Source organism: Xenopus laevis, chromosome 4L (assembly GCF_017654675.1).
Source record: "Xenopus laevis strain J_2021 chromosome 4L, Xenopus_laevis_v10.1, whole genome shotgun sequence".
In the NCBI taxonomy this organism is placed as follows: Eukaryota; Metazoa; Chordata; class Amphibia; order Anura; family Pipidae; genus Xenopus; species Xenopus laevis.
In genome coordinates this window covers 54,626,781-54,770,959 of record NC_054377.1, presented here as the reverse complement: position 1 = coordinate 54,770,959, position 144,179 = coordinate 54,626,781, and the positions used below count along the sequence as shown (strand labels likewise).

At 37.4% G+C, this 144,179-nt stretch overlaps 1 long non-coding RNA gene across 2 annotated transcripts; it reads left to right on the top strand.

Moving 5' to 3' along the window:
* The first annotated feature begins 78,021 nt into the window (after positions 1-78,021).
* On the top strand, positions 78,022-139,748 carry LOC121403018. Of its 2 annotated transcripts, XR_005966952.1 has the most exons (5): positions 78,022-78,128; positions 112,393-112,511; positions 134,493-134,619; positions 136,498-136,639; positions 138,568-139,748. It is a non-coding gene; the product is annotated as an uncharacterized LOC121403018 (long non-coding RNA). The 2 variants fall into 2 exon arrangements; XR_005966953.1 differs by lacking the exon at positions 112,393-112,511.
* Positions 139,749-144,179: the final 4,431 nt, after the last annotated feature.

The following is a 144,179-nucleotide window of genomic DNA, read 5'->3' as shown; positions in this document are numbered from 1 at the left end:
TTCCACCGATATGGATTTATGCAGCATATTTACCATTAAGTACACAGTACTCTTTTATTATTGCAGAGAAAAAGGTAAGAATTTTTAATTATTAGAATTGTTTACTTAAAATGGGCTCTAACTGAGATGGCCTTCTCGTAATTTCAGAATTTTCTGTATAATGGTTTTCCGGATAATGGATCCCATACCTGTATAGATAAAAATAAGTATTAAAATTATAACAAAAATATTAACAAACATTTGTGCATAGGCCATGCTGTTATATTATTTGCTGTAAAATAATTATATGATATTATTAACAAAATCAATTTTTTGTTCCACTTGTGTAATCAGAATTATTTATATTCTGGTTATATACACACAATGCACACAATTCCAAAGCACAGCATGAAAAAACTTGAAATTTAGATAATTGGGATTCATGATCAACATTATTACTTCATATAATATGCCAAATTGCATAATTTACATTAGTCTTAGCATGTATTTCCCTGATAATGATAATAACAGCAGCCAGTGGTAATAAAACAATTATACCACAGCCAAATTCAAATCAATTGTCATTATTAGATTTCTACTTACTGTATTATTCAGGAATATCCTACACATTCTACCTTCTTTCAAATGCAGCAATAAGTCAGTAAAGCAGATTTTAATTACACATTTATCTGTTTATATAATTATCTATCTATCTATCTATCTATCTTTCTATCTATCTATCTATCTATCTATCTATCTATCTATCTATCTATCTATCTATCTATCTATCTATCTATCTATCTATCTATCTATCTATCTATCTATCTATCTATTATCTGTCTATTTTCCTCTCTTTAGCTGTTCTTAGTCTGTCCATTTGTCTGCTTGTCTATTTCTGTATATAAAATCTGAAACCTTGCTGATGGCATTGCTTTCTATTTTCTTCTTAGTGTAGCAATTAGTAGTAAATTCCAAACTATAACATATACCCATAATATTCACAATTTTAACTGTTTTAAAGGAGAACAAGAGCTTAACTAAAGAAGTAGGCTGGAAATACTGTACATAATGTTTTGAGATTTTTTACCAGCCCAGGCAACTGCAGCAAGAAGTGAAGATCTCTGCCTCCAAAGATGCCCCTGTAGCACCCCATCTTCTTTTCTGCTGATTCCCTGCACATGCTCTGTGCTTGTGTCAGTTACCTGAGCTTAGGGACTGGAACACAATATACTGTATACATAATTAGAATATAATTGGGGTCAGTTAATAATTCAGATTCTCATTATGGCAGCTCAGTACAATTAACTTCAACCTTTAATAATCAGCCCTGCAGTGTTTACAAACATGACAGGTCAGCCTTACTTGCTGCCTGATAATTTGCAACAATCCAAAGCTCAGCTTCTCAATGGCTGCCCAGACCACACTGAGCATGACACCCCTAACAAACTATAATATGGTGAGTTCCAGTGCAAAACTTTCAATGCTTGGATCGGTTCAGTAAGTAAAATATGACATATCTAGCCATATTCATTTTAGGGTTTAATTTACATTTTAAATTACAATTGGTAATTTTGCGCAATTATTTATATACGTTTTGTCGATGACAATTAATATTTGAAAAATAAAGTTGCCAACCACGCACATGAATAATATGTGTTATTGTTTTTTCTGCAACTAGTTATAATAAAAATAACTATTAATTTCACACTTGGTATTCAGATAAGTTGTCATAATTCTTAAGATCATTATTTATTAACTCTCATAAGAGGTCAATATGCATATGGACGGTATAATCTTAAGATGCCATAGAAACGTCACATTTTCACATTTCAAAACATTTAATTTGCATGATGTGATAAATTTGTTAAATGGATAGAAAATGTTCTGAACATTGTCACTGCAGTAATTACCATAAAAGCTAAACTGTTATTCAAACATATATACTTATACATTATAATATTATATCGATAATTCGCAACATAGCAGTAACTAGAAACCTGCTGCCTTTTGGTTGTGGGAGGTTCAAGGGATGACGGAATGGCAGTTTAATAACAAATGGAGAACCATAGGTTGTCCATGATAAAATACATAACAATGAAATAAAAATGCAAGAGCTGTTTATATGATTATAAACAGTTTTCTGTTTCATTCTATAGTCGTGCGCAGATAGTGAAGTGGATGATAGAGTTACAAAGTTTTAGTTATGGTCAGTGATGGGGAGATGTATCAACAAACTCAGAGTTTGCTCCATATGTAGTAACCCACTGTAAATAATCAGACGTTTGATCTCAAACAGTAAAAATATGCTTCCTGTTGATTAGTTGCTGAAGAACTTTTTATCTTTTACCATACCCCAACGTCTATTTTAACTTTCTAGACTAGAATGGGTTTTTACCAAAATGGTTGTCCATATCTATACTGCAAGCACAGGGAACTGGCAAACTTTTAACCTCAGTAACGATTAACCTCAGTAAATGCAAAGAGTTATAAGTATTCACTTCCAGATATAATCAAGCTGCGAGAATCCTGTAATCAATGGGAGAAAAGGTCTTCTTTGTTATGAAAAAAACCCCCAGTCTAACCTTAGCTGAAAATAAAAATAATATGCATAGACCACCTTTCATAAAATAAGATAAACTATTTAAACAAAGCATAGAAGAAGTGGAATGTCCCCATGGCTATAGTGTTTCTCAGACATTAAATGGGAAGATGTCCCGATGCTCAGACAATGCTCAGAAAGTGTTGACTTTGGATTTTAAATTTCTGTTTTGTGGGAAGTGCAAAGCTGCACAAATCCCAGTGTGTTGCCTATGTAAATGTTGTACCTTTAAACAAAACGGTATGATGAGGCATGTTACTGTAGCACACCCTTGAGTGCACTTTAGCTGTGTGAATTATAGTGTGTGACCAGGACTATTTTTGCGTGTATTCTGCCTCTGACCCACTTGTATCTGAAACAACTCCCGGTACCTTACAGACTCCTCTTTGCATCAAAGGATCCAAATCACAGAGAGGTTTCTTTGCAGCAATAACTGGTTTATTAACAGTAGAACAGTCGAATACATGAAATGAGCAGTCACTCCTTTAAGGCAAATTCAAATACAATAGTGACATATCCCTCCCAGAGGTAAAATAGGTAAAGTAAAAGTTTCCACATTCCTGAGGCAACTCCTCTCTGAGAGTAGAGTACTGTTCTTTGGGATCCTCAGCCTGGGCTCTTGCATCTTGGCACCTACAGTACCTGGTCCTCAACTCACCCACTGAAATTCCTGCACTAGTGGTTCACACACCATGGGATATTAAAGATAACCATCATAACATTATTCTTGAATGCTATTTATAACTGACAGACTGATATGGGACAGTCAGGTTGACAAAACAGTCAAGTAATAATTACTTACAAAAGCAGAACTATCAGAAAAAAACAATCAACGTGACCTATACATAGTATATGCAGATTAATATATTAAAAAGAAAATTTTTAGTGTCAGTATCACTTTAACCTTCTCCTCCTCGTTGGAGCAGTATCTTCCCTGAGCCTTCCTCTTGCTCCTACATCAACTATGACAACACTTCCTATCACTAAATAACCTTTTCTAAACTTTTACCAAACTGTAGCACTGGGCCTTTAACTACCTCCCAGAGAGGTGAGGCCCCAGGAAAGATCACACATGGGGCTATAGCCTTTCATACTTTAAAACGCTGCCATCAAATTACACAGGACCCAGGAAAGGAGACATAGCTGCCTCGGTGACCAAACTGAAATACTGGATGAATGTGCCAGGATGCCGGAAGTTTAAGCTGGAATGCCACGGCATTGATTTGACGAATGATGGGAAAAGGGCCCAAGAACCGTTGACCCAACTTCCTACTGGGACAGGAAAGCTTGAGGTTAACAGTTGACAACCACACCAGGTCACCCACCTTGAATTTTGGATCCCCTCTTCGTCCTCGATCAGCATAAACTTTGAAACCTTGTTGAGCCCGCTTCATGTTCTCTTGAAGTTTCTGAAAATTATTGGATAAGAAAGTTAATCGGTCTTTAACTGCTGGAACCAAAATATCAGAAACAATGGCAGAGGGAAAGGTGACTGGATGAAGACCATAGTTTGCGAAGAAAGGGGATTGTCGGATGGAAGAATGATGAGCATTGTTGTAAGCGAACTCCGCAAGGGGAAGCAAATTAACCCAGTCATCTTGGAGGTACGAGGAATAACATCTTAAATACTGCTCCAGGGTCTGGTTGGTTCGCTCGGTCTGGCCATTGGATTGGGGATGAAAAGCGGAAGACAGGGACACCGAAATCTTGAGTGCGCCACACAAGGATTTCCAAAACTGTGATGTGAACTGTGGACCACGATCGGACACCACCTCATCAGGAAGACCATGGAGCCTTACTACTTCCTTAATAAAGGTGTCAGCAGTCTCAGAGGCAGAAGGAAGTCACATCGAAATTCATGAATTCAGCATGCCCTTTATTTAGCAAAACAAAAAGTGAGATAGTCTCTTGCACCACAGGGCCAGAAGTAATCAGAGAACCATCTGCCACACGAAGAGCTATAGGGTTCTTCTTAGACTGGAGCGGAATCTGGAATTGTAACGCCACTCTATTGTCCAAGAAACAACCGCTTGCCCCAGAATCAAGGATTGCTTGGAGTTCGACCCTCTTGTCTCCCCACTGTAAAGACAAAGAGATAGTCAGGAGAGGCACAGGAACATGACCCCCAGAAAAGTCTTTTTCAAAAATCCTCTTACCCGTTGGACGGGTCGGGCAACCACGAAGCAGATGACCAGCTTGTCCGCAATAGAGGCAGAGGTTAAGTCTGCGACGTCTAATGCGCTCCTCAGGTGTTAATGCAGACCTGATAGCACCAATCTGCATGGGCTCTGGAACCACGTTGAAGGTGGACGAAGAAGGAACTGGAGAATTTATAAAGGGCATTCGGACAGGAGGAGGAGCGGATGGTAACAACCAAGTCTGAGGAAGAAGACCTGCTTTCTCGGCTTTTTCTTCTTCCCGGCGTTCCCTGAGCCTTCGATCTAGTTGTATGGAGGTGAGAATGAGATCTTCCAAGCTATCAGGGATGCCCGTACGAGCTAACTCATTCTTTAGCTCAGAAGAAAGTCCAAAACGGAACTGATTTTTTAGAGCAGCTGGATTCCACTCCGTATCATCTGCCCATTGCCGGAATTCCAGCGTATAATCCTCCGCAGGACGGTCCCCTTGCTTCAGAGCGCGCAGGGCAGCCTCAGCAGTGGTGGCTCTGTGAGGATCGTCGAAGATAACCGCCATTGCATGAAAAAAGGAATCCACCGAGGTTAGAACAGGACTTTGGCGATCCATGAGGCGGAATGCCCAGGTCTGTGGTTCACCCGTGAGGAAAGAAATGATGACCCCAACCCGGACTTGCTCAGTGGGATACGTGTGGGGTTTTAGAGAAAATAATAACTTACAGTTGCTCCTAAAGTTCCGGAACACCTTCCGATCCCCAGCGAACTTTTCCGGAAAGGCAACTTTAGGTTCGGAGATTTCCGAGGTGATCACCTGAACCTCTGTAGGAGCTGGAGGAGGAGCGGCCGTGGAAGGAAGGACAGCTGGTGGATGAGCTCTGATATGCTCCTGCAACTGTGAATAGCCACTTTGCAACTCCCGAACTGCTTGCGTAAGGGAGGACAGCTGCTGGGTCAAAACGGCAAATGGAGATGCTCCCTCAGCTGGATCCATCTTGGCCTGGTTATACTGTCAGGCTTACCAGTATAATCCAGTCGTAGAAGGAGCTCGAGCCGTAGATAGTGAACCCACAAGCGCCTCACACAACCGCTACCCACCTGGAGTGGAACAGGGAGCAGGGTTGTGGAGAGTAGCCAATGAGACGATTAGCAAGGTACAAGAGGATTAGGCAGAGTCGTAGTCAGGAGGTCCGAGGTCAAAGGCAGGCAGCAAGGTTCGTAAACGGAGGGACAGGCCGAAGGGTCGAGACAGGCAGCAGAAATCGTAATCCGGGAACAGGCGAAGGTCAACAACAGGAAATCACAAAAGAAGAGATGCTAGGGTTTCAGTTAGATAACCTAATAACCAGGCAATGCATCTCTATCAGAACCAGGTTTAAATAATGTCCATTTGGCGCCAACTGGCGTCATTCCGCCGGCGTCGCCGTGCTGACGTCGCCGTGCTGACGTCGCCGTGCTGACGTCACGTCCGTCTCAGGCACTCGCGTCCGCGTCTTTGCGTCGGCGACCGTCGCCGGCGCCTCCGCGCCCGCTACCGTCGCCAGCGCCCGGCGTCACGCGCCGACGCGCGCTAACGCGCCCGCGCCTGCGCCAGCAAGAACGCAGACCCGAATCCTCACACATACACACACAAGTGTGCACTTATATATACAACTTTACTTTTCCTTCATTATAGTCTCTTCACAATCACATTTTTTTTTTTTAAATGGGCGTTGGTCTGGGCAGTCTCCCCTTCAAAAGCCGCATATGCAGGTGGCGGGGGAGGATCTAGTCCAGATTGAAACCAAGGTTTTAAATTTTGATCACAGGTAAACAGGTTAGGGACTGCCGTATGGGGTTTACCTTGACGTGGTATGGCGGCTTACCAATTTTATGATCATAACTTTGTAACAAAAAACCCTGTTTTTCTTTTTTTAGACAGGGGATTATTGTATTTAAATATTTTTTATATGGCCTTAGGAGTGCACCCACAACCCCCCTCTTGTATCTCCCAGAAAGGCCTTTCAAAAGTAAAAGTTCTTCAATATGGCTGCAACTGGCTTCTTAAGCGGGGCCGAAACTGCACAGTGAACCAGCAATACTTCCACAGCTTTCACGCATGTCATACATGTTAGGATCCACTTGTTAAGCAAGATCACCAAATGGCCAGATCTTTGCCCAGTTTTGCCCTGCATGTGGATGACCCTGGGGCAAATAGGATCATAATGCCATATAGGTGCTGATACTGTCCTCATCAGATGGGATTTTCTAACCTGCCCCAGATATATCTACCAGCGATATCTACCAGATATTTGCTCAGTTATCTGTCAGCCAGGCAGTCAGTAGATCCCCACACACAGGTCAATATGTTGGCAAATTGGTTTTAAGGGGGTGAATTAGCACCTTATATTGGCCTTTGTATGGCCACTTTCGTAGCACTCATAAAAAAAATGCTTTAACAACTCTTCTTAGTGCTGGAACAAATAATGTCATCATGGAAAACAACTAATACCTGCATCATTGATTTGCGTCAGGGATATCTGATTTCTATGGGTGTTAGTACATAGCCCTACTGCTGAACTGCAGTGAACACTAACACCAGATCAGATTACTTGACAAATTCATCAGTTTTGATAAACGTATCAATCTGTTACCACAGTCCTATCCATTCAAGCACTGCGTGTTTTGACTCTTGAATAATGTAACAGAAGAAATGTCAATTTCCCACAATACCTTGCATGCTTCTTTATAGGTCTGTTATTTAGATTATGTACAGTGAGAAGCAGCAGTGCACCGAATAGAAAGGAAAACACAGTTATTGCTTTAATTTAAAATTACATTTTGAATTACAGTTACAAGCTGCTTCATAAATCAAAAATGTATAATGAATGTGTATTTCAAAGTTGCTTAAAATTATATATTCTTTCATTAGGCATAATTATGTTTTTAGGGTTACAACCTCTTTAGTGGGTAAATGTCCATTATACTTTCTTTTTTGAGGTAATTGGACTGATGTGCACTGTACTACATGATAAAGATAACAAGTTCTTAATAATATAACAGCACGAAGCTTTAAAAAGGTACTTTAAAAAGGTCATTGAATTTAAATGTGGTTATAATATATATATATATATATATATATATATATATATATATATACCGGTATATATATGCACAAGGATTTTGAGGGGGCCTAACCAGGCACAGCATTCAAGCAATAGAAAAAAATATATCAATAGAATAAGCATTTAACTTGATAAGCATCTGTGTTTATTGTCCAGGCCTTCAGGGGGGATAATTCTTAAAAAAATGCATTTTAATTATATAAATACATTTGCTGGAATGAAAAACACGATCTATGCTGGAGAGCAACGGTACAACAGCTGTCGCTCCACTGGAAAATGATACTGTTTAGGGAGGTGTGATAGGAACAGCATTAGTATATTATACAGATAATCACATCATAATAAGCACATGGTGTAAATATTCTGCCTTGAAGTTTTAATTGTTAGGTATTATATGATCTTTCTGCAAACACACTCACGTACAGCTGGAGGTGCACAAAATACCATTAAAACTGTTTTCTAGAATTAATGAAATATTATAGTTTTATGTCTGGCATCTTTTCAACTAATTTCAAGGGCAGCACAATTTGAGGGTTTTCTATACAATACGTCCTTTACCTGAAAAAATAGTATTAATTTATAGTTAAACCAATAATGAGGTATTTTTACTAAATCAACAGAAAATTTTATGCACACTTTTAAAAAGAGTTGATATGGTGTTTAAAGTTTGTACAATAAGCAGGGGCATTTGCAATGCAGCCCCCCTCTCCCTCCAAGCACTTACCTTTCCTTCAGAAATTCAGCTCTTAATAAGCAAAATTATCAACTAGAAATTCAATTGCCAGGAGCAGCTTTTTGGCACCCCTGGAAACTTGCAGGGCGCTGCCCCTTGAGGAAAGGTTCTCTCGTTCATTATGTACATTAACAGCGCTACTTCGCCAGGCGTAGATTCGCCAGGACAACGCTAAAATCTGAAGTTGCGTCCAGGGTGCCGAACGCTGGCCGCATTACTGTGCCAAGCAAAGCAAAGTTGCGCTGGCGTTGGCTAATTTGCATATGGCGGGAAGTTAAAGTTGAATGGACCTACAGTATATGTTGCAGCAAATACATTATACTACACAAACCGGGAAACATTAATAAAATTAAATAAAGTTGTTATATTGCCCTACACATGAGCCCAGTGTATAGTTTATGTGCCATATGTTAGGAAATGTAGGGGGAAAGCCGGTTACCCCCCCAAAAAATGTATGCTCTTTTTCAGCCTATCAACCTGAAAAAGGAAAAGACACTAGCGTTTTTTTGGGACTTAGAAAAATTTTCTACTATTTTTTAAGGAACTATCTACTCTATTGCACCTCGTCTGGTCTGAGGTGGCGAAGGCAAGTCTGGCGCAAGAGGTAACGTTCAGTAAAATCCGCATCTTGCGGTGAATTTGCGTAGTTATGCACATTTACCAGAGCGCAAATTCGTCAGGCGTTAGGGAGCAAAGTACCTTCGCTAGTGAAGTTACGCCAAATTGGTGAAGTACCGAAAAGTACCGAAAGTACCGATAAGACGTCACGCTGGCGAATTTTCGCCCGCTTTAGTCACTTCACCCTTTAGTAAATTTGCCCCTAGTTCTCTTACCCGTGAATAAAAAGTATACATGAAACTGTTATTCTTTGTGAAGGCATAGTTCACTTTATGTGAAGCAGGATGTAGACAGTGGCATAGACCTAAAGTATGCTGATCCAAAATACAGATAAGATCCCTTATTCAGAAACTCCAGGTCCTGAGCATTCTGGATAACAGGTCCCATTAAAATGTCTCACTGTTATTCTGATTTTAAGTTATATATTGTGTAGTACAGGTATGGGATCCATTATACAGAAAACCTGTTATCCAGAAAGATCCAAATGACGGGAAGACTGTCTCCCATTGACTCCATTTTAATTACAGTAAATAATTAAATGAAAATGATTTCTCTGTAGTAATAAAACAGTACCTTGTACTTAATCCAAACTAAAATATAATTAATCCTTGTTGGAGCCAAAACAATACCATTAAAGTGGCTACACTGACACCCTCTAATGTCAATTACAGCATAGGGCTGATGTGGCTGCAGGTAACAATGGGACCGCTTATGCCGTTACTCAAAATAGGTGATTTCACAAACAAAATTGATCATTTGAAAAAGAAGTGTTACAAGAAAAAGTAATGTGAAAACATAATGTAAATTTTATATGTATTAGATGTGTATATAGTCTGGTATGCACTCCTTAATTATATCTAAAAAAAAAACATTACCTGGTTGTTGCAGGGAGTATAATATATAAAGCAAAATTCTACTTTTATAACCTGGACGGGGTGTACTTCAAAGATCTGCATTTAAAACATCCCATACATACATTTAACCCAAACTGGCTGACATTCTAAATGATTGCTCAGATTTATTAAACATCTCTACAAACTGGTCCAGATGTAAAGCCAGTCATTTACAAGAAATTGTCATCAGTTATCTGGATCTTAGCTAGATTTGGCCAATCTGGGATAAACTAATCTTTGTGAAAATGGTTGGATCATATGGTGAGGAATGAACATGGCTGGATTTCAGGAACCGGCGCCCTGAGGCTGCAGGGTCCTAGCTCCAGCGTCTTAGACACGAACCCCCCCCCCCCGAGTGCACTCCCCAAAAAGCGGAGCACCCAGTGCTCCATAGGATGCGCCTGGGCGGCACGCCACCCCTATTTTTTTTCCGCCCTAGGCCAGCGCCTTTGTGGCCTCACCATAAATTCAGGCCTGGGTGTGTAGACCTATTGTATTTCCAACTAGCCCAAAATATTTTTGACCAGATATTGATCAGAGAGAAACCAATTTGAACCTATAAATAGGTCAATGGGTTGCTGATCAAAAGTGGCTGAGGCAGCTAAAATCATGTACATTGTTATCTTAACATTTTTGTCCAATAAATTCTGTCCATTTAAAGGAACAGTAACACCAAAAAATGAAAGTGTTTTAAAGTAATGAGAATATCATGTAATGTTACCCTGCACTGGTAAAACAAATCTGTTTGCTTCAGAAACACTACTATAGTTCATATAAACAAGCTGCTGGGTAGAAATGGCAGAAATTGAAAAAAGCCTATAAGGCACAGGTTAAATAGTGGATAACAGATAACACCATTATGTTCTACAGAGTTTATCTGCTATCTGCTGTGTAACCTGAGCCTTTTCTGATTTGAATGGTTGCCCCCATGGCTACACAGCACTTTATTTATATTAACAATAGTAGTGTTTCTAAAGCAAACACAGCGGTTTTACTAGTGCAGGGCAACACTGAATTATATTTGTATTACTTTAAAACAATTTCATTATTTGATGTTACTGTTGCTATAAGTCAGTGCCCCTAACATAGTGACCCTGCAATCTGGAAGAGAGATTTCTAGCCATACACATTCATATATTATATAGCTGAGATATTTATTATATGGACAGATGGAGAAGAGAGCCTGAAACAGTTTCACAGATCATTTAATCCAGTTTATCTATCAATCAAATTAAAGTTGGAGCACACTGCATATCAGTTTAAAATCTGGACATTAGAGATTCAGTAAAGAATGAAAGCTCTCCATACCAAAGATACTAACAGACAGATGTGCTCTGCAGCTTTTTTTCTCCCTAGACACTAATGAAGCCAGGATAAGTATCTCAGATATTACTGGTTAGGCTCCAGCACTTTAGATGTGATCTTGCAGTGCTATGGTTTTTTCATATAACCCTTGTCATCCATATGTTTGGTTTATCCCTGTTTTCCCATTTCTTTTTTCTCATTTTGTGGCTACATTGTCAGCTTATGTCCACAGCCCAGGGCCGGTTATGTATTCACACTGGAGTTGACGGGTTACCCTTAAATCCTATGATCAATGGTGAGGTGTACTGAATTGTAATGCCCCATTGGGAGGGCCAGTCATGAACAGACTTTGTGTAAGGCTTTTTTTTTTTAACATGTTTACTATGCTATGTCCTAAAATATTTACCCTGTAAACTGATGTAGACATTCTATCATCTTCATTATAACTTCCATCTGGGTGGAGTAGAAACAGCAATCTATTCTGTGGGTGGCATTTACCACTGGCACAGACTCAAGTGCTTGAATTCCCCATAGGATCCATACACAGGGCACTTGCTCCTGTACTGATGGCAAGCTGCACATTGATCACATGCCTTTTGGCTGGTAAAATGTGCAGGACTCCTTTATACCTAACATACCCTGGCCTTGTGGGTCCTCAATAACACAAAAGATATGGGTGTGTCATGGGCCTTGCCTGCATACTGGTTGTCTATCATTCATGTGTAAACAAGAACAACTAATTAGTGCTGTGATAAACTGCTTGGCTAACAGTGACTTAAATGATCCTGCTGTGTTGGTACAGGTGAAGCAGTCAGACAACCACAGGAACGTTTGGTACATTTATTACAACATGGCAGGTAAGACTAGTCGGCTCCATAATTGCTCACAGCTTAGAGGGAAACAGGAATATAAATCATAAGGCAATGGCAAAACAACAGGAATGCCCTTAAGCAAAATGCCCACACAAGCAGCTTACTACAATTGCACCATCTTTTATATGAGTTATAGTAAAATGTTAGTTCTGAATATGCTATAGAAAATATGCTGAATATCTGTATGACTGTAGATTGTAGAAATGCTGATTCTCAGTTGGCTGGGAGCATGCAAAGATATACTGTATTTAAATAGTGATGGGCGAATTTATTCGCCAGGCGCGAATTGCGGCGAATTTGCGCGATTCGCCGCCAGCGAATAAATTCGCCGCCAGCGAATAAATTCGCTAAATGCCCGTGAAAATTCGTCAAAAACGGGCGTCGGAACAACGAGACACCGGCGCCGTTTCACGAATTTTTCGCCGTTTTGCGAAATTCGTGAATTTTTCGGCGAAGCGAAATGGCGCAAATTCGCCCATCACTATATTTAAACTATGGTTCTTTCCTGAGTAACACATCATTGGATAGTTGACAGTAGTGGTTATTGACAAACCTATTCTGGTGCTGTGCAGCAGATAATTCTGTGTAAAATAAAAGCACAAAACTACAATACAATTTATTTATTTTACGGTCATAATATGATTTCCTTTAAAAGGGCCCAAAGAAGTTGAATGGGGGAATAACTGTTAAAAGAAAATTCAACACAAAAGTTAAAAAAACCCTACCCTACATCGAACCCCCCCACTCTCTCCTACCCCCAGCCTAGTGTTACACCGGGCAAATGCCCCTAATGTTTTACTTACCCCTCGGTGCAGATTCAGACATCGGAATTCACGGGGCGCCATCATCTTCTCTTCGGAAATCTTCAGGAATGAGACCAGCGTGGTGGCGCATGCACAGTAGAAGCAATTTTCTGTTTCGCTGCAACTGCGCATGCGTCGAAAAATTTCTGAAGAGTTGGTTTCATTACGAAGATTACCGAAGTGGCTGAAGATGGCGCCCATGAACTCGGATGCCTCAATCTGCACCGAGGGGTAAGTAAAATGTTAAGGGCATTTGCCTGGGGGAGGAGGAAGGGAGGTCTAGGTAGGGTAGAGGTTTTTTAAGTTAGGGTTGAATTCTCCTATAAGGCCATATTTTTATAATATGTAGCCTTGCAGTGAGTTATAAGGTTTTGGCCGAAATGCAAAGAGAAGACTGAAACCAATATGTCTGTAGAAATATGGGTTAAATTTAGATATTTTATGAATGAAAGTAAAATAAGTGGATAATGTCTTATTTCCACATACTCTCTAACTGGTTGAATGCTTACCTTGTGCCCTACTGGCTTAATAATTATGCCTGCTTTTGTGATTGACAGAATTTCTTGAGTAAATCTTGACATCCTGAACACAATGAACGATGCCAATAGTTGCTGTCACCGTAAGTGCAACAATCAAAAAAAAAAAAAGAAAAAAATACAGTCATTACAATTTTATACCTTGGCTGCCATCAATATGATCAACAGAAAAACCTGAAAAATGCTGTCACCCTGGTATGCATTAATTCTGGTGATTGCACACGCATTCCAAAATTTGTGATTGACAGATAGGTATCTCTGTTTCATGATTGCAGTCACCATGTCTATAACACACTGTCAATTCTCCAAAGTGGTAGGCAGGCCCTAGCATGAAAAATATAAAGGGAAATCTAGAATAGCATTATAAATGTAATGTTTTTCTATATGGGATCCTAGTTCAGCGATTGGCAACCAGCGTGTGCAAATGAAATCCCAGTTATGCTAATGAGACTTCTCTCAGCTCAGATCAAATTCAGAAGAAAATTAAGGTGCACCGTCTGTTTTCAAAATATATAAAGCATAGATGTGTTCGAATGAAAATTCCTAATGCACCATCCTATCAGACAAATTATTTTTAGTTAATAACTTAAGTATACTGTTAGTGGAATTACAAGTCGCTTATGACACAATAAATATACAACAAAACTTGCTCCATGAATTATTCAATTCACCGGCTGCATCTAAAGAAAGAAATAGCACTATGAGAAGGTGATTAGCATCTGAAAAGAATCCCATTTCCAAGCTGAAACAATCACTGTCACCTACATCTAAAGCTGCCTAGCAGTGTTTTGTTTAAAGAAAAAAAAAAGTTCCATTATTATAAACATCTGAGGCGTTCGAATATCTGTAAAGCATTAAGTGTTTGATTTACATTAAAGTAATTTTTTTTACCTCCCCCAAGTGAAAATGGTATCTTCTGCAATAAATGCTTACTTAATGTGCATTAAAACAATTTGGGTTTGATATATATATGATGAAGTCAGAATATAATTTTGCAGGCAATCTACAACAATGGCAATCTAAGATGATGTGCACAAACATGGTGTGTATTCCCTCTATCATTATTGTGCGCTGAAGCATATTTTTTGAAAACCTGACCTCGGGCCTTACATTAGTACACAAATATTTATACAGGTATGAGACCTGTATAACATGTTTCTGACCTGGGGCTTTCTGGATAACAAATCTTTCTGTAATTTGGATCTCCATACTTTGTCAACTAAAAAATATTTAAACATTAAATAAACCCAATAGAATTGTTTGCCTCTAATAATGATTAATTATATCTTAGTTATTTGTTATTACAAGGTACTGTTTTATTATAACAGAGAAAAGGGGAATATTTGTTTAGAATGGAGTCTATGGGAGATGGCTACCCATAATTTAGAGCTTTCTGGATAACAGATTAATGAATAATGGATCCCATACCTGTTATAGCTACAGTACATAGGAATACAGGTGGATTATTGAGCAGCAAGCTTGTGACTTTTGTGACTGAGGGTTAGCTTTTTCATAACCTAAATTTCTAGTGTCTTAGGGTAACTTCTTTAACTCTCTTGAAGCTGGCTACCTTAAAGGGGTAGTAAATCCTCTTTTCAATATGGGTTCAATTAATAGGGCTTGTGGCAAAAATACTTTTTGCCTTTTGTTTTAAGCATGAAAAATCTATGGCTTTGTTATTTCTAGAGCTAAACAAGGCTAATACAGAAATTGAAGTTTGGCTGTGTTTTCTTCCTTGTGAAGTAGATTATAAATGCCTATATACCTGTTTTTATTTTTTATATTTTTTAATAAAACTTGGGACAGGCCAATTTTAAGCAAATACCATGGGGGTTATTAATCAAGCTCCGAATTTATCTCAATATCGGCTGCTACAAACTCCGATCTAACCCGCTAGGGTTTTTAACTCTTATTTATTATTACATTTTCCTGAAAATTTGCTTTGTGGGAAAAGCTCAGATTTTCACGATTTTTTTGTGAATTTACACCGAAATCTCCGAATTTTTCGGAGTTTTCACCCAGAAGCTCTGAAAACATCGTGAAATTGCCCGAAACCCCTGACACAACCCGACACACGACTGTTCCCATTGACTTTTATGCAACCTCGACAGGTTTGAGATGCCGTGTTTCTATATTCGGCCTTTTTAGCCCTCTGAGTTTAATAAATTCTTATTAATATTTGTGATTTTTTTAAAAGTCCGGTTTTATAAAAAATTCGGATTTCAGGGAATTTCGGGTATTCGGAGCTTAGTAAATAACCCCCTAAGAAAACTCACTTATTTTATACATTTTGCAACAGAGCAGACATTGTCAATAATTTTGTCATGTCAATTTTGTCTAACCATGTGTAATGTACTGGCACTAAATTTGGCCAGTAGCAGTAACCTATAGCAACCAATAAGATGTTTGCTTTTAAACAGGTAACTCGTACATTCTACCTGCTGATTGGTTGCTTTGGGTTACTGCTTCTGGGCAAAGTTAATGTATTTTATTACCTCCTATGTGTTTTACCCTATCTGTAGGGACCATTTTGATCCAAGCAGCTCTTAAATCTGTGACTCCATAGCTGTATAGGAACAGTAAAAAGAAATAAAAGTGAATTGGTTAGTAGGTTTGGAATTGCACAGTGTTAAAACTTGTTCATTTTACTCTTCTTTATTTATTAAAAGTCTTGAGGGTTAAGTCTATTATGTGTTACTCAGTGGCAGTCAAGAGGTTATAAACCCTCTGTTAGTGGTTTTTACCATCTGCAAAGCAGATGGGAGAACATCTATTCATCTTAGGGCTATAAATCATGTGTAGATCTATGTAAGATTATACTCATCCTCTGCTTTTTGCATTTCCTTAGCCTTTACTGGTCCCCTGCACCACAATCTGTTACAGCTGAACTTGAACTTGATGGCCCACCTGAAGCAGCAACACTTATAGCCACAGATAAAGTGGAATAAAGTTATGGGGACAGAAAATCTAGTATTCCTGCTGATTTATCTTATCAATGCATTTGCTGAAAATAGTTTTTAACGCCACTTCCCATTTACAAGATAATTATTACTATTATTAAGCTTTATTTATATTGTACTGGCATATAATACACAAAAGCCATGAGTATCTTGTAAATGATATCCTTATAAACGGTGAGTTCTGATGTCATCAGTTATAAATATCTGATGTCAAATCGTCACATGACTCACTGAAATTTGTGTATTATAATAAATAAAGTACCCCCCGTTGCAAAATATGAGGATATTAGAAGTTACCTCGGAGTTTCATGACCTGTATAAAAACACTCGGCCTTCGGCCTCGTGTTTTTATATGGTCACAAAACCATATTATACCATATTATACCATCCTTATATTTTACAAGAGGGGGTACTTTATTCACTATATCCTGCAGCCCTTTAGAGAGATTATTCACAGCACACCCTATTATTTAATAAGCTTTTATAATTACATAAACTGTGGGCAGTTTTATCAGGAGCCACTGACCTGCCTGTTTGGGGTGGAAAACAGAATACTAAATTTCAGCTAAATTTCAAACAGTAATTACCAGATTTCTGTTACTGAATACTGTATATGCATTTTTGTTATTGATATATTAGGGGTTATCACAACCCATCTTAGGACAATTCCTATGATACTCTCCCACAGTGGGTTTCATAAGATAAGATTAATGTTTTGAAAGTCTCTATAAGGCCAGTGGTTTACACAGAATTTTCTCCACTTGTGAAGTTACACCAACAATGAAAAAGCCTAATCTAAATCTACACTAAACTATGCATTTTCTGCTGAAATCAACCCAGCAGGCAAGCTAATAAGTCAATGCTGTGCCTGTATGTGCACACAAGACTGGGCCAGGAGCAGATAAGCCAGAGGAGAAAACATGGACAAATTTACCTTACAAAGGTCTGAAGAAGTGTAAAATAATGGCAGTAAATCTGGCATTCGCGTAGCATAAAATAAAACAAACCTTGATAAATAAGTGATTTGTTTTACACAGCTTTTTACAAAGTTTTTCAGCTAATTTTATTTTACACAGCATCATAAATTGACCCTTTAGTATTCCACTGGTCTAAGAGCTATTTAATATACAGCATTTTGAGAACAGCAATTAAAGGAAGCAATCTGTTATGTATGTAAAAAAATTGTGCATTGTGCAAATTGCGCAAATAGTGCTATTTTGACTCCAGCTAGTAGTGGTACCCAAAAAACCCTATTTTCCATACCTCAATTAAAGGAGAAGGAAAGGCATTTTTACCTGGGGATGCTAAAAGTTAGGCACCCCCAAGTGATTGTATCTACTTACCTGATCCCCTGGGCCGTTGCACCTATCAGGAGAAAACTGCACTGGCCTGGGGTTATTCCAGCGAGCACCATGGAGCGATAGTCTTCCTACTTCTTCTTTCTTCAAATTTCCCAGGGGCAGACACATGTGAGGTTGAATGAAATAAGCAATATAATATTTGATTGCATTTCTCTATGTAGGCACAAACTGGAAGAAAGGGACAGAATACGTAGGCATTTTATCATTTTGTCTTGTAGGGTTGGTCATCATTAATCTTGGTATAATCTTAGCTACAAGACTGGTTATTATACAAGTCCCATTATTATGAATCGAACAAATGAAAGCTAAACTAAATTCAGTAAATGGAAAGTTAACAAGCATAACCTTGCACTGAAAAAATTCGAGCTTTGATTCAGAAATATGTATCTGAGTATATTAGAACTTGTGCTTTTTGCTGTGAGCTTAAGTACCTTGGAGAGAAGTGGGGACTCTAATGTGGAAGAACCCATCATATTTTGAAGACATCTACCCTTAATCTTTGTATTAAGTAATAATAAACAAGATCCCCAAACTGGAATATAAATCTACTTACATTTTTAAGTTGTTTTATTGTGTAATCGTATCTTTCTTCTTGTTTAGAACATGTAATTCAAGGTAATGGCCTGAGTATATTATAAAAAAAGATTTTGTTTTCTTTTGAAAACCTTAACAAAATATTTTTTTATGCTATTTGTAATCCAGCTATTTTGCCAAATAGCCAAATGCTATTTTGTCATTTTGAAGGTTTCACTTGCAAAAGGGTAGTGAAAAAAAAAAGTCATTTTGAAAGGTTCTAAAAAAAAGAGAAAATCATACAAATGTTAATAATTAATGTGATTATTAATGTCATTATGTGTTAATGTAAAAACTTTTACTTAAAGTATATATTAGGCTTTTACCAAAAGCTGTAATTTAACTAGAAAAAAACCCAATCAAAACTTATTGAAATTTTAAAAAAAAGAAAATCAACTGTTGAAGCTTTGTATGAAACCGGGCACATTTTGTTGAAATGGACTGCAAGCAATTTGCCCTTCATTTGAAAAGGCTGAATCTTTCTTTTGAAGGAGATGCACTTTTTGGGACAGTTGGTAATGCTACATTTATTCATGCAGTTGAACAAACTGCCTCACTCTCCTATATGGCTTCTTAACAAGAACCATTAAATGTAACCATTCAGTTGTGAAAGTAATATTAAAAACCTTGTAAAAACAGATAAATTCAGTTTCTTACACCCTGGCACTATAATATGCCCCTTCCAGAAAGTTTCATAATAAAATGAATAACAATTCTTATCTTGCTACTTTATGGCAGAATAGGTCACATTAAATGGACTTCCAATAAATTCATTGTCCACAAATATCTCTCCTTGGGATGAATTATGGGATAATTGAATAGGAGATTGAATTTAAAAAGGGGTTTACTGTAATGGTATTTGTAGAAACAATAAAAAAAATTAACTGACGTTGTTACAATCTTCATTCTGTTCTGTTTTGGCCACTGTTTTACAGTATTTCTCCTGCCAAAGTATTAATGTGAAAAAACGCAGTTAGCTAAAAAATTTGATTTATACGTGAAAATGTAGTTTTTTGTTTATTGCATGTTTTCCATAGATAGTCCAGTGTGGTGTAATTCAACAAAAATCTTGCAGGCAAGAAAGTGTTTAGACTAAATTTAATAATAGGAGAAAGATTGCTTCTATAATCTTTGCGTATTTTAATATTATATACAATATACCTATTTATCATTATACATTTGGGGGGCTGTTTTATACATTTTTGGAATCCCGCCACAGTTTTCATTGTGTTTTTTCCCCTTGATTTCTAAAAGCTGCATCTCATCGGGTTTTGGTTGCAAGAATTTTGTTTATAAGACTTTGGTTTGAAAAACCTCAATTTTCCTTGCAATCACATTTTTTTTGTTGATAGAGAAAAAAAATCAGAAGGAAAATATGCTAAAGCAGGTTTTAAAAAATGTAGGGGAAAAAAATCACAGTCAAGAAAAACAATAGACTGCAGGAATTTTGAATCATTGCTCCTCTACCCAAACCCACCTACGAAGAAAAACTATTTTACACTTAAATTCACTGTAATAATATTTGAGGAAAATTATATCTCTCTAATATTTAGTTAAAAACAGAGATAAATTGTGCTCTTCATTCCTATGTGAACAGAATGAGAATAAACATGCAGGTTTTCTACAAACCTTTCATGACTGTGATGAATAGTCACCTAACAGTGTAATACACATCATTTATGAACTGTGTTCTGAATTTAATGTCCATCTTTCTGTTTGATTGATAGACATGTTTTATCTTAATGAATATGGTAACCTTGAAGAAATAAATTAACATGGGGGAAAATAAACATACTGTAGGTCAAATATTATGCTAATTTCCTTTGTTCTGTGCTAGACATTTTATCATAACTTAATGGCAAGCTCTGCAAGGTAACTGACTCATAAAGGGACTTATTACTGTCCTATATAGTTTTTTTTCATTTAACTTCTGTGAATACTGCTTCAGTGCAATCTGTTAGTGTTAATGAATGTATGCAAAACTCATGAATAGCTTGTAAAATATATAATTATGCATAAATGCATAATTCTGTATAGGGAACTTTTTTGTTTTCATTCATAAGAATGGGAGCTGCCAAACTACTGGCTTGCAGGAAAACTAGTAAAAAAAGCCTTTCGTTTTTTAAACTAAAAACATTAGTATCCTTACTTAGCAGTGCAGATAATTGAAGGAAGTGTTTGTGTATATGTGAATATTCCAAAGTTAATAAAACAGCATATACTTTAAATTGTGGTTGTGGATAAAGTTGTTTAGGGATGCATTGAATCCATAAGCCTCAGTCACAACTGTACAGAAAAGCTAAAATGGATGAAAGGGGTTTATTTATTAAAGATGTTCATTCAAGATAAAGATGTCCAAACATGCTCCTTGCACTTCTTCATAGTGTCATTGAGCATCAATATATTTGTCCTACTTCTTTTTCTGAATCATAGAAGAATGCACCCAGGGGCGATTCAGCAATGTGATGCAGCCTGTCCAATACCATCTCTTCTCAACCCCCGTGCTTGACTTTTTAGCATTGGAGTGGGTTGAAGGGGCCACATCACTAGTGCAGAAAGTACAATTATGCTATCTGCACTAGAACTAGAAATTCTGATTTAAAAAAAGAGAATTCCAGCTATAAAAGCTACCAGAAACAGCTTTATGCTGCCCATGGCAACCAGAGTGGTCTGCCTGAGACAAGTTTTTCAATTTGCTTCCTGGCAGAAGCACCCCTGAGTAATTTAAGGGTTCCTAAGGAAGTTTTTGTCAATTGGCACCACAGATTCATGCCCACTGAACTGGGCACCAATGCCATTTTTAATCATGCTGCGAATGATCCAATTGCCAATCTACAAATGTTAGCTGCAAATTGCACATGCAGTAGCATTTGTGTTGCCACATTGTGGAGGACACAGCTTAGTAATTAAACTGGAATCATGGGGAAAAAACATGCATCAAAAAATTGCACACTGCCATGATTTTTTGGCATAGGTGCGTACAGAGAGTTCAGCCAATACCAAACCAGTTGCAAACCCTACTTTGCTTTTCGAAATGAGAGAAATGTAAAAAACACTATTACATCAACTTATTGCATGAAGAGGTCAATTTTGGTAATGCTAAACAGCAAATATTTAGTCAAAACCTGCAAAAAATGTCATCCAAATCTTTCATTATGTACATCCCTAGTGCTAATACCACAAACTTCATATAGTTCAGTAAACTGGTCAGCGCTTCATGACAAAGACCCCCAGAAATGTTATTGGAACTGGTAAATATGCAATACATTGCATAAACTAGTTACATATATAAGTGGTTAGCATTGCGCAGAGTTTACATGATCTCCCTGTGCTTGTGTGGGTTCCTTCCAACATTTAAAACAACTTACAGGCAGGTTTCTTGTCTCTGAATAAAATTGACCATAGTGAGTGTGAATGCGATAGGGACTTTAGCCTGTAAACTACACTGGGACAGGGACTGATGTGATATACAATCACTGTAAAGTGCTGCAGAATATATTTGGGCTATATAAAGAATTATAATACATCATAATACTCTCTCTATATATTAAAATATTACATTATTTACTACGGGATCCGTTATCTGAAAACCTATTATTTAGAAAGCTCAGAATTACAGGGAGGACCATATCCCATAAACTCCATTTTAATCAAATAATTCTATTTTTTTAAATGTTTCTTTTTCCTCTGTAATAATAAAAGAGTACCTTTTACTTTATCCCAACTAAGATAGAATGAATCCTTATTGCTGGCAAAACAATGCTATTGAGTTTAATGTTTAAATATTTTGTAGACTGAGGGGGTTATTTATCAAAGGTCGAATTTCGAATTTATGTGAATTTTTTTTTACTCTAATAAATTTGAATGTACTCAAATGGGAGGTTATTTATGAAAAATCTCAAACGTCTAATATTCAATGGAATAGTCCCGACCTGAAAATTTGAATCAAATTCTAATCTAATTCGAATCGAGTTTTCCTTCCGTCCTTCTAATGTCAGGAAGGCATTAAAAAAAATGTTTCAACGGACCTCTGCCATTGACTTGTAAATGAACTTGGCAGGTGGCGAATATTCGATTTCGAACTGTTGCCATGGTCGAGATGTGATAAATCTCACATTCTAATTTAGTACTTTTAAATTTGAATTTGTGAGTTTTGACACACACAAAAAAATTGAAAATTCGAATTTACCATGCTCCTGAACGTATGGAAATCCAAATTATGGAAGGACCCCTTTTATATTAATATAAATATGTATATGCATGCAATACTTGATACAAAGGTGCTAAAGAAATCGTTTCTGTATATCGGCACAGCAGTCATTTGAGGATATACAGTTTGATCTTGTTTTTCTGTATATATGGCTCAATATGGCTCTAAATCAGTTGTGTCAGAATACTTACTTTGGAAAGAGTTCATATTATAGCCATTGCGTCTTTGGTTTTAGGGGCTGATTTTGTTTTTTAAGACAAACAATTAAAGGTTGAAGCATTTCATCAAGAGCCTCCCCATTACTATGCGCACTGTGTGTACCTCTTCACGTTCTCTTAAAAAGTCAGTTAATTCACAGCACTCCAAAAATCTTTGTCTGCTAAAGTCATTTAAATTTTGTTATTAGTGACTGCTGGAAATCATAATTCAATAAAGGCTTACTCATTTAGAAACGCTTCACACTGTGCATACATTAGGTAACTTAGGAGACGGGAAAAATATAGTAATAGCCAAGTCTGTGCAGGAAATTAAAGTGCCACTGAGCGCTCTAAAGGATGATTTTTTTTTTTTTTTCAATTTGACACTTTTGATGATTGGTATTAATGTGCTGTTTGTGGATTTTATGTTTTTGTGATGAAAGGGACCAAAAAATTCTGACATTTGTTGATTTTCTCCAAAATAATAGTTTATTGACTGATTTCATAAACAAAGTGCAAATACAAATATAGCTCAAATACAAATATATTTTTTTGGTTTGTCAGAACAACTCAAACACACACAAATGAATTTATAGATTCATGCACAATGAGCATTAGCCTTTCCTCTGGTAAAATCTCCTAACAAATACATTGCAGTATCGGCTTTCATCATATACTTATATTATCAACATCGGCTGAAGAGGGGAGCGTGCCAGTTAAAATGGTCATACACAGACTTGGTCATTTTTGAGTAATATGACCAATGGAACATTCTTTTTCTAGAATATGATTTAGTGGTGTATAATAGCAACTGATGAAAATGGATAGCTGATCAATGATCTATGAACCTTGTTAATATCATGCTGTCATTTGAACCGAGGGACATTTATATAAGTGTCCAAGCTGCCAGCAAATTGCATCTATCTTTGATTCCAGACCCCAGGCTTCCAAATTCATATTTATAGCTAAATGAAATTCAAATTTTTAGTTAGCAGATTAAATAAATAAAAACTATGTTTGTAGTGTGGTAGTGTTAGCAAAGTGCTTTAAACAACTAGTAACACCAAAAAATTTAAGCATCTTGTATGCTTTTTAATATAATGTAGTGTTATCCTGCACTAACACAAAGGGGCAGATTTATCAAGGGTTGAATAAAAAAATTTGAATGTTTAAATTCGAATTTTGAGTTTATTTTAGTGTAATTTGACTAGGGAATAGTGCAAATTCAATTAGAATTTTGAAATTTATCATGTACTGTCTCTTTAAGAATTCAAATTTGACTATTCGCCATTCAAAACCTGCCAAGTTGGTGTTTAAGCCTATGGGAGACCTCCTACAACCAAATTTGGAGTCATTTGGTAGACTTTTGAAAATAAAAAAATTTTTTTTGAAAAAACTCGAATTGAATTTAATCGAATTCGATTCGAATTTGCAGGTCGATCCCATTGACCCGAATATAAAAAATTACATTTTTTCAAATACATTTTGATTAGTAATTGTTTTTCGAATTGCGAGTTTAGGGGAGTTGATGGGAGTTTTTAGAAACTCCCATAAACTTAAAATTCGACTTTGAAAAAATATGCCCCCAACTGTGTGCTTCTTTAAACAACTATATGGGCAGCCATTAGAAATTGGGATATAGGGCTCACGGGTTCTTAGCAGATTATTATTATTATTATTATTATTATTATTAATAACTAATAAGCTATATAGAATGCAAATGGTTTAGGGAGATATACTGTGGTCCAGATGTCAATCATGGCTCTCTGGGCCTATTTATACAGATATGGAATCCATTATCTAGAAACCCTTTACCCAGAAACCTCAAAATTATGGAAAGGCTGTCTCCCATAGACTCCATTTTATGAAAATAATCCAATTTTTTTAAAATGATTTCCTTTTTCTCTGTAATAATAAAACAGGACCTTGTACTTGATCCAAACTAATAGATGAATAATCCTTATTGGAAGCAAAACCAGCCTATTTGGTTTATTTAATATAATATCATTTTCTATTAGACTTAAAGGTATGAAGCTCCAAATTATGAAAAGATCCATTATCCGCAAAACCCCAGGCCCGAGCATTCTGGATAACAGGTCCCATGCCTGTATTTATTTATATGTATACAGGTATGAGACCTATTATCTAGAATGCTCGGGACCTGGGGTTTTCCGGATAATGGATCTTTCCGTAATTTGGAGCCTCATACCTTAAGTCTACTAAAAAAACATGAAATAAACCCAATAGGCTGGTTTGCTTCCAATAAGGATTAATTATATCTTAGTTTGGATCAAGTACAAGGTACAGTTAGGTGTCCTTAAATAAAGAAACAAATCAAACTGTATCTAACTGCAGCATTGTCTTGCTTCACTTCTCTTGTACAGAGGAATAAATGAGATTGTATAGTTAAATATCTCTCTAATTTCCCTTACCAATTAGCTGACATTAGCAGCACATCATTCATTTCTGTGGCAAAAGGCTGTGATTTGTGTGCCAGATGCTTCAATTAACTCTGCTTCATCTGTTTAAGAAAAAAAAGAGAGAGAACAGGGCCCAGTACTGAACCCTGTGGTATGTCAGAAGACCAGGCTGAAAATGTTACAGCAATTCAATAAAAGTCATTCATTTAATGCTCAGCAATACTAATTACACAGCATAATAATAATCAATAATAATTACACAGCATGTTACAAAGAGATTATGAGTCCCTACCCAATGGAATTTACAATATGAATTTGGTGCCTGAAGTGCAGATTAAGTTACTTGGCCAATGCCACAAGGAATTGAAACAGAAGTGAACACTGAGGATTATTCTCAGTTCTACACAAAGTCATTTTCTATCTATAGAACTTCTTGCTATCTGGCCTTTAGCCAATTTATTGAATATATCTGGGGAACAGTGTATGAATACCTGTAATAAGTTCTATATTTAGGGGTTTTATGTTTTTATATTGAAAACGTTACAACAGAATATTAACATAAATGTATTAACATAAATTAGATTAAAATGTATTTATTTTTGTGTTTCCGTGCCTTTTTTTTTTTTAGGGGCCCATTTACTAACATTGGAATTGAAATTTTTTTACTAATCAAATTTCTTTCTCTAAAAAGTCAAGTTTTTTTATTTCTCTAAAACTCTAAAAATGCAATATTTATAAAGTGTAAACACCACAGAAAACTCTAATGCAAAACTTCAGCAATAAAAAGCAGTCAAGGTCCTATAGAAGTCAGTGGGAGCTGTCTTATCCTATTGGACATTTTTTTAATCCATTCAGATGTTTAGAGGTTTTGGGCCAAGCAGAGTGGCATATATAGGGGCATAATAAACGTCTCCTTAATTACAGGCACTGTGTATATGCAGACCTATTTATTATTGATGATGGGCAAATCATTTTGGCAGGGGTGAATTCACAGCGAAGTTCTGCGCTTCGCAGCTGGCGAATAAATTTGTGAAACTCCCACAAAAATTTGCTGGCACCAAAAAACTTTGGACGCACGGCGGAAAAGTCGCTTGTGTCAAAACCGTTGCGCGTCAATTCGGACGCCCATTGACTTTAACGGCAGCATCAAAATTGACGTGAAATTTTTCGCCGTTTTGAGGATTTCGCAGGAAATTCTTAAATTTTTCGGCGAAGTGAAACGGAAGAAATTCGCCCGTCTCTATACATATATTATGCTTTGTTGAGCATATGCATTTTGCCTATTAGCAATTTGCCACAAACTAACTAATTTGGTTATTTAATTACAAGTAAAGGGGTGCTATAGAGCTTCAATCATTTGCTAATTGCTGAGGAGTTAATGTAGCTACAAATAAGGAAAACAGATACTACAATATACTTCCTGTAGCTGTTTTCTTTTCTTTTTTTTACTTTGAGAGTGTAAAAAAATGGAAATGAAAATGGAAACCATTGCTGCTCATTATATTTCGCAGTTCAAATACAATTGACTTTGTGTGAAAAATACATATGTACTTACGTTATTATACTTTTATATTTAGGGAGTTGACAAGACTAATATTTCGTATGCTGCCTTTTTTCAGCACACCAATAGCCAAAGACCCATAAGTCATTCTATATCTACAGGTAGCCTACTACATTTGTCATCATTATTCAGAAACATATTTTCTAAATAAAATAACCTTTTTACCTACTTTTTTTTTTATAAATGATTATCTTGTGTCTATTGTATTGCAGAATTTTGACTAGTCTGCCTTTGTTCTCCCCCACCTCCTCTCTCTTGGCATGTATTGTTAGTATTCAGCAATGTGCACATTTTGAAATAGTAAAAGAATGCGATATTGTAGGAGCTTCCTACACTGCTCTCCCAGCAGGTTGCAAAACTTATGCTGTCCCCTGCTGATTTTGTACCATTAAAATAAAACTGGAAATAAAATATGTTTTTTGACACAGTGAAAAAAACAAACAAATGAATTTGTTACCACAGAACTTGGTTGTTACTGTGTTTCTAGCAGCAGAACAACTTGAATAAATCAGTTAAGAGAAGACAGCAAATTGCTGATTTTTCATTTGTCTGTAAACTTTTTTTCAGGGAGAATTATTTATATTGATTTCCTTGGGCAAATTTACTAAAGCGCGAATCGGCTAAAGCTAGCGCAAATTCGCCAGCGTGACGTCATTTCGTTACTTCGACAATTTACTAACGGGCGCTGGCGTAAATTCCCTAGCGAAGTGGACCTACTCTAGCTCTACTTCGCACCCTTACGCCAGTCGAAGTTGCGCTATGGCGAAGGGACGTAACTACGCTAATTCACTAACTTGCGCATTTTACTGAACGTTACCTCTTGTGCCAGACTTTACTTCGCCAGGTCAGACCAGGCGAAGTTCAATACAATAGATAGGAGTTTGCAGGGGCGTAACTATAGAGGAAGCAGACCCTGCGCCTGCAGGGGGGCCCAGGAGGTATAGGAGCCCCATGAGGCCCTAATTCATATACAGTTTCAATAAATATTGGTAAAACAAGTCAACTGCTAAAAATTTTGGGGGCCTGAAAAATAATTTGCTGTGGGGCCCAGTAATAACTAGTTACGCCACTGGGAGTTTGTCCAAAAATAGTTGACATTTTTTCTAAGTCCCAAAAAACACTGGTGTCTTTTACTTTTTTAAGGGTGATAGTATGAAAAATAGAGTCATTTTTATGGGGGTACCCTCCTTCCCCCCTACATTTCCTAACATATGGCAACTCAACGATACAGTGGGCACATGTGCAGGGCAGAAGAACACCTTTATTTTATTTTGTAAAGGTTTTCTGGGCATGTGTAGTGTAATGTAGTTGCTGCAGCATATACGTTCATTATATTTTAACTTTGCATCGTATGCAAATTAGGCATCGCTAGCGTAACTTTGCTTTGCCTGACGAAGTAACAGTAGTGCAACTTCGCTAGCGTTCGCCTACTTGAGTGCAACTGAATTTGCGTAGCGATGGCGAAACTACTCCTGGTGAAGTGCGGCGAAGCTGTCCCTGGCGCAACATTTGCTGCTTCTTCTTTAATGTGTTTCTGGGCTAAAAGTTCTAGCTTTCTACAATATAATATATATATATCTACAAGGTAATTGAAAAGAGAGAAAAAGAAAGCTAACCCTAAAGAGTGCACCTCCCCATCACAGAATCCGATGATTCAAAGAACAAATTAAAACTTAACTTTTACTAATAATTTATATAAAAACTGTAAGTCCAGGAAACCATTAAAATAATTGTTAAGATCAGGGGGATAAACGGACTGCAATTAAGTTATGCGATATATACAGGCCATGAAGCAGAAATTAGACCAATCAATTAGGTCTGTGATGGAGCATTGGGATAACCCTGGGGTAGGAATAGGGGTAATTAACCAGTTACCTAGAAAAGAGTGGGTATCAAGCCCAATCTTCGCTGGTTTACTTCCTCAATTCAACATCCACACCTTCACCCTCAGTTTAACCCTCCCAGTTGAATGGAAAGAGAAACGAGTGAGTAAAGTGCCAATAAACCACGTATTTACACCAATAAGGGTCACAGACCCACACACACAGTCCACCTGCGGCACACTTCCCAACCGCCGGTATTAGTCACCCCTTCACCCTCAAACAAGCCCTCCCAATTCCATAAGGGAGACGACAGAGTTGGGTTGCATCAAAGGTTGACCCACTGTATGTTTAAACAGGACACGTTGTGGTACACGTAAAATGCTCACAAGTTCTACCCCAGAAAGGCTCGTTGATCGCCCTCCCCTTCACCCACAGAGCTTCCCTCCCGGTACCGCTGTAGAGCGGTATGTTTAAACATACAGTGGGTCAACCTTTGATGCCATCCAACTCTGTAAATGGCATCATGTTGATGATTGGAAATGCTTCACACTACTTTGTACAAAGCATGATACACAGGTCCACTTGTGTCTGTAAGCTCCAAGTGTTCTAAATATTTCACGGTTATATTTGTTACACATTGGCAGTTAAAATCAACTTTAGATTGGATCTTTTTATCCAGCAAAAGTTACCATCAGGTTTTCTGTTTTTACCATTTTTGCCCCAATCTGAGTTATACAAATTATGCATCGTGAATAGAGTTTCTCGTGTTCTTTTAATAGCCTGACCTGTGCTGCTATTAAAATGACTCCTTATGGTACATACCACCACCCTGAATCCTGTAGGTGTCTCTGGTGCTTGTTCGGATCACTCTTCTTTCTCATTTGGCTGACGCACAAAACAATATGTGTTATTTATGGTGTCCAATAAATATTCACATAAAAATAGTGTGTCACCAGAACTTGCTGTATGTAACTTAAAGGGACAGACACATCTGTAGAGCTTCAAATAACCAAATGCAAACTGAAAAAAATAAATAAAACAAACCACCAAGAAAGTTTCTAAAAACAACACCATGACTTTAAAAATAGCACTTGTCAAAACCACAAAATTGTTCCCCATAAAGTAATGCAAAAAAGGAAATCCCATCTGACTACAACAAGTGCAAACTGATTTATATGAAATGTAGTTTTCCTGTGGCATGTGCCAGGCAAGAGCACTTATAATAAAAGCATGGCCTGTCACAATGATTATTACTGTCACAACAAAGCTGCAACAGGATATGTTGTCAGGAGATGTAACAGGAACTTACTACAAGTACAGTATGTGATACACACATCTAATACAGAGAGGCTGAAAGAAGAGTGACAGCTGCTATAGCAAAACCATTGACATAACTGTCAGAAACAAGAAAACCTCATAAAAAGCTGACGTAAACTTACACTTGTAATGAGTGGAGAATGTACCCCATTTAAGTAACATCTTAACCTTAAATGGATGGATTACCAAGATCCTCCTAAAAATAATACATGTTCATCCAACAAAAGTAAATAGTAAGTACAAAGACATATCTTGTTGCACCTAAACTGAATCCCATGACTTCATTTAGGCCCACTGAAAAAAAAAGGTTAAAGGGGAAGTATCGTGGAAAATTAAAGCTTCGTGTAAAAAATGAAAAGCTACATGTAAATTCAAACAATTAAAAATTCCATGTTGTTTCTAAAATAATCATGTTACCCTTAATCATCCCATTCTCACAGCAATCTCCCTCTACACGCAGGAGTCATAGGAATTTTTTGATGGACACTTAACTCTAATACATCATTGATGTGTGTTTCCTTTGCCTATATACTGTCTTCCCAACTAGTGAGTTTGACATAAAGCTGCATCTAGAGGGACAGAGCGATGAGAGGGGGATAGTGAAGAGTAATTTCATTATTTCAGGAAATATTTAATGAGTCCAAGAGACATATTATTTTGTTGTGATGACAGTTCCCCTTTAGGAAACACTGCAATAGATGTTACAGTATCTATCTATCTATCTATCCAGGGGCGCGCCGCCAAAGAGGCGAGCTGAGCCGCTCGCCTCAGGCGGCAGCGCCTGAAAGGATTCCTGGGGCGGCAAAAAGACGCTCCTGCACCTTTAAGAGCCGAATTTCCGGTTTTTGAACTGGAAATTCGGCTGTACTATTGCGAGAGAGCGCAATTGCGCTCTCCGCAATAGTGTTTCTGCCTCCCCTCCCGACGCGTAAGTCTCAGGCGGCTCCTTAGTCAGAATCGCCGCTGTATCTATCTATCTATCATCTGTCTGTCTGTCTGTCTGTCTGTCTGTCTGTCTGTCTGTCTGTCTGTCTGTCTGTCTCTCTCTCTCTCTCTATCTATCTATCTATCTATCACATCTATATATCTGTCAATGCTCTATATATCCCCTTTAGGAAACACTGCAATAGATGTTACAGTATCTATCTATCTATCTATCTATCTATCTATCTATCTATCTATCTATCTATCTATAATCTATCTATCTATCTATCTATCTATCTATCTATCTATCTATCTATCTATCTATCATCTATCTATCTATCTATCTATCTATCTATCTATCTATCTATCTATCTATCTATAATCTATCTATCTATTCTTCTATCTATAATTATCTATATCATCTATCTATCTATCTATCTATCTGTCTGTCTGTCTGTCTGTCTGTATATCTATCTATCTTTCGATCTATCTATCTATCACATCTATGTATCTGTCAATGCTCTATCTATCTAAAATGTAAATCCTATTTACTGTCTGATGACAAGCTCAAAGTTTCAGGCCTGTAAAATAAATAAATTAATTTAGCTTTGCCCAGCTTTTTCATTTTTAGTTTTCTCAAAACCTTGTGACCAAGCTGCCTGGGTTGTTAGATCTCACAAAGGAAATCAGCAGACTCCTCTGTTTCCATTTGTATCTTTGTGTGAACAATAATTAAACTGCCTATTATGCATAGCTGCCTTCATTGTGAAGGCAAAGCAACTGTCATATCATTTTAATATGTTAAATTATATGTTGTGGCAACATAATCTTATAAGTGGTTGTAACAGGGCAAGACTGAACAATAGAAGGAACGTGCATTGATTTCACACTTATAGTTAAATAGTACAAGAACAAGTAACCCCACTTATTGTTTGTTATATTACATTATGAAACACCATGCTTATCTATACACAAAACTGCTGACCTCTTTGCTTTATATATGTAAAGGTGCCTAATTTTAAATTAGAATATTATTTTGTTGCCAAATGTTCAGAATGTGTGTCAAGGTTACCTCTTAAAGTTTAACAGATGCCAAATGGCCCTTGTTTATATTAATCCAAGAACTTGTAAACCTTGCCTTATTAGACCACAGGAAAATAATGAGTTAAGACCGGAGTTTATTTGCCTGGTAAAATACTCATTAAAATATATTTGTATTAATTTTCAAGTATTGCAATACCTGATAGCATCTATTATATTGCCAAGTTCACACTAGTGTTGTACATTAGGTATATAAGTAAAAGAAAACATGACAGTGTATTTATTTATACTCAGGCTGGGCCATTGATTGTTCATTTAGTTCAGTAGTCCAACTGTGTCTGACAAGACCATTCACATAAAGTCTTACACAGTGTATAGTGCAAGTGCTTCTGTCTTTCTAATACTGATTGTAATACTTTATTACTAAAACCCTCCTTATTTAACATGAGTTCAATTAATAGGTCTTCTGCTGAACATACTTTCTGCCACTTGTTTTAATGAAAAGCAAACAATAATAATAAATGGGGCAAACACGGACAGTTAAAAAAAAGCACCATGTTCTGACAATGTTCATTACTTCCTGGTTCTTGCAAGCTAATTAATCAGCTGACTAATATTTTTTAGAACATAATAGATAAATCATACTTCCCCTTAACTTTTTCTACTGATTCACCCATCTGTGGAAGAAATTGGCGACTGAGTATTGTACAACCTTCTTAGTACAGGTATGGGATCCCTTATCCGTAAACCCGCTATCCAGAAAGTTCCAAATTACAGAATGAACATCTCCCATAGACTCCATTATAATAAAATAAGCCAAATTTTTAAAAAGGATTCACTTTTTCTCTATAATAATAAAACAGTATCTTGTACGTGATCCAAACTAAGATATAATTAATCCTTATTGGGAGCAGAACCAGCCTATTGTGTTTAGTTAATGTTTAAATGATTTTCTAGTAGACTTAAGGTATGCAGATCTAAATTACGGAAAGATCCGTTATCTGGAACACCCCATGCCCCGAGCATTCTGGATAACCCATACTTGTAACAGAAAAAGAAAAAAATATTTATTTTTCAGTTAATATATGCAAAATGGTGGCATTGCCTGCTAATACAGTTGGTCTGGACTTGATCATGATCTCCCTGATGGCATGGAGCTAGTTGGCATCTCTGTGATGCACTCCTTAGATATTCACTTACAATTTTACAGTCACATGAAAAAGTTTGGGAACCCATCTTAATTCTTTGTAGTTTTGTTTTTTTGTCATTGGCTGAGCTTTCAAAGTAGCAAATTCCTTTTAATATATACCATGCCTTATGGAAACAGTAGTATTTCAGCAGTGACATAAAGTTTATTGGATTAACAGAAAATATGCAATATGCATCATAACAAAATTAGACAGGTGCATAAATGTGGGCACCCAACAGAGATATTACATCAATACTTAGTTGAGCCTCCTTTTGAAAATGTAACAGCCTCTAGACGCCTCCTATAGCCTTTGATGAGTCTGAATTCTGGATGGTGGTATTTTTGACCATTAGTCCATACAAAATCTCTCCAGTTCAGCTAAATTTGATGGCTGCCGAGCATGGACAACCTGCTTCAGATAATCCCATAGATTTTTGATGATATTCTAATTGGGGGACTGTGACGGCCATTCCAAAATATTGTACCTCTCCCTTTGCATAAATGCCAAAGCACTTTGTTCCAAAATGACTGTGGCTTGTCTAAATGAGCTTTTGCATACAACAAGCGACTCTGTGGCGTGAGTGCAGAAAGGGCTTCTTTCTCATCACCCTGCCATACAGATGTTCTTTGTGAATTGTAGACACACCACCTGCAGCAAAATGTTCTTGCAGGTCTTTGGAGGTGATCTTTGGGTTGTCTGTAACCATTCCCACAATCCTCCGCATATGCCATTCCTGTATTTTTCTTGGCCTGCCAGACCTGGGTTTTACAGCAAATGGACCCGTGGCCTTCCATTTCCTGATTACATTCCTTACAGTTGAAACTGACAGTTTAGACCTCTGAGATAGCTTTTTGTAGCCTTCCCCTAAACCATGATACTGAACAATCTTTGCTTTCAGATCTTATGAAAGTTGCTTTGAGGATCCCATGTTGTCACTCTTCAGAGGAGAGTCAAACGGAAGCACAACTTGCAATCGGCCAACTTAAATAACTTTTCTCATGATTGGATACACCTGCCTATGAAGTTCAAGGCTTAATAAGCTATTCCAACCAAAGTTGTGTTGCCAGTAATCAGTATTGAGCAGTTACATGCATTCAAATTAGCTAAATTACAAGGGTAACCAAATCTTTGCACAGCCAGTTTTTCCCATTTGATTTAATTTCATACAACTGAATACTGCTTCATTAAACATCTTTGTTCAGAAAACACCCTAGTACTCAGATGTTCCTGGAAAATGAAAGACATACCACTGTTATCTTTTATGTTTGAAAGTGGAGTAAATTATTATGCAGGCTGAGAGGGGTTCCCAAACGTTTCATATGACTGTCATCTCAGACTGTCCCAGATAGTTACCTCTGCAACCATTTGCTGCTCTGTATTACCAGGTGTGATCTGTATAAGGTAAAGATAAAATGATAAGACATAGTTATAACCAGTGGTGTAACGACCCCTTGTCACAGGGTCTGCTTCCTCTGTAGTTATACCACAGGGTATAACTGTGGCTAGAATTTTTTTGGAGAACAGAAGAATAGGTAATTAAGGTTTTAGATGCACAATGATAATGTTTTTTGCATGGCAACCCCATTTCGGTAACCTTTACCGAAGGTAGTAGTTAAGAAAATCAATGTGGGTTGTATTTCTTAAAGTGGCAGTATATTTCATTGTTCAACATAAGCTAAATGAAACATGTGCCAAACATGTTTACCTATTATTTTAATGAATTCTGGAAAACAGAAACTTAAACTAGTTTTGATTTTCATCTTCCTTGATCATTGATTTTCATCTTCCTTGATCATTAGTGCACTCTATATAATGGATTTTTGTATGCCAAAACAGTCAGAAGACAAAAGTGTGTGAATTAAAGATTTCTTTTTTAAATTAAAATAAAAGGCAGATTACATTTTCAGCACAAGTTGAATGTATTATTCTCATGTAAAATAGAGAAAATAGGAGCATAATGTCTATTTAAATATAAAACAAACTGGGGTTTGGTAGAATTCTTTTTGTCAGCACTTAAATTCAGGTGAATTCTCTGGCAAACCAAACTGAACTAGAATTTAGCCAAATCAGTGGTGGAGGATTTGTTGTTTGATTGAACCCTAAAATTTATAATGACAATAGCCAGAAGGACACGTGTCTATTACAAAGTCATATCATTTTCACAAAATGTTTAGCATAACTAAAAGACTCCATATTCAAGTGCTAGAGCACTAACGGGTACACAATCTCACCTGCTTATTTCTAAACAACGTTAAAGGCACTGTAACACCAAAAAACAAAAGTGTTTTTAAAGTAATTCAAATATAAGGTAGTGTTTCCCTGCACTTGTAAAACTGGTATGTTTGCATTAGAAACACTACTATAGTTATATATTAGTATAAACATAACCTTCTGTGTAGCTATGGGGGCAGCCATTCAAAGGAGAAAAGGCTCAGGTTACATAGAAGATAACAGATAAGCTCTGTAGAATATAATTGTGTTCTGTTTTTTTGTATGGTGCTCTGTAATCTGTTATCCACTATTTAACCCAGTGACCTCCAACCAGTGGCTTGTTAGCAACATTTAGCTGACCAACCCCTTGGGTGTTGTCCTTGGCCTCAAGCAGGTGCTTATTTTTGAATTCCTGGCTTTGGGACAAGTTTTGGTTGAATACAATTCATGTGTACTGCCAAACAGAGTCTCCTGTAGGAGCTACCAATAGCCAATCACAGCCCTTATTTGAGCTCTTTTTTCATACTTGTGTTGATTCCCAACTCTTTTTATTTGAATGTGGCTCACTGGTAAAATCATTTAACCTGTACCCTTTAGCCCTATTTCTACTGCCTCCGTTGCTACACAACAGCTTGTTTATATACACAATAATTATGTCTTTGATGCAAACAGACCACTTTTACCTGTGCAGGGCAATAACAAACCATTATATTTTTATAACTTTTAAACACTTTCTTTTTTGGTGTTACTGTTCCTTTACTTCTACATCCTGTAGCCCTGCACCTGATTAAAATCAGACTAAAAATCTGGCGTAAAGTGCAGAGTACAGCATCAGCAGGCTCAAGGCAGCCTTGTGTTACCACTTGCCATAGGGAAGGAGATAAGTACAGGCTTCCTTGAACCCTGCACCTGCCAGCTCTCCATAGGTTAAGGGAGGGATATGGGGCAGGAGAGGGGATGCCTACATGAATACATGCCCTCCCCAATCTGCCTCTCATAAACACAGTACTGCCAAAGTCAGGCAGAGCTGTATCCATAGGGAAGTATATGTCCCAGAGCTTCATTTTGAAACTCGAGGACCTTCTGGGTTCAAAGTGTAAAGAACACTGTGGCTTGCCCCTGATTTTTGAACACTGTCCTTATTTATTATTTATTGATAACTTATTTTTCTACATCTCCCGTCAATAACAATTGTTGCTAGAATTGGGTAGAAATCATTGTAGGTATTTTCTTTATTAATGTAGTATTAAATCAGAAATAATGATGGTCTGACTATCTATATATCTAGCTATACATCTACTTTTTATAATATATATTTTTCCATTTCAAATAAAATCCCCTCCCACTTTGTCTTTAAAGAATGTGGTCAGTCGATTGACTCCTCCATTCTGTAAAAAGGTTGATGCTTTATATAGAATTCAGAAAATACACATTGGATTTACTTAGACAGGTTACTTCATTTAAAATGCATGGATCCTTTCAGCAAGCTTTTTTTTTTAAACAAAATATGAAATAGAAATGAAATTAGCAGCAAAAGTATTAAAATATTGATAGTAATCCATTACATGCCTGGGATTTACAAATCAATTATTAATTTCAAATTAAAGGTAAGAGTCAAGTTCCATCTTTTAGCATATTGCGCTCCTGACCAGATGTTTAGCAAGTTTTATTTTAGAGAACTGTACATTTATATAACATTGCATTTGTAAGAGGCTAAATGTATTTTCAGCAGCTTGAAGCAAAATAATATGGGCATTTCAAGTCAAATACATAAATTATTGAACATAGTTAATGAAATAATTACTACTTTCTATGGTTTAGCAACTCACATTTATAATACAGCACTGACCTTCAAAAATTAAATATTTCAACCCGTTAACCTGATTTCATTGTCAAATTGAAATTAAGAATTTTTTGAAGGGTATACTTATTTCATTCTTATTCAAATTTTTCGTTCTTATAGGATTTCATGACTACAAAAGTTTCTCATTTTGACAAAAGTGTGTTATTTTAAATTTTTATAACTTTGTCCTCATTCCAGTACAGGTTTGGGACCTATTATGCAGAATGCTCTGGACCTGGGGCTTTCTGCATAATGGGTCTCTCCAAAATTTGGATCTTCAAACTTAAGTCTACTAGAAAACCATGTAAATATTAAAGAAACCCAATAGGCTGGTTTTGCTTAAAATAAGGATGAATTATATCTTAGTATGGATCAAGTACAGGGTACAAAGAGTTTGATGAATGTTGGGGCCCACCTTTAGGACCATTGGCTTGGGCCTACCAATACCTTTACTCTTTAACATGATTTGGTATACACACCTTGTAGTTAAAAGAAATTGAATCAAGTTTAGATTGTACAAATGATATATGAAGTATTTCTGCTCTGCTACTCAAGTCAGGCCTGGATTTGTGGAGAGGCCACCTAGGCCCAGGCCTAGGGCAGCAGGATTTTAGGGGGCGGCATGTTGCCCAACCACACCCACATTGGTTCAGAAACACTGGGGATGCACTGGAGATACAATTGTTCGAATGCCCTTGCGGTGGCTGCCTTATGTCCGCATTGACACACATGCACTTTGCATGCATTTTTTAAGGAAATTGAAATACTGATGAGGGAAGGCCTATCCAATTTGTGAAATTATATGCCCAGTGCAACGTCAAGCCTCAGTGAACACTCCCACCTTCTATTTATATTGACCCTTTCCCTTCTGCAACCCTTTAAAGAAGCAGATTTACTAAAGGGGCGAAGTGGCTGTTGCTGGTGACAATTCACTAGAAATCCAATCCGCAAGGACATCGCCAATTTACTAACAGGCGCAGAGGACAATTCGCTATCAAAAGAGACTGTCACTATCACATGTTTGCACCTTATCACCAGATGACTTTTCGCTTTGGCGGACTGTTGTTACTCCGCAAATTCACTAAAGTGTGAATTTTACAGAATGTTACCTCTTTCACCAGAGTTTCCTCCGCCAGCTTAGACTGGGTGAACTGAGATGAAGCTATAGCCTCATCAATCTTATGTCAGTGACATCATATCCTGTATGCCCCTCCAGACATTTGAGGGGCATGGCACTTTTGTTTTAGGGTGGGCTCATGTCTAGGATATGACATCATATCCTGAATTCAGGAAATTCATAAAAGTTCTAAAAACCACTGGCAGCTTTTACTTTTTTACAGCAAGGTTGCTTTCAAAAGTCGTAGCTATTAAAGATTTTTGTGATAACATTTTTTTTCCAGATATTTGAGGGGCATGCCAAATTTGTTTTAGGGTGGGCTCATGTCTAGGGCATTAGATATGGCTCTTTGCTAGGCAGAAATGAACCCTAGCGAAACTTTGCTATGAAATGCTCGCACTGCGACGCTGCAATGCAACGCATGCAAAAAGTCGCCAGCATTCGGCTGCCGAGGCTCAAGTTTGCATTTTAGTGAATTAGCATAGTGGTAACGAAGTTGCACCTGGCGAACTGGAGCGAAGTGTGGCGAATCATTCCAGACGATAATTCACCCTTTACTTAATTTGCCCCTAAGGCTTTTTGGCTTTGAAAAGGCCAAAGCTTTATTATAAATGAAGTAATATGTTAACACAAAATTAACCATTTGAAAGTGAATATAACTTTAAATTACACATTTTAACATGAATATGTTAGCAGGTACCTTAAAGGGAAACTATCATAAAAACAATCACCCATCTCCCAGGATCCCCCCCCCCTAAAGAGTTCCAACAACACCATCACTACTAGCTTGCAGTCATCTCACCACAGGCTCTGAGCCCAACTTTGCAAGCATTCCTTCCACGAGCTATGCCAATAGGAACTACCAGATGGAACTGGTATGGATAGACAATTGAAAATAGGGGAGGGTGGGTGAGATGCTACTAATCTTGGTGCAGCTAGTAAGAGGGCCCTCCTGGCTGATGTCAGACTTCACTTGTGCTGCTCCTCTCCCTGCCTCTTCTCACATGACCCTGCATGATCCGGCTGCCTGCTTCCTTGCACCTGGCTAGGCTCCTCCCTTAATGCCAGGTACAGACCGTCCTTATTGAAATGTTATCAAACTTAAATGTTTGCTTATTTAAAAAATGTTATTGTTAAAAATTCAGTTGAGTCAAAATGTGAATTTATATTCTACTCTCCATTTGTAAACTCTCCAAAACATTGGAAAAACTTGAAAAAATGGCCAAAACTCCCATTGACTTCTACATGAACTCACGAGTTTTCAGATGGCGAAATCTGATAAACATAAAAATTAGAGACATGCACATCTTCCTACTTAAAACATTTATTTGTGCATTTTATCCACAGCAAAAATTATGTTAATACATTCAAAAACACACCACAGTGCAGTGTCTCCCCCCCCCCCCCCGGTCTGCCTACCTTTTGTCAGCCACTCCCTCCTAACAACACATGATAACTAATTCTATTATTATATTTAAGGAGCCTTACATACATGCCTTGTGGACATAAGGTTCATTTGGTTTTGGAAAAAATAATATACAGCCCACAGTGTGCAGAGAAAAGCCCCCTCTACTGTCTGTAGCCATTGCAGTGGGCTGCTATTGTATAGTTATTTTGTATGAGGGATTCTGTCAGCAGCATGACTACAATGACATCCTTTGAACACATGACCAACCTACTGCTATGACTACAAACAGCAGGGGCAGCTTCTGTCAAGTGCCTTTCTGCTGCCTGCTAGGAATGATTTGGAAAGAAACCTTACAACAAATCTTTAATGGTCATGGGTGAGTGGTTGGCAGAACTGTGAGCATGACCTACACCACCTTCAACATTAGTATGCCCCTTGCTGTCAATCTATTTATATTTATGCCTGCCTGTCCCACTCCCTGTCGATGTCATAGATGGTTGGGTTTGGTGCAATAGTGATGTGTGGTCTGCCTGTAACCCACGAGACCCATGGCTTACTTGTGGGTTAGATGGTTTTGGGTCAGCAATACACATTTTTAGAAATATGGGTGGTGGGCCAAGCTCTAGCCATAGTCCACCCTGTCTGAATGCCTTCCCCAATTTCTTCACTGGCTGTCTGCAGTTATGTCAGTGCGGGTCAGGCACCAGTATACAAATAATCATGGCTCATCAGGGCAGGTCTAGTTTTGGAGAGGGTTAAGGTTGGATATGAGTTGTATTTTGTTGACACACACATCACTAATATGAGATATTTCCTGTTCCAGTCAACAGGAGACAACAGGGGGTGATATTTAGGTGGCCGAAAAATGCAATCAGGCATTCATTTTTTTATTTTAATGTGATCCATAGCAAATTCTTTTTTTTAATAAAACACCCATACCTGTTAAAAGGGAAACATGTTTTCATACTTACCATAATTTTCCTTTACTAAAGGGCGAAGTGACTAACGCTGGCGAAACATTACTGGCGAATGGACGTTACTCTGCAAATTCACTAAGGTGCGGATTTTACTAAACGTTACATCTTTCGCCAGACTTGCCTCAGACCAGGCGAAGTGCATTGCAGTGCATAAATCTTCCTCATTCTGCTGCTTACATCATATTTTTTAGTGGAAAAAATTTCTAGAGTCCAAAAAAACGCTGGCGTCTTTTCCTTTTTTCCAGAATGATAGCCTGCAAAAGTCCTTGAATTTTTTTGGGGTAACAGGTTTCCCCCCTACATTTTCTAACATATGGAACATAAACTATTCAGTGGGCTCATGTGTAGGGCATTATAACAACTCTATTTTCTTTATTAAGGTTCCCTGGACTTGTGTAATGTAATGTATTTGCTGCAACATATACAGCCATTCAACTTTAAATTTCCTGCCGAATGAAAATTAACCTGAGCGAAGACCTCTAATGAAGTTGCACTAGGCAGAATTGAACGCTAGCGCATCTTCGCTTTCATTTGCTTACATTGGCGAAGTAACGCTAGAGAAAATTCACAAGCATTCGGCCCCCTCTACGCAACTTTGAACATTTTAGTAAATTAGCGTTGTCTGAGCGAATTTGCCCCTGGCGAAAGCCGTCGCTGGCGAATTTTCATTGCTTAGTAAATTTACCCCATGGTGTCTGTGTGCAGTTTCTCCACTGTATAAAAGAAAGCTGCCAGTTATCCCATTTCTTAAGCAGAATGGCAGCAGGCTGGTTTTGCTTCCAATAAGGATTAATTATATCTTAGTTTGGATCAAGTACAAGCTACTGTTTTATTATTAGGATCCCTTATCCGGAAACCCGATATCCAGAAAGCTCCGAATTACGGAATGGCTCCCATAGACTCCATTTTATCCAAAATACCTGAATTTTTAAAACTGATTTCCTCTTTCTCTGTAATAATAAAACAGTAGCTTGTACTTGATCCCAACTAAGATATAATTAATCCTTATTGGAAGCAAAACCAGCCTATTGGATTTAAATTAATTTCTAGTAGACTTAAGGCATGAAGACCCAAATTATGGAAAGATCCGTTATCCGGAATACCCCAGGTCCCGAGCATTCTGGATAACAGATCCCATACCTGTACAGAGAAAAAAAACAAATTTGGATTATTTGGATGAAATGGAGTTAATGGGGTATATTTATGAAAGAGTAAAGATAAAGATCGCCACAGTCTGCTATAGTGAAATTCCACCACTCTTCATTCATTTCTATGGGATTTTAAAAGGCATATTTATCAAAGGATGAACTTTCACCCATTGATAAATACTCTTTTAAATATCTCATAGAAATGAATGGAGAGTGGTGGAATTTCACACTAGTAGACTGTGGTGATCTCTAACTTCACTCTTTCATAAATATTCCTCTATGGGAGATGGCATTTCTGTAATTCGGAAATTTTTGGATAAGGGGTTGCAAGATAACTGATCCCATAGCTGTATTGCAAAGTAGCTCTTGGCTAAAAGATTACTAGTGGGCATTTTTTAATGATGCCACTTAAGAATGCAGTTATACATCAACATTAATGACCCTGTTCTTAATGCATTTCTAGATATTCTATTATTACTGTTGTGAGTATTGTGTAAAGTAAATACATATTTAAACTGTGAATAAGAAAGCAGTGAACAAACAAAGTCTTTGGTATCCTGAAACGTTCCCTAAGGACTTATTACATATCTTCTTTAGACAGCAATTATTTGCACAGGATATTATAAGAAAACAGAACACACCTTAACAAATACACAGTTTCCATGGATACAACTAATAGAAGAATAGTGTAAAAATTAGACTCCAGTCGGACCTGTCATTGTTTAAAAAAACCAAAAAAAACCCACAATGACTAACACAAGTTTACTAAAGGCTGCGAAAGGAACCACATACATGCTGTTTGTGGAAAATATATATGGCAGCAATAATAAGTTAGGTGTATCCCTCCATTCTTTCTGATACTTATGTAGACATATAGGGGCAGATTTACTAAATGGAGAATTGTCGCCAGCGACTGCTTCGCACCCATCACACCCATCGCACCACTTTGCCAGGCGCAAATACTCTACGAATACACTAATTCACAAAAATGCGAAGTTGGCGACTTTTCTTCGGCTGTGCGAGCATTTCATAGCGAAGATGCGTTAGCATTCGTTTGTGCCTAGTGAAACTTCGCTAGTGATCTTGTGCTTAGGTCAATTTGCATAGGGCGGGAAATTTAAAGTTGTATGGACGTCTTTATTATAAATGTTGCTGCAAATGGTTTAAGTTACCGGTTTATATTACACATGTCCATTGAACCTTAATAAAGACAAGAGAGTTAATATAATGCCCTACACATGAGCCCAATGTAAAATTAATGTTCCATATGTAATAAAATGTCTGGAGAAAACTGGTTACCCAAAAAAGACTTTTGCAGCCAATCCCGCTTAAAAAAAGGAAAAGTCACCAGCGTGAACTTTAATGCATTTTCAGCACACAGGATATTATGTAAATGACAGAAGATTGGGGAAGATCTAGCTGCTTTATAGCACTTCGCCTGTTCTGAGGTGGCGAAGGTAACTTTGGCGAAAGAGCTAACATTCTGTAAAATATGCATTTTAGTGATATTGCGGAGTAATGTCCATTCGCCAGAGCCAAAAGTCGCCTGGCGTTAGACTGACCATTAGCGGCGGTTCCGTTTGCTATCGAATTATTGTCTGTGCCTGTTAGTTAATTGGCGATGTCCCTGCAGGTGCTCACACTGGCGGATTGTCACTAGCATTAGCTACTTGGCTCTTTAGTAAATCTGTCCCATAGTCTGCAAGAATGCTTTAATTGACTTGGGAATGCCTTTCCCATATCAGATAGAATAACACATGTGTTTATACATGACTGGTATGCATGTTGTGTGTATTGTACCTTTCTGTATCTACATCACTGCCAGCTCAAGCAGTGCCATCCGATATTGCTGTGCTCTGTTGGGAAAGTAGAAATTGCACAAGTGGATTACCAAGGTGTTACAATATTTTCCACTTTAAATTAAACATACATGCAATGGTAGTTTTTCCTTGATGGTGCTGTGGAAAGTATATACCATAAGATGAACCATGCTCTCTTCTCTTGCTTTATGGTTTACAGATCTGGAGGTGTGCAGTGAGTTAATTTCCCCTTAAAGGTGACATGACCAGGAGAATTGTTTGATTTTCATTTAACAAAAGGGGTGTTTTTCACCTCACGTTTTCACAAAAATGTATATGTTATATTTCCATGAATGTAGTCTTTTGTTTTCTCTGATATTTATAGGTACCCAAATAAAGAATAGAAAGCTATTCGTTTGCGAATTACAAGTCTGGCTCTTTGTCTGGGTGTTTTAGTTTTTGCCTTTAGAGGGCAGTATCTTCCCATTAAAGCATCTTTCAACCCAAAACAAAGCAAGTAAAAAAAACCCCATCCCATTTCTAATAATAATTATTAAATAAAGGTGCTGGAAACCTGAACACACCACATCAACCACGAGTGAGAGCAGTGGACGTAAAAAAAAAAAAAAAAAAAGAATTCTGTGCATACTGGGGGTTTTGCTATCCAATCTTTGGAGATTAAAATGAATAAAATAGTAAAAGAGCAGGGATAATAAACAATATAGCATCCAGTGGGAGAAAATGATAATCTTCTGTTGAGATGAAAGCTAATGCACTGCTGCAACTCCAGATAAAAATATTTTGGGAGCAATATAGAAAAAGAAATAAGCTTTATTATATGTATAAGAACAAAGGAAAACGACTAGTTTCAACTGCATTTACATGATGTTGTATGGCATTTTGTTATTTTGTAACTAATCCCAGGAAAATATATTTTCTGCTTAAATCATCTTGTCTTGCTAGCTGTGCTGTATCTAGAAGATGGAGGATACCTTAGCTTTTTATATATTTGTAAAGTACATTCTGGCTTTTCCCTTGCTCTTTGTGTTTTTGTACTCACATGTAAAACTCACAAGACAACAACATAGAGCAGAAACAACATAGATAAGATGACCCAGGGAACATATTGTTTAAATGTATATATTAATATTATTAACAGACTGAACAGGCGCTGAGAAAGGGAAAGGGAAGGTGTTGGTTTGAATGTGCGCCAGCACTTCTACCTGAATAATTCATTTGCAGGCAGTGCAGAGAGGACATGTTTCCAGCTGTCTGTACTTATTAGACCAGAACGCTCCACTATTACATTTATGGGGGAGACCTCAGTGACTGTATCAAGTTGAGGTTCCACCCAAAAAACTACTCTGTGTTCCTGTTCTCAAGACTAATTTATAAAGGGCTGTATGAAACATTTAGATGCCTTATTTGGATTTCAAACATATTTTAATAGAATCACCCATTTACTATAAATCATCACCCACCCTCTGCCAAAACATAAGGCAATCTGGTATTGGAACGTACATGGTTTAAGATACTGAGAACTGCAACTCTTTGAAGTTATAATGTGGCCTATGGAAAACAGCAGCTGTCTAGCTGATAAATGGTGTGCATGCTGTTAGTGTGCATATTAATAAACCTGACCACCATCTACCAGTAAATAATAGAGGGCATAGGCTCTAAAGACAGAAATTATTTGTAGAACAGTTAACAATAACAGTATTTCTGAGAATGCAGAAGCATTCTTGTAGTTGCTATAGTAAAGAATAGGTATGAACAGAATCCTGGATTTGGTTCTAGATTTGGCTAAATCCAAGCTATCTTTATCAACATTCGGCCAAATTTAAGAGCCTGGATGAACTGAATCTGAAGCCTATATAAAAAAAAAAAATCGGCGCTCTTAATGCGGCAACAGCTTTTTCTCCTACATACAGGATTCGGCCAAACCCTAAAAAGCAAGGTTTGGTGCACCCCTAGCAAAACTTGTCTATGTAAATGGTTATCATCTGCATTTAATGAAATAGCAAATTAGCAAGAGGGAAAATGCTTACATTGTAAGAAAAATGAAATCTTTTTAAAGGGAATGCAGAATTAACATAAGGATATATACTTTCCATGTATTTATGCAGCTATTATCGGGTTTATTGCCAGTGTTCTTGTGTTCAGTGTTCTTAGCATTTTGAAATGTAAGGTGTGACAAAATGAGCAGTTTTGGGGTTAATGGATAAGGAAGAGAATAGCAGCCAGAGCCTGCATTGTATGTAGCTCACACCTGCCGCATTCTGCCTGCCATTCTTTGACTTCCATAGAAATTATAGTCAATGCCAAACTAATTTATTTAACCCTATTATACTATTCAAAGTCCAAGCCATTATCATAATTCACTGCTAAGCTGACCAGGTCCATATGAAGTATAGAAATACACTCAGCTAGAAAATGTTTATTTAAATCATTTATGGTAACAAATTTAGGTCATTAAATGGCCCAGCCATAAATCCAAATCAACGCAACATATAGTTCATTAAATAAATGCAAATGCATGGTATGGGATCCGTTATCTGGAAATTACAGGAGGGTCATCTCCATTCTTATCAAATCATTCAAAAATGTAAAACATGTTTCCTTTTTAATTGTAATAATAAAACAGTATTATGTGCTTGATACCAACTAAGATATAATTAATTCTCGTAGGAAGGCAAAGCAATCCTATTGGGTTTATTAAACTTTTAAATGATTTTTAGTAGACTTTAGTTATGAAGATCCAAACTATGGAAAGACTCCTTATCCAGAAAACTCCAGGTCCCAAGTGTAGTGGATAACAGGTCCCATACCTATATTAAGAATATTAATTATGGATGGATTGAAAATAAAACTAGGGGAATGCAAATAAAAAAGAAGGGGAGCTAAATCTATGCAACAATTTTACAAAACTTCAACATTTGCCTACATAAAAATATGATCTTCTACAGGATTGTGGCTGATGGTGAGCCCATATGCAGCTTTATTTCTCAGCTCCATATCAGAATCCTAATTTTTTTTTGCACTGAAATCAATCTTTGACTTTTCTTTTACTTTGCCCTTCCTCTATACATATACTGGGGTTCATTTCAAGTCTTTGTGCCCAATGATACTTAGATTGATAAAGTAAATCCCACTTATGGTCACTCTTCTGCCATTGCTATTTGGGCCTGGACTATAGGCCTGATTAGGGATGTAGCGAACTGTTCTGCTGCGAACTAGTTCGCGCGAACTTCGACCGTTCGCGTCCGCCGAATGTTCGCGAACGTTTGGGAACGTTCGCATTTTGAGTTCGCGTTCGATCGTTCGACCATTCGACCATTCGAATTCCTTCGACCGCTAAAAATCGAACGATTTCCATTCGTTCGAACGATTGTAAGCATTCGATCGAATGAAAAGCATTCGATCGAATGGCTTCGATCGTTCGATTCAAATGAAAATCCTTCGATCGAATGATTAAAATCCTTCGATCGTTTGAATCGAACGATTTTAGCGGGTGTTCGAAGTTCGCGAACTGTCCGCGAACGTTCGCATTTTTTGCCGGTGTTCGCGAACGGCGTTCGCGAACACCAAATCGGCAGTTCGCTACATCCCTGGGCCTGATAGATATGTGGAGATGAAAAAACACTTAATCAGGCAATAGTCCTACAATTCCATGGCTACCCTTCCAATTCCATGGCCACCCTTTAATGTATAGACATGAAACTGGCTAATGACTATTTCATCAGGACAGAGTTTTAAATTGCATCTTGAGCCTGCTCTGACCACCCTCCATGCACTACATTATTCTTTATACAAAACAGTCAGGTCTTATAAATAAGGCACCTTCACCATGAATGGTCCCTAAATAGATTTTTGAAGCCCAGTTGAAGCAATTTGGGTACATGAGATGAGCCTGATAATATACCAATATGGAATTATACATTTCTGCAAGCAGAAAGGTCAGAACGCAGACTGTTGCAGCGTTATCATGTCACAGTTTTGGGTATGATGGAACCCCAGATTTAGTCTTGCAGCATGCCACACAGAAAATAACAATATGGTGCAGGTTTAAAATGTGGGTGCTGGTGTGGGATTGCATCACTTTCACCTTCCCTTGACCTAAAATTATATTGGTTCCAGGTTAATGGGGTGTCTGATTAATAAAGAAGAGAAAGTTTACTTGAACATCACAAACTAATTTCATTCAAAACCATGGGAATGCTTGCTAGAAAATCATGTTTTGTTTATTTCACATATGCAGGTAAGAAAATGCCCTATACTGATGTTTTCAAACAAGGACAAAACCTTTGCTGTGTGTTAATGCTTTTCCAAATGGAAAACTTGAAACATCTTTATGGTCACTTGCTGGATTAGTCTGTCATGCACTCAGCAAATGAAGTGCATTCTTATGAAACAGTAAAATTACTTATTTTATGTTACTTTGCGTTTGGACATTGTCATAACAATAAAAGAAAGTTCTGGCAGCAATAGTGCTAAATAAAGAATATATGAAAAAATGAAACCCCAGACTTGTAAAGAGAAATCCCTGACCAATTATTCCAGAGATAAAAATACCCTTTTTATCAAAAAACATTTTTCTTAAAAGCCATTATGTGGTATTACAATTGATACCATTAATGTTTTCCATTCTAAAAGCTAGGAAAAAAATTGCAGCCCATGGAGGCTATAAGATGAATGACATAGTGTGAGTCTTCACTTATTTTCATTCTTTCCATATTATGCTCATTTACAGAACTTCTCAAACTTTTTGTCTTAAACCAATTATTTCATCTTCACTTCCCTTCCCACAGTGCTTGTGTTCTCTTGATGACTCATTGTTTCTTGGAATATGTCTAATTGTGTTCTCTTACAAGCTCTCAGCATTTGACCGGCAAGAGATCAAAACTCATGAAAGGGCAACAAACTATTAATAATGAGTAATGAAATGATAGTGTATTGTATTGGTGTTGCGGTGGGTAAGAAAAGACGTGCTTTTAAGGCTTTAAGTTAGCTGGGACAGCCGAAACATTTTTAAGGTATGATACGGAAAATAGTATTGCAGCAAGCAGTAAAAATAATACAAAATGATTTTTAAAATATGTAAATAGTAAAAAAAAAAAAAAGAAGCAGGATGAAGTGGGAACCTTAATATCAGAGGGGGGGTCAGCTGGTTGATGAGAACAAAAAAAAAAAAGCTGAGATTCTGTCTACACAAATGAAGAACCAGTTAATGAAGGATTCCTTCTTAATAGTACTAATTCTAGTAATACAACTAATAATGCATGGTTTACGCATGAGGAAATTCAAAAGAGACTAGAACATGTTAAGATAAACAAACGTTCAAGACCGGATGGTATTCATCCCAGGGTACTTAGCGAGCTTAGCTCTGTAATTGGCAAACCTCTTTACTTAATTTTTCAAGATTCATTGAGGTCTGTCATGGTGCCAAGAGACTGGCAAATTGCTAATGTGGTACCTCTATTCAAAATACCGTTCTCAGCCTCAAAACTGTAGACCAGTTAGTCTGAGTGATTTGTCTAAATTGGAAATCTGGGCAGCAAACTGGAAAATGAGGTTCAATGTTGATAAATGCAAGGTTATGCACTTTGGCAAAAATAATATAAATGCAAGTTATACACTAAATGGCAGTGTGTTGGGAGCTTCCTTAACTGAGAAGGATCTAGAGGTTTCATTCATGGGCAGTGTCATTCTGTGGCCACTAAAGAAAGTTCTGTCTTGCATAAAAAAGGGCATTAACTCAAGGGATGAAAACATAATTATGCCTCTTTATAGGTCCCTGGTAAGGCCTCTTCTGGAGTATGCAGTGCAGTTTTGTATTCCAGTCCTTAAAGGAGAAGGAAAGTAAAAAAATAATTCCTACTTCATTAGGTTCATCAATATGCCCCCTCCTGAAATGCTATATTTAAAATTCGCATTTTGCTGCTGTATCCGTGCACTTTCATGTCGAAGATGCGGCGCTTGTCATAGTTTGGCGCCGCCATTTTAACCTAATCGCGTCATTTCCGCCCTGCGCTTGATCCGTAGTGCGCATGCGCTCCCTTCGTGACCCCTTGACGTCATCTGAGACGCATCTGATTGCCAGCACGGAGTCCATCCTGCAATTACAGACAGACCCGCTCGCTGGATGGCTGCCTTCCCCTTTAAGTTTTAACTGTGCTCGCTCGCTGACAGTGACTGAATGAAAAGCAGAGCGAGCGCAGGAGATAAAAACGCTTCTCTTAGTTGCTTAGCAACGTGGAAGCAGGAGCGCTATTGGCTGCTTACAGAATGGGGCTGGATGAGAGAGGTCAGCGCTGACGTCAGCAGAGATCACATGATGAAAATGTCAGTACTAACCACGGAACGCATGCACAGGGCATGCACAGGGCACTGCAGATCCATTCTGCGCATGTGCATGCCCTATTCTAACAGATTTCTGGACTGCAGACAGGGTATGTCAATTTATACATGTTTAAACTTATTTCTACATCGATTGCTGGTAAAATATTAATGTAAAAACTAAGGAGGGAAAGGATACTGGCACAGATACATACTTATCATTGGCAATACTTGGAGCCTAATATCATTTTTGACTTTCCTTCTCCTTTAAGAGGCAGACTGTCAAGTTTTAGACATGATTACACTTTACAAGTATATTAGAGGGTACTATAAACAAATAGCAGGGGACCTTTTTACCCATAAAGTGGATCACCGCACCAGAGGCCACCCCTTCAGACTAGAAGAAAATAACTTTCATTTGAAGCAACGTAGGGGGTTCTTCACAGCGAGGACAGTGAGGTTGTGGAATGCACTGCCGGGTGCTGTTGTGATGCTGATTCTGTTAATGCTTTTAAGCACTGATTTTTTGGACAGACAGAATATCAAAGGCTATTGTGATACTAAACTCTATAGTTAGTATAGATATGGGTATATATAATTTATGTGAAGTTATGGAGTGGTGTTATTGTATTGTTTCGCGAATTTGCTCATCAGTATTGGTTCCCCCTCCCAACAAGTAATCAAGGATATAGAGTGTTTTGCCATTATCATGGAATAAAGCTTGTCTGAATAATAGATCCCATATAAATAATTGTTAGATAGGTTGATAGTTTGATGGTTGATATTATTGTTGATATAAGGTTGATAATAAGCACACAGCGACTTTATTGCATAAGGGCTTATGTTTTTTTCAACACAGTGAAACGTTTTATTGCCACAATTTCAAAATTATTTTCCTGTAATATGTCAATATGAATGCAGTTGCAGGTTCCCAATTGAGCACATTGCTGAGAAAACCCCAAAATCACCACCACATTTAATTTCATGGTAGCTTGAGGTTTCCCTTGAATCCATAGGCGCAATGATTTTTCATGACAAACTAATGGGTGCTTAGCACAACAAAGGAGAAATGTAAGGAGAATGTACATTTAGTCGCTCTATAATGTTCTTAAAAATGTCAATTAAGCACTCAATGTCCATTTTTCCCCAAAAAGTGCATCACATGCTCATAGTAATCTTTGCAATACAAATTCCTCCATTTAGCCACCACCATTCCCTGTTCTGTGACTTGTTGACAAAAACAATTTAAACACAAGTATTTTCACTTGCCTGGATTCTGATGTGCTGCCTTCGTTGGCCAATGAAAACTGTGCTTATGCCATTTATACAAGATTTATGTCTTGGCATCCTTAGTAGTGCAACAGAGCTTTAATATGTCAGATTACCCATTCTTAACCATATCAACTTTGCTAAATACTCTTGTCTTATAAGAGAAGACAATGTTATTTTATTAAAAAAAACTTTAAAAGAGAGAAGTAATTATGTTTTAATGTGTGTATTAGCAGTTTCTTTGCTATGACCAATATACGAGTTCATTGCTTTATTTGTACTATGTAATAGTCATTGAGAATGTTCCGTAAATGAGTGATAGTATTTTTATCTTTACTTTAATAGTACTATGTTTTTTTCTCATTTTTATCTAATTCCTAAGCCAAAGCTGCCGGTATTTGTTAATAAGGTCTCTTCTATTTGCCCTGTATTAAGGATTCACTTATTAAGGTTGTAGGCAATTAGCAGCTGCAAGGCTTTCCTAATTAACTTACATGACATTTAACATATGCAATTTTTCTCGTAAACAACCTATGCTTAACACATGCTTTGTACCCTGTAAAAGTACATTTCCAGAAGTAATACATTTGTATATGAGCAATTAATATTCTAACATACTTGCATCCCTTAGGCAGGATACATAATACACTGTACCCAAGTCACCCCTCTGTCATCAGTACATTGTAGTACTCTTTGGGCAACAAGAAACCACTGGCAACATAATGTGACACATACACAAGCCCACTATGGAAGAAGTGTCTTATAGCTTGTTTGCATATATTTTGATACAGTGCTGGTGAGTCAGTTTTTGGTAGAACCATTTTTGGTTGCAATTACAACTGAAGAAATGACATGTATTGATTTTGCCCCATTCTTCCTGACTCCATATCATTTCGATTAGTCAAACAATGCTTATGTAACTCAGTTTTCTAATAGTTCCACTGATTCCTGATTGAACTGAGACCAAGGATTTGAAGGGGCAATTGCACAACATTTACCTGTTCTTTGTTCTTAAGCAACTCCAATGTTACCTACCTAGAATTGTAGGGAGAGGGTAATTTAAAAGAGTTGTTGAATTTTTTAGCATGTTATAGAATTTGCAATTCTTAGCATCCTCAATTGGTCTTCATTTTTTATTTTTTATATTTTTTAAAAAAATGACTTGTCATCTTCTTCTGACTCTTTCCAGCTTTCAAATGGAGGTTACTGACCCCGAATGCCAAAAACGAAATTGCTTTGCAATTTTATTGTTATGGTGAAATTTTATTGCTATATTTCTATTCTGTCCTTTTCTATTCATATAGAAGTCTCTCATTCACGTCACTGCTCAGTTGCTAAGGAAATTTCAACCCTAGCAACCAGATAGCTTCTGAAACTCCAAACTGCAGAGCTGTTGAACAAAAAGCTAAATAATAAAAGAACCAAAAATAATAAAAAAGTTAAGACCAATTGCAAATTGTTTTACAATATAACTCTCTGCCACTTACTAAAGGGGTTATTTACTAAACTCCGAATGCTAAAATTCCGAAAAATTTGAATTTTTTATTATAAAATCTGACTTTTTAAAATGTATTAACCCCAGAGGATGTAAAGCTCGAATTAAAAAATCCGGCATCTCAGACCTGTTGAGGTTGCATATAAATCAATGGGAGTGCCAATGATTTTTTGATGTGTGATGGGTTTTGTGCAATACCCCGAAGTTTTCAGGCAAAAAAGCATAAGAATGCATAATGGGAGCTCAGTCAGAAGGCGTTTATTTAAATAAAGGTGGCCATACATGGGCTGATTAAAGCTGCCGATATCGTCCTTTAGACCAATTCGGCAGCTTATCTGACCATGTGTGGGGGCTCCCGATGGGTCCTCCCAATCGATATCAGGCCAAAAATTGGGTAGCTATCGATCGGTCAAGTTTGATTTTTCGTACAATCCAGGACCGTATCGGCTAGTTGATGTGGTCCTGCGACCCGTCGGCGCCCATTCGTAGTATTGTAAGGCGATCGTTCAGCCCCAGGGCCGAACGTTCGGATTCATCCGATATTGCCCAGCCGTAGGTGGGCATATCAGGTTAAGATCCGCTCGTTTGGCGACCTTGCCAAAGGGGCAGATCTTATAGTGTATGGCCACCTTTACCCAAAATAAGCCATAGATCAAATGGTGGCTCCCCAGAATACCAAAGTAACTCTGTTGTATTCAAGGTATCCTTTTACTCAATCAGAAGCAGTGGATGCCTTAGCCCAAGTTTGGAAGGAGAGCCTTGCCTACATAATACCAACTCTTCCCGTGATTTCTCTGAAGAAAATCTCGATATCTCAGATACTAGTGATAGCCATTCTTCAGGACTGGTCTTCGGAAGGCTATCAACATGGAAATATCTTCAAGGCTGAGAGGGGAAGGCTAGCAAAAGTCTCAAAGAAGGAAATTACAGCACTTCTAAAAGCTAGAAAGCCATTTACCTCCACACAACATTACAGAATATGGGATAATTTCCAGAGTACGATATCTGTATACAAAGCTGACAAATGTAATTTGCAGTTCTGTATCTGCAACTTATAGATGTCAAATGATGATGAGAGTTTTAGTTCAAAAATAGCTGAGCATCTCTGTGTTATATATACTAAAACTGTATTAATGTTCATCAGAAGTAATGAAATATATGAACTCATATATTATGACTAAATAACTAAATGTACTGGATAAGCTGAACAACAGTGTTTATCCATTTAGTAGTGCAAATGATGTGTTATGCTTGTTCATCTTTATCAGGACTAGACCAAAATGTTTTATATGGAATATATAATCGTGGTCTGATGTGAAATGAAGTCACCTGTCAGTTCAGTCATATTATGTCAGATATTTAATCACTTCTATGGTATAGTTAACGACTTCAATGGAAATGAGCAGTGGGTCTAATACCATATCTGCATATCTTGTGAATGTATGAGATTAGTGTTTTCCCTGCATTGTATACTAGGGACGTCGTTGGCCTCAAGTTTATGGTGCTCTACAACTCCCAGAGTAGCACAATAGAGATCTATAGAGAAGGAGGTATATGAAATGTTCTGAATAGAGAGTTTATAGCAATATGGAAATAGAATAGGGAAAAGGCAATGAAAACTACATTATTATAACTCCTGGAGGCCGATTTATCAAAGGTCAGATTTTAGTGGATCTTGAAACCACAACTAAACTTACTTTCTCTAAAACCATGAATGTCATGACATTTATTAAAAGATCTGAATAAACATGGTCAAGTTATGTTGCTACAAAACAGCTTAATTTTCAAAAATGGAAATATGCTGGGCAATATATTACAGGTATGGGACCTGTTATCAAGAATGCTCGGGACCTTATGTCTACTAGAAATTCATTTAAACATTAAATAAACCCAATAGGCTGGTTTTGCTTCCAATAAGGATTAATTATATCTGGTTGGGATCAAGTGTAAGGTACGGTTTTATTATTACAGAGAAAAAGGAAATCATTTTTAAACATTTGGATTATTTGGATAAAATAGAGTCTATGGGAGACTACGGGTTTCCGAATAAGGGATCCTATACCTGTATATGCAGTTTATGCTTATGTTATAAAGAGAGCATGGGACCCTATCCCTTTGCTATCCTTCTTGCTATTTTTTTTAACTGTTTTTATTCTTCTTTAATTTCTTTAATTTATTTTACTTTCTTTAATTTTGGAATAGCACATTTTACACTGGCGGTGTGAAGCATATCTTTGCAAACAAAACAAAATGTATGCTGTGCATTTACATGTTTTTTTTCTTCTTTTATTTTTTGAAAATAAAAAATTCTTAGCGAAACCCCCCCCCCAAAAACCTCTAAAAGTCCAAATTGATTTAAAACAATAGGATCTGCACAGTTCACATTGACTTCTATAGGACCTCGACTGCTTTTACCTGGCAAAGTTTTATATTAGTTGGTTTCGTGGTTTTACACATAGGAGGTTATTTATTAAAGTTCAAGTTGTGTTTTCAATGAAAACTCGAGTTTTCTAGTTGTTTTTTTTTGGTTATAATTAACATTTTCAGGTTAAAATACTTTTTTAATTTTTTTTAGAGTTTTTTTAAAAATACTCAAATTTTTTTGAGATTTATTATACCCCAATTTGAAAATACACCTTCTAAGTCATGTAGGAGTCAATGGCAGAGGTCCCTTGAACTATCTGAAGTGTGATGTTCGAGTTTTTTTCAGAGGGCTTGACCCGAAAACTCGATAAATGTAAGGGTTTTTTTGCCAAAAATTGATTAATTCGATACATAACCCCCTTAATAAATCTCAAATTTTTAGAGCTTTTTAAAAAAAATAGTAAAATTAAGAATTTTTAGAGATTTGTGAAAAAATGGAAATCCGTGTAAATGGGCCCCTTGGAGTAAACTTTTCCAACTTCTGGGGGGCTATTTATCAAAGGTAGAATGTTAGAGTTTTATTATACCTCGAATGAACTCAAAACTAGAATGGTTTCTTATTTAAGAAAAAACTTGAATGGAAAAAACTCAATTATGCGATTTCAAGTTGCAAAAAAACCAAAAACTCAATTTAATCGAGTTTTTGATGGAAAAAAAAAGGTCGAATCGATCATGTTTTTGGGTAAAACCCCTCCGAAAAAACTCAAACATCATGAAGACTATTAACATCTTCTAATGGTTCAAGGGGCCATGCCATTGACCCCTACATGACCTCAACAGGTTTTAGATGATATAATAATCAACTCAAAAACTCGAATTTTCGTGGAATACACAACTCGAACCTTAATAAATAACCCCCCTGGTTGCCTACAACTACTTTTTATCCAAATAGAATGGCTCTTTTGCACCTCTAGCTCTCCAAAGTAGGCATCTAAACTAAATTACAGAAAGATGAATCTCAAGTAAGACTTATCCCTGCTAACTCTGTAAACTTTGTAAATAAAACAGGCAGCATTTTTATATGAGGACAATTTTGCACTGATTGAGCTGCCCTATGGGTAATCTGCGCTACCAGTGGGTATCAAATTTCCCAAAAACACTTTTTTCTTACATTCTAATTACATTTAAATTATAGCATGTAAAAAAACTGACGAAGGCATTGAAATAAAAAGGCATCTTCGGGAGAATTGATGCCTGCAGTAGGACAGATTTCTCATGGGTGACAAATCTCCTAGTGTGCCATTGCTTTTAAGAATCCTAGGTGGCTTTAAATCTTGATAATATCCTGGAGAATGCTGGTGAAGCAATACTGCTATGGAATGTCCCCTTAAGAAGACTAAAAAAAGTTGGAGGGCCAATGTCGGCCTGTTTTATCTGGGCCCACTGGGGCTGCTGCCTTAAAAGCCCTCCACCCCAGCCATGGAAGCCCCAACACAAGTGTGAATGCCCCTGCAACACGCTGCTGAAGCCACACCAGTAACTTTCTTGATGTTGCTTGAAGCCTCTACAGTCAGATATTCCTTTAGGCCAAGCAGAAGTTCTGGGGTCATGGGGCCCATGAGGACCAGGGCCCACAGGGTTTTCTCCTGGTACCCCATCGACCCAGTCTGACTCTGGAAAGAGCTAATTTACAACTGCAAAGCAAAAAAGAGCACACATTGACAATATTCACAAATGTACTTGCACTCATACATGCTTCTTAACGCTAATGCACCGGCCCAGCCAATCAAAATAAATTGCATGCATACGTGCAAGGGCACCCTGGAATTAGTGGAAGCCTGCATCACTTGCACATAATTTATCTACTACGAATATTAATTTGTATGTATGGATGCTTTGTTTTCATTTGGAGGGGTTGAACTTGATGGACTTTGTCTTTTTTTCAACCCAATTTAACTATGTAACTATGTAACTATTCGTAGTAGGTGCCAGCTATTATTCGTGAATTCTGGGCAAAAATGGGTCCATTATGGGTCCAAAATTGTGGCGATCTTGCGTCCAAAAATGTCACTTTGCATATTATACTGCGTTTGTTAATGAGTCCTGGAGTCGGTCAGTGCTGTGCATTAGGGATAACACTCCTTTTTTTCATGTGTAACAAAAAAGATTAGGTTGGGAGGGTAACTGTACATCAGCTCACTTTAAAGGCGTTAGCCCCCCGTACACAAAAACATATGTTCTAACATATGCATTCCATATATAATATATCCTAACGGCTTTATGAGGATCTGCCTGCGCAATGTTAATAACAACTGGCCTATAAACCTTGAAGAAATTTTATTTCACTGTAGTGTTTTATTAAGTAATGCAGCTTTTCTAAATTTCATTTCCCCTTCGCCTTAAAAAACATTTAATAAAGCGCTAATAACACGTTATTAAAAGCCTTTATATTTTCTTATGTTTTTCAAAATGAATTAATTACACCCATTAAGTAATTCGTTTGGACACATGAGCAGAACGCAGGCAGATTAAGACATCACCATCCATTTTATATTGCTGCAGTCAGAACGCAATCATGATAAAACAGCAAAGACAGAAAGGTGAAGAAAGTAAAGGCAATATGTATATGCCATCGTTTTCCTAATTTTTATGATTGTTTTAAAGGAGCTTGAAATGAAAATGTAATTAGGTTTAAAAGACAGGATGTATGTTCTAAGTGAGCAATGTCTTGGTTTTATAGGGCACAGCCGCATTTCAGAGGTGGAATCATTATTGTGCATTTATCATCATGGAAATGCTTATTCTGATTTTTCTGCCCCTTTTAATAAAACAGGGAATGAATTAAAGAAAGGGCAAGGAAAAAGCCGTGTGTGAAGGGCAGCTATCACTTGCCCTTGCTTGGAAAAAGACTTTCTCTATGGGATTACCTCCCCTTTTATAACCTATCAGTCGTCTGATCAGAAATTCATAATGCAGGCCATCTATTTCTCAGCTTGGCTGGGGCTGCATGATTGAATTTAAATAAGCAAATGCCAGACTTGAGCTTTGACATTCTTTCTGCCTTTGCCTATCTTTCTCTTCCTTTTCTACCATGCTAATCAGAATGTCTTTTATTATCTTTTACCCCTCCACACAGCACCATTTTTATATTCAACACCCCAAGCATTAAAAAAAATTCAGCAACTGGACAACCAGGAGCCTTTCAAGTGAAGGACAAAGGGAGGAACACACAGAATAAGGAATCAGAATAACCAATTATAAACCAAAATATTTTACAACTGGGCAACTGCATCTTTTTTTGTTTTTGTATTTTGGCTTTTATAATTTAAAACCAGACATTTTATTATTTTCATCATTCTGTACCTATAACTAAATCACATCAGCCAATGGAGAAAAAAGATTGCAATCCAAGAAAATAGCAATATTCTTTCCTTCTGTAGTCCCCATTATTAACTACTGTAGCCTAGTCAAAACGTTTTTTAAGGAGAATGTCAGAAATTAATTTAGAAGGATGGTTGAATATCCTTAGATCTAGAAAATTAGAGGACAATGCGATACTTAGGGGCCGATTCACTAAGCTCGAGTGAAGGATTCGAATGAAAAATACTTCGAATTTCGAAGTATTTTTTGGGTACTTCGACCATCGAATGGGCTACTTCGACCTTCGACTACGACCTTCGACTTCGATTCGAACGATTCGAACGAAAAATCGCTCGACTATTCGACCATTCGATAGTCGAAGTACTTTCCCTTTAAAAAAAACTTCGACCCCCTACTTCGGCAGATAAAACCTACCGAAGTCAATGTTAGCCTATGGGGAAGGTCCCCATAGGCTTGCTAAACTTTTTTTGATCGAAGGATTTTCCTTCGATCGTTGGATTAAAATCCTTCGAATCGTTCGATTCGAAGGATTTAATAGTTCGATCGAACGAAAAATCCTTCGATCGATCGAACGAACGTTTAGCGCTAAATCCTTCGACTTCGATATTCGAAGTCGAAGGATTTCAATTCGAGGGTCGAATTTCGAAGTATTTTTTACTTCGAAATTCGACCCTTAGTGAATCTGCCCCTTAAAGTGTTAGGTGTGATCCACAAAACGGGTGCAAAGTGCAATGCTTTATTCCCACAATGCACCTTGTCCCAGCTCTTTTGCTACTGTTGTGTAATAGAGGAGGTGCATGAGTAGGATGTTGATGCCCCCTTGGAGGCAAAAACTGTGTTTTGAACCATATGCATCAACTGATACAAGGTACATAGTGCATAGAATAACCCCCCCCCCCCGTACCTGCACCTATCAGACAGTAAATGAGCATTTAAGAATCCTTTTGCATTGGCTAAAACTAAAGGCTACTGGCAAATTAAATCTAGAAATACGTTTTCCTTTCTTGTAGATATCCTAGCATGGTTGTATGTGATGGAGCCTGTAACCTAGCTAAATATGAACATAGGAGACTGACAAGGAAAGTGATTTGACTCCACTGAAAATAACGCAAGTGTTATCCATGCTTATGGCCAGCCATTTAAAAGTTTTACTATGAATTCTATCCATTTCCTAAGGTGTAAATACTGCAGGTCACTTACAGAGATTTTCACTTGGAATTAAAGTCTGTTCTGACATTGGCAAAAGAGAAAGCTCTACTTCAATAGAACAATTTAAGGTAGACAGTCACCAAAAACACCTTACACACAGAAGTTAAATTGGGCATTTTTGCAATTGTACTTTTCTAAAACAGTGCATGTGTTTGTATTCAGCCTGTTAATCTCATTACTTTCCAGATATCTGAAACTCTGAAAGATGTCATAACAGTCCTGAATTTTAAAAACCCTGCTTTAACATGTGCTATTTGCAGCAAATCTGTATTCTCCAATCATTCTTTTTCATTGACAGTGAGTAGGGGGTGAATAGAGCCTGCAGCATACGGCTTTAAGTCATATATAGTAAGCAAACTGTTGGGTAGAACAATTGAGTTCATGCAAGAAGCATGATTGATAAGGGTATATGGGACAGATTATATGTGTCTGGGCAGATAAGATTCAGTGCAGAAAAAATGTACGAATATACAGTTAAGATTTACATATGTAGAAACATTTTTATTAACTAGGGGATTAAGTTAAATGAATCCCTGGTGGAGAAGGATCAAGGTGTGTTTGTTAATAATAGATACTGTATAACTACAGCAATCTATAGTATGTCAGTCTATGCCACTTAAGCCAGCAAGATATTTTCCTGCATTAAAAGGATATAGACTCAAAGAACTATATTCTATTTCTGCATCTTTATGAAAGGCATAAGTATTATATATCATTTACAAAGAAGACATTATGGAACCAAAGAGACAGGGAAGAAGATTAACAAGCTAAAATGAAAAACATCTAAGAATAATTCAACATCCTGGAAAGGGTTAATAAAAAGAAAACAACTATGGAAAGAGCCTACAGAGAACATGGGTATATTCTGTTCACTTGAAAGAATGAAGGCTCATCTTCAGTTGTGAAAAAGGATTCTCTACTTTGAAAACTGGTGTGCAAGGCTCTGCTGGCGAAAGACATGTTAGCGGACACAATTCATTGTTTAAAGGGATACTGTCATGGAAAAACATATTTTTTCCAAAACACATCAGTTCATAGTGCTACTCCAGCAGAATCCTGCACTGCAATCCATGTCTCAAAAGCGCAAAGAGATTTTTTTATATTCAATTTTGAAATCTGACATGGGGCTAGACATAGTCAGTTTTCCAGCTGCCCCTGGTCATGTGACTTGTGCCTGCACTTTAGGATGGAATTACTTTCTGGCAGGCTGTTATTCTCCTACTTAATGTAACTGAATCAGTCTCAGTGGGACTTGGCTTTTACTATTAAGTAACAGGGAGCTGTTTTCTTGTGTTAGGGAGCTGCTATGTTGTTAGGCTGCTGGGGGGGGTGATATCACTCCAACTTGCAGTACAGCAGTAAAGAGTGATTGAAGTTTATCAGAGCACAAGTCACATGACTGGAGGCAGCTGGGAAATTGACAATATGTTTAGCCCCATGTCAGATTTCAAAATTGAATATAACAAAATCTGTTTGCTCTTTTGAAAAATGGGTTTTAGTGGAGGATTCTGCTGGAGCAGCACTATTAACTGATGTGTTTTGAAAAAAACATGTTTTCCCATGACAGTATCCCTTTTGAAGACAGAGAATTATTTTATATTACATGCAGGTTTCCCATGGCATAATTATAGAGGAAGTAGACTCTGCAAGGGGCTGGACCATTTTCATGAATTGAAGGGGGGGGGGACATGGAGGGTGGTAGACTGAGTAGGAGTTTCTGTAGTTATACCACTACAGGTTGCTATGGCCAGGAGATATCCCATGAGAGGAAGAAATGCTCCTATATGGCTTTGCATGCTATATATATATGGTGATATATTACTCAAAGGGTGAAAATAAAATGTAATGCAGTTCACCAGAGGGAAATTAAACAGCTCTCTTTTCACCTATATAAAGGTTTCAGAGGACTGATTATCAAAGAGTGAACTCTCACTTTTACTTATGCCCAATAAAATTTTTATACAAGTGAACAGAGAGCTGTAAAATCTCCCTCTGGCAGAGCCATATCTACCATAAGGCCTATGCCTAGGGCATCAGCTTTAGATGGGCTTCTATGGGTACCCATACGTAAATGCAATTGGCCCACCCAGCCTGCTACTGGATACTTCTTGATAAATTCTGTGTCAGAGCTAAACAGTGTTGTATCTGTGTACCATGTGCAGACCAGATGGACCATTATTATTTTTATTAATAATAGACCTGTATTGACTTGACACTGTACAATAAATGGGTTTAAATGACATCTACATATTTACCAACCGCTGGGAATAGGGGGCAGGTTGAGGTCCGGTGCTTAGCCCCGTTAAACCCATTGCTATACTGTAGTTAAATAGTTATTTGGAATTGGAAAAAAAGACTGCACACTCACAAGTGTTTAAAAAGGGAGTTGGCAAAACAGTGAAATTCGCTGGGAATTTGCGCCTGGCAAATTTATTTGCTCATCACAGATTGCTCAAATTTCAAACTGGAGAGCTGATGAAAAAAGATCTAAATAATTAAAAGCCAGTAATAAAAAATGAACACCAGTTGCAGGCTCTCACTGCTTGCATTATACTAACAGTTGACCTACACTATGCTGTTAAAAGATCAACCAAATTATTTTTCTATTGGCTTTAAGGGACTCATTTCCATTTCCTATTGTTAAAAAGGTTTAAAGATATCTTGCCTAAATTCTTTGGAGCGTAACTCTATTCACTGGGAACAGGGGTGGCAACAAAGGTGGCTTGGTGGGGGTTAGGGTCAGAGGTCATCAACTATATTAAGGCCTGATCAATATCTCACACTATTAGCAGATTACAGAGGTGCAACCAGTGTCACTGGCACATTTCCTCTATGGATACCAACAACAATAGAGTAACCATGTGGGAAAATGATGTTTGTGCTATCTGTAAGCAAATATAAAAAAAAAACATAGGAAAACAAAAAGATGTCATTTTATATGCATTTAAATACAATATATGGATTTAAATATAATGTGCTTCAGAAACACTACTATAGTGTACATATATGCTGCTGTGTAGCCATGGAGGTAGCTATTCAAGTTGAATAGCACAAAAAGGCACAGGTTTACACAGCAAATAACAAATACACTCTGCAGAATATAATGGGTTCTTTCACAGGAAGATAGGCCAAGTAAAATGGCATTCTACAGGATTGGAGAATAAAATCCTTTCTCATATAAAATAGGACATTTGTTGCCATTAAATTGTTTATTTTCTGGGTATAGATGAACAGAAACAAACTTTACATTTAAAAAAACGTTTTTACATTTAAATGTTACTTGTCCTTGCTCTACTCAGGCCCGGATTTGTGACGAGGCCACATAGGCCCGGGCCTAGGGCGGCAAAAAATAGGGGCGGCATGCGCCGGTGCTTTTTCGCTGGCGCGCTGGGAAGGGGTAGTGTAGGCGGGCGCTAGGACCTCGTGGCCGCCTGGTCGGATCGCGCGGCCTAGGGGCGGCCGGGAAACAAATCCGGCACTGGCTCTACTTACTGTGATCCTGACTCATGTAGGTGTTTTTTTAAAGTTATTGGTACATGGTACATATGGGCCTATTTAGTAAACCTCAAATCTTTTTTTTTAAGGGGTAAAATCCAAATTTTTATAGGAAAAAAATAATTTTTTTTCGATATTTGTTATGCTCCAAAGCTGCCAAAAATCCAAATCTGAAAATTCTTTAGCTAAAACCTGTCAAAGTCATGTAGAAGTTAATGGCAGATGCCCCTTTTGCAATTGAAAGATATTACTTTCCTTCATGATCTAAGTCTGTTTCGGACATTTTGACACTGGTTTTTGTTTGAAAATCTGAAAAATGTGTGGTTTTCGGGTGACAATTTGAAAAAGTTGCACAATTTTGTCACAACTTATATTGTCCGTGCAATTTTATTTGAGAGATGTAAAATGTGCAAGCCACTTATACCCTTAATGGGACTTCACTAGGCAAATCCATAATGGAAAGGATCTTGGATTCCTTGTAGATAATAAACTTGACGGTAGCAAGCAATGTCAGTCAGCAGCTTCAAGAGCTGTATTAAAAGTGCTCCAGTGCTCAATCGGTACATTATTGAATTAGAGAGGGTACAGAGAAGGGCAACTAAGCTGGTGAAAAGTATGGAAAATCTCAGCTATGAGACTGGCCAAGTTGGGGATGTTTATGCTGGAGAAGAGGCACTTAAGGGGTGATATGATAACTATGTATAAATATATAAGGGGATCATATAATAATCTCTCTAATGATTTATTTACCAGTAGGTCCTTCCAGCTGACACAAGGCCCCCCATTGTGATTAGAAGAAATGAGGTTCCATCTAAATATTCAGAAGGGATTTTTTACAGTGAGAGCTGTGAAGATGTGGAATTCTCCCTGAATCCATCGTATTAGCTGATATTTTAGCTAGCTTTAAGAAGGGGATGGATAACTTTTTAGCAAATGAGAGAATATAGTGTTATGAAAGATAACTCATAATACAAGTTGATCCAGGAACTAGTCCAGTTGCCATCTTAGAGTCAGGAAGGAATTTTTCCCCCTCTGAGGCAAATCGGAGAGGTTTCAAATGAGTTTTGATCAACTGGATCAACTAGCAGGTCATACATAGACTTAAAAGGTTGAACTTGATGGACGTGTGTCTTTTTTGCAAGCTAACTTACTATTTTACTATGTATGTACTAGTTTAATATGTGGAACATACCAGACCCCTCAAATAACATTTCATGTTCCGTGTAAGCTCTTGTGAACAGGGCCTTCCAATTGTATTTTTATTCTGTATAATGTGTCAGGTTATTATAAGTGCCCTATTTGTTTTAAATACAGTATAGTAGTATGTAGATATTGGTTGGGCCACTAATGATCCTGACCACACATAATGCAAATAGTACAAGGCTATTTTAAAGGTACTGTTCATTTAAGGCCAACTTAAAGGATGCAGGCTTTCACCAGAAATGCAGCATTCACAGTGGAGGTAGGAAGTACAAAGTATACCACTCAGTTGAGAACTGAATTTGTCCTTCTTAGAAAAGTCACTTACACTAGGTTGGCAAATAGACTGTCCACAATCTTTCTTCAGGAGAGAATTTGATCTAGAGACCACTGAATAGGGTAAATGTATAAACTGATATCTCACACAAACATATTGTGGTGAGAGCAGGTACATGGGAATATGGGAGAGAATTGAATAATTGAATAGAAGAATATTGATATGGATTTTTTTTGTGGCTTAAGGCAAGGGCAAATTATGTATCTGCATTAAAATACACATTTTAAAACTGCTGTGTAGCTGTTGTATCTTCAAGTTTCCTATTTTAATTAAAGGGATACTGTCATGGGAAAAAATTTTTTTTTCAAAATGAATCAGTTAATAGTGCTGCTCCAGCAGAATTCTGCACTGAAATCCATTTCTCAAAAGAGCAAACAGATTTTTTTATATTCAATTTTGAAATCTGACATGGGGCTAGACATATTGTCTATTTCCCAGCTGCCCCAAGTCATGTGACTTGTGCTCTGATAAACTTCAATCACTCCTTACTGCTGTACGGCAAGTTGGAGTGATATCACCCCCCCCCAGCAGCCAAACAAAAGAACAATGGGAAGGTAACCAGATAACAGCTCCCTAACACAAGATAACAGCTGCCTGGTAGATCTGAGAACAACACTCAATAGTAAAAACCCATGTCTCACTGAGAAACATTCAGTTACATTGAGAAGGAAAAACAGCAGCCTGCCAGAAAGCATTTCTCTCCTAAAGTGCAGGCACAAGTCACATGACTGGGGGCAGCTGGGAAATTGACAAAATGTCTAGCCCCATGTCAGATTTCAAAATTGAATATAAAAAAATCTGTTTGCTCTTTTGAGAAATGGATTTCAGTGCAGAATTCTGCTGGAGTAGCACTATTAACTGATGCGTTTTGAAAAAAACATGTTTTCCGATGACTGGATCCCTTTAATGTTAATTAGTCTTGTTCAGGACTCTAAATCCTGAGTTGTTGTAAATAGTGTATTCAGTTAGGGTCTCTGACCACTGTGACAGAATTCTGAAGATAGCTAGAATGTTAGCCAAAAAACTTAAGAGAAGGGAATCAAATTTTATTAGTACTGTTCTAATATTATACATTGCTTGCAGGCACTTTTATGAATTTTTTTAAATGAAAGTGTTCTTGTAAAATACTGATGAGTAGTGGTGAAGCATGGGGTTTATTTCTTTGTTCTACTTTGTGGCCCTTGGCCCTTTTCCAGCCCCTATTCATTGAAGCTGTTCTATGTCATTGGTTTAAAGGGGATATTACATTATTTATCAGTGGGTTACAAGTTTTAACCCTTCTTTGAAAAATACGTTTTTGAACGATAAATGTAGCTGATATTAAAACTATTGTAAAGCTTCCAATGAGGATAAAGTATATCTTAGTTTGGATCTAGTACAATGTACTGGTTTATTATTACAGAGAAAAGGGAAACCATTTTTAAAAATTTTGATTAATTGGATACAATGAAGTCTTTGGGAAATGGCCTTCTCATAATGCTGAGCTTTCTGGATAAATGGTTTCTGCATCATGGATCCCCATACTTGTACTCAGTATATACAGTATCGCCAAACAGCACAACACAATGGCACAATATAATGTTAGTGATTATGATTAGTAGAATTATTCCATCCTGTACTTCCCAGAGGAATTTTCTGCATTTTATTTCTAACATTAACATTGATATTAGGTGTGGCTAAAGGTTTGTCTACTAAATGCTTATAGTATTTATCTAAGTTAAACGCTTGAATAGGTAATGCATCTATGCTCATGTTGCTGGTGCATCCTACGAATCCTATCCCATTTTAAGCTCCATGCCTTCATATGCTTTTAGTAAGGCTATAGAGTAGGTATGATTCAGCCTCCAATTTCTTCACCTTATAGCTGTAAGATTCAGTAGGTGTCTGTGTTACACCCCATGTGCATAATTCAAGGAAAATTGTAGAATCAATACAGCTCCAGACAGTAATTTTAAACTGCAATGTGTTTTATTCAGCAGTGCAGGCACACTACATGTTTCGGGCGGAGCCCTTTATCAAGTGTGATAAAGGGCTCCGCCCGAAACATGTAGTGTGCCTGCACTGCTGAATAAAACACATTGCAGTTTAAAATTACTGTCTGGAGCTGTATTGATTCTACAATTTTCCTTGACTTTTAGTAAGGCTCTATGCCTCCAGCTCATCTTGTACAGTACATCTTCTTTCCTTCAGGTTGAGAGCTGCAAAGCATTGTGGAAGGTGGGGGCACCAGCGTCACCCTCATGCATGAATGCATGTCGCCTGTGGGAAAGGCAAGAATGTTGCATTCAGCTTACTCTGAATTCAACATAGACTTTTCCTTATTAAAGGTAAGCAAACTAATTATGGTGTTATTTGCTGCAATCCTTGCTTTAGCTAAAAATTACTTTTGTTTTCTTGGGAAAAGCATGACCCTTTAGTCTGATCCTCCTCCATTAAAACATCAAGAGTTTTTCAATATCTATTTTTACAGGCATAAGGCCACTACTAAAGGCATTATACCATATATAACTTTGGTAGGCTTACAGCAGAACTTCCATTTGCTGAAATACAAAATACAATGGAAGTTGTTGGAGCATTTCAGTTGTTCGAAGCATAACGAATGTATTATTATTTCATTTTTTTAAACCATAAGATAAGAGCTAAATTGTGAACATAGGTGTTGAAATGAAGAAGCGAACACGCCTATAGCAACCAATGAGCAATTAGCTTTGAACGTTCTACTAGTAGTTGGAAAATGAGCCCTTGATTTTACAATAGCTTCATCCCTGCACATTTTCATGTTACAAGTACTGTAGTTGCTACAAACACTGTTTATTACCCTTCTTACTTTTCTAAGGGCTCTTACAGACAAGCGTTTTTAGCTGCGCTCCCCTGCGATCAGCCACAGGAGAGCACAGGAGTAGATGCACTGAATTCTTTTCAATAGGGCTTTACTCAGACAGGCGCATGTAAGTGCAACATGCTGAGTCCCAACCTGCGTTCGGGGTTTACATGTGTCTGTATGAGTACAGCCCCATTGAAAAGAATTCAGTGCGTCTACTCCTTCGCTCCCCTGCGACTGAACACATGAAACCAGAACGCAGGGGAGCGCAGGTAAAAACTTTGGGGTATATTTATCAAAGAGTGAAGTTAATAGTGAAGTTCTGCCACTAGAGTGAAATTCCGACACTCTCCATTCATGTATGTGGGATTTTTATAGGCGTATTTATCAAAGGGTGAACTTTCACTTTCACCCATTGATAAATACGCCTTTCAAAATCCCATAGAAATGAATTGAGCTGCGGAATTTCACTCTAGTGGCGGAACTTCACTCTTTGATAAATAAAGACATCATGTAATATATCTAAGTCTTACAAGAATATAGGGACACTGAACATGAACCAGGAAATGCACTTCTCCATGCAATGAGAAAAGATTATGGAATGCTATAGGATTCAAAACAACCCAGACAAGTTGCTTAATTAATGTATCAACACAGTTGGTTAAACCCATATTAATTCAATACTTTCCACCCCTCAAAAAATATACTGGAAGTCTGGTAGCAGAATATCTACTTGTGGAAACATTCTGAATTACTACAGGTTGAATAGCCTGGCAGCACCCATAACAATATCAGAAAAATAGATAGGGGGCTATGGCAATGTATTTTATCCTTCTACAGATCAAAGGACCCATATGCTTATGTGTACAGGGCCAAGGTAACATTTTGCCATAATGAAGCTCTGATGCTGAGACAGTATCTCATCTTGAATTTCCATTATCATCTGAATTCATGGGTGGAAAACAATGGATAATCATGTAGCCCATCATGCAACCAAACATTATCAGTTAGAAATGAGGTCTCTAAAATAAATCATTGGCGGGATGTTTAGTTGGGAAGCAAAGTGATGGCGTTCTGACAAAAATCATGTGTAAAATCCCATTGATCAATATTATTTCTGAGATGTTACTCTGATAACGGAAACTGGGAGCTTTGATTTCTACAGCCCCCCTCTTTTAAGATTATCAAGTTATGATTATGATTGTCAAGTTATGAATTATATCTATCCTGCGGTATATGCACCAGATTTCCCATTCTACTCAATAAGAAATTATTACCAGTATTTCCCTGAAATAACTGCTGCAGTCAAAATGCCCTTTGTGCCATTGCCCTTAGCCTCCTCCCATTAGGTTCCCTTGGCCAATGGCTCATGGAGCGATTGCAGGCACTTAAGTGTTAAATAGCCTGATTGACAATTATAGTACATTGTTGCTTATAAAATGCAGTGCTTTCTAATTGCTGAAGAAACTGCTGTTGTGGAAGAACAATTTAGCTAAAGACATTCAGCAGACTTCAGCAGCAGGCATCAAAATGAGCAGTGCTAGGAAAGGACAGATATTTTTAAAGTTAATTAAGGAAAACTTATTTGGATTTCTTTGCTCTTTATATTTGATTTCCCTGTATCAGCATAGTGACTGCTGTTTGATCTGTACACCAGCTGTAAGCTTGAGATCAGCTGTGAGAGACCCTTGATACAGCGCTACCGTAATTAGCCTAACAAGTGTGTTTATCGCTGTTCTAATTGGCAGTAATTGTAGGTTTGCATTCGTGACGGTATACATGCAGTAATTAACCTGCATTGTTTCAAATTGATCCATGCATATACTATATAATCATTTCTGTTATTTTGCTGGGATTTTAAATGTGCCAACTTAAACAAACAAAATGCCAGGAATGATCATTTCAGGCAGAATTGGTGTACGTACTTTAACTCTCTATGTGGAGAAGTTAGGGATCATTTTTTCTGGGTGGTACAGAGCTAAAAACTATTACTAATGCCATTCAGTAGTGCAGGATAGGGTTTTCTCTACTTCTATCATACAAAATTGAATATACTACTGATGCACAGAGATGGTACAAGCTGCAACAGGCATTGAATAAACTATATTTGGCATAGGGACTCTTAACATCCAGTGATGTGGGCTATATTTTATATATTGTCATATATAAATACTTATTAGGCATATTTTTTAACTAGGTTAGCCAAGATCTGCAAAGCTATTCTGGGTATGAGTCCTAAGGAATGGAATTTTGCCCTCAGCAACAAGAGCAAATATATAACTTATTTGCCAATTTTGTATTTTCTGATAACTTTTGTGAATGTATCCACATATATTTAATGTTTTGAAATGTGTGATGCAGAGTAAATAAACAACAATATATATAGTGAATAAAGTACCCCCTCTTGTAAAATAAAAGGATATTATAATTTACCGAGGAGTTTCATGACCATATAAAAGTACCAGGCCGAAGGCCAAGTGTTTTTATACAGGTCATGGAACTCCGAGGTAACTTCTAATATCCTCATATTTTACAACTGGGGGTACTTTATTTATTATAAAACACAAATTTCAATGAGTCATGTGACTGAAATGACATCAGAACTCACCGTTTATAACTGATGACATCAGAACTCACCATTTATAAGGATATAATTTACAATATATTCATGGCTTTTGTGTATTATACCTGTATTTGTGCTGAGTTCTTTCTTAAGAAAAAGCTGTGAATAAATAATTTGCTGTTAATATTGTTAGGGGTTGCTGCAGGGAAATCTGTCCCTAATCTCAAAACAAAAGTCACTTGCCTGAAATCTCCCCTCTACCCCCCAAAATAAAAAAATCAGCAGAAAAGTCGCTTGGCTCCTCGGCTCTGACAGAAGGTTGTAATTTCAGTATATTAAAACTACATACACAGGCTGCTGTCTTTGAGACACCTGCAAATCCTCTGGGACTCACTCAATAAGCAGCCAAGAAATGAACAGCACATGCAGCCTTCTGGATTACAATTTATCAGTGTCTCATCTTTGAGATTTGCCTTCTCAAGGTAACACGTGTAGAACCATAGCATTGTGTCTGAAAGAGTTTTTATTGTTTTTAATATGATTCGAATGTTACCAGCTTATAAAGGAACATGTGGCTTTATGTGGCATTTATTATTATTGATATAAATCCATAAGATGCTTGGAGCAAATATTTGTCATTCCTGATCAAAGAACAAGGCAGACCTGCTATAAGGCAGGTGTGAGCTGTAGTTACTGGTTTGGCCCCAGCCTTTTAGGGGACCTGGAACAGCTTCAGAGGGAAATTTAACAAGTGCTGTTACTCCCAACAGATGCATCTCTTTTATGCTGTGGGTTAGTGTAGGCGATTAGGCTGGCAGTCCTAATTCAGGCCCCACACAGGCTATTTATTCAGAATATAAATATGTATCACAGAAAAACCTAGTTATGAAAATTATATTTCAAGGGTAGAACTGTCCATGGTGGAGCAGTACAGAGGCCCTGGAGCCCAGAATACTGAATAATATTTTTTTTTTCAGGAAGGAAGGGTCTGTACCATTGTCTTGCACTGTGGCCTTAAAATGGCTTGCTCTATTACTGAAGAGTGTAAATATAAATTCAATGTCTGCACATGTCAAACATTATATCTGGCTTCTAAATGGATTTTGCAGCACACATTTTACAATATTATTTAAGGATACTAACGATATTGGATCTATTATCCTGGATGCTTGGGAGATTGGTTGTCAGAATAAGGGATCTTTATGTAAGTTGGATCACCATACCTTAAAATCACTTATACATTCAATAAACCCCAATAGAAGTGTTTTGCCACCATTATGGATTCATGCAGCTTAGTTAGGATCAAATAAAAGTCTAATGGATATGGTCTTTCTGTAATCTGGAGCTTTCTAAATCACTGGTTTCCCATACCTATAATTCTTTCGGAATTCAGGAATCTTAAGCGTCAAAACCAAGTCCTTGTTTTTCGTCATCTTTGTGTTTTCTGTAGAAGACACATATGTAACATAGTAACATAGTAAGTTATTTTGAAAAAAGACACACGTCCATCTAGTTCAATCTTTTAACTTTTTTTAACCTGCCTAACTACTAGTTGATCCAGAGGAAGGCAAAAAACCCATCTGAAGCCTCTACAATTTGAGGTGGGGGGGGAAATTCCTTCCTGACTCCAAGATGGAGTCCCTGGATTAACTTGTACTAGTTCCACTAGTATTCCCTGTGAGGCTAGATTTATTATTATTATGTATAAACTGCAATTTTAACTGCAAGTGCCAGCAAATTTACACAGCACATTACACAAATTATACAGCATTTATATCAGTAAAGCTTACAGTCTAAATTCATACACAATCACGCTCAAAATCAGGAGCAAATGAACCTGCCTACATAGAAACTCATTTGCAGATAGTGCCCTTATTGAAAACTTGGGATGCTAGTAGAGTAAAATAGAAGTACTACGAGTGGTGTGGTGAAGTGCGGGTCCAGATTTTCTGGACCCACACCTGAGCCTAACCCACTCTCACCCAACCTGGACCCAGCTCAGCCTGGCTTGGCTCCTCCATTTAAAGACCCATGCCTGCCCAGCGAATCTATGAATGGAGGAGCTAGAAGCTGGAAATTTTAGGCCGCGGGCAGGGAGAGCAGCACTCAACTTGCCCACGACCCAAAGACTTGATGCAGCAGTCGACCTGAACCTGCCTGATCTGAGGGTAAACCTGTGTGGGCTGCAGGTTTCGGGCTGGAACGCACATCACTACAGTGGAGTAGCCAAACGTTACTGGGATCCACAACAAATTGAATTCAGGGCGCCAAAACATCAGTAAGTTGTCTGATGGATTGAGCTCATTGATTATGGCCTTACTGGGCCCTCTGCATGACTGGGCCCCCGGTTAACCGAGTGGTCTGCTTCCTCTGTAGTTACATACCCGAGTACTACCAATGAAGCCATAGTGCTGCCTACTTTTAGAAGCAGCTTTGAACCCAGGGAGGTTTTATCCACCGCTGAGAGCAGCATGTGGAATTCATAGCCTCAAAATAAATCAATCTAAGTCTAAATAACTCATTAGGGCACATTTACCTTCCCTGGGGGTTGCTGCTCTCTGCACAGAGAACAACGTCAGGAGAGGCAAAAATGATGGCCGGTAAAAATTATGTTTGATGCCAATATTATTAATAGGGAAAAAAAAATATAGGAAGGCTGGTATTGTTTTCTAGAAAAGGTGGCAACCCTACTCACCCCTCAGTAATACACTATGAAAAACACAATCAGAGCTGTATAAGTAAAGGGAGATGCAGATCTCTGCACTCCAAAACAGAGTACACCGGCTGGTGGCTGTATACACAGTGCAACAAAATGCAATGTGCACTGTGCTAAGTGCAAAACAATGGCCTTTTTTTTGGCAGTTTCAACACTGAGTGGTGCATTGTAAATAAGTAGTCTCACCAAAGCAGGTAGAACAGTTGCACAACCTTAAGCAGATCAGCCTGGTGCACAATATACTCTGGAACAGGAAAAAAATCGTCACAGAGGCATTCAAATTGCAGGGTACACCCTATTAGTTTATTGTCCATTTTTTTCCTGTTCCAGTGCATTGTAAATAAGCCCTATTGTTCTTTACCTTAGATTGTATTGTTTATTATAAGATGCATGACATCCACGGTACCTATTTGGATATTATGAAACACATTTTTATTTTTGTCTTTAACAATTGTCTTTTGCAATTACAATCTTACAATTTATATTTCCAAAAAAAAGTATTACATGTTCTGCAAAAGGATTAAACTTTAGGGTAATGTGAAATAGTGTCGCTTGCATTGGTGATACAACAATGAGTTTTTCTGATAGAGAATATGACATTTTACATTCCTGTTTCATACTATCCAACAAGGGCATTGGCAGGTTTAGTTTAGTTGTTTTTTATGTAAATATTACATTCTTTGTGGCTGGGTGTCAGGGTGCTGACTGCTGGCATTGTGCAATTTATAGTTCTAGGTTGCTCTTTGATCTATGCCCAGCCATGTGTTAACAACACATGAACATGTGGCACTGGCACAGCAAGATGAATTTGCCCCAATGGGCAATAGGTTAAAGTAGTCTTCTCTGAAACTCAAATTTTGAGGAATTTATTTAGAATATATTTAAAAAACAATAGACCTAAAGGTACACACTTGCATATTCATTTATTTTTATATGTATTCACTCAGGTGAATAAGTGCTAAATAGTGTGCATGCACAATACAACAACCCCCATACAAAATATTCCAATTTAATGCATAACCTTCACAAAAGGAAGAATCTGAGCATCGAGCCATTTTAGGCTAGGGAGAGCATTTGCCTGGGGCACCTATACTCAGAGCCTGCCCCTGACAAGAAAATAGCCTTGTTAAAATTACAAGTTCACTCTGATTGCAATTTGTGATAGGATATGACTTGAAATCATTTTTTTTTAAATTTTGGTTAGCGTTATCTAACCTACAGCCCATCAGTCTCTATTCTCTAATTGTCTATATTAGCTTTATAATAGGTTGTATGATACAGCTCCTATTATATAGACTGCTCATGTTAAAATATTGCTTCATGATTTTATGGTTAATGTATTGCAAAAATCTTCTTTACACTAAAATTCTTGATTAGAGGTGAGAGGACGAGAAAGATAATTACTAACAAGCTGTTTCCTGAAATTATCACAATATTCTGAATTCTGAAAGAGCTTTATTTGATTTTACATGTCCCCAAACTACACATTTGGTTTTTTTTTTAATAGCTTAAAACTGCAGGAAAGGAAGGAAAAATAAAGAGCTTCTGGGCTTGTTTATTTTACTTGATATATCATTTGCGTTAGTTGAACTACAGGTCACTTCCGTTATATTTTAATGTTAAATGGGAAAGAGCACACATTAATTGAAACTTAATTTGATTGGGGAGCGGGAATTAATATGTACCGTTTACTATAAAAGAGAGGGCTCATGTATGATTCATGTTACTGCAAATTTTTCCCAGTTTCCATGGGCCAGGGAGTCCCTTAATGTAATGCACAGGGAATGCACTGAGCAGTAAAACAACTCTCTGTCAGACCCTTAGAGGGCAATGCTTTTCCACCAATATCATTCCATGGCATCTTTATTTGCATAGGATTTAAATATGTTGTGCTTTTTTCATGAAGTCTCTGACCTAATATTTCTTCTTCAATTGGTTATAACACTGATCACATGAAGAGATGTAAGCCAGTATATAATACAGAGCTAAACTGCTTATCATACAATGACAAAGAGTACTATTATCTGGCTTAATACTTATAAAATCATATTATTAAAGTGTGAGACCTGCTGGCACACTACATATGCAGAACAGGCTATATATATATATATATATATATATATATATATATATATATATATATATATATATATATATATATATATATATATATATATATATATATCAGTCATTATACGTGATCTGTGTTCCAAAAACCTGTTATCCAGAATGCTCTACAACCCATCAATGCCATAAACAATTCTTAATTTCTGTTTGATTGACAGAGTACTGTTTAAACGGCTTATTGTAGATAAGCTCCAAAGCACAGAAAGACCTGTTATTTGGAAATCTGCAGGTACACACATACATTAGGGATGCACCAAATATATAATTTAGGGACCAATTCCTCCTCAAAATATTTTTCAGAATACTGAACCGAACCCAAAACAAAACTGGCATTTAAAAATATTAACTAAAACAACACATTTTGCGTCATCTGTTCAAATGGTTACCACCACAATGTATTTATTGCTTTGAAGTGACATGGCATTAAGGATTCAGACTTGGGCGGATCATATTTTTGCAAAAAAAGCTCTGGGACTCCGGAACCAGATCCTGTGCTTGTCAATGTAACTGAAGTGACATTGAATTTTAATATTTCACATTTTCCACTCCAATAATAACGTCTCATCAACGGTAATTTTTATTTCTTTGAACAATGAGACAGTCTAAACAAGGAAAGGAAGACGTGGCAGTTGCCTATGTGCTCACCTTATTAGTTCTAACATGCTGGTTAGCACTGGGTCACCTCTGCACCTCTGTCTTCCCACAGCAGGGTCACTCATCTCCAGGCTACATTTAGGAGGAGGGCTTGCACAGTCTCTCATCTCATTTGCTTCTCTTGCTCTTATTATTTTGTTTGTCCCCTCTCATATCTTCCTGTGCGTGCCTGACACAAGATTTGAAAAATTAACCCTCTAGCTCCCAATATTTTCCTCTATTATACTCTAATGCTACAGCTAGCTCTCTTGGTCTGCCCACTTATTTTCTTTGTTGCCTAACATTGTTTTGCACTTGTGCTTCTATCAGTTGCTTAATTTATTATCTTAGTGTACTTTATGCTTATCAGCAAAAAAAATTTCCCGCTCGGCAGTCTCATTGCTGTGTGAAAGATACCCCCACCTTATTTCTTCATTTGGCCAAATGATTATATTCAGTACAAAGCTGGTTTTCCAATGTGTTAATTTAGAGATCACGAGATAGAAAGCAGATAGATTTATAGATAGATGATAGATTTATAGACAGACAGATAGATGCTATGGTAAGTGTAGTCCCAGACTTACCTGATCATATGCAGCTGTATAGAATTTTTTCATTAGAATTTATCAATCAAAAGTCTAATCAAAAACATGCTATTTAAATACATGTTAACTTTACCCTTCTAAACGTGTGCAAAGGTAAAACAAAAGTGCCCATCTACCCAATCAATAGAACATGTTTGAGAGAGAGAGAGAGCGAGAGAGAGAGTGAGAGAGAGAGAGAGAGAGAGAGAGTGTATACAAACATATATACATATTTAAATAAACACACATATCCGGAGATAAAAAAACGCATTTCAGGGAGAATCAACCTCAATAAGGAAATAATAAATCAAGAAAACACTGTAATTGTTATAAAAATATAGGAATCTATATAGGGGTCCATTTGGATCACTGTATTGTTGCTCTGCTTGAAGTAATGGTTTATGTTCATCAACATGGATATTTGAAACAGTCCTTTATATACAGCCTGCAATGCTGGAGCATATTCTGCCTTGTCTTCAAGCTAGGGCACCATCATTTATTTTGCAGTTTTCAAGTGACTGGGACGACTACCATGGTCTACATTTCTATAGCTCATTAGTTCTAACGAAAGAAACAGTAAGACAGGAGGCCAGCTAACAGTGGATTGTTCTAGTAATAAAATTCCTTGGTCTTCTTCAGCAGCGGGAAGGCATAAATGAGCAAAATCCTGATTTTATTGAAATGCATATAATTCATTGCTTCTCTTTCTCTGCTCTCCCTCCCCCATGTTCCTGTCCAAAAATGAATGCAGTGAAATACTATTAGGCTGTCTGGTTATGTATTTTTGATGAGCCCATACAAGACACTGGCTGACCCTGCACAGCTCATGTAAGAACCATGCTGAAGAAGCTTTTCATTTAAGTTATGCTTTCCAGTGTGGGTGACCTCTATTAAATAAAAAGGGAGCAAACAACCTTTCCTGTGGCCTTCCAGATCTTTTTTCTTAAAAGATTATATTTTATATCGTCGTGTGCATTAAAGGAGATGGTCCTAACTTTATTGTTGAGCATATTCGCTTTCATTCTTTTCATTTTATATTTGCAACTTGTGGGGAAGTATTCAGCGGGGATAAAAATGAGGATTTCATTTTTCTGTTGGTTTGGCTAAAATGCTGCCCCCCCCCCGTCTCCTGTGGTCAGATTATTGAAATTACCTGTTTTCCAAAGAGACAAGGGATGAATACAAAATATTTCTTTCCACATTCTACCTAACACAGCAGAAAGACAGAGAGAGAGAGAGAGAGAGAGAGAGAGGGAAGGAGTGAGAGAAAATAATGTATCCAAAGATGTGAGCCAAGAGTTCTGTTTCAAATAAAAGAAAGAATTTTTATTTTGGCATTTGTGTAACCCTTGGTTAACATCTACCCCCAGATCCACCCCCTCCTCTCTCTATCATTAGCATGAAACTCAGCATCTGTTTAACTCATGTCATGCCTTTTCTGATGCATTCACTTTTTCTACAATTTCTATTCTTCTATGAAATCTTGAATGATGAGCGTATTCTAGAACAATACAAACGCACACGCTCATTAATCAACTCGTAGAAATAGCATTTTCAATTGATACCACCAATGTGCAACTTCCACGCATGTTCCATTTTGTTTTTATTTGCGATTTATTTTCTTTTGAAAAAAAAAATATTTGTTAGTGAAATTCTTCCAACAATATTTCAGCCATTATTTGTAGAGCATTAAGCTGTGACCCACCCCACCTCCTTTCCTCCCCCTGGAGCTGTAGACTTCATGATGCCTTGACTGCTAGCTTAACATGGAGTTGTCTTTTATTTATTTATTTATTTTTTATAAACCCAGTCACAACAGAGAAAGAACAGGAGGAGGAGGAGAAAGAGAGGCGAAATCTAAAAACCCTGAAGGACTGGTCTCTAAATATCTAAAGAAACCACAGGGAATTCCTTTTAAGATCAGCAGAAAGCAAGTCATCTGCGGTAAGGTTGTTTTTGGCTTCTATCTTCATTGCATTTTATTTCTTCCACCTACTTTGTTGTCTAATTGAGGCTCCTTCAGAGGACTGAAGATTGATGGGTGGGGAAAGCACCTAACTTCTTCCGTGCTTAAGTCATATGAGGGTGGTACTCATGTAAATATGCAAATAGGGGCGGCTGGGTTGCGTTGTTGACACGTGTATGTGTTGTATGCCTCTCCCCTCCTCCCTGTCTTAGTGTCTGATCTTCAACAGATTGCAGTTGTTTCTTGTGATAACCAGCACTTCGCACTGAAAAGCAAAATGTAGAGCAGGGGGGGTGTAAGGAATATTATGGGGCTGCAGGGCATAGTTTCTTGACATGATTGCTGTGACTTTCTAATATTAATGTGCAGCTTTTTTCTAGCTCATTTGCATGTCAAAGTAGTGAAGGTGTGAGACCAGAGATTAGTATTGAAATGACATAATGATGTAATGATTAAAATGTGATGACTTATGTGAGCAAGCTGAGAGGCTGGTGTGGATGGGGAGGCTGGGAGAGAAAGCTCTGAGACGAACGGGAGGCTTTCTTTGATTGATGTCAGAAACATCATAATGCATTTCTGTATTTATATTTCAGTGACTGGGAGAATTGCAAGCTACCTTAAAAAGTGATCTTTATATGGACACTGAAAATCCTAAGAAAAAAAATTCTTTATGATCTGAAATTGACCTGCAACAAAATCTGTGTTTTCATTTGCTTTGTGCTGTAGTATGTGATTTTTCTATTTAATAAGCCTAAAATAAAATAACATTTAAAAAAGGCCCAAAGTGCTAAGAACCTAGTACTCAGTCTGTGGCCTGTAAGTTATTTAATTTTATTATAGGTCTTGGAATATATTTCTGCTCCTTAGACTTTAACGCACACTACTAAGCAGTCTGTGTTACACGGGTTTTTGCTTTAAACACATCTAATACTCTGGTGTTTATGACCAGATCAGTTATGGCCTGACTGATCTGCAATACGTGTTCATATATGAATCTGTGGAATATGGAAGGTGTTGGTTTACTATATGCTACTGCACAGGATCCTGTGGAAAACAGGATATCCTGACGTGACAAAATCAGGAATTATTATGGAAGTTTCATGCTATGCAAATATCCTACAAGTAAGCATAGAGGTTTATTATGGACATTCTGAGTCATTTTGTTATATGATCCTATAACGATATATTTGTATATTTTAGCAAATCAATCTAGCCATGCTGTTGGCCAAATACTTTTTTCATTTCTCTTTTTTTTTCGATACAGTAGAATTTAGATTTATTTAAGACTTTTAGAAAACCTTATTTGAGAACCAGCAATTTCAGCTTTCTATGGCCGGTCATTGTTAGGTATAATTCAAGATTCAAGGATATATATGAAAGCATTTGGGCTTTTGATGTGTAACTGCTTTGCTTAATTGACTCTCGGCTGTACATCTTACAGGCCAAAGGTTGGAAAAATAAGTGTCGGCCTTGATTCTCAGAAGCCTTCACCTGATTTTTACTTCAGTTATGTGAAGGGATGTTATACAGTTCTCTTTGCAAACTACCGTGCCAATAAAGAAGAAAGGCAGCAATGAGGATTGGTGCTATTGATCTGCCCAAGGGAATCATTAGGCATCACTATCAATCTACAAATCAGTAGGCCTGTGTTACTTGCTTGGGCAGTCATTGCCAATTTGTTCCTATTACATAGCTGAGCCCGGAGGTGTTTGATGAGCAGATCTGGTCTTAAGCTCAGCAAAACTGAGAATACAGGCTATATTGCTAAAATGTTTAATGCAGTTCCCCCCTTTAGGTTCAAAGCATTCTATTTGTGTGTGTGTGTTTGTGTGTATGTGTGATTATGCTTTACCACACAATGACCAACTATGCTTTAGTCAAAGCTTTTGTATTAAAAAAAAGGCACATCATACAAAAATATATCTGCCTCAGCATGTCTAGCTCATTTGAAAGCGCACCCAATTTCGCAAGGTGCATGGATTTTTCAGTTGTCCCCTGTTTTCCTTAACAAAAAAAAAGGGCCTTGAATACCACAAAAAATGTTATTTCCTGAAAGAATTCCATCCTTCGTTATATTTCAACAAACACACACCACCCTTCGGTTTCTATTCACAGCGCAGTCATATACATTCACTTTCAAATACTGCCGTTTATTTTAAAAAAATTCTGATGCCTCAGCAGTTTCTTAAATATTAGACCAATGTTACAAACCAGATTAAAATTTGAGCTTTACATTTTATTAAATGCAGGCAGCTCTGGGTGCAGACTTTCAGGGCATATAGAGATGTGATTGTCAAAATCCTTGGTTCTTTTTGAATGAATATAAACAGCACGTGTGGGGCCATATGTACCCTCTTTAATGCAAAAATATAAAATTCAGTTTCGGATACAATCACACATAGCTGTGAGGCAAAGTGACAACAATGACAAATACTGCATAAAACAATAGCTCAAAGCCTTGGCTGAAGTGCTTACAATCGGAAAATCTCTTTATGTTTTCAGGTTTGACCTGAATCACACCACAAAAAACAGACCCTGAATTCTTCAGTATATTAATAAACGTACTTGTTTTTATGTCATGACTCAAATCACGTTATGTGTTTGTGCGTTTGAAGGAAGCCTACTTCTTCTATAAACAAATTTTTAAAAAAAAATATTTTATTTATAAATGTATCTACAAACAGCTGCAAATTGTTATCAAAGTAGAACCATTGTCTCCCCCCTCCATCCAGCTTCGATTCTGAATAAAGTGTTATTAGGGCTTTTAAACCTGTTATTTTTCTTGCACACAAAAGCATCGAGGAAACAAATTGTGGAAGCTCTGCTTATCAGATACTGCTGGAAAGAAGCTGTGCTTTTTAGTGATTCCGATGTATGAAACACTTGGTTCAAAAAGAAAAAAAAATGTCTGCTTGCTCTCATTATTAGAGCATGTGCATTGTTAAAGCACAATTGGGGCCCTCCTTCGTGTTTTTTCACTTTGTAACGAAAATCCTGAATGGGGCACCTTGCGGTTTGAAACTTAAGCAACTTTTATTCTTCTGGCTTTTTTTATTGAGAACTGGTGCTTCACACAATTCTAATTGCTAAGGCAGGAAGGACTGCTCCCTTCACTCAGACTGCATGCAAAGGCTACCGTGAAAAAAAAAAACATAAATCATTTTGAATATTCGTAGGGCAAACATCTTATTTAAGAACACTCTGCTTAAAGCAAATGTTACAATCCATATATTTTTATGTGTCTAAATCTATTGCAGTTTAACATATTTTTTATAGGTATTGGTAAGCTATACTATATATAAAAATATTCAAGTGCACCATGATATCTATAATATATATATATGTCTTGTCAATTGCATTCTTGATTCCTTGATCAGTTAAATCATCTATTAAGCACACATCTATATCTGAATGTAAATATTTTAATTTGATACATTTTTAAATGAGCAGTATGTGAAGTTTTAAAATAAATATTCAGTATAGAAATAAATACATAATAATTAGTAATAATACCATTGCTAATATCATTCAGGGCAGTTAGGAATACCTGGCTAAGATTACCCCCCACCCTGAAGCTTTCTTCTATGTAAATTATAGATGAGAGATAAGCAATGACTGCCAAAGATTCTGTTATTTATACTTCTAATATTAAATGCACTGGCAGAATTATGAGCAACTTCTTATTTTCCATTGACTTGCCCCATATGCAATTATTGTCATTGACAAAATGGTTTAGGTTTAAGAGTGTTTTATATTATGAATGGCAATGCTGGGTGGTTCTAAAACACTGTCTGTTTATTCCTACGGAAGATATTATTATTATTATTAACATGTATTTATATAGTCTGCTGTTATCATATCAAACACAGTATATAAAATATTAAAGGAAAAGGTAATATCAGAAAAAAATAAATAAGAATTGTTTAAATGAAGGAAGATTTTAAACTGGTTTATTGAACAGTTGGTGATAAAAATCCATTCCTCGAGAGTAGCAGATCTTTGTGCCGTGGCATGGGCAGAGCTGTCACATGAATGCAATTTAGAATATTCTATGCCCAGTCCTGTTGTGCAACTCCTTCATGTTTTTTGTTGGGATAATGATTTAAAGAATATACATATAAAGCTGGCCATAGACTCAAAGATCCGATCGTACGAATCGAAGATTTCTTACGATTTTCGGACCATGTGTGGAGAGTCCCGACATTTTTCGTCCGGTAGAGATTGTACTGCCGATCGTCCGATTTTCAGTGGGAGACTGTCACTAGCTTTGTCGGACATAGATATCGAACGATTGCTGTCGGGGGCAGAACATCGGCTGATCTGTTCTTTAACTATTTTATTTGATCTGAATGGTAAGACTTTTGATCTGAATGGTTAGTGGCGGGTCGGGAGATGGGAAAGTCTGATAGTACGAATCTTTGCGTCTGTGGCCAGCTTAAGGGACATAAGCACTCTTCCCAGATAGTTACTATAACAGATAGTTATCAGACAATTTCTGCTCATCGAGTGTCTGAACAAATATAGGCTTGATAAAAATATGTATACACCTTCTTCAGATCATGCTACCCTTTTTTAAGCTGCAATAAATTATGCTGTTTTTTTTTAATTTGAGCAAAAAGGGCACACACAAATAGCAAACAAGAAGACCATTTTTAGTTAATTATACTAACTGTTTGGATCCCCTTGAAAAGGCAATTTAGAGAGAGCTTGCAAAGATACTCTGACAGTACAGCCTCTTCTGTTGCATTTTGGACTAAATAATATATTAACACAAAATATTTGGCAATATATTTTTGAAAGTTTTGGTTGTCCAGGTTATCATCATCATATTGGAGCCTGGAGGCTTTGCTATAGGGAGCACTGCAAAGACTTCACAATTGGCATGACACAGTCAGATGACTTTAGGGGAAGTAGAAGGCTGCCTGCATTGACCATAATGTGGCAAAATCCAAGGATAGGAAACCAGAGGGGTAGTCTAGGCTCATAGGTGTTAGTGATCAAGCAATCACTTGCAGCTTATTTCACAGACACATCCAGTTCAACACTGAAAGACCTTTGATGGTAAACATCTCCTGATTTGCCATTTTAAAATGTCTCTTTCATTGTTGATTTGCCTATAAAACCTTGAAATATAAAAACGAGCTGGACAGGGCTTTGAAATTTTTGTTAGACTTAATAGACCTACATGTTTTGATGGGCGCCATAAAAGATGTTCCTGTGTTATATGAACCTAAAGACGTCCATCAACACACGGTGAAATGGGAAAATATTTTTTTTGCACCTTATATTAGGCAAATGGAAATTGGTGGCATTTACTGGTTTCTGAGGATGAAGTAAATCAGATTACACAGTACAGTAACCCTGCCAACACTTTCCCCTTTCTTCCCTTGTTCACACCCTCACTTTCACACTGTGCTTCATCTCTTTCCTATAAACCATTTTCAAGCAGGCAGCACCCTTCCCTGACACTCAATAAGATGTAACGGCAAATGTTGCAGAAGAGTAGGAGTGAATTTCCAAATACCTGATCCATACTGGATCTCCAAAATCTCATTCTAAAATGGATTATTATTATTGTTATCAGCATTACATATTTTTAAAGTACCTACATATCCTGTACAGAAAGGCAAATACTAATACAGGAAGTAGAGAGGGCCCTGCTCATTAGAGCTTACAGTCTAAAAAGGATTACCCAGGTTACCCCTTTCTTTAATATATATTATAAAATAAATGTAATGTCAAGTCTAATGCTTGAGCACCAGGGACAAGCCGGTGTGCTCAAACTTATTTGTAACATATACTGTAAGGGTTCATTACATGGTGATTTCAGTAACTGGAGCTAATGAAAATAACTGATCAAGTTATTTCTTTTATACGATAGAAATAAAAAGTTGATGAAAATAGCAACGTACTGAACAGAATGCGAGCTATCTGCCCAATTTAAAGGGAAGGCAGATGTGAAAATGTAATGCTTACTTAACATCAAAATTTGTTTGCATTCCTTGGCAAAGCAGACCTTTATTTACATGGCTAAACATAAATACAGAGCTGCAGCTGATTAGGAAAAAGTAAATTCATACTTTTTCTTATAGTTTTGTGTGGCTTGCTACTGCAGATATAAGATGCAGAATGTGTGAGCAAAATAAATAAGTAAATAAATGCTTTATGGAGACAGAGATTAAAAACTATGGGGCAGATGTATTGAAATTCAGACTGATGGATTCCTAGCAAGTAATATTATTTCACAGCTCTTAACACTTTCCTGACTGCCAGAAATGTTCCTGACAGTCAGGGAAGTATTTTAACAAATTGGCACATTTATCAAAGCCTTTTTTTTTGTGTGTGTCATTTCAGTTAATATCAGATCCCCTATAGACACCTGACTCAATGCACACCCTGTGCATTCAATGAGAGAGGCAGCACCATAAGTATATGTATGCAGTGTGAGACTGATGTTTTACCGAGACAGACACTTTGCATCTGCAGAGCATCCTGTTAGTTCCTAATATTATTACCAAAAATGAATACCATGCAAACTGCCGTCTCTGATGTCCACAAACTTTATTTGCCAGTATCCCTTTGTTGTGATGTCTTGTAAATGAAATGCATGCGCACAAAGGAAAAGCAAAATGATATTTTTTTTGTAGACTATTTGAAATCCTTTATTTTGTGTGAATATTATTTTTCATTTTAGTGAACACATCTAAACATTTACAAGCCTCAAGTTAAAGAAACAAAAGTGATTTGTACTAATCCTTTTACTATTTCTCATCTCAGCAGCATCTCATAAGATTATTTTCTGTAGGATGTTTAAAAAATATTTTTATTCCCACTGTTTCATACGTTTCAGCCAGCAGCACTTGCGACTTTATTGAGGCAATGGAATAAAGGGCTTTGTGTTTACACCAGGTCTAGTAACCCATAGCAACCAATAAGATTGTACTTACTAAACAGATAACCAGTAAATTCTACCTGCTGATTGGTTCTTCTGATTTATTGGAACTGCTGTAGACTTTGCAAATGTTTGCAAATTTCTCCCATATTTAAGGGGGGCTTCTCAAAATATGTGTGGTGCTTTGCCAGAAGATGTTAATTTTGCTGCCATTTTCTACTCTTATATTATTGATTTTTTTATATATATTGTATTGTCGATTTTAAATAACCCTTATATGTCACATCAGTATTCTATAAAATTGTAAATCATACCTTTCTATTCTGCGTGTGCACAGGTGAGCTGATAATGTTCAGAGCTGGATTAAGGATCTGGAGCTGCTAATTATAACAAGCACATTCCCCACTAATAATGATACTCTGGAGCCAACTGCTGCTTTTCATGTACCAATTCTCATATGTATATAGAAAGGGGCACATGAGGCCTATTTTAACAAAGCACCCTGGAGATGCAAGTCCTTCCCTAGGCATGTGTTTATCTTTGCCCAGGTGTTTTTTTTAGTGTCTTATTTTTTTGATGACATTATGTGTGCTGCTGTTGAAACAACACAATTACCATGTAATTACAATGTATGAAACATGCAAACACTGCATCCTAAATGATACTGTTATCATGGAAATTGCAAATTGAATGATCCACAAAAAATGAAGCCTCCAGAGATATCTTACAGGCTTCTTCTGGGCATCATCAATAACTCCCTTGGTAGTCCCCATTTGACTCTCTTTCTAAATCATATTTGGAGTCACAATGATACTAGCCTTAATTAATACTTGATTAATATTCTCTCCTCTCACTGGAAATCAGAGTTAATCAGTGTTAACAGCCGTTGATGTATTTGTATTTATGTTGGGTGCCACCCTTATTTAACTAGCCTTATCCATTTTATTAGGAAGGTGTGTGCTGAAATTCTGAAGACCTAGGTGTGATTAAGAACCATCTGATCGCACAAAGCTTAGACATAACTATCTTTTTAATTGAGTATATGAATGAAGTATTAGTATCAGTGGTGGCATACAGTTATATTGTAATTTATTATTAAAGGGGAGGTTTAGATATTTTGGTGCCACTTATATATTAAATAACACATTACTGCTGTGATATAGATTACAGCACTGTTATATTGCATTGTCTCGCTTGACCCTTTCCTCATATACATTATTTATTTAACACAACATTGTGAGGCTCACTGCAATTATTTCTGGCCTCCGAGTATGTGTTCTTCATTGATACCAAGTACTTAATTAATATTCTCTATTCTCATGGGAAATTTACAAAACTATGATAACAGTTAATCAGTGTTAACAGGCATTGATGTATTTGACCATGAAATGCTAATTAAGCTGTAGGTTTGTGATTCTCTATATATTCTTTCTTTATATATATATATATATATATATATATATATATATATATATCTATATATATAAAGTCATTTGAAATGACTGTGCCCTAGTTGAAATTCATTGGGGATACAAGGTGCTGTAGATATATAAGGAAATCTACATTTAAGAGAAATATATTGCTATATTTATTAGTAAACTTTTATAACCTTTGCTTTGTTCAAGGTATTGTAGTCAAATACAAGCTTCTCTTTACATAAGTGTTCTAATCTCTGCAGGCTTTCTGTGCCACTAGATTTTATTTTCTCCACTGCCATGCTTGTATGACTATTTCTCTATTGTATCCCATGCTGCTACATAGCGACTTCTAAAAGGATATGAGGCCTTCTGTAATGCAGCTAAGTGCCATTTTATCTGAAGCCAATATCCCTGTGGTTTATGAAAAATCCATTGGGGGAGCCTAAAAAGTAATTAATGAAATGATATACATAGGCGAACTACAAAATGTTTTTTTTTATATTTGCTGCTGAAAAAATAATCACTAATATTTTAACTTTGTGCCAATGTGCAGTGTATAGTACATAATAAAATGTCTTGCTGGAAAATCCATTACTTCTGGTTAAATAAAAAAGGCCACCTAAAAAGGTTTTTGTACAGTTTAAAAACAATGCATTATAAGGAGAGAATCTTCTTTCTTTTTTTTGTAAATACACTTATTACAATCCCCAGTTGCGTGCAATTATATTTATTAAAAATGACATGAAATATGTGTACCTTATAGGTTTATTCGAATTAATAATACAATGGCACAGGCCTAAATTCTGTCTGGCGTCATATTTATTTATATATAGTAATGTGGTTCCTGATAATATAATTACAGAATCTATGCCAAGCCATTCTAATAATAATAGTCTAGAAGTGACCTCTCTGGTTTAAAAAGATCAGTATAATCTTTGGGGAAAAGCTTGGAGAATGAACAGAGACTCATTAAATATTGTTAGATCACAAGCTGTCACACTGATGGTCACAGGGTTGGAGTTAGTGAATAGGGGGTAATGCAGAAAGGCTGGAGTCCTATCTGGTCTGGGGGAGATTATATCAAACATTGATGTTTAATTTGTTGCCCTACAGCTGTTCCTGAACTAGAACTCCCAGCATTTGGCTGTTACTGGAATCCTGAGGGTTGCATTTCATCCACAGGTTGACCCCACAGGTCTAACGTATATACTGAAAATATCTAAAGATTGTTTTTGCCTTTTATTTTACTCCTAAGGGTTCCATGTGGTGTTTGGAGCATTGGGTAAATTCCATTTCTGCCCTGCCCTAAAACTAGTCCTGAGCTGATACATGATTATCTCTATAATAGAAAAAGGCCATAATAATTGGCAAAAATTATATTTTACCCAATGACATTCCATGACAAAAGCACTCAGCCTGTGGTTTTGTGTTTTAATAGGGACATAAAACACCTAGATAATTTCTAATGTCCTTATATAAATAATGAATCATGTGTGTTATTCAGTACTTTACCACGGAGCAAACCGTTTAAAAAGTAAAGATCACAGTAACAAGGGTTTCGTTTTGTTCTGTTCGTACAAAGGGAAATCAAGTTTCGGAATTAAAATAAGGTCTTCTGTTCTGAACAGTGGCTCCTTCTTTGCTGATGTCTGTTAGAGTTGGCTACGCCAGATGTACTGTTAAAAGAAGGAATCTAAATGACATAGTTTATCCTCAATATGTATGTGTCATAAAAATATGCAAACGCTGATCATAAGCACTATGGAAACAGCTCCACAAAAATGTGTAACGAAAGCTGTTACTGCGTATATGGGAACAGCTGGAACAGCTTAATCCAGTTTAACACTTGTTCAATTAGAATGAAACACATTAAAACAAAAAGCTACAATGCGATCTTTAATTCGACAAAGTCTGGGTGATTAGAAAAACCTGTCAAATGTTTTTCAACTTAGAGTGTGAGTGCAGCAGCAGCAATCTGGCTTTTGTGTTTGGGAAACAGATCTGACTTGTTGTTTGTGTCTACTGACCTCCGAATCTAGTTTTATTTTTATTATAAAAATGTCCCTTTTTTTTTCTCATCGGATATTTATATCTTGCCAACACAGGCATTATCATCATTACATTTGCTGTCTTAGTGGAGAAGAAATATATTCAAAGGGGTAAAAAAAAAAGGAGACGTACCAAAAAGAATAAATCATTTTTTTTGTTCTCTTTTAACCGCACATCTTTCATTCAGTGCAATTCTGACATGTAATTATTTTGAAAATTAGAACAAAGTTTTCTGGGAAGGGGTTATTGGTTCTAAGTTTTTAGGACTTGGTGGTCTATGGATTTTCAGTGGTGTCTGCAAGCATTTATTGAATGCTTTTATAAGAACACCGCTGGCCCTGGCAATGCAGGAAGGCTGACTACCAATCTGAAAGGGGATTATTAAAATATCTAAAACATATTCATCATTAAAATATGTATTTTGTACTTTTATCTACCTTACTCCCTACCTGCAAGGGGCATATCCAATGCTGTCAGACAAGCCCTTTGTGCTGCACCCCAAACCACAGGTACAGAGATGAAAGCAAAATTGTATCAGAGGTATATTTGCATTAAAATGTACAGTTACATAAATATACAACAGCCTCCCTCCAAACAACTCTATTTTTGGAATAAATGTAAATATCCTTGACCATATTCTGCTTTTGAACTTTTACGGGTGTGCCATGTTGAAAGATTAGCAATAATGATTGTAACATTAGCTGTACCAGTATTTCAGATGTCTTTAGATTAGGCCGATATGTGCAGCGCCTGATGGTTTCTTATTCCTACTGTGCTAAATCTGTCTGTGCCTTGAGCTTTCTGTGTTAGAGCTACTGAATTCCTGGGAGACTTTCAAATAAATCAGAGTTTTGTCTGTTTTACATGCTTTGTATATACAGACTGTGAATAAATTGGGCTATTTGATAGCTTTTCTTCATGCATAGTATGATATAAATATCCTTGCCAAAGATGCACATGTGTTCGCAGAACATCTTCTGCCTGGTTCTTATTTCACAATGTAGTCCGCCCCTCTGCCTGCATCTATGATCCCGCTCAGGACTGCAGGCCAACATCTGGGCTTTGCTGCTTGTGCACTCACTCATGTTGTGAAGCCAGGCTATTGACAATGCATGATGTTCAGTCAATTATTCCACTGGTCACTATTGAATGTTTTTATGGATGATCCTTACCTACTGGATTTCTGCTTGCTACAAGGCTCCGACTCATGTACAGAGTTTGATTTTTTTAGGAAACAACATTTGATTACATTATGCATTTCAAGGGATCCATCCATTAAACATGTCATTACATCCTCTTTATTTTTCTCATTGTGCGAAGATGTATAGTACGGAATGGTAGTGAAGTTGTGCATTTTGCACCCTTCTTTTTCTTTTCAACGTGTCATGCATTCCAGAGTAAGGAATGCAACAAATATATCCTATTCTCTCTGTTAGAACAAAGTTCAAGTAGCCTCTCTATTACACATTATCTATTTAGATGCAGGTATGGAAAAAATATAGTTTTGACCTCCCCACTGTACCGTCTTATAATTTGTAATCAGTAACCTTTCAGAGTGTTTATTTTGATGGGGTGGAGTGAGATATAATCTATCATTTTACTAAATGAGATTGATTAAAATATTTTATTCATTTCTTTATTTTATTTGTATCTGTATAAATGCAAGAATTGATTAAATTAGTAAATTAGCTGAATTTTGGTTTTAGCCTTCTAACAATGAAATGGTCATCTATTACTGTGGAAAATGAGTATGGGTGATTGGCTAATGCTTCTCTCTGGCTTACAGCTAAGCTTTGCTTGTCCCTTTGCCATCAAAAAGTTGATTTAATTTTTTTTAAATTGATTGTAACTACACATGAACTGTGCCAATCTTCTTGAGATCTGAAATCCTTTTAAAAAAATGAGACCTCTTTGTTCTCAGTGATTTATTTTACTATATCTAGTCAGTCTATTTTGTATTGGGTGCATGAATGAGTGGAAGAAATATTACCCGTTTTCTCTAAGGTATCAGCAGACCGCCCATGCTGGCCATGCTGAAAATATTGTGGAGAAACGTGTGTGCAGAGGCCTTTGAATGAGCAAGCATGTGTGGTCCAGCTTCTATGTTAAAAGAAAGGCACACAAAAACTGCTTGCATTCAGTGCAGTTACACTTTTTTTTTTAAGGTATAATGTAAATTATTCTGTACATATGGCTATTGCTGGGAACAGGACATAGGTTACTCTTTTTGCATATTGCAGAATATGATGATCACTATTATGTACAGAATGCAATATCATAGAAAGAGCTACATAGTAGTACTTATATTCATAGAAAGTTGTAATTTCCAATTTTTTTATTGTTGCCTTTTAAATCACATTGCCATTAACAAACTAGCACTGTATTAGACATATAATGACTTTTCATTTTGTGTGATATAGGCAAATGTATCAGCTCTACGTTACTCACCGAGGTTTCTGGTCATAACGTGCTTTGGAACATAACTGTTACCAAGGTCAAATATTTAAAAAAGCTTGTCATTTATGGATGCAGGGAGGTGTAGTTTTCAGTTGCTGAAAACATTACTTACATTACTAGTAAGTACAGAAGTCACAGAAATGACTGTCTCTGATTCCCAGCATCTAACAATTTTTTGCCCTTGTCAATATATATATATATATATAATTTTTTTTTATTATTAATTTTTGTAGTATATTATACAATAAGTGAAAATGCTGGCATTTTTATTATTTTGATTAATAATTGCTGTGAATGGTTAAATAAAATGTACATCCTTACAAGTAGGAAATGCCTTTATAGCTTAACCTTATTATAGGGGAGCATTAAGGCCTATATAAATTGAACAGAAGAGGCTATGCTATTCCTATTTGAGTTTTTATCTAACATCCACATCGAGTTCACTTCTTCGAATCAGCAGACATGATGAAAAGTCTCCACACTTTTTGAGTGTGCGACTCCAAACCAATACCTTGCACAAGTGATTTCATTCCACTAAGGATTTACACTGAGCAGTTAAATAATAGCTTATTTATAGCAATTATTTCTAATTAATAAGATGGTTTTACTGACGGACACTGAGACTGTTTCTAAACTGCAACTCCTGCTTAATATTTTATATTCTCACGAATGGGTCTGTGCGACTTCAAAAAACCATAGTAAATGGGAAAAAAATCTGACACCTTTTATTATTAATTCACAGAAAATATGGTAAATGTATATTTCTGGATCTTAATATTTGTTTTAAAAAAAATCAGTTTGCACTGATTACTTTGAAAGCATTTATTCTGTGAATAGATATAGTTAGCCTTACTAATAACATATATCAGGCACAATTCCATTGATTCTAATCATGTGTTTTTTCAAATTATAACTGATTTACTAAACATCATCCACTTCTATTATTTACATAACATGATTTGTGCATTTAAGTCCCTAATGCATACATTAATGCCCTCTCTCGTATTCTGCATATTGTTCATTTTTACAACATGGCATAAGGTCTAGGCAATTTGGTAATTGAATATCGTTCCCCTGACATTACAGACTTTTGGTCATGCACCCCTAAAACTAGGGATTAATTGAAGGGATTATGGGAGTAAAGATCAAGGAAAAATAGTATCTAATATGAAGTATTAGTTGGCTGGTCCAGTGAAAGATGCACCAAATACCATCAACTTAATTATATTAAGAATTAATATGGCAAATGAATATTCGCCGCAAAATAAACACATATTTTTATTAAGAAATGTATTGTCTCTTTAAACAGCTGGGGAAATATGGTTACCTCTATCTGGTCTAGTCACTGGCACATGGTTCCCAGTAGGTGGCATTGTAGTCTATCCTGGTACTGAATGGAAGAACCTATATCATTTTTAGACTCATTTTTCCTTAAAGATTCCTTCCCTTGATAATTTGCTCTGTACTACATTAAATACTGTCTTGGGGGTATTAAATATGAATCTTGTAATGTACCTTAACTACCCATTGCTACCAAAGACTTCCTTTTTAAAACCTAATTTGTTCTCTGTGAGCACCAAAAATTTAATATATATATATATATATATATATATATATATATATATATATATATATATATATATATATATATATATATATATATATATTTATATATATATATATATATATCTATATCTATATCTATATATAGTCTTAAATGTATTAGTTATTCTGATATCAGAATGATTAACATTGTTGTCATTTTTTGAAACATTGTAGTGTTGATATAATTCTGTACAACGTATTGTGTAATAATACAAATCGAAATACTAATTGATGCAAACAGCCCCACATCAGAAAGGTACATATGGTGGCTTGTCTTTTTGCACATGCCCCACACATTGTTATACATAAAAAAAGGTGTTAAATATCTGGTCTTAAATATTTTGCCTTAGGAATTCACATCAGCATACAATCATAATTTAACCTTATTATTAAATAATTATTACTGCCGCATGGTACATATTACTGTGTGCAAACATGTCCATAAACCAAATATTTATAAGGTGCATAAACCCTTGGATAGTACTTACATTTTTATCAACAAACATAGCATCTTGCTTGGAGAATAAAAAATACTGGACAGGCCCAAATTTTGGTTACCGTGAGTGAGCAGCATAACTGATTTTGAAAGACTAAATTTTTACCATGAAATGGCAGATGCAGATGCACCTTTGATTGTAGCTAAATAAAGTGAAGCTTTTATATTCACATACATAGAAACATATATATACTCCTGACGCATTTCAGACCAATCTGGTTTTAAGCCCCAAACCAAATTAAAAAAAAAGACCGCACAACCCCTTTCTTATTTAACACTTGAGGAACCCTAGTCTTTGAAGTAAAAACCTCACCCCAAATATGTAAATATAACAGCTATATTTTTTTCAACTCCAGTTGGGATTGAGATTAATATTTGCTAAAATGAGAACGGTTCACAGTCTGATTGTGATGTGCTAATGGAAACGGTTCAAGATATGGCATGATTGGAGACTGAATATTGGGCAAGCTTGGCAGGAGCTACTGTAAAAAAAATGCTGCTGGGGTTATGATGCTGGTGTAGAGATTTGGGGGAATGGCACTTTCAATTAGGGCAAAGTGTTTGCTTTCCAAAAGTGTTGATATGTAAGGGAAAAAGATAAGCTAAATTGAATCAATTGCCTGTACATATAAACCTATTGCAGGGTGTAAACAGGCCATGTCATCCGATAGAACACACTGAGAACAACATTGGCAGGGAAGGTTTTAGTTCATTTATTTCCCTTGCATTTCTGTTTCCTTTATTTTGGTACTCAGCTCAGGGTGACCCTGCCATACAGTCACAAAGAATACTCATGAGTTAAATGTAATTTAAAAAAATCAAGAGGGCAAGGTTATTATGGTATGACCTCTGTAGTGCAATAATTTAACTCTGCATCTGATGTATGCATTAACCCATTAACTGACAGAGAGACACGCAACCCAGTGCCCTGAAGGGACATGCAGGCCAGCGGCAGCAAAGAGTTAAAAGCAATGTATTTATTATTATTATTTATTATGTGTCTTCCTTTTTGCTATATGTTTCTGTTTTACTATCCATGTTATTTTATTAGTAGCCATTCTCATTATTGCCTGTGAGACAGACGTGCCTGTGAACTCAGGGAAATAAAAATCTGGATATCAAGATTCGTTTTTCATCTGTATTACTTAGCATTGAAATACCCAGCCCGATTCCTTTTGAATTAACTGAATCATATTTTATTTTTCTCAATATCACCGATCTCCATAGCAACCGCGAGCTGTCAGTTCAGTTTTTGACATTTTTCTCATTTGGTAAGATTTCAGAATTGCCATCCTCCCTGCCAACATGTCATGAACAAAAAAAAAAAAAAAAACCTGCATGAGAAATCTAATGGGTGTCTGGTCTGATTGTCCTCACTCGTGGCAGGAAAGACAAAACTGATGAATTGTGAAATATATTCAGAAGGATTCAAGAAAACCAAGTGACTGGGACCCCCTCCGTCCTTACAAACACCTCCTCGTTCTCATCTTTTTCTGCTTGGTGCGCCAAACACGCTTGCTATGACACTTGGGCTTTGTGGAAATTTAAGATTAGCAGTTTTACAATCAACCAACACTCTCTGTATTTCACATCTTAGATTTCTCTGCTCGGTCTTCTATGGCATGTTTATACCTAAGAAGAGAAACCTCTGAGCTCTGTACCAGGGTCCATGGCTCCCCTATGTGTTCATCAATAATTGCATCCCACTTTTACACTGAGGCTGATCTCAAAGGGTCTCTAAAACCATACTCACCTTTCTGTTAATATAAACCATACATTTTCAGTTTTTAAAAAAATGCGCTTATATAGGAAACGATAAAGGGTTTAAATTATAAACAACAGCAATTTGGTTTTTGCTCATTATGGAGATAAAAATCAGAAAAAGATAAAAACAGATTCAGCCTTATTAAGGAAAGGAGTCGTATCTCCAAGGTATTACTTGTGATCTGCGCTATATTAGCTGAAGAACTTTGCAAATGCTGCCGAAAAATTTTAAAATGTGCGAATTGATTGGTGCCTCAAAAAAACAACATAATATTGTTTCTTGAGTGCAATGATTTACATTCCGTTCTCAAAAGCATTTTCATAGCTCAAAATCAAGGAGACGTATTTAAGCAATTTAGCAATGCATTTTCGATGAAACATTGCACTTTCCCCGAGAACCCTATAATGTAAAATATTTCACAGATAACAGTGATTTACTGCATTTTGCGTTAGGTCTGGCTAGCAGAGCAATTAAATTTTTTTTCCCTCTACTACATATTGTCTTTAGAGATTGAGGCTCAACACTGGCAGAGTCTTATATCACAAACAGAAAATGATTTGATAAGCAGCTGCAGCCTACAGCTCTTTTTTACTAATGGGTGGCAGACTCAATCCCCTGCAGAGCTCAGTTCTCTGCCTCTTTTACATTTCAGATGATGTGGCTTCATCCCTTTAAAAAAGAAAAAGAAAAAGAAATCAAACAAATAATAACGCTTCTTAATGCAGTCAAACAGTCATCCAGTGCTTCCATGTCTTCTCTCATATAGAGTATGCGGTGAACATAAACTGTACACATACTCTGTGGTAATGGCAAGTCGATAGCAGCAATGACTGTTTTTATTTTCTCCTTCATTTTATTTGAAGTCAAATGCTGTGTTTTTAGGTCACCTTTTCTCTGCACCTCTACTATATAAATGTCCATAGCTGTAATGTTTACAGCATAATATAAAGGTTGAAAATGGAAATGCTGGGACCATTTCCTGCATGATTTTTTTTACTGTGCATTTGATGGTGCATGTTTACTGATTTGTGCATTTAAGGTTATTTCGGTATGCACTTGCGATATTGTTTATTTAATTCTGAAATGAATACCTATGAGCATTATCAGTATGGGTAATTGTTGAAGTCATATGTGGCTGGTTAGAGAGGCACAGTGGATTATCTATCTATACATATATATATATATAATCCCCAGTGAAACTCATGTGCTTGCAATATCAGAAAATATATAAAGTACTGTTTGAAAATCAGTGCCTACATTGGTAGCATTTGGTAAATGGGCTGCATGAAATAGCATAAACATTAATATCATGGTGAACAGAAGATTTATTTCACTAATCATCCAAACCTTGTTCCTCTAACTGCTTACCCTATGCCCTTAAGTCACTGGATCATGCACTATATTGTATAAATGTTCTGCAATATGGGAAATGATGATACATCATTTATATTCAGCTATAGTTGGGACATTAATATTGAAAAAAAGGGAGTATGGGGAGAACAATGCCAATACACTTCTCGGCTGCGCTTACTCACTTAACTGTACAACTCAAGAGAAAAAAATATTTTTTTTCATATATGTTATTACATTAGAAAATAATTTCATTACACAATTGACCTTAAAATATTATTCACTGAAATGTATTTTTGTCGCCATAACAGATTGAATAAAAGTCTTTTATTGATGTCCTCCTTCTATCAGAATAAATAACTGTAGATATTAATTGCTATATAAATATAAATATTTATTTTGCGAGAAAAATAAATGCACATATACGTATATATTCTTCTTCCAATTCTGTTACATGCATGATAGGAATTTGAGGAATGGGTGAGCTGCATGCATATCACTCTGAAGAATAAAATAAAAATTGATGCCTGGTGATGACAGGCATAGCTAGGCTATAAGATAGACCTTATTCATTTCATTCTTAGAACTCAGTTGGTGGGTAAATTGGAATCCAGACATCAAAGAATTCTTTTTGCCAGGCTAAGATTTGACCGCTATGATTTTCAAAATCGTTTTTTTTTTTTATTTCGCAGAATATGATTGTATTGTCTACGTGTCCTTGCATGTATGTCTTATTTTCGTCTCATATGTAACATATTTGTTGTGTGTATGTTGGGCGCGCACACTTAAATGCAAGGCAGAGATTTGTTGTCCGCTGTCCTCCTTCTGTTTTATCAGATCACAATGCAGCAGGGGCCTAATAAGTGGTTCAAAATAAGGACACTGGGGCATGATCAGTCTTTTGTTCCCTCTTGTCCCTTTCCTCATGGTTTTTTGTGATGCATATTCATGTGTAACAAAGGCACAATCTCATGTATATGTTTAACATATATGTGCATGGTTATCTGAATTTAAATAATATATGTGATAAATTGCTTAACTGTTGCTAAAAATTACATTTCATTTGTTAAAGTGACAGAGCTATTTGTTTAATAAAAATGCATGCAGACACAGGCATAAACACAGGCCTTTATCTGTGCCTGAGCATCTTCTGCTAGTACCTTCTCTCAAACTAAGGCTATGAAGTAAGCTCAGTTTCCATTACATGTTCCATGAACCGATTAAAACTTTAATATCATATTCATGACTCTTGGTAACCACTGATCAATAAAACATTAGACTCCTGGGGGTCATTTAAAGAGTGCAGGGCAGACACCACTACAAAGCTTTCAGACTCAGTTTGAGTTTGCTCCAGAGGGCTCCCTAGAACACTAGCCACTCTGCATTATAATATGGTCTTTTTTATAAGTCTCATCACCCCAAGCAGGACCAAAAAAAAAAAAAAAAAAAAAAAAGAAGCACATAATATACAATATTTAGTGGTTGAACATATAAAAAGAAACCTCTTTCATGAGTATCAGACCGTTATGGACTATATAACGTCAAACATTACAATTTTATATTAGAGACATAATAAAGAAGATAATATTTTATTTAGGAGGATGTACTGTTCTGTCACATGTGAGCTTTCAGAGAAAAAAGGATTTGGTCTGTGTAGTATGCACTAGAGATGGAAACAAAGAGGGAGATATTACATGTCTGGAGTTGAATTTGGCCTGAAATCACATACTGATTTTCAACTACCATCACTTTCATGAGCTCTGTTGCATGGTATACACGAAATTCAGCTTACTAGTGAAGAGTTTCATTTAGTTTATACTCCATCTTTAAGTAAAAGGTAATTCCAGTGTTCATCTATCACCTAATAAATGTAATAAAGTTAATATATCTCTTGTGCCACAAATGTGTAAATGACAAAGATAATATTAAAATATTTATACACTTTGCTCTTTAATAGTCAGTTACTACTGGGACACGCCTATACCATGGGTAAGCATGTACATTTAATGAGAAAATAAAAAAAGTACGGATAGTAGTTTTCAAATCACAACATTAGCTTGCACTATGTAATAGGTACACTGGCATCTAGAACAGCACATTGGAGTCATTATTCCACTCCAGAGCTGACCTTAACTAGCCTTCAGACTGCCCCCCACATACACTTCTTCAAGCTCCCGTAGCAGATCAGCCTCTCAGTTTAGCGTTTATGTTTATGTGTTATTTACAAAGTGAAATACATTTTTCCATATACTGTAGCCTTCACTGCAATTTTATAATTCAAACATTTATAAAAATAATGTTGACCTTTTAGCTAATATATGTGTGTGTATAAGACACCTCATTACTTCATTTTCTTTAGCAATTAACTTGCCTGTGTACATTTGTCAAAAATGACATATATGTGCCTGTGTAAAGCCAATGACCTTGAACTTACACTCCAAGACCACAAAGACCTATCTTATATATATGTATTTTGCCTACTATTTTAGCTGCATCTCACCTAGGGTGCCATCACTTATTTTTAAACACATGCCTAATTTCTCTGTATATAATAAAAATATAGTTTATAGATTTGTAATAATAATATAGTATATTCATGATGTCAGTGGCTTCTGGAAAAGAGATCTCATGGAAATGCTTACTAAGATATAGAGCATGGACTTGATTATGTTTGTTCTTAAGCAAATGTACTTTTTGTACACAGTACTGTATCCATGTTTATTCAGGCCCAGTGAGTTTCTTGGACATGCATTGTGTAGAATTTTCATTAAATTGCTACCACCTCCATGCCTTAATCTCATGGATATGCTGTGCTTTTAAAGCAGGGTCATACAGGCTGACATTATGGGTCTATGAAATCCATAGGGAAGTCACATGAATAGGACAAATGGGTAAGGCTCACCCTCAATACAGTCTCTTATACCTAGCTTGTCTGGGATTTATCAGCTTTGCTTTGGGTTATAGCCCTTTTAACAATGTCCTAGGTGCTAAGGGTGTAAGCCAATACTTACCCGCATAGATTGCATTCAAATGTTTGGTGTGCATTTTTATAAACACAAACTTTCTTTGGCTCTTTCTATTCTTCATGTGTGGATTGTATCACAAGCTAAATTATCTATCATTATTGTTATCAGGCGCGTTTCAGTGGCTGATGCCACCCCCTCCATGCTTCTAACTTGGGGCATTATGGCTATTGCGCTCACTGCACTAGAAGAGCCGAATTTCCATTTAAAAAAATGGAAATTCTGCTCTTAAAGTTACCAGAGGCGGCTTTTTGCCACCCCTGGTAACTGGCTGCTCCGTGCCGCCTGAGGCAAGGCTCTCACTTTGCCTCATGGCCAAGCGGCCCTGATTGTTATCATCCTATGAATTATAGTGCCTATTTACTAACATTCGAATCCAAAACCTGTCAAGGTCATGTAGAAGTCAATGGCAGATATTCCTTTTACAATTTGTAGATGTTTTTTGACATTGTGATCTGTGCTGGATAATCTGAAAAAGTATGAAATTTCGGGAGACAACCCAAAAAAATAAAGCGATTCATGGATACAAATACGAAAAAGTCCTATGATTCGAATTGTTGCATGATTTTGTCGAGATTTTTCCCGCACCAACTTTTTTCAGCTGATTATTTGATAAATGAGTTTAATTTGTGGATGGGAGTTAGGCCCACTTTGTTTTAATTTAAAAAATTGAATAAATTTGAGTTTCAGTAAGTACCCCCCCAAAAAAATTTGTGATTCAGTAAGTGTAAAAACCAATAAAAACTTTACTACAAACCTGTGCCAAGTAAAAACTGCTGAGGTCCCATAAAAGTCAGTGGAAGCTGCTCAGATACTATTGTTGTTGTTTTTAGCATGTCAGACTTTTAGAGGTTTTTTAGATTTTTTTTTCATTAGCAATTGTTAAAATTTTTAGAGGTTTTAGAGATATTCTTATTTTTTAGCACTTTTTTTTCCATTTATTCTTTTTATATTGGGATCTTTTCATAACGTTCATGGCATTCATGGTTTTAGAGAAGTACAGTTTATTCATGGTTTCAAAAAGCTCTAACACCACTAAATGTGCCTCTTAGGTCTGAAGAAAATGTTCCCTTATACATATTGAAACTTGGTTTGAGTTACGGGTTAAAAAAAACAGCTATGGTCCATGCATAGAATATTCCGCCTTGCCATATGGGTATAGACTGTACGGGAGGTTTTTAACACTCACTTTCATTTAAAATGGCTATTTAAATCTTCCAGGCATTCTTTCTTGTTATTTCAGAAATAATCACCATCACATCAGGAAAAAACCGTTATAAGGCCTATAAATGTTTTCTCCCCACTTCATAGGTTTGAACTCAATTAATGTACATAAGAATAAACAAATTAAGGTTGATTACTTCTGACTGCATTGCAAGCATCAAGGACTTGTGATCCTTATGGCCATTTTAGTAAAGCCATAAGCATAGCATTTTTTTTCCCTTCATCCTCCTCCCAGGGAGTAGAATTTCAATGCCGTTTTCCATTAAATAAGCCATTGTAATCATGTTGGGTTAATAGAAGAAGTAAAATTGCCTCTCCTTTTACAAGACATTAGAGTGAAGCAGCATTATTAAAGTTTTCTTGTGGACAGAGCGTTTAAAATATATGCTCAAAGGTTGACTCAAGATTTTTCATTAGGAATGACAGCTTTTCAGTTCTTAATAGGCTGTTCATTTCTGAGCTAGAAATTTGCAGACTTTTATTTTTCTAGTTGAGTAAGACAGTGACATGATGGCTAAAACATGATATCAGGAAGTGCCATACTTGTGTAAAATATCTGTCACTGTTCTGCACAAATTATTTGAGCCTTACCCTCCTAGTGTTGACAGAATTATATGGGAATATATATATTCTACTGATGTATGATAGATATACTATTTTTTTTTTACTTAACAGCATGCCTGATACAAATACATGTGCCTTTAATTTCTAACTAAAGATAACCTATAGAGACTTCCATAAAAACCTTTTTTACTCACTTTAATTTTTGCAAGATTTTAAAATTGTCACCTAGTGTTTACAGTCAACAATAACAATGGTGCAGCATATGGCATTTAACTTTTATATTTTTGGAATCTGATATCGCCTACAGCACAATGCTTTTATTGTTATTTTGATTTTATCTGGCTCTATTCTATCTGATTCCTGTTATTCCATAGCAGCCAATAAGATGTTTGCTTTTAAACAAGTGACCAGTAAATGCTACATACCGATTGGTTGCTGTTGTGATTAAACCTTTAGCAAATGTAGGCCTTTTATTACATTACTGTAAATATCTGAGCATACTACATGATGATCTTTTAAACGGGTAAATAGCATAAAACCCCACCTGTCCAATGCTGTGATATCATGGAAATCTGACTATTTGCTGACATTAGCATGGAAGCAATACGTAGAAACGCATAAAAAATATGTGTGCATTTCTTGTTAAACAAACAGGTGCCAATTTATCAATGTTCAATAAAAAATCTATTTATATTTAACCATTTCTTTTTCATGCTGAAAAGACTCCAGCGCAGAAAAAAATTGTCTGAATCCTTCATCCCCACTCAAGGCAATCGTATACATTCTGCTGAACTGACACACATGCAGTATCTATGCGATAAATGTGTCAGTTCATTAGAACATTTTACTAACTGTCAGGAGTATTTTCCTGACAGTTAATAAATGGGGAAAATATCAAACTGCTGTGAATCCCTCTAGATTCCTCAGTATGATAAATCTTGATTGAATCTTTGATAAAAACCCAATTATATTTGGACAGTTTTTTAAAGAATTTAATTATTTCCTTTTTTGTTTTGTAGAAACAAACAGATTATCGATGCATTCATTTTTTTGTACTTCAAATTGCAACAGACATCTATTGGAAAGTCACAATTGAGACTTTGAAAATGTGTTGTTTTTTAGTTTATTAATGTCACTGAATTAATTTTTCATAATACAGTGACAATCACAGGAAACATACATAGTTACATAGTTAATTGGACTATGTAGAGGTGTAGACAATCTAATAAGGGACAAGGTCTTGCACACTATGGAATTTTTTCTTCCATTTTTTCCAAGTGCAAGAGTGGTTGGTAGGTACTGGATATAAAGTACTTACCCTCTAATGCACAGCACTAATAAAATATGTATTTATGTTCAATAATAAATCAACAAACGTCAACAGGGAAGGACAGGATACTTTGACAGCAAAGTATTAAATATTATTTGCCAGCACGTATAAGGAAAATCACTTTTCTAAAGATTCAGGATTAATTCAGGATTGTTTGAGCTTGGAAACAGATATTAAAATAGTCTGAGCATCCGGTAGAGCTGAAATTGAAGCTTTCTACGGTGAGCTTGGGCAACAATTGTGTTATGGCTTTCTTTCTACTTATCAAGTCTTGCAAAATACAGACTTAATACAACCTAAAGTATAATCATTCATTATTAAAGGAGTAATTACTGCTGGTGCAGCTGGTGTAAAGCTCCAGTGCCTGGTTGTTTAATCCTCCAAAGCTTGCTATGCTGTCCCATGGGCCTGGCTACTGTGTGCACTTAAATGCAAGAAGGGTACAAATGTAAATGATGTGCTTTGCAGCTACCTCCATTGTATGGTATTCAAATGGTGACAATAGTGGTGCCTCTGATTTAATCACCCAAGTGAAGATGGCAGAAGAAGGATAGAATGATCAGGGAGAATTCTTCCTATAACTTACCTGATCAAGAAAGGTCCACAGACAATCACTAGTGTAGGCTTGACAATGGGTCTGACCAAGGTAACAAAAATAGGTTTATCAAACTGTGGGCAGGCAGAGCAGCCATCTTTTGTGGAAGTCACAAATGAATAAGATACCAATAAGCAAAGTGTTGACACATAAAGGGGGCACTTTTTTAAACATGCATTTATATTCGGATGCTGCTTGGCGTAGATTATGAAATTTGGATTTTTAATCCGTTCAGTAAACGCCCAATTTTTTATGGAGGATTCAGTATTTGCCCGATTGAAAAGGTATACATTATACTTGATTGCATATCTCTCCTTTATAATATCTGATAATATCTGCAGCATTCTGAGAGCTTATGTCTAAAAAAATTCAAAAAACAGTATGAATGTTGTATCAAATTTTACAATGATTATTCCATTCAAGAAGTTGTTTGTTTGCTAGTATGATTTGTTCATGGTTGGCCATTGATTATAGCTCCACCTTCTTTTTACATGCAAAACAATATTCATGGGGCAAAGCTATGGTGATCAGATAGCAGCGACATATTAATAAAATCTACTTCATTTGTTTTCTTAAATGTTAAAAGTTTAAACTGGATGCTTACCTTGTTGGCAGTGAGCTGTGCATTTCTGGGTACCATCCTCAATATATAACTTTATAAGGGACATTAGTGACCTTTCAAATGTCTTTGTAAGGCATGACTTGTGCATGACTGGAGTCACATCCCCATTCCCCAACAAATTATTACAAGATACAGCATAATTGGGTGAAAAGGGCACACCTTCATTTATTATACAACATTACCTAAACTTAGTATAACTTTATTCATCACAACATACCAACACTATTATGAGAAATACATATCATGTTAACATATGTGTAAAAACTAGCCACTTAATGCTGCTTTTAACAATGAACCATAGTTTATCAACACTTCTCCTGACCCCTAACCCTATCTCCAACCTAAGGCTAAGCTTGCACCACTTACTTCCTCCCCTACTATGCCCCCTTTTCCCCAAGCCTAGCAACAGGCCTATCCAACTCCAACCTCACCTTGACAGAACCGCCCCCATTTTCGGCTACCCAGTAGGGCAGCCCACTATGCTACAGCTGCGACAACTTGTACCCCCATCTCTTCAGGGTGGGAGGGGGGAATGCTCACTTCTCCTGTGCTTCCCAAGGTATGGATGTCTTCCCACACTTTTCCCTTCTATTTAAAGCGTAAGCCCTTCCCCCTTTTCCTATCCCATTTCTTTGTGCTACAACTCCCACAATGCCCAAAATCCCTTACCGCCACACACTACACCCTTTTTCCCTACTCTTTCCTCAGTCATAGCCCCTTTTCACTCTATCTGTCCCAGAATTGCTAACTAGGGGTTCTTTACAGTTCTTCCTTGGTGCAAGATGATGCAGTTGATTACATATCATCATGTTTTCACAAACAAGTACTAAAGGGATCATTTTAGAGTAAATAGAAACCCTGAGGTACAAATGTCAGGTTTTGTGTAAAAACAAGGTTTATACAGTGCTTCAGCTGCAATGTAATATGGAACAGCATATGTAATTCAAAAAGATGCATTTATTTTTAAAATGACAAGTGAATATTCCGTCAATTACAGTCAACTGTGTCTCCTGTGTGAGATGTTAGGTGAGCAATTTTTATAACACTGTTAGAGGTTTGACATTGCAATTGTCCCTAAAAGTCCCTTAAAGATCTTTACTTTGATTGAAATTAGCAGACCAGACAAGGCTGGTGTATCTCACTTTCTTAGCACATATGTGCATAAATAAAATTTTTTCAAAAACAAAACAAAAGAGTGTCTTTAAAAAACAAAAACAAAATTAAGTAAATGATTTTCCCATTCGGATATTCTGAGTCAGGTTTGAGTCCCTGTGTATTTTTACATTTCACATTTTGGACAGCCTTTCCTATGGGTGTTTTTTTTTCTGAAGGGTGGAGGGAACCATTAAAGATCTGAAAGACTTTTTCTATTGCATTCCATATTGTGTGGATTCTGAAGCTACTTTTTAGCATCAGATGATAGGATACATGTATAGGTAAATAGTCTTGCAGTTGAAGGGTACAGCAGTCCATATTGTGTGAATTATTAAGCCACTAATTTGACATCCAAGGCAATCAGCCAGATTTTATTTGCAATATGCTTGTTCAGTATCCTTGCAGTATCTTGTATAATCACAATTGGATGGCAGAAGGCCTAACAAACTGGTGTAACAAAGCAATATTGCGGCATGCTGCTAACAGGGAAACTTCTCCAGGCCAGTGTATTTTATTCCTAATAGATGCACCAGTGACTAAAACTTAGTGACTGAATTTACTGGGGAGTGCCTAACATATACCCATTGGGGTAGATTCACTAACGGGCGAATTTTCGACAGCGTCAGCTTTGCACAGCTCACACCAGTTTGACAGGCGCAAATGTGCAACGACTACGCCATTTGGGCATTCATTAGTTCAGTCACAGCTAGCTGTTGTATGGAAATGTGATGGGATGTTTTCCTGTTAGGAAAGGGCTAACATTCCCATGAGTGCAATTCGTATTTCCCAGTAGGTAGTGGTGTCATGTGAGGCTTGCTTGCTTTCACTTGCCCATAGGACCCTAGCTGTTTCTGTTATTACTTCTGTTTTATTACTATATTGCACTGTTTAAATACGAAACGCAGAAATAAAAATTGCGAATTTGCCAGCAAAAAGTCAATTCAGACACCGGCACGGATTACCGGATGCTCATTGACTATAACATTGATGCTGGTGCCCATTTTGATGCCGACTAATCGTCGCTGCCGTCAAAATCGTAGTTTCGCAAATTTTTCACCCGTTTCGCACATTTTGTGGGAGATTTGCGAAATTTGTGGTGAAGCAAAACAGTACAAATTCGCCCATCACTAAATATAACATATTCCTTCTTATTAATGAATATTTAACCAGGCATGGTGAGGGATATTTTGTATTTTCTCTAAGGTTAACCTCTACATTCCTAGTTTGTATATCGATAGAATTCTATAAAGAAGGGTTTTAAATCATGTTTGTAATAGTTGAAACTTTATGATTCAGCTTTAACCTCCTTTGCATTGAGCTGTCTGGTACTTGGTTGGCTCAAGTCCTATAGAACAGAAACTGGTAAGCAGACATGAGGGAACCATCCAACGTTGTCAGGAATCTGAGAGATAGAACTGCTGTTTCATTTCTAAAACAGCTGTTTCACTACCAGAAAACAGCTGTCTCCACCCCTCTAGATTCCTGTTTTGATTGTAGAAAACAATCTTCTGCATGACATATGTGAAATTGCAGAATTTCCAAGCTTGCCGTTATTTTCATGATCAATTCTGACAAATCTTCATGATTGTCTATGCACGTGGGGCCCTTAAAATTAACAATTCAGTTGAGAAATATCTAGTAAAAAACTAACCAAAGCTAATTGGCCAAAATAAAAAGTAGACTGACCAATAGCCCCTGTGTAGGGGTTCAATGTCCAACCCTGGCAGCATAGGCTTTACTTCCCAGTAATTACTGGCCAATGGTTGGTTAGTCAGATCAGTGCAATTTGTACCTATATCTAGCTGATTATGTCTTCTTTCTCCCTTTGTTTATGTGGGTCAAATCGATGGCTTCAACAGTCAATACAGTTTGGTTAGATATTGTTCAGGAAGGCTGGAAAGCCCATCTTCCCCTGATGGGTCTTCATGGCCCCCATTGTGATATGATCTAAAGGGGCAAATTCACTAACCGACGAAGCGCCTAATGCTAGCATGAATACGCCAGCGTAGCGCATTTTCGTTAATTCGCCAATTCACTAATGGACGCTGGCGTAAATTCGCTAGTGTTACTTCGCACCCATACACCTGGTGAATTTGCGCAACGGGCGTAACTACGCAAATTCACTAACGCGCAAATTATTCTGAACGCTACCTTTTACGCCAGACTTCCTTCGCCACCTCAGACCAGGCGAAGTGCAATAGAGTAGATAGGGATTGCTTCAAAAAAAGTTAAAAAAATTTCTAAGTCCCAAAAAACGCTGGCGTTTTTTCATTTTTCATGGGTGATAGGCTGAAAAAGATCGAAATTTTTTTTGGGGCTACCCTCCTTCCCCCCTACATTTCCTAACTCAATTAATAACTTTTCCCTTTATCACCCATGTTTTTCAAAAAAGAGCGTAATGACACTCTCTGTGTCATATGTTGTGGTGAGGGTTACGTTCTAATGGTTGGAGATCAGTGCATCTGATGAAATTGTTATTGAAAAGGCCAAGAAATCACACATTTTCCCACAAATTGACCAGACAGCCATGAACTGCAGTGATCTAGGTGAAACTCAAATCTTTACAAAAGGACCGATTTATTGTTTTAGTAATAGAGCTACACTTCAACGAATCAGTCTTCGATTGACGATGACTTCCTTCTAATAGAATAAAGTAGGATAAATGTGGGATTTTAATATTAAAACAATCTTCCATAAATGATAAGGGTCTGTCCCTAGAAACACCACTGATATATAAAGAATAATGATAATTTACGATTTTGGTTATAAAACAAAGGGAGGTTTGTATGTCACAAACATTACTGAAGCATACAGGTTTCGGTAGTAATCCATAAAGCAAGTACTTTATAACAGTTATGATAATTCTTAGAGCCCAAAATGTATTTATAAAGTTATGTTTTATAGACTTCAAAACTCTACACACAAATTACAATATTTTAGATCTGTCCTTAATTTTTTTTTTATACCACATGCTATCTGCTTCCTTTGTTCAACAAGCAGTAATTCATGCAAAACTAAATATCTAGAACAGCCCCTAAAGAATATTGTATTTATCAGTAATTTACAAGAAAAACAAATAGCAAGGAATTTGACATTTCATTTTTTAAGGAAACTGCTTTCTGTGCAAAATGGTTTGATGGTTGCTGATTTGAGGTGCAGCTAGAGGTAAAGTATATTCTTTTTACTACAGTAGAAATGCAACTCTGTGTAAGGAAATTATCAACAGGATCTTTCAAATTTGAACCTTTCATATGAGGTCAAACATCCCTTTAAACCTCTCATACTGTAATGAATGGTCTTGTATTTAGTTTCTGTAGGGATTTGCAAAGCTGAGTTTGCAAACATACAAAATCTACACATAAATACAAATATGAATGATATACCAGAAGCCATATTTACTTACATCATGCATCTCCAGTGCTCTCAGGGTCAACTACATGCAAATTAAAAGAAAAGCACAAGGACCCAAAGCATGATAATATACATTTTCACTTATTCCCAGTACATAAAAACATAGTAGTTGAGGTAAAGAAAAAAAAAAGTCTCAGAGGGAGGAAAATGTCCTTCTGCACCTTAAGCAGGGCCATGTTTAGATATAGGCACCCATGGGCCTGTGCCTAGAGTGGCAGCTTTAAGGAGCAGCCCTCAGGTGCATATATAATCATGAATTTTTGTAGAAAAATCTCCCCAGCCCGAAATTACCTGCATAATTCCAGTGGCAGAGCTGGGGGTGAGAGGATCAGTCTGCAATTTGTAGAGGAATGACGTCACATGCGTTATAAGTGACATCACACATTGTGGAACTAACGTCATTAACAGCCATATGAGTCACATAACTTCCACAAATGGGAGGCTCCCCCCTAGGCACCAGACCTACAGCACTGACCTTTAGTTGGCATTTTCTTTCCTCTGTCTTTCTATCCTCAATAAATGGGCTCACATTCACTGGAAGGATCTACTGTTGAATAAAGCATAAGAGAGTTTTTTGTATGGTCCCCTTTTATATTTCTACATAGTTATCAAATCTCCTCTTCAGCAATAACATTCCACAATTGTCCAATCTTTCCCTATAACGGAGACCTTTAAGCTGGCCATAGATGTTGAGATTTTTAAAAGATCAGATCCTGATCGTGAGACCACGATCTTCTCAGAACGATCGTACGATCGTACGAATTTACCATCAACTTAAAAGACCAATTTGCCAGGAAAACAAAGGGGAGCTGCCTGCTTGGCCCGGCAAACTTAGGTAGATTGCACTGGGACCGACAAAGATTTTTTGACCTGGCCAATCAATTTCCCGACAGATGTCGGCCGAAAAATCGTAAGATGTACGATCATTCGAATACCACTAACCGCACGATAATTTCGAAGGATTGGTCGGGCTTCCCGAAAATCGGTCGTTTGCCAAGAAGAATCGTTGCGTCTATGGGGAGCTTTAATTAACATCCTTTGAGCATTGGAGAGAAACTGGACTGAATATACTACATGAGGCCATACCAGGACTTTATAAGCGGTAAGAACGACCCTCTCCTCTTGCTGCTGACTGGCATTGCTTCCTGCAAATTTGTTTGCAAATACCAAGTGCATAACCTTACATTTATCAACATTGCATTTAATCTGCAATTTAGCTGCCCGATTTGATGGTTTGTCCAGATCCCCTTGCATGGATGACACATTCTGGATTCAATTAATTGGTCTGCATAGTTTTGTGTCATTGGCAAACACAGAAACACTACTTTCGATGTCCTCCTTCAAGTCATTAATAAACAAATTGAATAAAAGTGGGCCCAACACAGAACCTTGTGGCACCCGACTGAAAACCCTACTCATACAGAAGTATGTAAAGTACCATGGACAACAAACATTACCAAGATCCACAGATCATAGTTTAGAAAGCCAAGGTTTTTTCCAACACTGTATAAAAAGCAGTGGCCAAATCCAAGAAGATCACATCTACTACAGCCCCACTGTCCAACTTCCTATTTATTTCAACATAAAAAGCAATTACATTTGTTTGACATGATCTGTCCCTAATAAAGCCATGCCGATTACTACTATTGCTGATTACTACTGAATGTCATTCTCCAGAACATAATCTTGAATATGATCCCTTAACAAACCTTCAAATAACTTACCCACCACAGGTGGCTTCATAATTGCCACAATGAGAACATAATCCCTTTATAAATTACATGAGCTTTCCCCATAGGTATCATGCCAGATGAAAGGGAGTCTGAGAAAATCACAAGTGGCCTGGCTAATCTGAATTAAGCTTTCGTAGTACTTGAGGGGGTATTCCACAAGGCCCTAGCCCCTGGATAACATTAAATTTGCATAACATTTCAGTGTCATATCCTCTGTCAGCCACTGACAACTTGTTTGAACTGATTTGTGCCTTTAGAGGCCGGGTCCTGTAACTCATGCTCCTCTATTTTTTACATTAAGGAAATAATAGAGTAAGCATATTTGCTTTTTGAATGTCCTCTGTAACAAAATTATTTCCATATTTTAATGGTGGACACTGCATTTTATTACAGCTGATTTACTTTAAAAATATTGTTTTGAGAATAGACTTTCTGCATGAAGCAGTCAGTTCCTAATAAACCCTTCTTGCTTTTTGATTTCTGATGAATAACATTTGTAGTATTTATAGGTCTTAAAAGAATAATCTATCCCTAATGACATTGCATTGCTCATTCTGTGCCATTAAATCCAGCTTTCCAATTTTAGCAGCTAAACATTTATTTAACCCCAGTTTTCATATTTTGGATCTATAACTTTTCTCTTCTTTACCAACTATGAAATGTCTATCCACCTCTCCATTCCCATTTTCCTTAATTATGACCAGATTCTACCTTCTGGCTAGTTTCTCCTCCAAACCTCTAGCAATCCTTTCCATCAAAAGAGCTGCACCACCATCACTGAGGCACAGCCCAACCCTGGCAAAGTATGTTTAGCCTATGTAAAAACGTTTTTTAAAAACCCAAAGCTCTTCTCGTTACATCAGTCATTAGCAAACATATGATAACACTCCTCTGCTTAACAACACTAACCACTGCTAACTGAAGAATAAATAAAACCTGTGTCTAGCTTTTGAAAAATGTATTGTTTTACAAGTTCCACGGTCAAAAGCCATGGTCTAGTATCTTGAATTAATGAGATCAGAGATCATGAAAACAGCTGTCTTCAAATTTGAATTTATGACTTTATTTATTACAGCAGGATATGTGCTATCCAACAGTAGTTCTGATGTATAGTTGGCCACAGCAGCAGAAAGAAACAATGTCTATAGCCATATTTCATAATTCAGGGTTACAGTCTGAATTTGTATTATTAAATCAAATGTTCTGCATGTATTGATGGCTATACTGGTGTATATAAATTCTTTAAGCATGAGATGAAATCTCTAATTTTATTATTTCAAGAGAATTCTATATGTATAGTATGAGGTATGCAAATATCTTTCTACCATTTTAAAAAAAAAAACGTCCACTATATTTGTTGTACAGTGTTGGGATTTTTGGTCCATTTTAACTCAGCTCATCCAACCATCCTGGTTCTTCTTTTTATTGTGTTCAAAGTCCTACTTCATTAAGCCATTTTGATTTTACACTGATGAGATCTAACAAGATTGAAACTGCAACAGAAAAACATTATTGAATGCAATATGTTGATAAACGTTTCCCTTTCTCCAGCTCATGATATAAAAGGGCAGATTCACTAAAGGGCGAAGTGGCTGATGTTAGCGTCAATTCGCCAGAAATCCCATCAGCAGGGGCATTGCCAATTCAGTTACAGGCGTAGAGGACACTCTGCTAGCGAACGAGACCATCAATAGTGTTGGTTCGCACTCTATCACCAGGCTGCTTTTCTCTCAGCACCTCTAAAATGAAGCAACATTTTCCTCAATCTTATGTCAGTGACATCATATCCTGTAAGCAGGAAAGGCATTAAAGTTGTCAAAAACACTGGCAACTTTTTTTAACTAATTTGAGGGGCATGGCAAATTTTTGACAAGGGTGGGCTCATGTCTAGGGCATTAGAGGACCTCTTCTGTCTTTATTATGGCTCATTAAAAAGTGCCTACATTTACACCAACATTACTATTAAAGACGTCCAAGGTACCCGCCCTATTAAAATAAACCTAATTGCAAGAGTTCTACAGAAGTTTAGCTAGGCAGAAATTAATGCTAGCGAAAATTTGCTATGAGATGCTTGCACTGCCAAAGTAACGCTAACGAAAAATTGCCAGCGTTCGGCTGCTGAGATGCAACTTTGCATTTTAGTGAATTAATGTAGTTGTGTAGATGTAATGGAGTGTGGCGAATCGGTTGCTGGCAAAAATTCACCCAAAGTGCCTAGCAGTGATAAGTCTAAAGCCACTGTAATTGCTGAGTAATTTTGAAAACATTTTACCATTCCCCTGAGCAACTTAAACTGAGTGTCAGGGAACTTATGGTATTTGATATTATTAAATGCATATTCTTATCCAAGACAGATACAAATTATATGGCTATACCATATTATCAGGGAACCTGTTATTAAGAAAGAACTGAAATATAGTAATGCCATTTCCCATAGTATCTACATAAACAAGTATTGCTTTATATCAAACAATGACTTGTACTTCATAGCATAAATCCATGTTGATGACATAAACACCTTTTATGTTTTTTTTAATGTTTACATGTTTTTAGTAGCTTTATGACATCATGCTCTACATTATGGAAAACATCTTATCTGGAAAACTCAGAGTACCAAGCAGTCCAGGCAGTAGGTCCAGTGAACCCATCAAGTGGCTCCCAATAGCTGAAAGGTCAGTGAAAATGAAAATATATTTTTTTCATTTATGTCTGATGTTATAGTGTTTTGAACTTATCAAATGCTTATATAATATGTCCTGTACATTGATTATACTAATGAATCAATGGACTGTTTTTGGTTCAGTTTAGGTTTGGTGGGCTTGCTTATCCAAATTTTGCATTCAATGGAGGTTTTTCTTCTTTCACCATCTTAAAGGTACTGTTCTGTTTAAAGATGAAACGGAGTAAATAGACTGTGCAAAATAAAAAAAGTTTTCAATTCACAAAAGGTCGAAAAAGTGTTTTTTATAGCATGCCACTGACAGAGTAGAAGTCTCTTTTTACAGTATTCCAGATATTCCTATTCCTAGGAAACTTGATAAAATTCCATGACACAAAATTTAGTGCATTCTGGACTTGCCCAAGGCACCATTAATCCAGCTAGAATCATAGTTTTGAGATGTTGTACCGTGTTAGCATTGAAAAAATGCAGAAAATGTATAGTTTGGTGATACCTTTCAGAGCACACAGGCCCCTTCTTCAGGCAAAATACAAATGAACGGCTGGAAAGGCACATCATATATACTGTTAGATCATTGAAAAAGGGTTTATGGGCAATAAATTAGAAATTTACAGATAGACAGAGAGAACTTGTACAGATAATAAAAGTAATTAGAGTGGGTTGTAAATAGTCCAGGGGTCTGGATTAAGTTAGGTCACATAACTTGAACTAGACCAAGACAGAATAGGGTAATGTTAACACAACAGTTCAAATTAGGAATTGTACAAGATACAGGTACATATAAATAGACTAAAATTGGAATTGTGACCTGTAAAGATAATACAATATTTCAGCTCAGATATTGATAAGTAATGATGGGCGAATTTGCGCCGTTTCGCTTCACTGAAAAATTAGTGAAATTTCGAAAAAATTCGCGAAACGGCGCCGGCGTCTCGGTTTTTATGCTCGAGCCCGTTTTTTATGCCGGCGCCCGTTTATTTGACGCCGGCAAATTTTTTCAGGAGAATTTTCGCGGGCGTTTCGCAAATTCGCCGCGAATTCGCACCTGCCGAATAAATTCACCCATCACTATTGATAAGCCCCTTGAAAGCTTGCAATTGGTACTTATTCAGTTAGCCAATCAAAGGTATCACCAAACTTTACATTTTCTCCAGCTAGAATAGACATTGTTATCTGAAAGAGCCACACATCCACCTGATGTTGTTTAGTAACACCTACTCCTGTTAAATTTCACAGTAATTATTGCACTATTTTATGCTTTTATCGCTTAAACGATGTTTGTGAATCATGCGTTAGGATTAATTCTATAAGCATAGGAATACCTCTTTGCAGTAATGTAGAATTAACGCTTGTGAAACAGTCTATTTTACCCAGTTTTATTTTGACACTGAACTGTATCTTTAAAGCATCTGTTTGGGCCTAGAATGATCTGAGCACCAACAAAGTTATTGAGCATTGTTTAAAGAAGAACTTGTATTGAACTTTTACCTGCCAAGTAAGGGAGGTACCAGGGCCAGGCCGAGGGGTAGGCAGAGTAGGCACGTGCCTAGGGCGTAAAGCTGGGGGGGGGCAGGCACGTACCTGCCCTGTTGCCTACCTCATGTCCGGTCACATCTCTCCTTGTGTATGTGCATTTCTGCGCATGCGCGCACAGCAACTCGTGTTTCTGCCCATGCGAGCACACGGATGTGCGCAAGCGCCAACTTGTGCATGTGCACAGAAATACCAGTTTGCTCATGTGTGCGCTCAGCCGGCGCAAAAAAACACAGCAAAAAAAAAAAACAGATGTTCCAGTTCCATTTTATACATGCTTCTGTTAAGGCTTCTTAATTCAACATTGGTATAAACAATAGAAACCACAGGCATTTGTATTAGAGGATCCATGACTCTTTTTATTGAAACTCTATTATGACAAAAGCTTTAAAGAAGAAGGAAAGCTACGGAGGAATTGTATTGCCAATAGATTAGCTGCAATAGTGCAAGCTAGAATGCTATATTTATTCTGTAGAATGTTTTACCATAGAGTAAAAAGCTCTACAAGCTCTCTGTTTGTTTAAGATCGCAGCTGCAGTATTAGCTTGGTGTGGCATCACTTCCTGCCTGAGTCTTTCCCTGCTCACTTATAGCTCTGGGCTCAGATTATAGCAGAGAAGGGGGGAGAGGAGCAAACTGAGCATACTCACGACCGGGGTAAGGAGGTTTAAGCTGAAGGCAGGAAGTCTGATACAGAAGCCCATGTGTACACAATAGAAGGAAAGAAATGCTGTGTTTCTTTTGACAGGGGACTCAGAGCAGCACTACTTTGGGGGTTTACTGGTGTATTTAGATGGACCATTCTGATAAGGCTTACTTAGTTTTAACCTTTCCTTCTCCTTGAAGCATTGTTGCTTTACTACAAAGTTTGACCATCCTCCACAAAACATTGTACTTTCAACTTGATGCATATTATACATACAAATGGAATAAAGTAAAGACTTTTGACTTATAGTTCCATAAAACAGCAGAAGAATTAAATGTGAGTAAAAGTAGCATAAAATCTGTTATCTTTTACAATCTACCTTCATATAACCCTCATTATTATTATTCAAAACAACCACACGCACTATGTCTAGTGGAAAAATTAGGCTTGTTCATCCAGAATCGACATTGTTATCCGAAAGAGCCACAAATTGATTTTATTCTTAAACCTTCAAAAACAAATGTTCCGCTCTCTGTAAAAATGGATTCAAATTAAGATAGGGAGACAGCTAAAGTGATAACTGCAAATTTGAGTTAGTACTCTGAACAGGTGTATAGTATTAAAAGATACAGAGATTATTTTTGCTACCCCGTTTTAAACAATGTATTAAAAGATATAATGGAATCAGATTGCTGCATATGCAGCAAGGTACTAGATGCACACTAAGGACATTTATAAATGAATACTGCTCTGATAGCACTGGGAATCAGCCATTGCAAATCTATTGTTGGATTTACAAAACATCTATATGTAAAGATTCATCTAAAGGCAGATTTTGCTTACATTTTCCATTTTCTTGCTTTAGCATTGTATCTAATAGCTATATTTTAATACATCAGTACATTCCCAAAGTTAAATAAAAACAATATTTCCAATCTCTTTTCATACTGTAAAGGTATGGGACCCATTATCTGGAAACCTGTCTCCTATGGACTTCATTTTATGCAAGTAATTCAAATGTTTAAAAATAATTTTTTTTCTCTGTAATAATAATGCAGTACCTTGTATTTGATCCAAACTAAGATATAATGAATCCTTATTAGAGGCAAAACCAGCCTATTGGGTTTATTCAATATTTAGATGATTTTCTAGTAGACTTAAGATACAAAGTTACAAATTATGGAAAAATCCATTCTGTATACAGGTCCCAAACCTGTATTTTCGTTTTAGAGATAAGAACAGGGTAACTATCATGAAAGCAAACACTTAATGGAAGCTTCATCTCATACAATTACGTTTTTATCACTGACAAATTCTGTCCTGTTTCTGAAACATCCCCTTCTCAGCAAATGGTCTCTACCTTGCAGGCTTTGTTTTGGATCTGCTTCTTCTGAATTACAGTTCAAACACATCACCCAGACTATAGCTAGCAAAGATCTAGCTGCACATGGAAAAAAATTACTCAGACACAAAGTGACATATACAGTGAGACAGATTGCTGGTACAAATGGTACAACATTTGCAACTTGTTATATTTAGAAAGTTTTTTAATTTACATTACTTTTATCTTATATTAGGATTATTATGGTGATGGTCCCAACACCTAGTTCTATTTTCGAAATTATGTAAAATTGATGGAGACACATGGAAGACTTGATTGTGAAACAAACATCTCCTTTATTTAACAGTAATCAACATGTACTAGGTATCCCAGTCGCCACTTGCTGGGTCCCCCGTATCTCTTGTTAATGGCCTAACGCTCCCTAAAAGTCTGCTGTCCCTGCTCTTTTTCAGGTTATTTTTGGGTCTTTAAGTTTGAGTGGAGGAAAAAGAAGATATCATACATATAATTCTAGTCTAGAGTGGCCACCATATTATCTACACTGCAGTGAAACATTGTTCTGCAGTTCCTTTAATGCTTTATTCATAAGGGGTAAGTGAGTGGAAGACTCTATACTTCCTTCCTTCCCACAATCTGATGTGCAAGTTTAGAAGTACCAACAGGGCAAGCTCCAACAGAGTTCTGTATATACTAGCTGCTGTATGGTAGGCATTAAGAACAGGATTGCCCAGTGCAAGCTGGCTCTGCACTATGTATCTAGAGCCACATTTCCATAACTCTGCAATGACACCAGATGAAAGTATTTGCACAATTGAGAACTAAGGGGTGTACACTTGCATCTCCTTTGTTTATAAACGTTATTTATATTATCCAGAAATAATTACAGAAGTGTGCAACCTCTGTAACTGTGATGAACGTTGTACCTATCTTCTGAGAGATGTGGGACCATTGATATTATGCTTTCTTAGTAATCATCATCATTTATTTATATAGCGCAGTCAAGATACGCAGTGCTTTATAGTAATGTTTCTTTTTTTTACAGCCAGGCTTACATCACCATACACTGCAAATTTATTGCCTTAACATTTCAGGTATTCTGGTTATAATGTATTTGACCTGCTGTATAGGTGTTAACAATACACCCCACCTTAGTGACATTTTCTTCCAAAACGTGTTCCATCTTCCTACTGACTTTCCAATGTGCAAACAGAAATGTAATTACTTTCAAGCTTTTCTTATTCTCTAACACAAACTCACAAACTTTACATTTAACTAGGGATTCATGATAAAGTTAAACATTTAAAAATATGATGGAAAGAAACCCTGAATAGCTATAATTTTAAATAAATGTAATGAAATCAAATTTGAACTTGCTCCTCTCAAACAATTTGCAGATATTTACCTTAAGTGGTAAAGTGAAGAGTTTGGCACAAATTATTCTAACTGCATGCTAATAGTATCAATTCCTTTAGTTAGTACGAGAGTACTAATACATATTTTCACATTTTTAACTGAATAAGGGAAAATGACAGTTCCAGTGAACTTCTGAAAGTACATTTTATCATCAGTCTTTATCAGAATTGATCTTAGAGCAGCTTAGGTATGGCATTCTGCAGGGGTTCCAAGACAAAAAAAGTGATGCAAAATATTTAATTTGCAAAATGTATTTTAGCACAGGACATTTAATTTGTACTCAGTTTGGTGCATTTACCTTAAAGGGATACTGTCATCGGAAAACATGTTTTTTTCGCATCAGTGCTACTCCAGCAGGATTCTGCACTGAAATCCATTTCTCAAAAGAGCAAACACATTTTTTTATATTCAATTTTGAAATCTGACATTGAGCTAGACATTTTGTCAATTTCCCAGCTGCCCCTGGTCATGTGACTTGTGCCTGCACTTTAGGAGAGAAACACTTTCTGGCAGGCTGCTGTTTTTCCTTCTCAATGTAACTGAATGAGTCTCAGTGGGACATGGGTTTTTATTATTGAGTGTTGTTCTTAGAGCTACCAGGCAGCTGTTATCTTGTGTTAGGGAGCTGTTATCTGGTTACCTTCCCATTGTTCTTTTGTTTGGCTGCTGGGGGGGGGGAAAGGGAGGGGGTTGATATCACTCCAACTTGCAGTACAGCAGTAAAGAGTGATTGAAGTTTATCAGAGCACAAGTCACATGACTTGGGGCAGCTGGGAAATTGACAATATGTCTAGCCCCATGTCACATTTCAAAATTGAATATAAAAAAATCTGTTTGCTCTTTTGAGAAATGGATTTCAGTGCAAAATTCTGCTGGAGCAGCACTATTACACTGATTCATTTTGAAAAAAATGTTTTTTCCCAGGACAGTATCCCTTTAACAAGGGGACGCTTCAATTTGACCCTTAGCCTTGAGCCATCCCACTGAACCCCATTGTTACATACCTTAATGAAACCAGGAGACAGAGATGGGTGTAAAATGGCCACAACATTTATTAACATTTTATAAAATAAATAGGACCTTAACCCAAGGCAATATTCTAATCACCAGCATGAGAGAAGTTCAGCAGCCCTGCTGCCGGACCTGCATCTGCAGTGTGTCGATGATAGGAAATCCAAGCAGGCTGCCCCTAGCACAAGCAGTAGTAGCGTCTGTATCAATCAATCCACTGTGCAGTCACAGGAGAGAACCTCCTTTCTCCCTCTCATAAACTTACCTGTGCAGTACTCCGGCAAGGTCCTACCGCTGCTGTGACAAATAAAACTTAAAATATAATATTATATGTGTACTGTTTTGATCCAGAGGAAGGCAAAAAAACCCCAGCCTGCAGCCAGTGCCAATTATGCTTCAAGAGGGAAAAAATTCCTTTCTGACCCCAATGGCGATCAGAAACATTCCCTGGATCAATCATTTCACATTCATTTAACATAAATGAATACAATACAGACTCTCACAATTATAATGTGTAAAGATACAGAAACCACACTATAACAGCGCTTTCAGGATATAGATATAGTTATTAGAGATGTCGCGAACTGTTCGCCGGCGAACTTGTTCGCGCGAACATCGGGTGTTCGCGCTCGCCGGAAGTTCGCGAACGTCGCGCGACGTTCGCCATTTTGGGTTCGCCATTGTTGGCGCTTTTTTTTGCCCTCTCACCCCAGACCAGCAGGTACATGGCAGCCAATCAGGAAGCTCTCCCCTGGACCACTCCCCTTCCCTATAAAAACCGAAGCCCTGCAGCGTTTTTTCACTCTGCCTGTGTGTGCTGAAGAGATAGTGTAGGGAGAGAGCTGCTGCCTGTTAGTGATTTCAGGGACAGTTGAAAGTTTGCTGGCTAGTAATCGTTTTGATACTGCTCTGTTATTGGAGGGACAGAAGTCTGCAGGGGTTTGAGGGACATTTTAGCTTAGGTAGCTTTGCTGGCTAGTAATCTACCTTCTACTGCAGTGCTCTGTATGTAGCTGCAGTGGGCAGCTGTCCTGCTTCTGATCTCATCTGCTGACTGCTGCAATAACAGTAGTCCTTGTAAGGACTGCTTTTATTTATTTTTTTGTTGTTTTACTACTACTACTACTACTACTACTATAAGAGCCCAGTGCTATTAGTCTAGCAGTGTTGGGGAGTGGGACTGGTGTGCTAATCTGCTGCTCCTAGTAGTTCAGCAGCACCAACTTTAATTTTTTTTTTTTAATATTCATTTTTTTTTATTTTACTTTTTTTATTTTACTACCGCTGTAGTAGTGTATAAGTTGACCTTTTAGGCATTATTTGCCCTGTAGGCATTATTTGCACACTGTTTTCTTCAACCCGCCATCGAGCTGTGTGACCTTGTTCCCATTCTGTCTAAATATCCATAATATTACCGTCTCCAGAAAAAACACCGGAGTCACTTTTTTCAAGCAGCATTCATATATTTTACGTAATCCGTATCCACCGCTGTAGTAGTGTATACGTTGGCCTTGTAGGCATTATTTGCACACTGTTTTCTTCAACCCGCCATCGAGCTGTGTGACCTTGTTCCCATTCTGTCTAAATATCCATAATATTACCGTCTCCAGAAAAAACACCGGAGTCACTTTTTTCAAGCAGCATTCATATATTTTACGTAATCCGTATCCACCGCTGTAGTAGTGTATACGTTGGCCTTGTAGGCATTATTTGCACACTGTTTTCTTCAACCCGCCATCGAGCTGTGTGACCTTGTTCCCATTCTGTCTAAATATCCATAATATTACCGTCTCCAGAAAAAACACCGGAGTCACTTTTTTCAAGCAGCCATAATATATTTTACGTAATCCGTATCCACCGCTGTAGTAGTGTATACGTTGGCCTTGTAGGCATTATTTGCACACTGTTTTCTTCAACCCGCCATCGAGCTGTGTGACCTTGTTCCCATTCTGTCTAAATATCCATAATATTACCGTCTCCAGAAAAAACACCGGAGTCACTTTTTTCAAGCAGCCATAATATATTTTACGTAATCCGTATCCACCGCTGTAGTAGTGTATACGTTGGCCTTGTAGGCATTATTTGCACACTGTTTTCTTCAACCCGCCATCGAGCTGTGTGACCTTGTTCCCATTCTGTCTAAATATCCATAATATTACCGTCTCCAGAAAAAACACCGGAGTCACTTTTTTCAAGCAGCCATAATATATTTTACGTAATCCGTATCCACCGCTGTAGTAGTGTATACGTTGGCCTTGTAGGCATTATTTGCACACTGTTTTCTTCAACCCGCCATCGAGCTGTGTGACCTTGTTCCCATTCTGTCTAAATATCCATAATATTACCGTCTCCAGAAAAAACACCGGAGTCACTTTTTTCAAGCAGCCATAATATATTTTACGTAATCCGTATCCACCGCTGTAGTAGTGTATACGTTGGCCTTGTAGGCATTATTTGCACACTGTTTTCTTCAACCCGCCATCGAGCTGTGTGACCTTGTTCCCATTCTGTCTAAATATCCATAATATTACCGTCTCCAGAAAAAACACCGGAGTCACTTTTTTCAAGCAGCCATAATATATTTTACGTAATCCGTATCCACCGCTGTAGTAGTGTATACGTTGGCCTTGTAGGCATTATTTGCACACTGTTTTCTTCAACCCGCCATCGAGCTGTGTGACCTTGTTCCCATTCTGTCTAAATATCCATAATATTACCGTCTCCAGAAAAAACACCGGAGTCACTTTTTTCAAGCAGCCATAATATATTTTACGTAATCCGTATCCACCGCTGTAGTAGTGTATACGTTGGCCTTGTAGGCATTATTTGCACACTGTTTTCTTCAACCCGCCATCGAGCTGTGTGACCTTGTTCACATTTTGTCTAAATATTGATAATATTATCGTCTCTAGAAAAACCACTTGAGTTACTTTTTTTCAAGCAGCATTCATATATTTTACGTAATCCGTATCCACCGCTGTAGTAGTGTATACGTTGACCTTGTAGGCATTATTTGCACACTGTTTTCTTCAACCCGCCATCGAGCTGTGTGAGCTTGTTCACATTTTGTCTAAATATTGATAATATTATCGTCTCTAGAAAAACCACTTGAGTTACTTTTTTTCAAGCAGCATTCATATATTTTACGTAATCCGTATCCACCGCTGTAGTAGTGTATACGTTGACCTTGTAGGCATTATTTGCACACTGTTTTCTTCAACCCGCCATTGAGCTGTGTGACCTTGTTCACATTTTGTCTAAATATTGATAATATTATCGTCTCTAGAAAAACCACTTGAGTTACTTTTTTTCAAGCAGCATTCATATATTTTACGTAATCCGTATCCACCGCTGTAGTAGTGTATACGTTGACCTTGTAGGCATTATTTGCACAGTGTTTTCTTCAACCCGCCATCGAGCTGTGTGACCTTGTTCACATTTTGTCTAAATATTGATAATATTATCGTCTCTAGAAAAACCACTTGAGTTACTTTTTTTCAAGCAGCATTCATATATTTTACGTAATCCGTATCCACCGCTGTAGTAGTGTATACGTTGACTTTGTAGGCATTATTTGCACAGTGTTTTCTTCAACCCGCCATCTAGCTGTGTGTATTATCGTTTCCAGAAAAACCAACTGAGTTTTTGTTGTTGTTGTTGTTTTTTTAAAAATAATGCCAGGCAAAGGCAGGCCGCCACGCAGAGGCCGTGCTAGGGGCCGTGCTGCTATGCAATCCTGTGGCCCTAGCAAATTGCCCAGTTTTAAAAAGCCAATGACCCTGAACTCCCAAAATGCTGAAGAGGTAGTTGACTGGCTTACACAGCACACCCCATCCTCTACCGTTTCTAACTTTACCACAACATCCTCCTCATCCTCCACTGCTATGGCCACCCCACGTAACACTTCCTCCACCACCGGTGCCCCTTCTTCACTGGGGTCAGAGGAGTTATTTTCCAATGAGTTTCTTGAACTGAGTAATGCGCAACCATTATTGCCAGAAGAAGATGAAGGAGATGAGGACCTTACACCAGATTTAATTCTGGCAGAGAACACGATAGAGATGGACATAATGAGTGATGAGGAGGAGGTCCCCGCTGCTGCTTCCTTCTGTGATGTGTCAGAAGAAATTGATGCATCTGAGGAGAATGATGATGAGGAGATTGATGTTTTGTGGGTGCCTAGTAGAAGAGAGCAAGAGGAGGGTAGTTCAGATGGAGAGACGGAGAGTCAGAGAGGCAGTAGGAGAATAAGACTTAGAAGAAGCAGGGAGGACAGCCCGCAGGGATCAGTAGGGCAACAACATGTATCGGCACCTGTGTTCAGCCGGCCAACGCACCCGCCATTGCCGCCAATACCGCCAACTCCGCCAACTTCTACTGTTACCGCCAGATCGCACACTTCCAAAAAGTCAGCAGTGTGGGATTTTTTTAATGTGTGTGCCTCTGACAAAAGCATTGTAATTTGCAATGAGTGCAGTCAGAAACTGAGCCTTGGTAAGCCCAACAGCCACATAGGTACAACTTCTATGCGAAGGCACATGAGCGGCAAGCACAAAGCACTTTGGGAGCAACACCTCAAAGGCAACAGGCAAACTAAAAGCCACACTCCTTCTGGTCCAGCATCTTACTGCTCTACCTCTGCTCTCCTTGACCCGTCTGAACCACCCTCCACTCCGCCTTCCACCTTGACCACCTGTTCCCATTCCCAGTCATCTGCCACCAGCCAAGTTTCTGTGAAGGCCATGTTTGAGCGTAAGAAGCCAATGTCTGACTGTCACCCCCTTGCCCGGCGTCTGACAGCTGGCTTGTCTGCACTCTTAGCCCGCCAGCTTTTACCATACCAGCTGGTGGACTCTGAGGCCTTCCGCAAATTTGTAGCAATTGGGACACCGCAGTGGAAGGTACCCAGCCGCAATTTTTTTTCTAAAAAGGGAATACCACACCTGTACCAACATGTGCAGAGCCAAGTTACCGCATCTCTGTCACTTAGTGTTGGGCCAAAGGTCCATATGACTACTGACGCATGGTCCTCCAAGCATGGTCAGGGCAGGTATGTCACCTACACTGCCCACTGGGTGAACTTGGTAATGGCTGGGAAGCAGGGAATGGGTAGCTCAACAACAACAGTGGAGTTGGTGTCACCGCCACGGATTGCACGCGGTTCTGCCACCACCTCTACTCCTCCATCGCTCTCTACCTCGTCTTCTTCTTCTTCTTACTCTGCTGCTGGGTCCTCCTTCTCCTCCTCCACACCTGTGCACCCCCAGCTCCCCCTAGGCTATTCGACGTGCCAGGTACGCCGTTGTCACGCTGTCTTGGGGATGACGTGCCTGGAAAGCAAAAACCATACCGGATCTGTACTCCTGTCATCTCTGCAGTCACAGGCCGATCGGTGGCTGACCCCACACCAACTGCAGATCGGAAAAGTGGTGTGTGACAATGGAAGCAATCTGTTGGCAGCGTTGAGACTAGGCAATTTAACACATGTGCCCTGCATGGCACATGTGTTAAATTTAATAGTCCAACGTTTTGTCTCCAAGTACCCAGGATTCCAGGACGTTCTCACCCAGTCCAGAAAGGTGTCGGCCCATTTCAGACGTTCCTACACAGCCATGGCACGCCTTGCTGACATTCAGCAGCGCTACAACATGCCAGTCAGGCGTTTGATTTCTGACAGCCAGACTCGCTGGAATTCAACGCTCCTTATGTTGGAACGTCTGCTGCAACAACAAAGGGCCGTCAACGAGTACCTTTTTGAACTGGGTGGTAGGACTGGATCTGCACAGCTGGGGATTTTTTTCCCCCGTTACTGGGTGCTTATGCGCGATGCCTGCAGGCTCATGCGACCTTTTGAAGAGGTGACAAATATGGTCAGTCGCACCGAAGGCACCATCAGCGACCTAATACCCTTCGCTTTCTTCCTGGAGCGTGCCGTGCGACGAGTGACAGATGAGGCTGTAGACCAGCGTGACGAGGAGCTGGAAGCGCGCGATTTCTGGTCGGAATCACCAGAACGAACCCAGGCACCTGCTGCAACGCAGGGAGAGGTGCCAGAAGTGGAGTCAGAGGAGGAAGGTGGCTTTGTGGAGGAGGAGGAGGAGGACCAACAGGAGCAGGCTTCCCAGGGGGCTAGTGGTGACCTTTTGGGGACCCCTGGTCTTGTACGTGGCTGGGGGGAGGAGACCGTGGATGATGCAGTCCTTGATAATGAGGAAGCGGAGATGGATAGCTCTGCATCCAACCTTGTGAGAATGGGGTCTTTCATGCTGTCATGCCTGTTGAAGGACCCCCGTATCAAGAGGCTTAAGGAGAAGGACCTGTACTGGGTCGCAACGCTACTAGACCCTCGGTACAAGCATAAAGTGTCAGAAATGTTACCAACATACCACAAGTCCGAAAAGATGCGGCATTTACAAACCAGCCTGCAAAACATGTTGTACAATGCTTTTAAGGGTGATGTCACTTCAGGAACTCATCAACATTCCAGGGGCAGAGGTGCCAGTAATCCTGCCACGAGCACACCTGCAAGGACAAAGCCCTTTGGCCAGTCTGTAACGTCAGACATGCAAATGTTTTTCTGTCCAAGGCAGCGCCACAACCCTTCTGGATCCACCCTCAAAGAACGCCTCGACCGGCAGGTAGCGGACTACCTGGCATTAACTGCAGATATCGACACTCTGAGGAGCGATGAACCCCTGGACTACTGGGTGCGCAGGCTTGATCTGTGGCCAGAGCTGTCACAATTTGCCATGAACCTCTTGTCTTGCCCAGCCTCAAGTGTGCTCTCAGAAAGGACCTTCAGTGCAGCAGGAGGGATTGTAACTGAGAAGAGAACTCGCCTAGGTCACAAAAGTGTCGATTACCTGACCTTTATTAAAATGAATGAGGGGTGGATCTCGGAGGGTTACTGCACGCCGGAAGACTTGTTCTGACTTCTATGCAGCTGTCCTTCTCTTCAAGCCTCATGACTCTACACACAGCTGTCCTTTAGCGTCCTCCTCCTCCCTCCGCCACCGTTACAAACTAGGGTGCAAACCCTACTGGTTTAATTTTTTCTGGCCTCTGTGCTTCAGTGGCTGCAACCAAAAAAATGCCTATTTTCTGCATTTATATGACATAATTTTTCTGGCCTCTGTGCTTCAGTGGCTGCAACCAAAAAAATTTATATTTTCAGCATTTATATGGCATAATTTTTCTGTCAACTGTGCTTCAGTGGCTGCGACCAAACAAATGCATATTTTCTGCATTTATATGGCATAATTTTTCTGGCCTCTGTGCTTCAGTGGCTGCAACCAAAAAAATTACTATTTTCAGCATTTATATGGCATATTTTTTCTGGCAACTGTGCTTCAGTGGCTGCGACCAAAAAAATGCATATTTTCTGCATTTATATGGCATAATTTTTCTGGCCTCTGTGCTTCAGTGGCTGCAACCAAAAAAATTTATATTTTCAGCATTTATATGGCATAATTTTTCTGTCAACTGTGCTTCAGTGGCTGCGACCAAAAAAATGCATATTTTCTGCATTTATATGGCATAATTTTTCTGGCCTCTGTGCTTCAGTGGCTGCAACCAAAAAAATTTATATTTTCAGCATTTATATGGCATAATTTTTCTGGCAACTGTGCTTCAGTGGCTGCGACCAAAAAAATGACTATTTTCAGCATTTATATGGCATATTTTTTCTGGCCTCTGTGCTTCAGTGGCTGTGGCCAAAAAAACTGGGCAAACAATGCCTACAAGGTCAACGACGTTGACCTTGTAGGCATTGTTTGCCCAGTTTTTTTGGCCACAGCCACTGAAGCACAGAGGCCAGAAAAAATATGCCATATAAATGCTGAAAATAGTCATTTTTTGCCATACGTTGACTCAACGTATATGGCAAAAAATGACTATTTTCAGCATTTATGTGGCATATTTTTTCTGGCAACTGTGCTTCAGTGGCTGCAACCAAAAAACTGGGCAAACAATGTCTACAAGGTCAACGTATGGCGAAAAATTACTATTTTCAGCATTTATATGGCATATTTTTTCTGGCAACTGTGCTTCAGTGGCTGCGTCCAAAAAAACTGGGCAAACAATGTCTACAAGGTCAACGTATTGCGAAAAATGACTATTTTCAGCATTTATATGGCATATTTTTTCTGGCAACTGTGCTTCAGTGGCTGCGTCCAAAAAAACTGGGCAAACAATGCCTACAAGGTCAACGTATGGCAGTTGTTTAAAGAGAACAGTAGATTACTAGCCAGCAAAGCTACCTAAGCTAAAATGTCCCTCAAATCCCTGCAGACTTCTGTCCCTCCAATACAGAGCAGTATCAAGCAGATTACTAGCCAGCAAACTTACTATCATCTGTCCCTGAAATCACTAACAGCTCTCCCCCTACACTATCTCTTCCAAGCACACACAGGCAGATTTTTCAGATACATTTTTGCCCTTGATCCCCCTCTGGCATGCCACTGTCCAGGTCGTTGCACCCTTTAAACAACTTTAAAATCATTTTTCTGGCCAGAAATGTCTTTTCTAGATGTTAAAGTTCGCCTTCCCATTGAAGTCTATGGGGTTCGCGAACCGTTCGCGAACCGCTCGCGTTTTTGCGCAAGTTCGCGAATATGTTCGCGAACTTTTTTTCCGACGTTCGCTACATCCCTAGCAATAATATATTCCGTATCCACTGCTGTAGTAGTGTATACGTCAACCTTGTAGGCATTATTTGCTCAGTGTGTTCTTCATTTTCAAACAACAACCATCTAGCTGTGTGAGCTTGTTCACATTCTGTCTAAATATCAATAATAATACCGTCTCTAGAAACACCACCCGAGTGACGTTTTTCAGGCAGCAATCATATATATCGTATCCACTGCTGTAGTAGTGTATACGTTAACCTTGTAGGCATTATTTGCTCAGTGTGTTCTTCATTTTCAAACAACAACCATCTAGCTGTGTGAGCTTGTTCACATTCTGTCTAAATATCAATAATAATACCGTCTCTAGAAACACCACCCGAGTGACGTTTTTCAGGCAGCAATAATATATTCCGTATCCACTGCTGTAGTAGTGTATACGTTGACCTTGTAGGCCTTGTTTGCCCAGTGTGTTCTTCTTCTTCATTTTCAAACAACAACCATCTAGCTGTGTGAGCTTGTTCACATTCTGTCTAAATATCAATAATAATACCGTCTCTAGAAACACCACCCGAGTGACGTTTTTCAGGCAGCAATAATATATTCCGTATCCACTGCTGTAGTAGTGTATACGTTAACCTTGTAGGCATTATTTACTCAGTGTGTTCTTCATATTCAAACAACAACCATCTAGCTGTGTGAGCTTGTTCACATTCTGTCTAAATATCAATAATAATACCGTCTCTAGAAACACCACCCGAGTGACGTTTTTCAGGCAGCAATAATATATTCCGTATCCACTGCTGTAGTAGTGTATACGTTGACCTTGTAGGCCTTGTTTGCCCAGTGTGTTCTTCTTCTTCATTTTCAAACAACAACCATCTAGCTGTGTGAGCTTGTTCACATTCTGTCTAAATATCAATAATAATACCGTCTCTAGAAACACCACCCGAGTGACGTTTTTCAGGCAGCAATAATATATTCCTTATCCACTGCTGTAGTAGTGTATACGTTAACCTTGTAGGCATTATTTGCTCAGTGTGTTCTTCATTTTCAAACAACAACCATCTAGCTGTGTGAGCTTGTTCACATTCTGTCTAAATATCAATAATAATACCGTCTCTAGAAACACCACCCGAGTGACGTTTTTCAGGCAGCAATAATATATTCCGTATCCACTGCTGTAGTAGTGTATACGTTGACCTTGTAGGCCTTGTTTGCCCAGTGTGTTCTTCTTCTTCATTTTCAAACAACAACCATCTAGCTGTGTGAGCTTGTTCACATTCTGTCTAAATATCAATAATAATACCGTCTCTAGAAACACCACCCGAGTGACGTTTTTCAGGCAGCAATAATATATTCCGTATCCACTGCTGTAGTAGTGTATACGTTAACCTTGTAGGCATTATTTGCTCAGTGTGTTCTTCATTTTCAAACAACAACCATCTAGCTGTGTGAGCTTGTTCACATTCTGTCTAAATATCAATAATAATACCGTCTCTAGAAACACCACCTGAGTGACGTTTTTCAGGCAGCAATCATATATATCGTATCCACTGCTGTAGTAGTGTATACGTTAACCTTGTAGGCATTATTTGCTCAGTGTGTTCTTCATTTTCAAACAACAACCATCTAGCTGTGTGAGCTTGTTCACATTCTGTCTAAATATCAATAATAATACCGTCTCTAGAAACACCACCCGAGTGACGTTTTTCAGGCAGCAATAATATATTCCGTATCCACTGCTGTAGTAGTGTATACGTTAACCTTGTAGGCATTATTTGCTCAGTGTGTTCTTCATTTTCAAACAACAACCATCTAGCTGTGTGAGCTTGTTCACATTCTGTCTAAATATCAATAATAATACCGTCTCTAGAAACACCACCCGAGTGACGTTTTTCAGGCAGCAATAATATATTCCGTATCCACTGCTGTAGTAGTGTATACGTTAACCTTGTAGGCATTATTTGCTCAGTGTGTTCTTCATTTTCAAACAACAACCATCTAGCTGTGTGAGCTTGTTCACATTCTGTCTAAATATCAATAATAATACCGTCTCTAGAAACACCACCCGAGTGACGTTTTTCAGGCAGCAATAATTAGAGATGTCGCGAACTGTTCGCCGGCGAACTTGTTCGCGCGAACATCGGGTGTTCACGCTCGCCGGAAGTTCGCGAACGTCGCGCGACGTTCGCCATTTTGGGTTCGCCATTGTTGGCGCTTTTTTTTGCCCTCTCACCCCAGACCAGCAGGTACATGGCAGCCAATCAGGAAGCTCTCCCCTGGACCACTCCCCTTCCCTATAAAAACCGAAGCCCTGCAGCGTTTTTTCACTCTGCCTGTGTGTGCTGAAGAGATAGTGTAGGGAGAGAGCTGCTGCCTGTTAGTGATTTCAGGGACAGTTGAAAGTTTGCTGGCTAGTAATCGTTTTGATACTGCTCTGTTATTGGAGGGACAGAAGTCTGCAGGGGTTTGAGGGACATTTAAGCTTAGGTAGCTTTGCTGGCTAGTAATCTACCTTCTACTGCAGTGCTCTGTATGTAGCTGCAGTGGGCAGCTGTCCTGCTTCTGATCTCATCTGCTGACTGCTGCAATAACAGTAGTCCTTGTAAGGACTGCTTTTATTTATTTTTTTGTTGTTTTACTACTACTACTACTACTACTACTACTATAAGAGCCCAGTGCTATTAGTCTAGCAGTGTTGGGGAGTGGGACTGGTGTGCTAATCTGCTGCTCCTAGTAGTTCAGCAGCACCAACTTTAATTTTTTTTTTTAATATTCATTTTTTTTTTATTTTACTTTTTTTTATTTTACTACCGCTGTAGTAGTGTATAAGTTGACCTTTTAGGCATTATTTGCCCTGTAGGCATTATTTGCACACTGTTTTCTTCAACCCGCCATCTAGCTGTGTGACCTTGTTCACATTCTGTCTAAATATCCATAATATTACCGTCTCCAGAAAAAACACCGGAGTGACTTTTTTCAAGCAGCCATAATATATTTTACGTAATCCGTATCCACCGCTGTAGTAGTGTATACGTTGACCTTGTAGGCATTATTTGCACAGTGTTTTCTTCAACCCGCCATCTAGCTGTGTGACCTTGTTCACATTCTGTCTAAATATCCATAATATTACCGTCTCCAGAAAAAACACCGGAGTGACTTTTTTCAAGCAGCCATAATATATTTTACGTAATCCGTATCCACCGCTGTAGTAGTGTATACGTTGACCTTGTAGGCATTATTTGCACACTGTTTTCTTCAACCCGCCATCTAGCTGTGTGACCTTGTTCACATTCTGTCTAAATATCCATAATATTACCGTCTCCAGAAAAAACACCGGAGTGACTTTTTTCAAGCAGCCATAATATATTTTACGTAATCCGTATCCACCGCTGTAGTAGTGTATACGTTGACCTTGTAGGCATTATTTGCACACTGTTTTCTTCAACCCGCCATCTAGCTGTGTGAGCTTGTTCACATTTTGTCTAAATATTGATAATATTATCGTCTCTAGAAAAACCACTTGAGTTACTTTTTTTCAAGCAGCATTCATATATTTTACGTAATCCGTATCCACCGCTGTAGTAGTGTATACGTTGACCTTGTAGGCATTATTTGCACACTGTTTTCTTCAACCCGCCATCTAGCTGTGTGAGCTTGTTCACATTTTGTCTAAATATTGATAATATTATCGTCTCTAGAAAAACCACTTGAGTTACTTTTTTTCAAGCAGCATTCATATATTTTACGTAATCCGTATCCACCGCTGTAGTAGTGTATACGTTGACCTTGTAGGCATTATTTGCACAGTGTTTTCTTCAACCCGCCATCTAGCTGTGTGAGCTTGTTCACATTTTGTCTAAATATTGATAATATTATCGTCTCTAGAAAAACCACTTGAGTTACTTTTTTTCAAGCAGCATTCATATATTTTACGTAATCCGTATCCACCGCTGTAGTAGTGTATACGTTGACCTTGTAGGCATTGTTTGCCCAGTTTTTTTGGCCGCAGCCACTGAAGCACAGAGGCCAGAAAAAATATGCCATATAAATGCTGAAAATAGTCATTTTTTGCCATACGTTGACTCAACGTATATGGCAAAAAATGACTATTTTCAGCATTTATATGGCATATTTTTTCTGGCAACTGTGCTTCAGTGGCTGCGACCAAAAAAACTGGGCAAACAATGCCTACAAGGTCAACGTATGGCAAAAAATGACTTTTTCAGCATTTATATGGCATATTTTTTCTGGCAACTGTGCTTCAGTGGCTGCAACCAAAAAACTGGGCAAACAATGTCTACAAGGTCAACGTTATGGCGAAAAATTACTATTTTCAGCATTTATATGGCATATTTTTTCTGGCAACTGTGCTTCAGTGGCTGCGTCCAAAAAAAACTGGGCAAACAATGCCTACAAGGTCAACGTATGGCAGTTGTTTAAAGAGAACAGTAGATTACTAGCCAGCAAAGCTACCTAAGCTAAAATGTCCCTCAAATCCCTGCAGACTTCTGTCCCTCCAATACAGAGCAGTATCAAGCAGATTACTAGCCAGCAAACTTACTATCATCTGTCCCTGAAATCACTAACAGCTCTCCCCCTACACTATCTCTTCCAAGCACACACAGGCAGATTTTTCAGATACATTTTTGCCCTTGATCCCCCTCTGGCATGCCACTGTCCAGGTCGTTGCACCCTTTAAACAACTTTAAAATCATTTTTCTGGCCAGAAATGTCTTTTCTAGATGTTAAAGTTCGCCTTCCCATTGAAGTCTATGGGGTTCGCGAACCGTTCGCGAACCGCTCGCATTTTTGCGCAAGTTCGCGAATATGTTCGCGAACTTTTTTTCCGACGTTCGCTACATCCCTAATAGTTATTACTATATAGATATACTAATTAATAGATAATATGACAACACAAAGATGAAAACTACTGACATTTTACAAAATTTGCAAAATGGGGGAGGGTGGGTGGAATGTTTCTACCTGCTCAGAAGATAAGGAAGTGAACTGCTTCTTCCCCTGACATCACATCCCTCTCTTACTCCACCCCTGGGCCTGGCCATCTCCTGCTTTAACTCATTCCTTCTCACCTAAACACAGCTACATATGATTCTGCACATCTCTAACCTAGACCAGTATCATTTGACTGCTGGTCATTCGGATCCCTTGTCAGGCAGCTCCTGCACTTATAGCTCCAGGGCTTTCCTTTCCTTGTGGCCTTTGCTGTCCTTCTCTAGATACAGAACCAGAGTATTCTAGTCGAAGGAGAACATGTGCTGTATATTTGCCTGCAAATTAAACAAGCAGTGAGTACACAAAAATCTTTTGCTGTCCTGGCAAACAAAGAGTTTGTGTCACTAATAGAAGGGCAATGCTATGCATGTGCCACAGTCAATACTTTATATATTAATAGAAAACCTGTTGTTAGATTTGTGTGGAAACCAAAATATAGGTACAAGTAATTTGCGTAATATGTTTTTTTCCTTGCCCCTCCCCCCTGGAAAATTTTCTTCGGACACCTATGCCTGGTTCTGAATGCTGTTTAAATCCAACTGTGAGCATATTGGTGTTATTACTGTATATATTATTATTTATTATTTTTAGTTCCCTCACAAGTCTTTCTTTCTCTATAGCTCAAGGTTATATATTATGACTCATGAAAATTACAATTTTGAACTCCAAAAAACTTAAAAAAAGATTAACACACATTAAAATCCAGTAAAATCAAAGATGCCAAAATAAATATAGGTCTAGAATTAGTAAAATGGTGGAAAATGTAATCCTGTAATATTAATTTTGGAGTATATACAGTACAAGCTCTGGGTTCTAAAATAAAGTTGCGTGGAGCTGCACCCAAGATAGCAAATACTTATTATAAACTCCTACGTAAAAGTCTGCATTGAGGAACTTTGTAAAGATTACTTGGTCCTGTAAAAGAAATTGTTGTAGAACTTTTACATCCTTCTAAGCTCTATGTAGAAGCATTGCCTCTATGTTATTTAGCTATACGTGCTGATGTGCAATTCTGTACGCTGTACTGTTCTAATGATATTTTTTCATGTCTCTTTTATTGGAACCTTAGAAAGTATCTTCTTCTGGAACAATGATATAGCCTTTACCATAGACATTATGCATGGTTTTAATTGTATTTCCCTGTTTAGGTTTTAATGTGTCCACACTATGTTGAGCTGATTATATTTTTCTCTATGATATAAGAAAATATTACCTTCTGATAATAAATTATACTTGGAGTAGCCTGAGGTGACTTTCTGACTGCAGATGCAATAGCTGGATCTAAACAGGAACAATAAGTGGACATTAGAATGTCTCTAGAACCTTGTACTAAAGACACAAAAAGAACAAATGGGAGAAATAGAGTTGGCATTGTGGGGCATTTATCTAGGCAAGAAAATTATTTTGTAGTGGATATTTACAAGATTGTAATTATTGATCAATTGTAGGGATGGGCGAAATGACGCCGCAGAGATGACGCCCATAGACTAGTATAGACTTAAATGGGCGTCGGCGACATTTAGCCGGCGGCGAATTTTTGGCGAAACGAAACGGGTCAAATTCACCCATCCCTAATCAATTGTAAAAATCTTTCGTAGTGTTAGAAAATCAATGCAGCATGTCTGTTGTGGCTGTTATACTGTAGGTCAGCTTCATCAAAAACATTAACCTCATTCATTGATATTTTACACAGCTAATTCACTTTTTTTGGTGCAGGGCTTTGAATATATCTTGGAATTTTGGGTGGTAAAACTCTCTTGTATTAGAAGAAATAATGCAATGAAATTATAATGTAAAGGCAAAGCTATAGTCTCCTTCAACACTTTCACAATTATAACAGTTTCATTCTACATGCCATGGAACAAATACTGTATAAGTAATAAAGCTTGTGTTTCCTTTGTCCAGAATTGTCACTTTTATTATAACAGATAATATACCTGTACTTGAAATAACTGTATGAAGAATATTAGACGTGACCTTGGAGTTCTGTATCCTGCATAAATGCACGTGGCCTGGGGCTTTGTGTCTTTATAGTTTTATGGAACATGACTTCTAATATCCTTATAATTTACAGTTGGGAGTCATTATAGCATATGTCAATATCTTGGAAAACATTCCATATTACAAACATAGCATATATAAAGTGAATAAAGAGTATGAAATACTCAATTTATCAATTTTTGCAATAAACATCTGCTCTGTGTTCTAGGAATTGTCTAGAACTATCTATATTATTATGGATAGTATTAGTCTTTATTGTAATCTTTGGTTCCTTGAGTATGTGTCTTAACTGGTGCAGGAGTATGATTTGAGTAGGGACTGCTCCAGACCTGAGCTTTTATTTATCTGGGATAATTTGGCTTAGGTATTCTAAATTATTTGCAGCTCTTTGAATCCATGAAGAAAAATAACTTGCACAATCCTGATGGGAAACAAGAAGAGGCATCCACTACACGTCCCAATATGGGAGCACCATAAAGGAAATGAAGAAAAGTCACTGTAGTAGATCCAGGTAAGACTCCCTAGTAGGTGACCTGACAATGTAACTTGATTGATTTCTAAAAGTAGTAAATTAGCCATGTTCTGTACACATGGTATGGATAAGATGCAACATGGTGCTATGATTAAGGGCAGTAGGGGGTTGATTATAGGTTTTTTTTTATATCAAGGGCAGGTTGACACTCAAAAGGCAAAAATCTATCACAAACTGCCATGTTTTTTTAACTTACGATTCACTTAACCCTTCCCTCCATAGTGGCAAACACTGAATTGCAGTAGCATCTTGCATCTTCAATGTATAAAATACGCATGTGAGCATCCAACAGATGTCCTTATCATAAGAAGAGGAGACTGCATGTGCAACGCACAACTGGAGCCCCACATTTAACTAATTCTTATAGCAGGAATTAAGGTTCTCTTGGGCCATTGAGAGCTGCATTTTGTATTTTCCATCCAATGTAATGTGAAGTGTGTAACTTGTGCTACACTTTGGGGCCCATTTACTTAGCTCGAGTGAAGGAATAGAATAAAAAAAACTTTGAATTTCGAATGATTTTTTTGGCTACTTCAACCTTCGACTACGACTTTGAATCGAACGATTCGAACTAAAAATCGTTCGAATATTCGACCATTCGATAGTCAAAGTACTGTCTCTTTAAAAAAAACTTTGACCCCCCTAGTTCGCCACCTAAAACCTACCCAAGTCAATGTTAGCCTATGGGGAAGGTCCCCATAGGCTTTGCAATCTTTTTTTGGTCGAAGAAAAATCGTTCGATTGATGGATTAAAATCCTTTCAAATTGTTCGATTCGAAGGATTTAATCGTTCGATCAATCGATTTTTCGTTCGATCGAACTATTTGCGGTAAATCCTTCGACATCGATATTTGAAGTCAAAGGATTTACATTCGACAGTCGAATATCGAGGGTTAATTAATATATATTAATTAATATATATTAATTATATTCGACCCTAGGTAAATCTGCCCCTAAGTGTAGGCACAAGTGCCCAATTTGCACCCCTCATTCACAACAGGATTTGGGGTTATGCGTTAATAAATGAGACCTCACTGGGCTGTATAACTACAAAGAGTGCTCTATAATCATAAAATACAGTATAAAAGACAATGTGTTCAATTAGTATTTATTCTGATGCTGTGTTACCATTAATAAATTCATTTATTTATTAATTAAATGTATTCATTTTATGAAATGTGTTTTTTATTTGACATATTTACATTTTAAAGGAACTGTAATATGTATTATTAGAAATACTAAGCATAAAACATAATATGGGGTCTTTTTACACTTGCCCCCCCCATCCTGTCAGACTGAGTTTAGTTATTCACCTTATATCTGGGCAAGGACTTGAATGAATGTCTAATTGTTCAACTTGCAGTGGGTTAATGATAGTAGAAATTGCTGTGGTTAGCAGCAGATGCATTTTACACCAATACAACAAAGACACATTGTGGTTATTGCATTTATTAAAAACCTGGCCTTTGTTTGAAATCCCTCCACTGCTACTTGCTGTTCATATACATCTTTAATGGAAATGATGATAATTCTGCTAGTTCTATGCATTATATCTTGTAATAGAAATCATTGTATACAAAATAAATAATGCAGTGTGGCCTTGCCTTTCCATTTATAAGAACAGCCCTTTAATAAAACATATATAGATACATACAATCATAAAGGCATGTTTGACATCCAGTGTTAGGGACATATATTCACTTAGATTGCTATGTTGGTGTTGTCTTTTACTTCTTCAAGGGTTGGTTTAAGTTTTCATTGATTAGACATTGGTTTAAATTTGCAGCCACAGTTTACTGGGAGAGGTTAGTAAACCATCATCTCTTATATGGCCACTGTATTTTGTATTTCCCATAGGTTATCTTTGTAAAGCCCATTTGGGCAAGGCCCTTGCAGCTGGTATTTGGTTTCTCCAAGGAAACTCCAAGTACAAAGCTTTGTACTTAAAGAGATATTTGACTTTATGCTGCCTTCTATGAAGCCACTCTTCAGTGTGCAGGTAAGTTATTGTCATATAATATGGGAACATTTGTACCACTGAGAGCATCTTATATAATGGCATCTTGATTTGTAAGTGTTGGACAAAGGCGTGCATTTAGCAGCCAAGCCAGTAGAAACTACAGTATATTTGAAGCCAGTTGTTATTAATAGGGAAGGGATCCAAAAAAGATAGGTTTTAAAGTTATTTGTAAAGTTATTTGTCTTGTGGTTTACATTTTCTGCACTCCTGGCTCTGACTCCTAAAACAATACTGCAAGAGGCTGATTTAAAGACCTAACAGAGACTGACTTGTATTACATTACATCAGACCCAGAGGATTAAAAGGGATACGCAAATAGTTCTTTCAATAACAAATACAATGGCAGCCTCGTAGAAGCTTTTGGGGTGCTGTAATGTGGGCACAATTTAGCTCTAGAAGGTACCACTGATCATTTGTTTGAAATCACACATCTGATTGGTTGCTATGAATTATTAGATCTGAAGCAATCTTGTTAATATTATTACATGACCTCATCTGTTTTGCAGTTTTCTGATCATTAAGCTTTAAAAAAAAAAATCCCAGACAATTTCTATTAGTGTTTTACAAAAATGTATTAACCATAGTTCACCCCGAATGTGTCAAATTTACTTTCATTCTCCATTAGGTGAAATTTCTCAATACGAAGTTTCCGTGTTTTTTAACACAGGTATGGAACCTGTTATTCAGAATGTTTGGGACCTGGGGTTTTCCGGATAAAGGGTCTTACTGTAATTTGGATCTCCATGACTTAAGTCTATTAAAATAAAATTTAAATATTAATTACATAGGATTGTTTTGCCTCCAATAAGTATTAATTATATCTAAGATAGGATCAATTACAAGGTACTTTTCTATAACTACAGAGAAAAAGGGAATGATTTTAAAAATGTTAATTATTTCATTAAAATGGAGTTTATGGGAGACTCTCTACCTAAATTCAATGCCTTCTGGATAATAGGTTTCTGGATAACGGATCTTCTACCTGTATCTTTTGGTCAGCTCAGAATGTGAGCAGAGTTATTACAATATTTTGTCTTGAACTTCCTTAGTAAAGAACTACAATAGATACAAATCTTCATATGCCATGCTCTGTTCAGATTCTGAATGAAGTCCTGAAGGTGGGGTGAGGGATTTCTAGATCATTTGAAAAACCAAGAAGTGGGGCAGAATATTAGGTTCTGGCCACCCAGGCCAACTTAGTAGAATGGGACCCCAATAAAGCACAACTAAAATATTTTTTTTTATTATTTTAATATAATAATTTATTAATTAGATCCAGCATGCTTCAATTTTCTATAGTGACCTTGAAATTAAAGGGATACTGTCATGGGAAAAAAACATTTTTTCAAAATGAATCTGTTAATAGTGCTGCTCCAGCAGAATTCTGCACTGAAATCCATTTCTCAAAAGAGCAAACAGATTTTTTTATATTCAATTTTGAAATCTGACATGGGGCTAGACATATTGTCAATTTCCCAGCTGCCCCAAGTCATGGAGTAGCACTATTAACTGATGCGTTTTGAAAAAAAATGTTTTCCGATAACAGGATCCCTTTAAGTAAATGCACAGAACATCTAGATTTTGCATAAGTAAAGTTACTACTGACCTCTTGAAGCAACTCTATAGACTCTGACCAAAAGTTAGGCACCCCCAAGTTATTGTATTTACTTACCTGACACTCCGGGCCAATGCTCCTATCAGCAGAAAACTGCACCAGCCCAGCGAGCACCACTTCCTGCTTCTTATTTTAGCTCGCAGCTGCGCATGTAGAGCGTAAAGCGAAAAAGCAGGCAATTTTATACTATTGCTAGTGATGGGCAAATTTTATATATATAGTAAATACAGTAAATATTGTTGCATTTTTCTATGACCTCTTCATTAGCTTATTGTCTCTCATATCCATGTAGGAGGTACCAGTGAAGCAGAACCTGACCAGTTCCAGGGAGTCACATCTGACAGAAGATGAAGAGATGTTTCATTTTAATTCATTCTCTTTCCGGTAGCATTTATTGATATAACAACATTATTTTATTACTAAGTCTCCCTTCTCTTTATTTAGCATTCATTGAATTCTAACTGTTTAAAAATATTTTCTAAATGTTAGTATTTTTTTTGCATCATCTGGGGTAGATTAGAATCATATCAATCATGTAGTGGCTATAGTTTCACCGCCAAGTGTTCTTCTTTTCTTTATTATCCTAATTAGCATTTGGTCCTGCTTACTCTATTTAATTCTCCTAAAACTTCAGATTAAGACCAAATGTAGCTCAAGGCATAGTAGTGTTTTGGGGCCCTGTCTATCAAAGACAATTGAGTTCCCTTAAATGGCTTGTTCCATCTCAGTATAGCAATACTTTTAAAGGGGACCCTAGTTTGCATATTCGACCACATTTATATGAAACGTATATTGTCATAGTATTTTACATTTCCATAACTTTAATAATTGGTGTATATAACCACTTTCTAAATGCTTTCCAGATGTTGTGCTTAATTTCCTCTGATATTGATAAGCGCTGGGAAAGGTGGGTGTGCTGTCCCTGATTGGATTTTGGCACAACAACACCTTGACTCATGACTGCAATCCTTGATATGATATGCAGCAAATGATATCCATGAAAACTGATATTAAAACTCAACTGTTAAGGACAGGTTTGCTAAATAGCAGAGGGAATCCCACCAGCTCAATATTTTACATTAGTAACAAATTGACACATTTATCAAAGCATTTACTGTTTTGATCAGTGTGTAAATCAAACTCCACTTTGTACTGTGGTCTGCTCCCTCTGAGCTCTAATACCCCAATGAATTACAGAGCCCTGGAAATTGGAGAGAACTGTGTACAATTAAAGCAATGCAATTTAATGGGGGTTTAACGATTAGGTTGAAATAATTTTCCATGTTACTCTGATTTAGTAAAGTAGAAAATGATTAGTAGATATCTGCCGCTCGTTATTTTTTTTTTATACAAGCTGTAGCTGTCATTACTGTTCCTAAAAGAAATAATGTGGCTCAGTAAACAACAAGTATGAACTATAATAAATAGACATGTAATTTCTTTATGTTCAATAAAATAATATTTTCATTTGAACAGTCAGGTGGTGTTTTGTTTTGGTTACATTGTGGTCACTAATGGAGAAAAATAAAATACATTCTTTGTGATGCTGATCAGCTCTAATAAGGGTGAAATGATAAATCTTGAAGCCCGGATTAATATTACCTTGTTGTCTGTTGTAAATTCTTTGTGCTGCAGGGAGGGGATTGTATAGCTAGGTAACTAAATAGTTTTTAATGTTTTTTTAATCTTTATTAGAGCCCTTAAAAAAACAACAGCATATTATAGAAAGGGCCTCGTCAGTATGAAAAAGTTAGGTACAAATGAGCCTTTAATTATATAGTGAATAAACGAACCCCTCTTGTAAAATACAAGGATATTATAAGAGGAGTTCCATGACCATTTTATACAGGTCATGGAACTCCAAGGTGACTTCTAATATCCCCATATTTTTCAACAGGGGGTACTTTTTTTATTATAATACACAAGTTTCAGTGAGTCATGTGACAGAAATGACATCACTAAGCTCCGATTATAACAGATGACATCACTAAGCACTGTTTATAAGGATAACATCTACAGTATATTCATGGTTCTTGTGTTTTATAAAACAATACAATATGGCTAATCCAGTTGCTTATGATATTTTTACTGTATTACATTTTTTTTAGCAATAAAATGTTATGAAAGGAACATACATAGTCCCACTTTTCTGAAATGGATTTCCAGTATGACAGATTTAAAGCACCTTAAGCTCTAAAATGGGGGTCCCCAACATTTTTTTTTCCTGTGAGCAACATTTATATGTAAAAAGAGTTGGGGAGCAGTGCAAACACAAAAAAAGGTTCCTGGGTGGTGCAAAATAAGTGCTTTGATTGGCTATTTGGTAGACCCTATATGGACTGGCAGCCTGCAGGAGGCTCTGTTTGGCAGTACACATGGTTTTTATGCAACCAAAACTTGCTTCCAAGCCAGGAAGTAAAAAATAAGCACCTGCCTTTGATGCTAGTGGGAGCAACATCCAAGGGGTTGGTGAGCAACATGTTGCTTTTGAGCCACTGATTGGGGATCACTGCTGTAGATGTTTTAATCACTTTACACTCCTCTACTCAAGCCTGGGGTACCACTCACCTTAAAGTGATACTGACACTAAAACTTTTCTTTTGAAAATATTAATCTACATTAAAAGTTACCTATATGTCATGTTGATCGTTTTTAGCTGATAGTTCTGCTTTTGTAAGTAGAGATGGGCTAATTTGCGGCGAATAAATTCGTGAAAATTTGCCCGCGTCAAAAAAACTGACGCTGGCGCCATTTCTCTCATTTTTCCGGCGAACCAAAACGCCCAAAATTCGCCCATCACTATTTGTAAGCAATTGTTATGAAGTTCCTAAACCTGACTGTTTTGAAAAAATTACTGTCCCTTCTTAACCGGTCAGTTAGAGTTTCTAATGCTAACCGACTACTGCTTCACAAATATGGCAGCCCCCCCTCATAGAGGAACAGGTTAGTAAGAAAGGTAATGTAAAAGCATCAGGCAAAATTATAAATAGCATTCAAATTCAATGTTATGATGGATAATTAAAAAGGTTATTTTCTGATTTGAGTATCTCTTTAATGAACAACCCACCCAATACTAAATGATAGGAAAGGCATTAGAGCTGTAGCTATTTCTGCTGATTAATTAATGACTAAGATGGTAAAGCAGGAATGGGAAAAATGGTAGCTAGGGATATATATACAGACAGAGCAGAGGTTAGGTAGCCATTCCTTGTCTCTAAAACCATACAGTCACACCAACACTTTGTAGCCCATTTACTTAGCTCGAGTGAAGGATTAGAAGAAAAAATACTTCGAATTTCGAATGGTCGAATATGGCTACTTCGACCATCGAATAGGCTACTTCGACCTTCGACTACGAAGTCAACTTCGAATCGAATGATTCAAAGTAAAAATCGTTCGACCATTCGATAGTCGAAGTACTATCTCTTTAAAAAAACTTCGAACCCCCCTAGTTCGCCACCTAAAACCTACCGAGGCCAATGTTAGCCTATGAGGAAAATCCTTCGAATCGAACGATTATTTCTTTGATCGTTTGATCGTAGGAATAGCGCTAAATCCTTCGACTTCGATATTCGAAGTCGAAGGATTTCAATTCGGCAGTCGAATATCGGTTAATTAACCCTCGATATTCTACCCTAGGTAAATCTGCCCCTAAAGGTGGCCATACACGGGCAGATAAAGCTGCCGATATCGGTCGTTTGGACCGATTTGACAGCTTATCTGCTCGTGTATGGGGGCTTCCGACGGGTCTTCCCGATCGATATCTGGCCACGATATTGATCGGGAAGGTTGGATTTTTACCCGACCGACCCGTCGGAGCCGCTTAGCGCATCGTAATTCGATCGTTCTGCATATCGGGGAAAGATCCGCTCGTTTGGCGTTGTCGCCAAACGAGCGGATCTTGGAGTCTATGGCCACCTTTACAGGTGGAAACCTTGGCTGGCCACGAATGGGGTAGCTTTCCAACTTTAAGGATCAGATCTATCACTTGCCACAGACCAATATCTTTTATTTAGGGTGATCTGCTGTGAGCTTTGGACACATCTGAGCCTTTTTAGCCTATATTACAATTAATCTGTCTTTCAAGGCACCATTATAACTATTCTGAGGAGTGTAAAAAATTAGCAACTGCATTAAATAACTGTACCATCTGCACCTTAAGACTGTTATTAAACTCAGGCTAATCAATATGCATCCCATACTTATTGCAAACGAAGCCAAGTATTAAATGGAGTAATTTATGACAACAGCTCTTGCTACAGGATGTACAGAAAAAATTACAGAAAAACACAGGCTGGGTTGGGTGTTGTAACATGTAAAGAAATGGGCCATAAAGATTTATAGTATTGCTTTTCCATCTAACCGAGGTCACTCCTATTTGCACACTTTTAAAGACAACAGGAGGCAATGTTCAGCACTCCATTGGTTGCTAAAATACAGTTCCCATCATCATCTCACCAGTACAACTGTTTGGAACTTGCTGAAAGTCACCTGCTATTATACATACAACATACGCAGTCTTATTTTCCTAATTCAAGGTATTTCTAAATAATTTTGCTTTCCTGTGTGCATGTAGATTTTAATTGCTTCATTTTACTTTGCTATTCTGTCAACGTTTCTGCTTAGTCAGAGATAACCATCTTATTTCTAAACTGTCTATTGCATTTTTTATCAGGTGGGGTAAAGCCACATCTTTTGGAATAGCCCTTTGGAAGGCATTAGGAAATGTGTCTGAATAAAATATTAACATGGAATACATGCAGATCTGTTGGTAGAACTCTATTTCTGAATTTCCCAGCATAGTTTTTCCTTATAATATGTTATCGGGGCACTTTGGCATACATAAAACATGATTTTCTTCTACATAATTTACATTCATAAAATTAAAGACTTAAGTGGGCCTATTTTCCTAGTGCCGCTTGCAAATCCACTTCATTTACGTTATTTTCGTTTAAGAATGGAGAGTTTTTTTTATTCTACATAGTGTTTCAAAGCACCCTGTGCATTTACTGGCAATTACATTTATGGATTTAGAATACAATGCAGGGGCAATTCTGTTAAAATTGTAGTTTTAAAATTATGAATGTGTTAAAAAGAGACATAGTATATAGAGTAGGCATGGGCAAATAGAGACCCTCCATATTTTCTGGAACTGTACTTTTCTGCATTCTGCTCATGGTAGGTTATTGTGGGGTGCTGGGAGTTTATACTAATTTAGTCATATAAAATAGGTGAAATTTTAATTGTGTGTATCATTTGCTAGGTACAAAAATTTCTTAAAAAGTGTACTTTGCCATTGATAAAACAAGTTGAAAAGACGAGCTGTAAAAGAATTAAAAGCAGGAAAAGTCTAAAGTCTACAGTGTGCATGCACTATACCCTGGCACAGCAAATTTCTGACTATGTCAGGATCTCTAAAGTATGTCTAATGAGCAATATCTATGAAAAAGGAAGAATGTTTTTGATTGTTACATTTAAAATAATGGCTGTATAGGAAAGCCCTAGAGCTATAAACGCAGGGGCTGCATGACTAGGGTTGCCACATTTTGACCCATCTAAATCTGGGCAGGGGGTGGGGCCGTGACATATTGGGGGTGGGGTTGTGATGTGACAGGGGTGGGGTTGTGATATCAGGGGCAGGTCTATGACATGGAGATCTGCCGATCACTGCGTAGGGAAAATTTCCTAATTTGGAAAACTGGGCAGGCAGTTTTGACTCAAAAAAAAACTGGGCTGTCAGGGTCAAAACCAGACAGGTGGCAACCTTATACATGACAAGGGATATGAATGACAAACAGCCAGATTACATTAGTTTATATTTAGAGATTGGCAGAATCAAATACAAAAAAGGGGGTTGTGGGTGCACTCCTAAGGCTAAGTTGAAATGTGTTTAAAGTACAATGG